Source organism: Thunnus albacares, chromosome 4 (assembly GCF_914725855.1).
Source record: "Thunnus albacares chromosome 4, fThuAlb1.1, whole genome shotgun sequence".
Lineage (NCBI taxonomy): Eukaryota > Metazoa > Chordata > Actinopteri > Scombriformes > Scombridae > Thunnus > Thunnus albacares.
Genome location: NC_058109.1, coordinates 6449239 through 6575057, shown reverse-complemented (window position 1 = coordinate 6575057; position 125819 = coordinate 6449239). Strand labels below are relative to the sequence as shown.

The following is a 125819-nucleotide window of genomic DNA, read 5'->3' as shown; positions in this document are numbered from 1 at the left end:
ATAGACATCATATGTTGTTGTCCACTCGTTGTATCTATATGTGTATGTGTATTATTATTAATTACTATTAATTTGGTGATTGCACAATGTTGTGGTCTTGTCTTGTACTGAGGTACTTTGTCAAAATCTAGTGTAAACACCTTAATTACTTTAGTATTGTGCTCACATGGTGCGTATTCCTAAATAAAGTTGAGTTGAATTAAATTACCGTAAACACAATTTTACAAAATTCTGGGGCCAGGGAGGAGTACTTGCTGTTTTGTGAGTCTGTGCTGTGTGCATTGTATTTTACTTGGTACACACAGGATGTGGGAGGTGGCGATAAAGTGATGAATCATAGGTAAATAAAGTAAAACATGCACAACAAGCCCAGCTGCCAATACGAGATACCAGTCTGCCCGAGGGTCTTTAAACCTCTTTACACTCTACTTTAAAACTGCTTAAAATTGTGAAAATGTAATCTTATTATGCTCGGTGTTCAAAATGTGGAAGGCGGCGAGGAACAATTAAAGCAGAAGATTAAGCACTTCAAACCATGACCAGTGCAAAGATCATATCCTGTAACAATGACATTGATGTATGTGTAATAATAATGACGTGTATGTGTTAACAGTGTCATAGTATTAAGAAGAAAATTTATATATATTGCACCTTTCATACATGTAACACTGCTCAAAGTGCAAACAACCAAAAAAAAAGTGCTAAGTTAATAGTATAGAGGAACACAACATTAAGAAGATACACTGTCTCATACATCTGTGTGTGTATGTACTAAGAATAGCCTTTGCGCAACCTAAACTCTAACTCCGGCCATGGCCTATGCTCCAGTATTTCCTCTATACTAGACCTTGTCTCAGTCTCACTAAGAGTAAAGGTCTTCACGTTTTTCTCTACTACATGTCATATTGATATATTGATACTTTAATGCATCAATGACAGGAGACATGAATTGCTCCTTTCTGAGATAATCAATTGATTAAGGTTCTTTCTGACAATATTCAGTAATTTTACATGTGAGAGTTTGAATGCAAAGAAAACGACCGACACTAAATCTTTGCACTAAAAGTCAAAGTAATGCAGAGTCGAGATGTTAAGTGAGTCCATTTTGTGAGACTAATGTTCAGAAGGAAATACTATATGTTTGACTTTGCTATATTTACTTTGACACATTTGCAAAACACACAGAAAATGATGAAATATGATGCGGTGTTAAGAGTTCAAACCCACCGGCCGTATACTGTTGTATGGACCACGTTAAAACATTGTATACAAGTTAACTCATCACCAAATTTTCACTCTTAAAAGGATCAGATGATGGCATTGAGTGACCTAACATGTCCTGAAAATAACAATAAACAACTTAAACGTGGTGATTTTACCGTAAGCCTAGAAATACATGGAGTGAAAGAGGACAGTGTCGAGTTGAAGGGGCTAAACTCAGCCCACCGGTAGAAACACTATACTACAGCTAATTTAAGAGCATTTTTCGAGTGGTTTTGATCAGGACCACAACAGACTCACCCCAACAATCTTAAGGTTTGTGGGTTTGAGTCGAAATTCTAGTTAAACACTGACAGAACATGCAAAGAGATTAACTCAGCTGTACCTAATATTTTGCTGTCACCAAATCAGCACCATTTTTTCAGATTTTAAAATATTTAAATTACAGGGAAACGTTTTCTACAGTAGGATTTTTTTCTTTTCCCCTCATTATGTAAGTAGATACATCCAATCATATGACACAACTCCAGGAGAACAAAGTGTGAAAGAAATTATATGAAGTAAACAGTCTTTAATTAATGTTTTAATAAGCAGTTGTGGATATGAGCATGAAATAAATGCCTCCAATATAAAAAACAAAAAAAATGTTGCACACCACATTAAAAAGACTTTCATTTCAAAATTACACACAAACTTAACATTGTTTCTCTATAAAATATATTTAGGTCTTCAGTGTGTTTACAATGAGCACCACTGAGGGTTAAACCTCACCGGCTCACCTCACTCCACCAGAATGGAGGTCAAAGCTCAGACCGGCGGCCGCATATGAAACACACAGAGCGAGAAGGTTTTCAGTTAACTTTGTGTAAACATGCAGATCAGTTAAAGGATTTTTGGTGTAAAAGGTCACAACATCTTCAACTGCATAATCTCATATAATCTCAAGTTCTAGCTGCTTCGGTGGAATTTGAAATCAATGTGTTAGGTAACTGCTTAGTCACTTTATGAATTAATGATTCTTTTCAGGCCTTTCTGCGACATTTGTGTGAGAAATGTTTTAATTGTTTTAAAGGTCCCCTCAGACATGTTTCAAGACATATAAAAATAATAATGTGTGCCTCATTAAAAGCCTTAAAATAACATCTACTCCTTCTCCCTCATTGAAAAACCAATAATCTCTGAATTGTCTCTCTGAATGCTACTTTTGAGCAATCAAAGTAAACCCCCAAGCATTTGATCCCTCTCATATGTCACTCACATATTCTGTGTCACTTTGAAATATAGATGTGCCGGTATACTGCTTTTGTTGAACTTTCTGATGGTAGCAATACAGTCAACCAACACAGCTAGTAGTATTAAGTAGTTTTTTATCTTGACAAACCACAAAAAACAGATGTCTTAAACTTTTAACAACCAACCTGCTTTTGTTTGTGGTGTTTTTGATATGAGTTCAATATAAAGTTCACTATTCACTGTTTGTTCAATTCGATTAAATGGCAAGGCAATCATGATGTTAAGTCATTTTACTATATAGTAGTATTTCAGAAAAGTTTGACAATTATCTTGACAAAACCGTTTAACGTGATATTTTTGGACACAATAATAATAGCATGAAAAGTTGATACTAGCACATCCTTACTCTGAAAACATCGCATGGAAACTAAAGATACTCTAGCTGTCCTATTAATGGGGCTTTAATGTTAGCTGTGCTTTGAACTCAATGTTAAAGGAAAGGTTCACAGTTTTTAAAGTGTATCTTAAAGCAATAGTCAGGTGCCCATATCAACACTGACAGAGGTTTTCCTTACTGTAATCATTCCTCCTGTTCATACTGGCTATTACAGTACCAGTGTGTAGAATTTAGTGGCATCTAGTGGTGAGGTTGAAGATTGCAACAAACTGAGTACGCCTCCCCTTCCAAGCATGTAGGAGAACCTACAGTGGCTGTGAAACTCATAGTAGAAACATGGCGGGCTCCATGGAAGAGGACCCGCTCCCTATGTAGTCCGTTCTGCTAGTTGCCACTAAATTCTATACACTGCACCTTTAAAAGATCCCCTTGAAGTGCACTTTCAATGTAAGTGATGGAGGCCAAAATCCACAATCATTTTGTTCAAAGCTTATATGAGGCTTCATCAGTCTGAGTTAGTCAAATCAAGTGGATATGTGCCATATTTACAGTATTTTTAGCATCCAATTCCCTCTTTGTGTTTCTTTGGACAGTATTTCCCTGATACACTAGATGATTATGAGAAAGACAAGAGGCCTAAATACCAGGTGACAGCAATACAGAACCAGGTTCCAGATGTTCACTGATTGAGGACTACCTTAAAGAGAAATGTATTCCTGTATTTATAGATGCAACAGTGTTGATACTTGCATTAAATCCCAACTTTATTTAGATAAACTGTATACAACCCCACATTAACAACAGTCACAGAGCAACATGGCTGCCACACGGAAAATCTCCAATGCCCAACCTCTTTGTACAGCTGTGAACAGAACTGGCTACACGTCACGCTGTGTTTCTGTACAGTCAGATAGAAGATGAGCGATATTGGAGGAAAACAGAAATAAAAAGGAAAACAAACTCTATTGGCATACGTTTCTTTTCAATAGTGTCTTATATCTATATAATATCAGGATTGGGGTCAACCCACTCACGAGTATAGTGCAAGCAAATGTTTCAAAGCACATCACTACTTTATGTGAGTGAATTATTTAAAGACATAGGTCGTTTTTAAATTTCAGTCTCGGATTCCTGTTTGAACTAGATTGACCCCAATCCCTCCATGCATAAATATGTCCGCTGACAGAGGAAGGGAAGTGTAGCTACAGCTGTAAGTGGTGGAGCAGTGAGCAGAAGTTGGACATCATTTTATCATGAAGACCAACATGTTCAACTTTCCACTTTCAATGTTTAACTCAATTTCGCACTACATGTAAGTCAAGAGCAAAAGAAAACAACAAAATAAATCAGCTGACCATCTCAATTTGACTAAATATTCACAAGAGGTCACTGTGTCGAAGGCTGAAAAAACATCACACACACTCACACACATTATCTTTAAATTCAACCAATGTAGGATTTTCTCAGAGTACATCACTGTTGAACCGGGCAGACAAGGCGCTGGAGGTGTCAGGCATGTGCAGTTTTAGATTCAGTAACGTAGGCTTCCAAAGGTGTTGTAATGTGCCCTCTGGCAGCCACGTTGGAGGTCATCACTCCTGACGGCAAATGAGAAATGATCATATTTGTACCAATCCTTATGTTTATGCATTTAGACTGTCTGGTTCTGCTACATACAAATAGAGAGGAGTGTAATGTGGGTGTAATTTGGGTGAATCAGCACTACTGTATCTAGGACTACAACTAATTATTTTTTTTCATTATCGATTAATCTGTTGATTATTTTCTCAATTAAACAATTAGTCTTTTGGTCTACAAAATGTCAGAAAACGGTGAAAGATGTTGATCACTGTATCCAAAAGCCCAAAACGCAGCCGAAAATGTTTTGTTTTGTACTGTCCAACAGTCCACAACCCAAAGATATTCTGTTTTCTATCATAGAGGACTAAACACCCCGAGAAATATTCACATTTAAGAAGTCGGATCCAGAGAGTTTTGGCATTTTTCCTAAAAAATAATTCAATTAATTTATCGGTTATCAAATAGTTAGTTGAATTGTACTTCCATAAAGTCAGGGAACTCACAGAGAATAGGCCTTTATCATAGCTGACATTTCATCTCATCATAGTAGGGAAAGCAATGGTGTAACTAATAAAATGAATGATGGCTCCGTTCTGTTCAAGTGTCCCAGTGAGCCATCATGCACAACACCAGGACCCTGATCACCTGTGTGTTTCCAACTGTGACATGTCAAAATGTCTTTGAAATGTCTGTGAAAAGGGTTTATTGTCCAAACTGAAGCAGCAGAGGCCGAGATATCCTGACTTTCAGTCCTTAGAATGAACCAAACTCAGTGCTGTCTTTTTTGTTAGACCTTCCCTGCTTGGTAAACACCAATGTCTTTCAAGCTCTACATGCTCAATTTTGAAACAGGCTTAGACATTTCATAAATTTGTAGTCTCCAAGCTCAGGGCTACATAACTCTGGTGGATCACTGGGCTCTTTTTTTTCAAACTTTGCAAAGCTTCCTCCAGAGCCAGAGGGGACATTATACAACTCTTGTAGTGAGTACTGAGTAGTTAAAACTTTATAAAACTTTAACTACTCGAGGTTAATAAAATACCAGCTCAAATCATCTTTTTAAGTCTCATACAGCTAACCTGGATCTTCAAACACAATTGTAGAATTAAATCATCTTGGATAAACCTGTCTCAGATAATAACACTCTTATTTTTGAATTAATAGATCATAAGTAAGAGAGTTGAACATAAGACTTGTAATTATGATCATCTGATGATTGGTGGCACTGCTCCATGGCCTGAAGCAACAGCAGCTCTTTACTACAGCTGCACAGCAGAGGTTAAAGCTGAGGAATGTACCTAAAAATATCCGAGCTATGAAATGAAACCCTGTCAACAACTCCAATGAGCGGCAGATACAAAGCACACTTTCCAGTAAACCAAGTTATCTCTCTGGCGTAAATGATTTTGATTTACCCAAATTAAAATATACAATCAAATGATTGAATTCATTCAAGCGCATACCTGCAGGAATTTCATTTAATTTTGCTGTATAATACCTTTATTGGGATGATGTTGCAATAGTTATTCAACTAAAACTGGTATCTTTCAACCAGTAACCATCTAGGCGGTTTCTCAACAACTTCCACATTCTCTTGTCGTTGCTTTAAGAAAAGGAGGAGCAGCCATTCATACCTGCGTTGAAACAACTTTCTTTGAGTCAGCCTAAAGATTTGCAGGTTTGAGCTTGTTCTTGTAGCGTGACGAATCAACCAGTAACAAATCAAGTTAACCCACTCCACATGAAAGGGATGTGTTAACATCAAAATCAGAGCTATTTGACACTAACATCCGCTAATATTCACTAATGGTTGCTGAATTGATCTTTTTCAAATGTTTTTTTGTCTGATTATTACATGTTTTGTTTAGCCAATTCTACAAGGGACCAACATGTGAAAGGCGGCCATGTCTGCTTGAAGATCTGAGATACGCGACTGCAAAGCCTCTACTGTTTCAATGGTCTCATTATTAGAGTCCTCCTTAGAGACATTACTAAAGGCAACGGTGAAAAACAGGAACCGGTGCCACCGTGGTGTTCAATGATACTAAAAAGCTCCTTCTGTTCAAAATGTCTTTTTTCCCCAAAATTTTTTATTTTAAGAACTGGTTAACTGGTTAGATCCAGAGGGTAACAAGAAGTTGCCCACTGAAACTTCTACAAGGCATATGGCTGACAGAGCGATCAAACTCCTTCCATAACAAGATGATTTCATTTAACTACAAAGTTCCACTTTAACACGTCTTAGTAATTTTAACAGTGATATTTCAATGAGAAAATCCTACATTTTTATACTTAATCTTTTTTGCCGCAGCTGAGATTTAGCAAAGATGGTGTAGAGGATGGGTTGTCGTCATCACCGTAGAAGAGAGATTACAAAGCAGAAAACAGAAAAATGGCTGAGTCATGTTGTCTTTCGGTTTTTGCTTTTTTTCCCCCTCAACCTCTGTCCTTTTTCCCCACAAATCTGTTGATTCTTCACATTCTTCCCAGAAACAAGCCACGTTTTGTTCCTCCACACACCCTTCCCTCTAAGTATGCACTTGTGCACTCCTGGCGTAAGTGTGCATGCTTATGCACTCTTTTTCCTTTGATAGACACAACCACAGGCTGATAGATGCCCTTTAGAAACAGAAGAAGAGAGTAAATAGATTGTTACTGTAATAATAATCAGAAGAAAAGAGCCTGGGTTCATTTCATTTTAAATCAGTGCACATGTGCACAAGTGCATACTTTAGGGTTGGGGTATGGTTAGATACTGACACGTCGGCTTTAAGACAGAGCAGCATGCCAGCAGCCAGCTCAGCAGCCCAGAGTCCCTGTCTCTCTTCCAGATGTCTGGGACCAGTCTGGTAGCAGAGAGACAGACAGGGGAGGGGCACTAGCTAGCGGGGCACGCTAGCTTAGTTAGCCGCCCAGGCCTCGAGGTCCGCCATGTCGTCTTCGTCTTCTTCCTCCTTCTTCTTGGCTAAAAAAAAAAGAACAGAAATAAAATCATGAAATTTAATTATCTCGTGATGGATATTTTAGTGATGTGGATGGCTTGCTGCCAAATGGTGTTTTATGGGAATTGAATTGAAATTAATTTTTTCAAAATACCTGGTCTAGATGGTAGTGATGTAGATGGTACGCTGGGTAGAGGGACGTCCTCTGTTCCTTCGATTTCCAGCAGGTTTTTGTCCAGCTCTTCCTGTTCCAGTTCCTCCAGCTCGGCCATGAGCTCATCCTGAAAACACACACGGAAGTAATTAATTTATTGAACAGAGCTAAAAACATAATTTAACAAAATGAATGAAATAAACACACACAGAACATTTTAAGTGATACTTTCATACTAGAGCTGAAATGATTAATCAGTTAGTCAATTGATAGAAAATTAATCAGCAGCTATGTTGCTAATTGATTAATCGTCATTTTTAAAGCAAAAGCTGGTTCCAGCTTTTCAAATGTGAAGATTTGATGCTTTTTTTTGGTCATATATGATAGTAAATTAAATATTTTTAGGTTTTGACATTTTAAGATGTTAACTTCAGACATTTTCACTTTTGATGATTTTATAGATAAAACAATTGTTCGAGGAATCGCGGAACTAATCAGCAGATTAATCAATAATATAATAATAATAGTTAGATGCAGCCCGACTTGATACACATAAATAATACATCACAGTGCTGTAGACAGTGTCTTCTCCAAACACCTCACTCCTGAGTTACCAAACAATACAAACTAATAAATGGAAACACAAGAGACTTGCACAAGTCCTCATATTAATATTAGTTATTATTATTAAATATTATCAACCATGATGATTGAATGCAGCTGTACACCAATCAGTGCACCAATCAGTGATCTTTAGCACTATAAGATAGTTCCATCAGAAACCTTCATCCACAGAGCAGGTACATGGGAAATGCAGGTATGATTCCTTGGTTCCTGAAAAGGTTCCTGCTTTATGTTCTCACCTCGTCGTAATCTTGTCCAAAACCAATCGGTCTGGAAATGACATCTGAGATTTCCTGAGCCACTTCTTGTTGTTCTGTGATTTCTGCCATCAGGTCGTCTACTTTGTCTATATCCCTGGAAAAAAGAAGGACAGAGAGAAAAATAACATGAGCCCTTAGATCAACATAAACACGTCTGTTTATTAAGTAAGTTGATGGACAAGGTGAACAACACTCTGCATATACATTGACCAACCAAAGCACAAGAGGGAGGCTCTGCTTAAACTGTCAAGTGTTTTCAGAAGTTTTCTAGTGGTAACTTTACCTCATAAGCATGAAAGTTCACTCTCTACATTCTAAGTAGTAGTTCTTGAGCTTTCAGTTGTATCACATAGCCTTCATCTGTGGATGTAGTTAGCTCAGTTGTCACGAAAAGCTCCGGAAAAAGCTAGTTAATGGACCTTGAGTTGGTACTGTTTCTTAAAACTACTATTGTCAAGGTGAATAATGGACTTTAATGCTTCATTTTAAATCAATAGGGAGATGAGAAGACCAAAAAGTACTGCAGATTAAACTATAACAGATTCATCTTAATGATAACTGATGTAGACCATGTCATACGGTTGAAAGCTCTGCTAAAGGCCTCATGGATAAATGAGTTTACTAGCAGCGTAGTATGAAGCTTAAGTATTGTTGCTATTGCTACCCCTTGATTATGATTAAATGATTTTAACAGGTAGCTGCCAAACATTCAGAAATAAGTGTTTTCAATAGCCATAGTGTAACAGGATCAGAGAGTATCAAAGAGCAAATTAGAAGAACAGAAAGCAGTTCAGAAGAAGAAAGGAGAACATTAAAGAGAACAAATGTGAAAGAGATACAAAGCAAGGTGATAAATATTAGAAAAAAATGTTAAGACAGAAAAAAATTGAAACAGAGAAGCCAGTGGAAAAGAAAATGATAAGAATTGAGCTGTTCAGAGGAAAGATTCAACAAGTAAAGATGCAGGAAGACAAGAAAGAAGATGAAAAGAAAAGAGGAGTCAACAGAAAAAAGAAAGAGATGAGACAAGAGAAGAAGAGACTGCTCAGCCTGGAGATTACCAACCAGTAGAGAAAGTTCACAGCTGAGGAACTAAGGCCTTAGTTTTTGGGTTTTTTTTAAAAATTCTTCTGCTTACAGTAAGAATTAAAAGTTATTTGTAGTCATAATGACTGAAAATAACTACTTACAATAACTTCAACACCCACAAAACATTCTAACTATGTCTCTTACATGTTTTCGTGTGCAGCCTTCATTGCCTTGGCAGCCATGCCCATGTTCTTGAGTACTTCTGTGTTAGTGTTGGCGTTCTCTAGCGCCTCCCGCTGGAACTCGATGGTAGACAGCGTCCCGTCGATCTGAGCCAGCTGCTGCTCGTAGCGCTTTTTCCTCTTCAAGGCCTGTAGAGCCGCTGGACAAAACAGAGAGAGGGTGAGACAAAGTTAGTTCAGGTGACACCTACAACTCACTTATTAGTCACGTCCACTGCAGTCACACAGGAGGAAGATGAAGTTAGAAATCTGTCTGTACAGGTCTGAAACTGAGACCTGAATCTGGCCACGTCAATTTAATACCCAAACCCAAGCTGAAGACCTGAATGGGTGTTACTGACAGTTAGCTCGTCAGGCTACTGCTACACATCGACTACACTCTCTTGTTTGTCTCTTCTCATTGGGCATTGTATACTGTATATATTTGCTACATATATCACATGCATGTACACAGATATAACACAGTCAGAGAAATATTTCTTAATAACTAATTACATTTGAGAAACAAACACAAAGCTGTAGCAGAACCTTAAGTACAATTCTTGTATCATCTTAAACTTCCTCTGACAGAGGTGAACGAACTTGTTTAAGAAAGCAGAACATTTAACACATTAACTGTGTGCAGTTAAAGGAGCAGAGGAGATGAAGTAAAGGTTGATCATGCTGGTACCAATATTATATCAGTATTTACCAATATTTTCCTACTGTACAGGGTGACACCAATACTAATATTAACACATTTTATAACCCTTATAAAATGTGTTAATATTAGTATCATTTTTATAAGAGTACAAACAATCATTATTAGTCTAAGGTGGCATGTAGAACATCTCACTTGTAGCTCATTTTTTTGTGCTGCCATCTTTACACACCAGGTCTATTTTTGACATCTCTGATGCGTAGAATTCACTTGTAAAAGTATACAAATAGTTAATGATGTGTTAATCACATGAAAGTTCATTAATAATAGCTATAATGTGCATATAAACAAACTATTAAGAGGAAATAAAAGTATATATTTTTTTAAATTCATGCTTATGTTTTTCACTATAAACACAAACCAAAAGGTGTAGATAAGGTATTTTTTATTTTGGTGTAAATTAGTGTTTAAAATGTGAAGTTTGCAGTTAAAGAATAAGAAAAAAAGTGACTGATAATTCAGCAGGATGCATAACTAAAGCTCGCAAGACAACTTCTGTCTGCTTGAAGACACAGTGCTGTGGACATTACAACTATGACAGAGACGTAAAGTGCAGAAGATGAAGCCGTGTCCGGTGGACTTTTGGCCTTTTGTGACAATGCAGCAGCAGCAGCTTGCATGCTGTGCGTGTGATGGAAGACAGATTGTGAGAAGGAGGTGCTGCGCTGCTAACAGATGAGCTGCAGTCGACTGTTTGCATGTTGAACTAGAAGAGTGCGGTGACTGGTGGCATGTCGGTGGTGAAGCACCTACTGCGACGTGACCACAACTGCCAGATGCAACCAGCGGAGATTTGCAAAGTTTTTTTGTAAACTAAAGTTTAGTGTAGTGTAAGTTTTCTTATATAGATGTATGCAAAGTTTATTATAATGTGTTTTTGTATAATATAGTCTCAGTTTTTCTCATCATTAAATCTGCAGATGCTCCGGTTTAGGTTCAGTTTTTGAGCCACAACAAAAGCCAAAATGTGGCTGAAACAGACGAGGTAAGGCTTGTTTTTAGCCTTGCTGATTGCCGGATATGCTTTTTCATAACACATATTGTAAAATGGCGAGGACTGATGAAAAGATGAAAGTCTACGCTCTGTGTGTGGCTCATAAGGAATAATGTTATAAAATAGGTTTTTAAAAAATTGTGAATCACTGCAACCATAAAAGGTCCTCTAGCATACAGTCATAAACGGCTGATGGGTCCAGTAATATGTGAGATTAGCTGCGGACAGATACACACACACAGACACACGCACACACTCAACCAAACACACGATCCCCTCCAGGCTTACACCTGGCAGAGATAATTACAATGTTTGTCCTAATGAATCAGGACTCTTTTAATCTGATAAAATCCTGTCTGAGCCAAATCTCTGCCTGCAGGTTTTAGGTATTTCGCCTCACTATTTTTTTCACTCGAGTAAGACCTGCATCTCATCAAGCTCACAGAGGTCTGGCCTAATCTAAAATAACCGGGATAGCGATTGGCTGGGAGGTGAAGAATGTTCACCACTTGAAACTCGGGCTGGTTTATTGTCTCGCTACTGTATGCTCTGCACCGCTGTGTGTTTTGGCTCTCGCTTTCCTCCATGTGGCATTAAATCCAAGGAATTCCCCTCAGGTGCTGACATGGGAAGTCACCTCATCGACTGCCAGTGAAACTCAAAATTACCTAAACCTGCTGAGTCATGTGTGAGGTGGAAGGTGGGTAATAAAGTATGAGATAAGTATGTATGCTGCTGTGTTTGTTTGGATTATAGCTTCAATTTAGAGTCAAGATTAGAAGTTGATAAAGAAATCATTTAAAACATACTATGCAGGATCAAAGTTGGCCCCTCGTCCTCGGTTCAACAACACCAGAGAGAGAGAGAGCAGCGGCGGTTGAGCGAGCTACAGAGTAAATTAAGAGAGGGAGTGGCGCTGGCAAGAACAAAGCACTGAATCAGATAATTAAAAAGATATTTTCTGATTGTTTCACAGCGGTTATGTTCTAAAGCACAAATAAACATGCCCACAGCTCCGCACTACCCTGCAGGAAGGTGCTGCATTGCTGGATTTTGGGTTGGATTTCTCTATATATACAGCCACACACGTCTAGTAGGTCATTAATGATGATTGAGAGGGCTTTTATTTGTATGAGTCTATACATTAGTATGCCTTTAAGGTTTTTGCTTTAATAAAAATCAAAGTTAATTTGGGTTTAGCAGTAAAATATTTCCACTTGTTGTCATCTTTTAGAGCAGCAACAAGCATCTGAAATGATTTGACCTACAGTTTCGTGGGTGTGGATGTGGAGGCCTTCTGTTATCTGATTCAGATAATGTGCTAGCTAGTAATGTATTTTCCATTTGAAATAAGGTTTCTTCATGCAAATATGCACAGCCATAAGGAATAATGTTTGCTTTTATCCTGCTGTGTTGCTGCTGCTGCTGCTACAGCAATGTTTTCCCTGCCCAAAGTCTGTGTCACACAAATCTGCACAATTAAAAAAGTGTTTTAGAAACACAGATAAGAGTACACAAGATCAAGTCATCAGTTTCTCTTGCAAAAAAGTCTATCTCAAAACTAAAAAAAGGCCCCACTGGATTCCCTGTTTACATGCATGTTTCTGAAATCAAGTTATTGGAAACACAAAGATTGATTCAGTTTAATAAAGATGTTAAATTCTCAACTCTAGTTCCAGTACGATACCTGAGATTCAATACTACTATCACAATAGTTCTTCTTTCAATACATCACTTCAATATATAATATAAACATTTTCTTCATTTAAAAAATAAAGCCTAAGTTTTCAAATGTTACACGCAGCTCCACAAGATCCTTAAATAAAAAAAATCTAAAACTGGAAAATTATGATCAGTGTCAGAAAGTGAAGAAGAAGAAAGAAAAAGTGAAGACAAATATGAGACAATTGTTGACAGCTTTCTGTGCTTGACAGTATTAGATACTTTCCATGTAATAAAAATATGATGGTTTAAATATATAATCGGGCTTTATCACACACACACAAACACCCTTATCAATCTATTGTATGTGGTTGGTCTGGTACACCGGGAGCCAGACAGCAGCTGACAGTTCCAGTTTCATCAGATTATATCAGCACTCGGACCTATTTCTGGGCTGATAACATCATTACCCAACATCATACAAATCTTTATCAGATTATCTGGGTTGCAGAGCTGCGTTGACACTGCGCCCTTGAACTCGCAAAGGACGCTGACTGTTTGACCCTTTGTTTTTCCTTTTGTCCTGCTCTTTTTTAGTGACCCCTTCACGACCTCAGTGGCATTATACAGTAGTGACCGTCTCTATGTGCAAAGTACAATTTACATGTATCTTTCATCTGTTGCATTTCAGCTTCTATGAGCCATGAGGCATCCATGACATAGTTACTAACACTGGTAAAAACTGCCTATTAGTCGGCTATTCTGCTGAAATACAAAATAAAACGGTGTGTTAATGACATGTTTTCTGTGGAATTTATTTAGAAATATGCTGCTGTTATTGTATGGTTATTTTCTCACCCTGATTTCATTCATCAGTCGTTTCCTGATGCTTCACAGCTCTACACAACACTGAACTATGCTTCAGCTTGGAGGAAAACCAACAAGTGAAGAATGCTAAACAAAGCTAGTGTCTAATTAAAAAATACCTGATGTCAATGTCAGTTAGAAGAAAGTGGAGTAGAGTCGTAAAATGAGACACCATGCAGTGAAAATAAACCGACGAGAGTAACCATGCAGACGCTGTGATCATGGTATGTTTGCTATGAGGAGTTTATGGATTGCGTGTATTATTATCCATCTCCAGGCTTGAGGGAGACTTAAGGCCGGATGGCACGCGTCAAAATAGCAGTCCCTATTATTTTCTATGTGCAACCCTGCACTGGCTGCTGCTGGGCGCGTGCTGGCGCCCATCGAAGCGCTGCCCTGCGACACTTCATGCCACTGTCCTATTTACAGCCTCACCACTCCTGAAGAAACGCATGTTTTTCCAGAGAAAAAGCTGTTTTGTAATTCAATACAATGTTGGCTCAACTACAGACTAGTTTGTTGCTTGCTTTTCACTGTAGTTTTCACTTTTTCCACTTGTGCCTGTATCTACAAGGCAAAAATTAAACAAATAAATAAACTCCACTCGCTCCCTGCTTGTAAATCCCGACTGCCACAGCAGCTCTTCTTCTGCTCTGCTCCCACGGCAGCTCGACTTCCTCTTCTCGCCTCTTGCTGTCGCTGTCTCTCATGTGTGTAGAACAATGGATGAGGAGAGACTAGTTGTTGAGGTTGAGAAATATCCCGAGTTAAACTACCCACAATCCCGTCAGACAACTACTACAGGCATCTCACCCAACTGCAGCGTGACGTTTCCTAATGGGGCGGCACTTGACACCGTAGCAGCGTGTTTTCAATTTAAGTGACAGTTGACTGCTCAGTGTGGGACAACACGATTAACTATGTTGAAAATCCGGTTTTGTTTTCTTGCTAGCTGGCACGTCATGTAACGCAGAACGGGACTATTAAAACCATTTGTAGACGAGCTCACAGTGATAGTGGTCTGAGTGCTGCTGTGCTTCTCTTCCTGGAGAGGATTTGTGGTTGCATCACAGATCTACCAGCAACCACAGCTGGCAAACGGGCTGTATGTAATTAAGGATATTCCAGTATCAGATTTTTAGCTACTATTATGATGGTCAAAAAGTTAAAGGGTATTATCACAATATTATCTTAAATACTCTCCTGAAATACAATTATTAGTAAGTAGTAGTATTGGGTACAGTGACACTGAGATGCAAAACACAACAAAATTTCACAAAACATGATTTGACATTGTGTTTCCCTGAATATTGTTGTTTTCTGAAATGTTATGTTTTGCACCTCAGTGCCACCGTAACTGGGACTACTAAAAATGAAACATTTGCTGTATTTGGGTCTTGTTTACCACTTGATGATAATTCTGTTTCTCAGAGGCCACAAATACATTTTGTATAGCTGTCAGGACCTGATCTGTCCTCACCTGATCCTCATCTGTCAGCGTACAGTAGAACACTGCACAAGGTCGACCAGCAGACAAACAGGAGCTTATCTAACTAAAGCTAACTGGTTTTAATTATCCCCAAATTTAAATAACTGACACTAAACAAAGTGTTTTGTTTGTGTAAGTCAGCCAGTGAGTAGACAAACAAGGACGCTAATACGGCCCTAAACAACCTGTCAGTACATACTGTTGACCTGCCATGGACTTTCCATCGATGACACCCGAGACATAAGTCCCAGTGACATACTATATTTTGCAAAATGAACAGTGTCCTACAGGCCCTGGTCTCCCTAGAAAACAAACTGTACAGAGATTTCACTGTCAATTAGACAAAAACTAGTATCACAACCTCACTAGGATGACTGTCCCTTCACACTTCCCCTGAAACAGAACTAATTAAATCATAGGACTATAATGAAATAATTTCAGTGCTGACAGGAAATCATCACAGGTAAGATATTTATATTCTCTGTCCCTGCTATGTTGCCGTTTTAAGTTTACTGTTCATATGAGCACAGTGGTTGTTGCTGCTTCTGCGGGTGTGAGTCTACGTGGTTATTTGGCCGTTGTGACAGGCTGTTATACTGCTGTGTATGGTCGGCTCATTGATTTTTTTTGACTGCTTGTGTTTCGTTGTGGTGCATCTGCATGTATTTTTAACTTTAATGCTGCAGCAGTGTATGACTGCTGTCTGTGTGTGTGTGCAAGTGCACATTAACATGAGTACCTTGCTCTTTTTGTATGGCACAAAAAACAAGCATGTCATAGTGTAGTGAGTAACTTTTTAATTTTAGCTCTCAACATAAGAATGAAAGGAAAGTAATAGCAAGGAAATATGTCATTTTCCACTATCATCTTTGTTTGAGTTGCTACTTGGGAAACAAGTTTAAAAAAAAAAAATTATCTCGCAGCAGACTGAATATTTTTTATTCAGATGGTCAGAAATGTATTTTAGGATTCTTGAAATACTTCCAAAACAACTATGAATGTTGTTAAACAAGTTTTGGGGTTTGCCAAAGATCAACCGGGATTTATCTTTCAGAAAAACTCATGCTTGGCTCTGTTACTGTAATATAATGATAATATATATACAGTGTAAAAGGGACAAACTGACTAGATAGTCGTAAGAGTAGCTGACAGTATGGAAGAACAGTGTGACACCACTATATTAAATGCCAGGGTAAGTTTGCCAAGAAAATCAGTTTTATTACTAAAACAAAACGTCGCAGGTCACATTTGTTTCGAACTTATGTTTAATTCTGGCATTTTTGTCACTTTTTGTCACCACGTGTGACTTACAAACTTAACAAACTATGTATAAGAAAGCAATGACTCTATCTTTAACATCTTTAACTTCTCTCTTGTTTGGTATGTTTCTGTCTGGTTATTTGTGACCTTTTTTCACTTCAGTTAACTCACTATGAATACCGTGCTTCCTTAAAAAAAATACAGTCATTTAAAAATGGAGTCACCGAGTTCAGGTAACGTCAGGCTGTCAACTGCCAACTTCCCCGTTCCTTCTCTCCAGTTAGCCTGCGAGCTAACAGTTGACTCACAAACTAACTAATTAGCGGTTTGACTGACCCGTCAAATTACACGTTTAGAAGCTTTTTCCTCACCTCGTTTGTTTTTCGTGCCGTTCTTCTTAGCCGTCATGAGCTCATGGTCGATTTTCTTCTCTAAGAAATCCTGTTTTTTGGCCAACATCTCCTCGGTCTCTCTGAGTCGCTGGATAGCCTCCTGGGGTGTCGGCGCTTTCCCACCCTTCCCTCCGCTGCCGAATAACTTACCAAACAACGACATTTTCTTATTAAATGTAAAAAATAACAGGTGTATTAACCATACACAAACCGCCGGTACTTTGTGATACCGAAAAGATAATCGTTAAATTGCTATATTGTCCTTCTCGCCAACTATCGTCGCCGAGCCGGAGCCGCCGCCGCTGCTGCTGCTGCTGTTGTTGTTTTTCTCTCTTCTTCCGCCTTTGCAGACAGGCCTCGTGATGTCATTACGTCAGCGCTATTACGTGAGTCATGCGTGACACACATGCCCAAAAAAAGTACAGCAGAGGGGGATTTCTAAAATGAGCACATAGTCTTGAAACGCCTTCTGAAATTATGGCAATACTTAAAAATTGTTCACAAAAAATGACTGATATTCAATTTCTTGTTTTACAGGTTTTACAGGTATTTATATATTTCTATTTTATATTCATAGAAGAATTAGCATTAGTAGTAGTGGTAGTAGAAGTAGGCTAGTAGGCTAGTGGTACCTATAAGTAGAAGTGGTGGTAATGTCTCTCATTTCATATCAGCTTTCTCTCTACTGAATTACACTAAACAGTATCTGTTGATTTATCTGGTGTTTTGCAATGACTCTGTGTAGATTATAATTAAAGAGCTCCTCCAGACATAATCATATATATCTGATATGTTTTTTCCAGAAAAGATTTACAGGATTGGTTCACAGTTTTTCAAATCTATTTTAATACAACAGTCCATATGAGCACAGAAAGAGGTTTTCCTCGCTGTAATCGTTCCTCCTGTTCATACTGGCTATTAAAAGATCCTCTTTAAATGTGCTTTCAATGTAAGTGATGAGGGCCAAAAATGCATTTAAAAGTTGATCTGAAGCTTATATGAGGCTTCAGCAGTCTGAGTTAATTATATCAAGTGGATATCTGCCACACATCTGCCACAGTTTTAGCATCAAATTCCCTCTTTGTGTTTCCTCAGACAGTGTTTCCCTGTTGAGCTGCAGTGGAAGTATAGTAACAAAAAGAGGAACTTTGGTACTAAAATGACTGTAACATTGAAAGATATCTACTTGATTTGACTCATTTAGACGGCTGAAGCTTAAAATTATCTTCAGATACATTTTTAAATGTATTTTTTCACAGTAGGAGGCTGGTGGATTTTAGCCCCAATAAGTGCTTCATGAAGGGATCTTCTAATGGTCATTTCAATGTTCAAGACAGACTTGAAAAATTGTGAACCCGTCCTTTAACTAACCACTTCCTTCTCCCGCACTGAAAAGTCCAGTGAATCTGAATATGCAAATATTTTTCATTTCACAAGTTTAACTGCTGGATGCAACATGTCTACTATACTTCACTGAAAAATTCACTCTCAGTGTTTGTGCACTGGAGGTTTCAAGTTTCCTCATCACACTTGTCTAAGTTTTATATTGGTCAAACATCCAAGTGAAATAAAAATAAGTAAAACATATTTTTGGGTAAGAGGGAGTAATCGGTTCCTGAATACATTTGAACCGAGAAATGTAAACTTAAACTGTAAACTAGATAAAAAAATCGAGATGACTTTAAATAAAGAACACTTGCTAATATTAAAGAGATACAGTACTGTGTGTGGTATATATATATACACACAGTACTGTGCAAAAAGTTTTAGGCACCCTAGATGTTTAGATTCTTATCCATTATGCAATAGCATCAGGGAGGTGTCTGATCGGTCCCAAATTGATTCATGACATAACAATGACCCCAAGCATGCAGCTAGAGTCATAAAGAACTATTTTCAGCAACAAGAAGAATGATGAGTCCTGCAACAGATGGTATGGTTTGGCCCCCACAGAGCCCTGATCTCAACATCATAGAGTCAATCTGGGATTACATGAAGAAGCACCTGAGATGGCCTAAATAATAAATCCAGAAGAAGAACATTCTTTCTCCAAGATGGTTACAACAACCTACCTGCAAGTTAAAAACTGTGTTAAAGTGTACCGAGGAGAACTGCTGCTGTTTTAAAGGCAAAGCTCCTCACAGCAAATATTGATTTCATTTAGGTTTCTGCTGTTTACTCAACTTTGTAAGAAGTTAATTGATAAATTAAAACAATCTATAGCAATATTTGTGTAAGCATCCTTGCTTTACTTTTAGTGCCTAAAACTTTTGCACAGTACTGTATATGATATTAAGATATTATATTAAGAATTCAACCGTCAAAACACTCTATAATCATACCCCGGTCAACTGAAACTGAGAATTGGTGATGAGACAGAAGAACAAAACCGCACAAAAATGCAACAACGGTGCATCATTTCAAAGAAATCAGGAAACTGACTTGGGGAAATCCCTTAGAAATGAAGACTATGAATAACATTTGTAAGACACACATCATTTTTCAAAATCAGTAAGGAATAAAATGATTGCTTTTAAGTTTCAGACATTGACTATATTTCACTCCTGTCAAAATGCACATGTACGTACATGTATGTAACACTGATCTGATTTGATATTGTAAACAAGACAATGATGCCTTTTCCCACATGATTTGGTATTGCCCAAAAATAAAGGTTTTCTGGAGAAACATAAGAAAGTCCCTGGTTAAGATTATAGGTCATAATGTCCCTTGTGATCCACTGATGTGTCTGTTAAACTATAGTCAAAGCAGCAGGTCCGTGCTCAGGATGAAAATAATAACTATACATGTATGACCTGAAACTGGAAGGATGCAGAACAGATCAGGGTATGAACACGACTCCGTACATTTCTAGAGACTATATGGATGGAGAGAGCTGCATCCAACTTTTCAACAACAACAGTTATGGAGCGACATGTGTCCGGAACATTCCCACCTTTTCAGGAATCTTGAGACTCACAATTTCATTTTCATTTAACATCATTTATGTCTTTAGTTGATGTGAAAGCCATGTGGCTCACTTCAATAACCCATATGATCATTAGGCCTTTGTTGTGTTTTTCTTTCTTGTGATTGTCTTTTGTGTTTGTTCATTCTTATGTTATGTTAAGGTTATAGTAATAAATTCTATTTATTTATTTATTGTTTGTCCATTGATATGTCATTGCAAATGCATCCGTCATTTTACATCTACAGTATCTAAGTTTGAGCTTCAAGTTTTGAGAGACAATGAGTCATATTATTATCTAAACTCTCCTAGAATGTGAATTTAATTTGCTCTTTTTGCTGCATTTGTATATTACTGTGTTGAGACAGTGTAATAACATAGCAGACACCCTAAAATGTTTGTTCCTGCAGTGTATTTTAATCCACATTCAATACTGAGTCACTGATTAGCTGAGACAACGGAGAACAGAGGCTTCCACTCAGTTGCAAGAGTCCAGAGGCCAGCCCAGTTCCTTCAGAAAACTACGCCTCCCATAATGCACTGTGCCATACTTTTCCAGCTGAAGATGTGAGTGACCTGAACGCCACCCAATAAGGGCCTGACTTGTCTGTGGAACAGGAGGAGAGGGGCCAACCTGAAAAGACAGATAGAGTTAGGGTTAGATCCATAGATAGATAGATAGATAGATAGATAGATAGATAGATAGATAGATAGATAGATCATGTGTATCGTACATGGATGTATTTTTCTGGAGGGGTCGAGGGTCGTGCTGCCAGGTGATGGGGAAGCTCCACTCTCCTGACTGCCTCCATCAGCTTCGTACTCTCCCTCTCATACTGAAATACAGAGAAGATTTGCTTGTGTGATGCCTGCTAATGTTTGTTTCATGTAATATACTCAAAGACTTAAAATAACATCTGTGTTTTCTTTTCCTTCGAGAAGACGTTTTCTTTGTTATTAAAGGATAAAACTGGCAATTTTCTATATTTTTCTTATTGTTAACAAATCTCATGTGCAGAGTCAAACCAACAATGAATTCATCAACTTGCAAGCATTGTGTGTGTATCCAAAGCCTGATATATCTTATTCCTTTGAGCACTTTGAACACTATTAAAAACATGGGATGTGTTTATTTGTGCCCGCAGAGCGTGGTTATTCTGTTTGTTTAGAGACAGCTCCAAAGACAAATAACAGCGATCAAGTTTTTACTCTCCAGAAAGTATTTCTGTATCAGAAAAAAGTCCATCACGCACACAGGGACAAGGTCATCCAGTGCAACTGTGTGGCTCATTAACATGTTTTTAAGAGTTTTTGGACAACAACAGAGGTCCACAACATAAAGAAAACAGAGAGTTGCCAGCCTTTAATGTGTGCAATCTGCTGTCTTGCCTTAATGTACTTGCTGTTGCACTTTTTCAACAGTAGAGGGCAGTGTGAGACTGTGCTTTAACCCTGGGACTATAGTCAAGAGTGGATGCACCACTTTCTTCTCTCAATCACTGGGAAGTCAGCAAAGGCGAGAAACATCTCCCTGTCTCAGAATTTTTTACTGTATTTCAGGATCATATAACTGTTATATGGGGGGTGATGTGGTATGGATGGATCGTGTGAGTGTATACCTCCTTGTAAGCCTCGGTAAGGAAGCCCCACTTGCTGGGCCAGACGTCAGCTGAATCCTTCACAACTTTTACATGTGCTTTCCTACACAAACACACACACACACGCATGCATGCATGCATGCATGCACACACACACACACACACACACACACACACACACACACACACACACACACACAGTAGTATTTCCATCATTTCAGAGGATGTTACATTGACTTACATTGATTTCTTGGAGACTTACTTCAACCATAACCTTACCTTAACCTTAATCCAAGTCTTTATCCTAAAATTTAATGATTTACTTTATGGGGTCTTGCTTTTTGACCCCAAAAGTTTGTTAAAGATCCTCCCAGTCATGTATTAAGACATAAAAATACCCCGCTAGGAACAATAATCTGTGTCTGATATGGTTTTTCAACAAAAAAAAGTATAATTACCATATTAAAATCCTTGAAATGGCATCTGCTCCTTCTCCCTCATTAACAATTCCAGAATATATGAATATGCAAATATCTCATTTCAGAAGTTGAACTGCTGGACACAAGATGTCTCCTACTTCATTGTAAAGTACGTTCTTGGTGTTTGTAAATGATATCTTCATCATTTAACCTTCAATTGTATCTACAGTTCAGTTTTCTCAATTTGAGGAGATCCTACTACCAAATTTTTTTTTTTTTTTTTTTTTACAAGAAACCTTTCTTGTTGCAGGATGTTATTTTATCTTCTTATCAAAACCTTGTAATTACACTAAATCAACAAATCTCATTATGTAAAACCAGTAACACTTCTCCCCTATAATGATATACTGACTTATCTTGATAAACAAGAAACATTTACTGTTAAAACATAATAGGTTGTTGGTATGTTGCTACAAGAAACTTCTATATTTTAAAAATGAGGAAAACATCACAACTTATTCAGAATTTTGTCAAGTAACTTCAAACATCCAGTCAACATGATAATAATCCTCCCAACCAATACTGACTAAGAACATCATCTTTGCCATCTTTCCAAATGCATATATATTTGTGTGATTGAAATAAAACACAAATGACACACAGCAATGAAAAAAGTTAGAAATCAGTCAGTAGATTTACCAGATTTCATCCTGATGTACAAAGTTGATGGGTTCAGATGTTCGCTGTGAATCCGCCATCTGTCCTGCCCGGTGTATGTGTGTGTATGTATGTGTGTGTGTGTGTGTGAGAGAGTATGTGTGGCTTCTTTCTCTCTGCTCGGCTAATGTTTCACCTGTGTGTAAGTCACACTGACAGACCTGTTTACTGTCGTCATGGAGATGGAGTTCCCTGACATGTATATCTCTTTCTCCCTGTCCTGTGTGTGTAACCGTGGCAACGATGGGATGGAACCACTGGAGCTCAGACAGCTTTGTGTTTTTAGTCACACTAGCTGTGTCCACTGCTTTGGTCCAGACTGAAATATCTCAACAACCACTGGGTGGATTGGCATGAAATTTGGTACAATAATTTATGGTACCTTTATGGTGAATATTGATGACTTTGGTGATCGCCTGACTTTTCCTCTAGCACCACCAGCAGGTCAAAGTTATCATTAATTATTAAGTAAATTATCTCCACATCCACTGAATGGATTGGCACAAACTTTTATACAGACATTTGTGGGTAGATGTTGATTCCTACTGATACTGGTAATCCCCTGATCCTTTTCAAAATTGAAATATTTCCAATACTTTGGTTTATGACCAAATACCTGCAAAGTGAATTACATTCCTATCAGCCTCAGCTGTACTGTTTAGTGCCAATAAGCAAATGTTAGCATGTTAACATGCTAAACTATGATGTAGAACATGATTAACATTATTTGTCAAACATCAGCATGTTAGCATAGTCACTGTGAGCATGTTAGCATGCTGACATTAGCTCTTAGCTTAAAGCACAGTACAGCCTCACAGAGCAGCTAGCATGGCTATAGACTTTTAGTCTTGTTTTTAGCCAATGGTTGATCAGCCTGCTGAGAATAATTAGGTCTTAAGTCTTACTGTACATAATACCAGTATTGGTGATGCTGAAACTGTAGCTAGAGAAGCTACAAGCTCAATGAAAATAGTTAAACTACAGCAACACTACTTTGTTTAAAGTAGCAAGATACAAGCTACTTACAAAAAGAAGCTTCATTCACTGAAGCTATTTCACAATCTACTGTGTGTGTAAAATAATAAACCAATGCTCTCATTATTTTGTATGTGTCATTTATTACACAAAAGCAAACAACAATACTTATTTAATAACTGCTGTGTATAAACCCATTCTAACAGGGTTTTTTAATATTATATGCTAGACAGTGATTGTAATCCTGTTGTCTGTTACAGTAGCAACACCGTCAGTCAATTAATGACATGGACGAAGCCAAATCTTTCCACAAACTCTTGAAAAATCGCTGACACAATCAATGTAGCATCATTACATTTTAGATTTTCTTACACAAAAAGTTCATTTCAACTTCAAGTTTTTTCTTTATATAGCTGCTGTTTTAAGATAAAATAAAGTCATATATAAGAATGAAACATAATTGTGTCATAATGTCACCAAAATGCCAAATGTTAGCTTTTGAAGATTGCATTGGCATTGTTTTCTTTTGTTCTCTGCAACCCTGATTGACGTCCACTAGAGTGCAGCATCCAGGCAATAGTAGCATGAACTGATCATCTTGGAAAATGTGCCCTATTAGATAGGACCACACAAATGTGGTCTTGCTGTTTCATTATAAAACATTCTTGTGTTTTGTATATATTATAAAAGTTAATAAAAACTTTCAAAGATTCTGTAACCACCTAAATTCTCTACACATAAGTGCTTTAAGAAATGTAGGGTTTCCTTTAGACAAAGTGATTTACATCAAATACAATAATGAAATTTGATTATAGGGATAGTTGAACATTTTGGGAAATACGCTTATTTGCTTTCTGTCAGAGAGTGAGATGAAAAGATCGATAACAGTCTTGTGTCTGTGTATTAAGTACAGAGTTGGAGTCAGGAGGAGTTTGGCTTAGCATAAAGACTGGAAGCAGAAAGAAACAAGCTGGAATTATTTATTGACATACAATCCTTTATTGAAACCCTTGGTGAATACAGACTTTAGCAAAGTGCTCTATTACAGAACCTTTAAACCACAACCATAATGGTAACTATGGTAACTCCAATATGACATGAACACAGCATGAACCCCCTTTCCCTTCTTATTGTTCACTCCACATCACCATTCTGCTGTTTTCCTTTGTTTTTCAGTCATAACATATGACACCAATTATCAGTGGCAGGGGTCTCATTGACATGTAGACAGTTTGGGGATAAGGTGGCTAAGTCTTACAGAAAAATAGTTCTGTCTTTGTTTTTGTGTGTCTAACTGTATTGCATTATATTAAAGAGACACATGGTGGTGCTCTAATCAAACAAATCTGATGTTGGTGAGCTCTGGTTTGCTATATGTGATGCAGTGCTTTCCCAAACCTCTACATGATTTTCAAAGAATCCGTCATGGCCAAGTTAAATTTTCAATAACCTGGCTCAAAAAGTAACACCTGGACTACAATAAACTGTGTACAACACTGGCAAAATTACATGAAAAAATAAAACTCGAATTTGTGGAAATACTAGGGCTGCAACTAATGATTATTTTCATTATTGATGAATCTGAATTATTTTCTTAATTAATCAATTAGTTGTTTGGCCTATAAAATGTCAGAAAATGGTGAAACATGTCCAAGATGATGTCCTCAAATGTTTTGTTTTGTCCCGACCAACAGTCAACAACCCAAAGATATTCAGTTTACTGTCAAAGAAGACTAAAGAAACCAGAAAATATTCACATTTGAGAAGCTGGAATCAGAGAATTTGGAAATTTTCATAAAAATTACTCCAAACGATTATCAAAATAGTTGGCGATTAACGTAATAGTTGACAACTAATCTTTTAATTGACTAATCATTGCACCTCTACTGCATAAATACTCTTCTTTTATTTTCTGCCATTATTTTTAACTGTTTCCATGACTTGATGCCAAATTTTCATCACTGTGATTAAAAAAACACAATCCTTTAAAGTCATTAAAATGGTGATATTTTAGTAATATTTTATGTTTTTTAAATATGTGTCTTCCGTAATTCAGGCAGCCAGAAAAATTAGATTCTAGTCACTCATTGTTACATTTGTTCAAATTACTCTTTAAGATCAATATACTTTTTAAAATGTCATTATTTTTCCAAACATTAAGTAAAATGTTCTAAAACATTTCCAGAATTTCAGAATTTTTCGCACTGTATCTAATAACACACGTTTAACTATTCAAAATGTGTAATGGTCAATCTCAGGCCATTTTATTTATTTTTTTTACAAGGTTTCTAAACGACAAATACTTCATATGAGTAACAGGACAGAAATTAACAGGACTGAGTTTTTAGCAGAGCATTAGCAAATACATGAAATGTAGCCATATGGCATCAATGCAAATATCATGAGAACACTTCACCTTCAACACACACCTTCAAGTGGTTTACTGAAACTATTTTTAAAAAAAATAAATAAATAAAAATAACAACATAATAAAATCTAAGACAGAATTTAGGCAACAGAACTGAACATTGAGATTGACATTCTCAGTCATACTTACAATATGATCAAAAATGCAGAAAATAGAGTAAGAGAACTTACTTTTGATCTTCCCATGACCTTCAGGAGACTCAAGTGATGCTACCTCCTATTGATCATGTGACTTATGGAATGTCCCAAACTTTTAGAGGGGGGGAATAAGTCAGGGTAACAGGACTGAGTGAAAACCTGGGGACACGACTAAAATCTGTATGACATAAAATGAATTTTCAATTGGAAACTGTATTTTATGTCTAAATGGGAAATGGAGTCACACAATGATACAAAAAAAAAAGAATTCTGAAGGATTTTAATCATTATATTCCATGGTAAAGTGTAGTGTTAGAGAGTGGGGATGGGCTAAAATCCTATTTTTTCAGTGTTATGGGTAGTTTTTATTAAGGTTTTACATGATTTATCTTCAAATTACAAATAGGACAAAGTGCACCACACTTTGCTTGATACTTTCCATGCATATTTATGCATGTAATGCCCTGGGATGGAAAAGGCACCGGTTTGGTGGAATGGCTGTGAGATATTTCACTCTTGACATTTGTGCAAATTTCGACATTTTCTTGAATTACCATGAATTGCATTGCACTGTATTGCAGTTTTACTTTACAGTTTTAAAGAGCGGTGTCTCCTCACAAAGACCCTGCATGTTATCAGGCGTGTGGCTTTACGTCAGTGTACTTGGTACTTTAACCTCTTCTTTTGCTTCTGCTGTTTGCGATAGGGTTTGAATCACGCCTTGCACAGTTTGGACTGAGGCTGAGTGACACACATTAGTCTGTTTTCTACCTGCTGCTGCCGTCACTACAGTAACACTCCAGTAAAGAGCATCAGAGTTCACATAAACCTTTAAATATGGAAAAGGTTCTCCATAGCTTTCTCTCACAGAGACATTCAAATACTGAATTTTACACAAAATTTCACTAATTGGTGAGTCGGTATTGATATATAGATGTCTGGGGAAGAGACAGGAAGAGAAGTATCTCAAAATCAGATTTTGAGTGGCTGCTTTTTTTCACAAGATATTTGGTTTTGCAAAAATAAACAACTGAATAACTGAGTTAAATTCAGGCTCTCTCATACGTGTGCTGGTGGTCATTTTGGAAATTATTTCTCTGATATAAGATTTGAAGACTTATAGTACCTTTGATGTGACAGTTGGCTCACCTGCTGCTCTCCTCGGTTCCGGGACTCGCACTGAGTCGGACTGTTGTCGCAATATTTCACTAAGTTTAATGTTACTTGATTACAGTACCTGCCCTGCACAATTTAGTTACAGTAGCGAACGTTAGCCCAAGCGTGCACTCCCGCTCAGTGTTTCCAGTAAGCTAGCATTAGCTTCGATACAAGTTAGCAGGACGTGTTTCCAGAGTGTAAAAGGCAACACACAACATTCCTTATTTGGAAGGTCCTGGCTCCAAACGGAAAAGATGGCGCCAACCATAAGCAGCAACTCTTAGCTTCAAACCGACTCCAATGTAAACCAACAGGTGACATCACATCTCACTATGTCCATCTTTCTATTCAGTCTATGTTTTATACCCCAAGCATTGTGCATCGTCTCTGGCAATGTCAGGATTACCTGATACGGTCAGAGAGTGTAGATTGTAGTAAAGGTTTCTGTATAGGCACAATGGTACCAAACCTGGCAACCTAACTGTGATGACAAAACTCTGGTAATCATCAATTGTTGCACATGTCTGGTTTTCCTTAAGACATTATTCAAGTATGCAACTCCTTCTCTAAAGAAACAGGATACTCAATGTTAATTGACAGATGAGCTGTTTCCCCATGCCCAATCCTTATGCTAAGCTAGGCTAACAGTGATGGAAGTATTGAGATCTTTTACTTGAGAAAAAGTAGCAATATCACTGTATGAAAATACTCCATTACAAGTAAAAGTCTTGCATTTAAAAGCTTACTTAAGTACAAGTACAGAAGTATTAGTTTCAAATGTACTTAAACCATTAAAAGTAAAGGTACATTATGGACAATGGCCCTAGACAATGTTTTTGTTATATTTACATCAGTGTACTTGGTACTTTAACCTCTTCTTTTGCTTCTGCTGTTTGCTATAGGGTTTGAATCACGCATTGCACAGTCTGGACTGAGGCTGAGTGACACACATTAGTCTGTTTTCTACCTGCTGCTGCCGTCACAACAGTAACACTCCAGTAAAGAGCATCAGAGTTCACATAAACCTTTAAATATGGCAAAGGTTCTCCATCGCTTTCTCTCACAGAGACATTCAAATGCTGAATTTTACAAAAAAATTCACTGATTGGTGAGTTGGTATTGATATAGAGATGTCTGGTGAAGAGGCAAATATGTCAAAATCAGATTTTGAGTGGCTTTTTTTATTTACAAGATATTTGGTTTTGCAAAGTTTAAATAATAACTGAAATTATACAAACTGGGCTGGATATTCTCAGCCATACACAAGTTTCATTCATTCAACTCTAATCTTATCTGTGATATGCACCCCTTGTACTATCTCTTCCATACCTATGAAAAGCAGGAAAGAACCGATAAGTCATTATATCTCACATTCTTTTATTGTACTTAAATAGTATAAAAATGTGTAGGTTTTTGCTATACATCATTGTCTAAAAGTAGGTGATCAAATGGAAAACATTTTTCATTTTGGTCCAAAACCACTGTTCATTTTACTTTATTGTTTTTGTAGTTCATACACTCATCTTGCAGTACTGATGTGTTGCATTAGATCAACAGCTTGAGGGGATTTTATGAACTTTCAACCACTGGTGTTTTCAGTTAATTTCCTGTCTGAAGTTCTTATACTCATCCTGTGTTATCTGGGCCTTCTCTCTTTACAGATACAACTAGTCAAACTCATTCTTCTTCCGGCTATAAACCAGAGATATGTTTATCTCTTGATATTATATAGATTACATACTGTACTGTATACTCTCAGTTTATGAGTTAAATTACCTCAGTATTTTTTTAGCTGACTTTTGGATATATCTAATTAACTGATTAGCACACTAGCTACAATATATACTGAAACTGAGGCTGCAATTAGCATGGGTTGCTTTTTTAAATGAGCATGCTGTTGAATTAGCAAGCTAACAGTTAGTTCAGGTTAGCCTAAACCATACATACCTAATAGGACTCCTTTTAGTGACACATGGCTGTCATCATTCAGCTGTCCGCTAGTCAACACACTTAGCTAGCTTGTTGTGGAATGTAGGAGCTCCGGTTCATGAAGTAAAATGTTGAGCTGAAAACTAGCCTATACAAGAAAAGAAAGGTGGACAGTGAAAAACATGCATTTAAAGATGACTGGACTGAGAAATATGCATTCATTTTGCCAGAGGGAAGTACAAGACCATTGAGCTTGATTTACAATGCAACAGGTTTAAACAAATATATCCTAAAAACATGGAGGCAAGAACCACAAAACTGAACCAGTTGAAGTCATGATATCAAGACTCGAGCAGAATAATTGTAAAATCAGACATTTTCAACAATTGATAAAATGAAGAACTCATTAATAAACACATACACCAGTGTCACCACCCAGACATCACACCTTTTTATGCTCAAGTTAAAGGACATTGTTACACAACAAAGGAGTCATTTCCTCCATTTATACAGAAATACTGTTCATGTACAGAGTTCTGGAGTCTTTGTACTGAAATATCATGATGTAATGCAGCCTTACTGGACCTTTGATGCAATGGAAATGTATCAAGTGGATGACTTGTATTTGAGTACCCCTGACCTAAACTTATTTGCAGCTGGACCTTGACTTTGACACTCGACGCAAAGACAAGAGAGTTTATTGTCACAATTTGTAACTAAACCTAGCTGAATATAATTTTACTGAGCACAGTTTAAGACACTCATCTTCCAATACTCTGTCTTTACAAACGATACAACCTTCTCTTCAGAACGACAGGGCCTTGAGATTTACTCTCTCTGACGGAAACTGTTGCTAAACTAGTTCAGGTTTTCCCAGAGTCACAGCTACAAAATCTTGAAGACTAAAATCTTACCGTGTAAGGTCATGTAACATCAAGTTATATAGGTTATAGCCTTGCAATACCAGACAATCGGAGATCTCTGCTTACTGAAGTTGCTGAAGTTGTTGAACAGCTGCCAACAAACCTACGTCCCTTACATTTTGTAAAGGACGCGTCTCACCAGAAATTATGTTCTGCCCCCATTCTCCTCTGTAGTGAACTGTGTGTCACTGCCTCAATACGAAGGGTTGGCCGAAATACTTACGTTTTTTAAACTCTCTAATTGTTTCTGTTTTAACAACAAAACCGAGGAGATTGTCCTCAGTTTGTTTCAAACTGGAACTACAGTTTGAATGTGGTAAAACTGAATATTCAATGTGTAATGATCAATTCAAAATTCACAGCGTAGCACAGCAGGCTGTTCCTTGTACTCCAGAGGGGAGCCTTCTAAAAATGCGTCTAATCTATTGTATGCCTTGTTGCATCAGTAAACTAATGCTGCTAATGCTGTTATCTTGGTTACACAAAATGAAGGAACCCGCAAGCCCTACTGAACGGATAATCTACGCGGCAACTACCATAGCTTGAGGCTGAAGCCAGTGCAGAAGTACCTTAAAGTGAAATGGCATTGACAGCTGCTAGATGCTGGCTCCATTTGATTAAAAAAATATCAACTTCTCTTTAGAAATACTAAGTCAATCATTTTTTTAAACGAGTCATTACGGTCTCAATTGTTGATACTTTTCATGCATATTTAAGCACGTAATGTCCTAGGGATGGAAAAGGCATTGATTCAGTGGAATGGCCCTGAGATATTTCACTCTTGACGTTTGTGCAAATTTTGACATTTTCTTGAATTACCACAAATTGCATTGCACTGTGTTGCATTTTTTACTCAATTAAAGATCAGCTTCTCCCCACAAAGACCCTGCATGTTATCAGGCGTGTGGCTTTATGTCAGTGTACTTGGTACTTTAACCTCTTCTTTTGCTTCTGCTGTTTGCTATAGGGTTTGAATCACGCGTTGCACAGTTTGGACTGAGGCTGAGTGACACACATTAGTCTGTTTTCTACCTGCTGCTGCCGTCACTCCAGTAACACTCCAGTAAAGAGCATCAGAGTTCACATAAACCTTTAAATATGGCAAAGGTTCTCCATCGCTTTCTCTCACAGAGACATTCGAATGCTGAATTTTACACAAAAAATCACTGATTGGTGAGTCGGTATTGATATATAGATGTCAAATATGTCCAAATCAGATTTTGAGTGGCTGCACTTTTTCACAAGATATTTGGTTTTGCAAAGTTTAAATAATAACTGAATAACTGAGTTAAATTCAGACCCTCTCATACGTATGCTAGTGGTCATTTTGGAAATTATTTCTCTGATATAAGATTTGAAGACTTATAGTACCTTTGATGTGACAGGTGGCTCACCTGCTGCTCTCCCTGACTCCAGCAGCACTGCTATTAGCCTCAGAAAAGGTAAGAAGTACAACATGTGCTTCAGAAATGGAGTGAAACTATAAAGTAGCATGAAATGGAAATACTCAAAGTACACGGTGCACTTTGGTGCAGTGGTTAGCACTGTTGCCTCAGAGCAAAAGGATTTTAGGTTCAAACCCACTGACTGGCTGGGGCCTTTCTGTGTGGAGTTTGCATGTCTCTATACTATGTTAGCCCCGTGATTGACTGGTGACCTGTCCAAGGTGTACCCTACCTCTCACCCAATTGGCTCCAGCTCCCTCATGACCGTCTAGAGGATAAGGGGTAAAGAGAATGTATGGATGGATGGAAGTAAAGTACAAGCACCTTAAAATGTAAATGTATTTTGCTACATTTCACTATTGTAGGCTAACCGTGTCCTGACTCCGGCTCCGAACGTAACACATAGACATGAGATTAATTTTATCTCCCCATCTCACTCTTGGAAAAAAAAGCAAATAAACACATTTAGCAAAATGTGGAGCTATTCGAATTTTTTCAAAAAATAGGGCCAGTGCTTTTAATATGATACTAACAGTTTTTGTAAGATGTTTATGGATTGGAGTTAACAGGTGCTTGAATATGTTAATATTTAAATGAATAACATAAGTGCCACATCAGTCGCAAACCTACAAAACAACAATCGACAGGAAAGACCAGAGATAGCATATCTCCCTGTGCCAGTTTAACACACAACCCTGGCTTATGTTTGACACTGTCATGCAGTAGGAGTTTCCAATATATAAGGTCATGTTACACATATATAGTACAGACATGACCTATGTCACAGGCTGTCGTAATTGTTTAGAAACATTTTGTCCCAAGATGCCTGCTCTCATACTAAACCAGGTCATGTTGATGGTGAAGGAACAATTTTTCACAAATATAGGAACCACTGATTGTAAATGGAAGAGACTGAATATTTGCTGAATATGCGATATGAGGCTATAATGTTAGCCAGTTGATGAAAATCAAGTGTGTCACCCCTTTGTTTAAAGCATAATCACAGTGCGTCTTATGGCTCCTCTACTCAGACAGTAAAACACACACAGACACACACTCTCACATAATAACGTTATCAGTTGTTGTTGAGCAAGCTGCTATTGATGAAAGCTGTTCAGTCAGCGTTGCTCTATCAGCGTTTTTGTGCTCAAAAGCTCATAAACGGGTTGAGTTGCTCTGACACAAACACACATACACACACACTGGTAGGGACCTCACTAGATTTAAATGGAAATCAAGCTTTTTGTTTCCATTTCCATTTTTACCATTTTTAAGCAAAAATGCCCAGAATTCACAGTCATGTAAATGTTCGCTAGTTTTCAACGTTGGGAAAATCATATAAAGCCAAAATCAATGTTCTGATTGGAGAGGCTACTAACAAACAATAGTAGGATTTAATTTCTTTGTCCCATTCTTTACTCAAAATATGAACTTCTCAAATACATCTGTACATGTTCAAGCTGGAATCCTATCCAAAATATGTGAGTGACTGGAACGAACAGCTGTTTTTGGGCATGTGCGACTGATCTGATGTCATCAAGCTCGAAGCATCCAGATCAGGCTGTAGCCCTGGCTTTTGACTTGCAGGGAGCATGTTTACATATGTTCACCTCAAGTTTTGGACCTCTGACCATGTTTAACATAGACATCCAACATTATAACTGTATATAAATAACAAAAAAATCACAAAAAGCATGTCACATCCCCTTTAAAGAATATGATTGTCAGACCTATTGATAATCAAAATAGTTGTTGGTTGCAGCCTTATAGTACTATAGGATTAATGCTACTTTGACTGAGTTTTGTGTGTTTAATTTGATAAAACACGACTTTACAACAAAAGTCTTAAAACAAGATTTTGACACAGTGTCCCTTTTAAAGACAAGAACCATAAGATAGAGGATAGACGACCCATCATAGTTGATGTTGTACTTCAGTGGTGCATTGCGATTAATCAAAATATGTAGACCTGGGAGTCTGGGGCCCCTGGCAATTGCCCGCTTACCCAGTTGGTAAACCAGCCTTGCTCGAGAGGTATTGTGAGTGTGGAAGCCAGTTTGGGATGTGTCTCCCAAAACTGTTGCCTAAATATAATCTTAAGTCCTGAATCTTGCATGTCCCCCATCCACCCTGACCTCTTTCCTCCAACTACAGAGCGATATATTAATGTAGCGCTCCATTTGTTCGAAAAAACTTTGCCTGTGAACATGATCCAAATTTCTAGGAGACAGGGTTGGTAATCATGGTCTTAATGTCTCATTTACCTCTAATGTGTAAAATGTTGCTCCATTAATAAGATCTTTTTTTAATTTATTGCAGAATTTTTGTGTTAGACTGAATTAGTTTTAACTAGTTGTACTTAATAAATTGGCAACTGAGTGCAGAATGTATAATCTGCATTCATAATGACAGGAGAGGAAATGTGTAGAAAAGTTTGTCCTTCTTACTGATTGAACCAAGAACAAACACGAGTTAAGAAGAGTCCGTAATTCTCAGTGTAACAGCACAATTACTGTACGTCTTGCTTAATAAAACACACCCAACTCTTTATAGGTTTTCAAGCCTTTGCTCTGATTACTATATGACATCTTAATCTGTGTTGACACTGTTGTCTGATAGCTGGGAGTTTCCTACCTTATATCAAATATGACAGACTGATGTTCTTCTCTTTTGGTTGGATGATAATGTCCTCAACAGATTGTAAGAGTACAGAGAGGCTGACATGTATCAAAATCTTATATCTTGTTTAAATATTAGCAATTGAATCCTGTGACATATACAAGTCCTTCAAAGTTTTAATATACCAGCATGCTTTCATTTACATATTCAAATTCTGCCTGAAATTTTGTCTTTTTAGCATCTAAATTTTGCACATTACACTCCAAACTTAGGTCACGTGATGACACCTTAGCGAGCTCCAGAAGCCCCCACCAGACACGGTAGTACTCTAGATCTGAAATGATTAGCTGATTAATCGATTAGTGGATTAACAGAAAATTTGTTGGCAACAATTTTGATACTCTGATCTATGATGATCTATGGGATAGATAGCTGTATTAGGGCATGTGCAAATGATCTGATGTCATCACTAGGATGTCTGATGTCTTACATCGAAGCATTCAGATCAGGCTGAAGCCCTGGATTTTGACTTGCAGGGAGCATTTTTACATAAGTTCACCTCAGGTTTTGGACTTTTGACCATGTTTAACGTAGACATCCGACATTATAACTGTATATAAATAAGAAAAAATCACAAAAAGCATGTTACACCCCCTTTAAAGAATATAATTGTCAGACCTATTGATGATCAAAATAGTTGTTGATTGCAGCCTTATAGTACTCCTTTGATGGATTAACGCTACTTTGACTGAGTTTTGCGTGTTTAATTTGATAAAACACAACTTTACAATAAAGGAGCACAATGTTAACTAAAACAGTTTAAGTCTTAAAACAAGATTTTGACACAGTGTCCCTTTTAAAGACCAGTACCATAAGATAGGGGATAGAGGACCCGTCATAGTTGATATTGTACTTTAGAGGTGCATTGCCATCAATCAAAATATGTAGACCCCAATGATATGGACTAAACTTGGGGGTCTGGGGCCCCTGCACAGTTCCCCACTTTACCCAGTTGGTAAACCAGCCTTACTCCAGAGGTATTGTGAGTGTGGAAGCCAGTTTGCGATGTGGCTCCCGAAACTGGCTCCAATAGAAACTATTCAAAAAGTTTCAGCTTCTCTCATCAAGTACAAAGTCAGACTGCTTATTCAGTCATTGCATACATTGTCATCTCCTGGAAATTGCTCATATACATCTAAATTGCAACGGCAAAAACATTTAGCTAGAGACGTAATGCTGACTGAATTACAGTTTCTCTCAACATAACGGTAAAATGTTAATTAATATATGTGGCAAGTTGCAAAAATGTTGATACTGAACATATGAGTGAAATGTTCAGAGACAACATAGTTGTTTTTACCATGAAAATATCCAATCTTGCAGTATAATATCCACTAGAAGCAACATTAAACTTTTTACAGCTATGTTTAGGCACAGGCAGCACTTGGTTATGGTTAGTCTGCAGTGATTTGGAGGACATGTTTATTAACATTTAAGTAACACCACAGTCTTTCACTAACCTTGACCAAAGTGCTTTTGTTGCCTAAATATAACCTAAAGTCCTGAATCTTGTATGTCCCCCATCCACCTCGACCTCCTCCCTCTAACTACAGAGCGATATATTAATGTAGCACTCCATTTGTTCAAAAAAACTTTGCCTGTGAACATGATCCAAATTTCTAGGAGACAGGGTTGGTAATCGTGGTCTTAATGTCTCATTTACTTCTAATGAGTAAAAGGGACTGGCAGTTACCTTTTAAAATGTTGCTCCATTAATAAGATATTTTTTTAATATATTGCAGAGTTTCTGTGTTAGACTGAATTAGTTTTAGCTAGTTGTACCTAATAAATTGGCAACTGAGTGCAGAATGTATAATCTGCATTCATAATGACAGGAGAGGAAATGGTTAGAAGAGTTTGTCCTTCTCACTGATTGAACCAAGAACAAACACGAGTTAAGAAGAGTCCGTAATTCTCAGTGTAACAGCACAATTACTGTACGTCTTGCTTAATAAAACACACCCAACTCTTTACAGGTTTTCAAGCCTTTCCTCTGAACACTATCTGACATCTGTGTTGACACTGTCTGATAGCTGGGAGTTTCCTACCTTATATCAAATATGACAGACTGATGTTCTTCTAATTTGGGTGGATGATAATGTCCTCAACAGATTGTAAGAGTACAGAGAGGCTGACATGTATCAAAATATTTACTAGGGACAGAGCCCAAAAGGCAGAGGACTACTGTTTTACAAACCAAAACTAAATTATTCATTACTCATCAAGACCTACAAATCATACACTGACACCCCTGACCTAAATCCAACAGGAAGTCTGCAATTAGCCTTTCAAAATAATACTTTGCCCCAATTTTGGCCCCCGAACAAACGCTATCTCCTCCCAGGGCGTCAATGGTATCGGCTTCAAACTTGAATAGATGACTTATGACACTATGCTGAAAAAAGGTTGTTAAAAACTTTGTAATAACTCGAACAGTTTGGATTTTATAAGTCCCGAAAGTTGCAGTGCCACATCACACCTTACAATGTAAAACAATGGGAAGGCAATCAATGGGCATGAACGTTGTGTCAAACATAGGCTTCTGACATCTAAACTATGAGTCTGACCACTTTCAAACCTGTATCAATGGTTTCGCCACAAAATGTCCTACTAAAATATGATTTTTAATGTAAGATTTGGCCAAAGTAATGGGATTTATGAGGAGATTTCACAAGAAGCGTACTCTAAAATCCTCCTCTCCAACTGCTCATAGTGATGTCACTCCCTCAGTGCTGTGAAACATTCCGCAATACACACTCATTATAAAATCACAGGAGGAGCAAGAAAAGACTTTAAAACTCAGACTCTAATATCTCAAAAACAGTAAACGATAGAAAAAACATGTAAATTCATGATTTGTAGGTCAAAGTCTTGTGACTCATTTAAAGTTCAAATGAAGTCTGTATCTAAAAGTATGTGGAAGCAGTAAATGTTCAAAAAGGTGTGGGTTCGCTTACACTCTCCATTCAAATATATGAGTATTTCTCTGTGTCCAGCTGCAGTTACTTATTGTCTCCACACACTTGACAGTACACATTTCAATCAAACTTTTAAAATAAAAGCACACCACACTTGTAAGAAATATCCCTCATTTTTAAAAAGCAAAATGATCTGATCCCGACGGGCCAGAGTGCGAGGTCCCTCTCCCTCTCTGGCATGTTTTTCACTCTGATGGTAGAAATGGGGGCAAACACGGGTGACTTTAAAGTTAAGCAGCCAGGTTAAAGATCCTCTGGATGTCTGTGTTTTATGACTGCTGACAGGTTACTGAACAATTGAGAATACTGTTCATAAAACACTTGAGCAGAGAGTGTTATGTAACTTGCAATTATCATGCAGTTTTCTTTCGTGTCTGTTCCTTCGACTTGTGCAGTATTAAAGCAGATCCCTGTGAAGTTATTATATACTGGCTGCTGCTGCATCAGAGCTACCAAATACCAGAAAGTTGCCATAAAATCACAAACACCATTTTTAGTTAGGAAACAGTTTAGAAAATACAGCAATGGGGGAACTACAGGATTAATACTGTTACTACTGCTGCATCTGCAATTACAACTACTTGTACTACGGCAACTATTAGCCTTCTGCTGCTGCTGCTACTAACAGTATAAATGAAGTTTTTATATTGTGTTATGCATACACCCAGCCTGCATGGGCTTCCAAGACACCACAAATTAATATAAGCCAGATTCAGAATGTAGCAAGAACAAGACTGCAGAGTCTCAAAAATAAAATAAAAAGTTTTAAAATTCTGTGTCCACAACAAAATTCATAAACCACTGACAAAATATGAACTGTATAATCATAATATTGGAGAAATCAGCAAAAATACTAATTAAATAGACTGAATTGGCTTCTTTTCCAGGCTTCTGAGACATAGTCAGCAAACTTAAACGCATCAAAATTAAATGACCATTCTACAATTTCCGTGCACCAGGAGTCTACACTCTTCAAATCATCACAATATGCACAATAAATGATAAATGGGCTGCATTTATATAGCGCCTTTCTAGTCTTCCGACCACTCAAAGCATTTACAATACATGCCAACATTCACCCCTTCACACACACATTCATACACTGATGGCAGAGGCTGCCATGCAAGGTGCCAACCTGCTCATCGGGAGGAGTTTCTAATGTTCATTCACACACACACTGATGGTCTTCAGGAGCAATTGAGGGTTCAGTATCTTGCCCAAGGACACTTTGACATGTGGACTGGAGGAACAGGGGGTCAAACCGCCAATCTTCGGATTAGTGGACAACCCGGTCTACCTCTCAGCCACAGCTGCAAAATTGGATGCACCTTTCCCAAAAAACACAACTCATCTGTTCTCTTCCTGAATATTTTATAATCTTGCAAACTCAATAGGAAGAACAGAAGTTCTCAACTGTGCAACTACAGTAAGATTTACTAGATATTTGTTTGGAACAGATGATTCAGGGCTATAATTATGTTTAATATGCATATATGTCCCTAATTTTGGTTTGTACTAGATATTTTAAAACTTATTCCTGTAGATAAACAACATATCAGTGTCATCAAAGATTGAGCAAAGCTCTTTAACCCATGAAGAACTGTGTGATTTAACCCACATGAAAACAACTTCTAAAACACTCTTATTTCTATTTGCTGCCATTTTTAATCATTCCACAGTCAAATCATTAGAGCTGGCACCATTACAATTGCTTTTATTACTGCTGGTGCTACTACTAACACACTACTAACTACTAACTCTACTACTGCTGTTCTAACTTGACTCCAACTTAAACTCAACTACAACTCTCAGTTGTTTTTTTTTTACCTTTAAAGGCAAAACGTTGCTGCCTTTGTTCAGAGATTCCTTTTAACTGCTACATGCACACACACACACACACACACACAAACCTGCACACACACACACACACACACACACGCACACCCGCACACAACATTCCCATGGCTGACCTTTGACCACACGAGGACGAGCCCCTGTCTGTCAGCCAATAATAAGGAGGCCAGCCAAGGCGCTGCCCACGTCACAAACCGGCCTGACGATATCAAACCCTGAACTTACATCATTTAGTGATGTGGGTCAGAGTTCAACTGCAACTGCTGCAAGACACCGAGAGGAGAGACAGTCACTAAAAACAGAATATTTTAGGATTTTTCTTTTTTTTCTTTTGCTTAACTATGGGCTCTTGTTTTCTGAGCTGCAATATAATTAGATAAAAAAATTTTTAAAAGAAATTATGAGAGGAATATTCGTCAGTTCATTAAAACTGATTCAGTGGAAAAAGTACAAAAAAACAAACATGCATATGTACTTTTCTTTTCCTCATGAGAACAAACCTCAGGTGAAGCTGTGAACACATTATGTTGTGATGTGTTTTTAAATTTTTGTATTAATCTTACAGCTCTGAATTTATCCAGGTTGCATTAAAACCAAAAGCAGCATGTATTATCCAAGTTGGATATCAAATTAAATTACTTCAAACTGCTTCAGATGGTGAAACATACTGTACATTCACCCAGACATTTTTACTTGGAATAGTGTGTGTGTAAGAGAGAGAGATAGTGACGGCAGTGGTGAGGACAGAGCTGTCTGTCTGTCAGCTATCAGCGCTCAGCCACGGGCAGAGGGAACCGGTTACGTGAAGACGACGTTACGTCCTGCTGCTGATTAATGATTCATTGCCAGCTTGTAACACGCTGTGTTTTTCAGATCAGCAGCACATGGGAACAACAGGTTCATGCAAATAACCCAGAGGACGAGACTCCCCCCACCCCCCGCCCCTCCTCCTCTTGTGGGACATCCCAAGGTATAAAAGGAGGAAAGCCTCTCCTCAGAAGATACAACTGACCAAGAGGGAGAAACAGTCCTCATCTCTTCTTAAAACAGCCAACAGAGACACCTCAGCCGATGAGGCCAAGCTAAAGGCTCTCTGCTCCAAACAGACAACTAAAGGTAACCTGATGCTCTTTCCTTTCTGTGAGACTTGTGTGTAATGTGAGGGGGGGGGTACTGGGGTTATCTGCAGGGTGAGGGGAGCTTTGGGATCTGCGCAGGGATGCTGTTGCATCATCCAGAGTCTGATCAGAGCTGGAGGTTGCAGCAGCTGCTTGAGGTTAATGCCAGAATAATATAAATTATATTAAATCTAACAGCCTTAAAAATGACTGGAGGCAAGAAAAGTTGGAGAATGATGTTTTAAAATTATTATCATTTTTAAAAAATATAACATTTTATTAGTCATGCACTAAACTGATTTTTTCTCCTTTCTTCTACCTTTTCACTCTTTTTTACACTCTCATTTTTTCCTTTTCCCTATTCTCCTATTTCCCTTTTCTCCTCTTCTTTTTTATTGTTGCCACTTCTTTCTGTCCTTTCTTCTTTCTTTGCCTCTCATTTTCTATCATCATTCCCCTTTATTACCCTATTTCCTTTCACTTTTACCCCTCTTTTCTCCTTTCTTTTCCTCCTTCCTTCTTTCTCCTCACCTTTATTGCTGCTCTACTCTCTTCTTACCATCTTGTATTCTTTCCTTCACTCTCCTCATTTTTATCATTCGTCCACTTCTGTCTTTTCTGTCCTCAACTAAATCTTTTCTCCAGGCTAGTCCATCCTTAGACTTCCTCTCGTCCTTTCTTTCTCCGTCGCTCGACTCGACTCAACTCCACCAAGATGCCTCCTCAGCTCCAATCCCAGAACCAGAATGGTCCCAGAGTTCTGCAGGGCGACTTGAGCGCTCTCAGCCCGGCCATCAGGGAGTTTGTGGAGACCAATGTGGCTCTGTGCCAACCCGAGTCCCTGCACATCTGCGACGGCTCTGACGAGGAGAACCGCACCATCCTGACCCAGCTGGAGGAGCAGGGGATGATCAAGAAGCTTACCAAATATGAGAACTGGTAGGTCTGATGCATTAGAGGGTTTTTATATGGTTTCCAGAATGACACAGTGACATTTTTTTAATTTTAAGGATCTTTTTAGTCATTTAGATGAGGGTCTCAAAGAAAAAAGTATAACCTGGATGAAATGAGAGAAATGTTCACTGATGATTCCCTTGTGATTAAGAGGATGTTTTTTTCTGCTGGATGTGTCTTGTGGCAGCTGTCATAGCTGGGGTTTATAACCAGCAGTCTTTACCAAGGCAGTGGTAAATCAATGCAATTAGCAGATTGCCCAGTCATGTTGTTGTTAAAGACAAATTGCATAAGTCAGTCGTCAGCAGCTGTTTTCATGAATAACATAACCCTAAAGGTTGACAGTCTAACAAACCAGTAAATCCGCTTTGTTCATTCAGACCACACCTGTTTACCAGCATCAACACATGGTCAAACAGTGCTTATTACCTCAGGTGGACAAGTAAAATGTGGCTTAAGGCAAAACAAAATAATACATTTAGTTTGTTCATTCTGTAGCACATTTAATTACAAAAAGAAAAGCAGAATAATACTAGAAGCCACCACCTGTGCCTCCCTGGCACTGTTGCTAGATAAAATTTGGGTTGTTTTTTAATAGTAAGTATTAAGTAATAAGTCGTAGTAATAAAATGTAAAAATCTGACAAATTTGAATTACAAACTAGCCCTAATGTCTAATGTCTCCTTTTGTCTCTTACCTTCCTTCCTCCTCCTGCAGCTGGTTGGCCAGGACCGACCCGCGGGATGTGGCTCGTGTGGAGAGTAAGACGGTGATCGTGACCCGGGAACAGAGGGACACGATCCCCACACCACTGGAGGGCGGAGTCAGCCAGCTGGGCCGCTGGATGTCCCCGGAAGAGTTTGACAAAGCCATGGCTCAACGGTTCCCCGGCTGCATGAAAGGTACCAGTGAAGACAAGATGAACTAGACAGGACAAACACACAAACAAAAAACTGGAAATTTTTTCATGTCATGACTGGAAAACAAAATATTCTATATAAGAGCTTGGAGTGATTGCCTCCAATCAGTCGAGCAATAATCAATTACAATATAGTACTATGATATAGACCTTTTTTATTTTTTTTACTGTTAACTACATCCACCTCAAACACAAGTACTGCTACTACTGATATTTTAGTTATGTAACATAGAAGGAATTGTACTAGTTAGAAATTCAGCTATAGCAAAAGCAAAAACTAGCTCTTTTTTGTCTCGTGTACTCACATGTGCACGCAGGTGATGAGATACACAGCCCTGTCTCTGGTTTCACACTATTCTACTGATCTACAGGTGCCTAATGCACTAAGAAACATAGCAATGCACCAGAAAAGACAGGGAAGAAGAAGACTGTAGGCTAGTAAAAATGGTTGTGAACAACGCAGGATTAAAATACTTGCTTGGTGAAAATCACTGTTAGAGAAAAGAAACCCTGTTAGGTATGAATTTTAATATTCATTTTTAAAAAGGGGAGTTGAGTCAACATTGTTGTAAGTTAGAAAAAACTGAAATTGCTATACAGAAAAGTAACTCCAAAAGACTTTTCTCTTTTTCAATGACTCCACAGTTTTCTGATGCTTTTTCTGACAACATGTGAACTCAATATCTCTGATTCTCTCTGTCCTCAGGTCGTACCATGTACGTGATTCCCTTCAGCATGGGTCCAGTGGGTTCCCCCCTCTCCAAGATTGGAGTGGAGCTGACCGACTCTCCCTACGTGGTGGCCAGTATGAGAGTGATGACCCGCATGGGGAAGGCTGTGCTGTCTGCTCTGGGAACGGGCGAATTCGTCCGCTGTCTGCACTCCGTCGGCTGTCCTCTGCCGCTTAAAAGTATGTCAACAACATCAACATGTTTTTTTCTTCATTTTCACTCAGCAGCACTCAGCCACTGCTGCTAGTACTTCCTGATACCTCCTTCAGTCCTTAATTCTACAACTACTGTCACAACTGTTAATAATGCAGTATAGTACTGATAGTAATAATATTACTGCTACAACTAAGACTACTACGACTACAGCCAACATTACAACTCCAGCTACTGCCACTACCACTACTGCTACTCATGTTTATTGCATTTGATTATAATTTAGTGCCATTTGCCCTCCTTCTTCCGAACACAAACTGTCCTTTGTGTTAAGTAAACCAATATATTAATCTCTCTTTCAGAGCCCCTGGTGAACAACTGGCCCTGTAACCCTGAGCAGACCTTAGTCGCCCACATCCCGGACCGCAGGCAGATTGTCTCATTCGGCAGCGGTTACGGAGGAAACTCCCTGCTAGGAAAGAAGTGCTTCGCCTTGCGTATCGCCTCACGTATTGCCAAGGAGGAGGGCTGGCTGGCCGAGCACATGCTGGTAAGAAAAAATACATACTTATGTCAATTAATTAACAGATTGATGCCCCCCCATCCATCCAAAACTTCCCACAACAAGATATCCATTCTTACCTACTTGAATATTTCTCCTGTTTAGATCCTCGGCATCACAAACCCTGCTGGGCAGAAGAAGTACATGGCAGCAGCCTTCCCCAGTGCCTGCGGGAAGACAAACCTGGCCATGCTCTGCCCCACACTGCCAGGCTGGAAGGTCGAGTGTGTAGGAGACGACATCGCCTGGATGAAGTTTGACAAACAAGGTGAGAAAATCAAGACTTTGTAAAGTTCAATTTACCATCAGGGACCTTAAAACTACAAAAATATTAATAATACAACTGCCATTAGCTATTATTTATCATTTATATTTTCCTCCCCCTCTTTGTTCCCGGTCAATAGGCAACCTGCGTGCCATCAACCCTGAGAACGGCTTTTTCGGTGTTGCTCCCGGCACCTCAGCCAAAACCAACCCCAACGCCATGGCGACCATCATCAAGAACACCGTCTTCACCAATGTTGCAGAGACCAGCGACGGTGGCGTGCACTGGGAGGGAATAGACGAGACGCTGCCTGAAGGAGTCACCATCACTTCCTGGAAGAACAAGCCCTGGAGCTCAGAAGATGGTAAGAGTTGACTTTTTAAAGTTATTAGAAGTCTTCAAAATACAAGATTACATTATCAGATAGTTAGTTCGAGTCAAATACAAAGTCGTCAACTGAGGGTCTGAGTTTAAAACTTAAGAAAAGACAGAGTTTATTAAAACTTGAGAAACAGAGCACCTTTCACATGGTAGAATCATCAGAGGTTTTTATTTTAAAATATGTATAATAATATGAAAACAAGGATGATAAAACTGGATAAAATTACACACCTTGAGAGTCATAAAAGAATGTCTTTCTTCATCCTTAGGCGAACCCTGTGCTCACCCCAACTCTCGTTTCTGCACTCCGGCCGATCAGTGCCCCATCATCGACCCGCTGTGGGAATCTCCTGAGGGAGTCCCCATCGAGGCCATCATCTTCGGAGGGCGCAGGCCTGCAGGTGAGCGGGAAGATGGTGGAAAATCTGTAGAATTAGAGAATAGAAGTGTGAGAGTAAGAGTGAGAAAACAATCAGAGGGCACCAATTTAACATGTGACTGGCCCTCCTTTCAGGTGTCCCTCTGGTGTATGAAGCTTTCAGCTGGCAGCACGGAGTGTTTGTTGGAGCAGCCATGAGGTCAGAGGCCACTGCTGCAGCTGAACACAAAGGTCAGTATCTTATGTTTCTGATGAGTGTTCCCAGACTGAGGATCATGGCTTTTGCTTAATAATATAATAAATGTGGGTGCTTTTGATGTTTGAACTGAAGTTAGACACCAAGATCTCCATTTATGTCAAGTTTTCAGTCTAGAAGTCGGTTTAGTCCACGTAAAGCACTGGATTTGTGAGATTTTCATGTCAACAGATGAGAGTGGATTTATGTCTTGGAGATCTGAAAGTAAAAAGATACTTAAACATCCTCTCTCTCCTCTTTCTTCACCCTTCTCCTTTCCAGGCAAAGTAATCATGCACGACCCCTTCGCCATGCGCCCCTTCTTCGGCTACAACTTTGGCCAGTACCTCTCTCATTGGCTGAGCATGGCCGACCGCCCCGGCGCCAAGCTCCCCAAGATCTTCCACGTCAACTGGTTCCGCAAGAGCCCCACCGCCGGCTTCCTATGGCCTGGTTTCGGTGACAACATCCGCGTTCTGGACTGGATGTTCAGGAGGGTGAACGGCGAGGCCGGCGCCATGCCCTCTGCCGTAGGCTACCTGCCCTGCCCCGACTCCCTGAACCTCCAGGGCCTGAAGGAGAAAGTGGACCTGGACGAGCTGTTCTCCCTGGATCAGGAGTTCTGGCAGCAGGAGGTGGAGGATGTCGGGAAATACTTCACCACGCAGGTGAATGACGACCTGCCCAACGAGGTGGCCCGGCAGCTGGAGCTCCTGCAGCAGAGAGTGAACCAGATGTAATGAGGAAGAACAAGAACCACGTGATAGCAATTCTAGACCAGCATTATCTATGATTCTAGAACAGAATGTTGGTCATTTTTGGTAATTCTAGACCAGCATGTCCATGATTCTAGAACAGAATGTTGGTCATTTTTGGTAATTCTAGACCAGTATGTCCTTGATTCTAGAACAGAATGTTTGCAACTCTAGAAGGAAACATCAGAAATTCTAGAATGGAATTTTAGTAATTTTTGAAAAAACAGGATGTGAGTAATTCTAGAATTTCACATCATTGTTTTACCGAGGGACTCGTTTATTGAGTGACTCTAATTTTTTAAAGATTTTTGTCTTTGTGATGGACCCTTAGAAATTCATGAAAGAGGAACAATTTTCCTCTGATGATGATTTTTTTTTTACTGAAATATGTGTTTGATTCTCTTTGGTTTTGTTCTCTAGCTAGAAATCATCCCCTCTGTTCAGATTATTATTCAGAAAATGCTTCTTCTGTTGAGATGAAATTTATGAATTGAAAAAAAAAACATTCCTCACTGTGCTCATCTTCAATATGCGAGCCACACTGTACCATTCAAGACTGCTAATTTGAATAGGAAATGTTTCCTCTCCATCCATTCATATGCTGTTGTAGCAGCAACGTGTTTTAAACTGTTTTTCCGTTGTATTGTCCTTCTGTAGGTCCGAAGTCTACTATTTAATGATAACTTATTCTGAACGCACAAAATACTTTCATTGCCATACGGATTTATATGGCAATGAAAGAGTTCATGAGTCCATGTTTTCTCAGCTCCTGTGTTGTTTGAGCCCCTGAACATGGGGTAAATGTATGTTTTCTGTTCCTGTCGTTATTATATGGCTTAATTTATTTTTATACTGTGTCTTGACTCTGTTTTGTTGTATTGTAATTTTGAGCCCCTAAAGAGGGGAGACAACAATAAAGATATTTAAACTTATTACTGAATCTGTTTCATTTTTCAAAGATCTGGTTTTGTTGTTATTATTTCATTAAAAAAGCATGTCATTCCTGATATTATACATAAAATTATAAAGATGCATTCTCCAGCAGTGGAAATAATACCAACACATCCAGATCAGTTATTATCTGCTGTAAAAACATTTCAAATAAAAAGTAATCAAATGTATTCAAGGTAAATGTTACTAATAGAAACAAACATTGCCACTATGTCTCCTGTTTGATATACTTACAGGACTAGAGGACAAACAGTTCTATGTATGAGGAAGAGCAAAGGTGAGAACCTTGTTGTCGGCACAACAAACAACAAACAGTTTCTGAAATGTGTGTCAGAGAAATGGCAGGTAAAGAAAGCAGGCAGCTTCAGAAGGGATAACACTTCTTTCTTTCTTGTTTTAACTCAACATGATGGCAGTATGAAGCAGTATTAGTCTCTTTCCTTTTGCTTTGCTAGTGGTATAGAACAGAATACAGTAGTAGGAGTACAGTAGCAAAGATCTCATCATGCTTCATCTTTAAAAATTCAATAGTGTGTATTTAGCTCCTTTCTAGTGAACCCAGGAGGACCATGGAGAAAAAAATAACTAATTTGTGTTCTCAATTTAGTAATTCATGCTCTCCATACCTTTCCTCCTTTAGTTCAGGTAACAGATGGGGGGAATAAAGACATTTAAGCTTGAGCCTCATCATCTTTCAAAAAATACTAATGAAAATGTCATCCATTAAAACAGCAAACAGACAAAGTTAGTGACCAGCTGGTGAACATAACGGAGCATTTAGCAGCAAAAAAGAGAAAGATATTTTTCCCAGGAGTTGATGGAGAACAAACCACAGCTAAAGAGCATAAATACTGGACTTACATTTGTCAGTTGACCAGAAACATGACTCCAACTAAATGCTAATTATGCTCTTTGACTGGTGGATGTGTGAATAAGCGACAGTTTGCTAACACGTTAGCCAAAACTATTTTATAAGATGATAATACATCATTGTTGTAATTTCAGCTTGTTCTGCTGCACCTAAGTGACAAAAATAACAATAAATGCAGTAAAAAAAAAAGTGGTCTGTTGACTTTAGCTAACAAACTAAACGTTAGCTTAAGCACCAGGACAAATGAAAAGTACATCTGAATAACTTAGAGGGTAAAGTATTTAACCAGATATTATCCTGCGCTAGGTTACTGCTACATTCCTTATTGTTGCTTTTCAACAAAAAATGAATCGATTATGAGCATTTCACTCACCACTGACCATGTTTCTGAGATTAATCAAGTGTCCATATAACATTTATTCAAGAGATAATTTAAAGTAGTGTTTAATTTAGGTTTAATTACGGTGACCAGACATCCTGGTTTGGACACAAGTGGCCTTTATCACTTTGTCCACCTTCTGAGGCTGCAACCTGATCCTCCTTTGGTAAACCTCCCATATGGAGGCAAGGATCCCAGACGAGTTCTCCACTACCCTACTGGCCCTTGATAGCCTGCAGTTGTACACCCTCTTAGCCTTGTCCAGGTCCAGGGAAGGGGTGCATTACATTGCATGAGAGGGGAAAGGCCTCACCCCCCACAATGACATGGGGGACTGGCTGTGAGGAGCCAGGAAGTGGTCTTGGCTTGGGGTTTCATTTCCAATGGCTTTGCCTAAGGCGCTGCTGGAACCATGACCACCAAAATCAATGATGGTGAAGCAGCACCTGTGGTCAACAAAGGCCATCAACCATGGAGAAACCACCTTTGTAGTTATAAAAGGTGGATCCAGAGTTTCATGGTGCATGGATGACCACATGTTTCCCATCCAAGACATCAATGCAGTTGGGGAACAGCCAACTTTGCTGCAATCCAACTGCGACTTCCAGCCAATCATTCTCTGTCAGACCTGGCATGCACAGAGGCTGCAACTTTACCCATATGGTGCAACGCACATCAGGTATTATTTCTGTTACTGTGGTCTTTCCAATTCTATAGTTCAGGTATATCGTTTTGAATGAGTCCCCTGTGGTTAAGTATGTAAAAAACAAAAAATAATGGCAATTGATATTAAACAAAATGTGGGACATTCTACTACAGAATAATGTTGCAGGATTATAATATTGGTTTCTAACTATAGAATCAATTTCACAACAGTTTGAGATGGTGAGTGTCGAAATCCACTTTTCTGTGTTCATTTGACATTGATTGACCCTTGAGTGACTGAGGTGTGAACACTTGCACTAGGCTGCTACTACTGCTACTACTACTACTACTACTACTACAAATAGTTTCAGTTTACAATGTGTAAAAGTTACATTGCCCCCTGTAAGAACTTATAGGCTATGGCCTGTGTAGCTTACTTCTCTTATGTAAGCTAATTGATGGGAAATTGATTGATAGGAAACACTTTTTAGATGGTCTACTCTAATCATTCAGTCTTGGCTATTGTGGTATACAACCTATTAAACACTTGCATAATGTAACATTAGGTTGCAAATTACACATAAAAAAAAAATCATTTTATGTGTGACATACTGCCAAATGGTCTTTGGTGCTAATGGGGTCTCTGAAGCTCATTTGGTCCTTGCTGATGTCCTCTTTGACGATTGCCAGGATACCATCAAATTGATGTGGACTCATACGAAAGTATGAATAAAATTTGTCTTTAAAAGACGGCAACTCTTGTAACAAGTGTTGGATTCTCCTAACGCCTCTCGTCTTTGAAGAATTTTGTGAGCCTATAACCTTCTGGTTTTCTATTTCTTTTTCTGTACAACACACAGCAGTAACAGGTCATCAATATCCATTTTCCTGCCGACACAGCTGGAGCGCACACTGTGTGCTTGGCGCCACTGCACTGTCTACAAAGTGTTATTCTTATGTCAAATTATGACTTTATGTCAATTTAACGTACAACATTTAATGTGTTTCCTGCACAGAGGGAGTGATAATTAGGTTTCATGAGTGCCATGTAGATTATACACGGTTCTTATCTTCTTAAAGTTATTTACTTAATAATAGAAATGTTGTTGATTTTGATACAGGTGTACATTAGTTATACAGCACTGTATAAAATATATCCAAATTATTGTCTTACTCCATTTAAAGTAACTAATGATATAAGTTAAGCAGACTTTTAACCCATATAATGTAAATTCCTACACACAAAAAACACCACACATGTAAAAAAAAAACAACAGTATTAGACTACATTTATCACAAAACCTCAGTGGTTGATTCCCTAGCCTGCTATTAGCGCCACCATGGCTGTATGAGGTCACATGTTGTTTTTCTCCCATGGTTCACTGCAGCTGTTATGTAAGACATGAAGATAATGGCGGTGACTTAAGTTAATCATCACTAACTTGTTTTTGGCACTATCTGTGATCTGAATCCTGTGTGTTTAAACTGTATATCTTGTTCACTCTTGATGTTGTAAATGGTTCTTAGTGAGGGCTTCTAAGGACGCTGCAAAACACAAACAGCACAGAGCACCAGAGGCTCAATTTGACCTTTAAAATTTCATAATCAGAAAAATCAGTGGTTTTTATTTTCAGTACAAAATGCATTTAAGATAGTTTCGGCATTATGATATTTTGATAACATTTCTAATAAGAAATGTGCATTTTATTTTCATAATCTCTGTTCAGTGAATATATGTGATGTTTAGTTTGTTGTTATAACAAAGATTCTTTCAGGTCTTTCTATTGTTGCTAAGGAGGTTGCTATGGATGCTGCTATCATTGAAACCATGTAGCTTTCATGTTTGAATCATTGTCTTTGTGTTGTGTTATTATTATTATTATTATTACTATTATATTATTCTGTTATGTCTTATTTGTGTTATTTTATGTAACTGTTTGATGTAATTTCAATAAAAAAACGTAGATTTTAGAGCGACGCCCCAGGGATGAACTGAATTTGAAATCCAGAATTTGAAGTTTTGTGGTTGGCTGGTTTCTTGAGGCCATGCAGTTTGGGCCCCATTTGCGATGGAGGCTATCTTCAAGCGTTTTCATGTACACAGTCCCCGAGACTTTTCCAATAAACCTGAATTATTTCAACGCAGTTTATTACATTCCTGAGAGGGCTAAACAAACATGCAGAAACCATAATTACACACACAAAAAAGATCCTTAATCACTCTTTGAAGGGTTGCATAACTCCCACCGTTCATTAGAGTAGAATTAGAATTTATTGTTAAGTCTTTGTTTTTTAGGCACCAATAGTGTGGAGAAACACTGCACATTTCACATGCATGTACCCTTGACTTTTAAGGATCTTAAAAAGTTTGAAATTGTTTGATTTTTATTGTCAATTTGTTGCAATTTTTCAATTTAGGAAAGTGTGTCTGAATGTTTTATATATTTTATAGCTCAGGTGACACCTCTAATTACAACGTGATGTATTAACAATCAAACATAATCTAATACTGTATACTACACTTCCTCTATTTGCTTTTATTGGCGTGAATGCTGGAAAGTATTCATAAAATACTACTTCATAACATAACACACTGCAAAAAATTTCCATCTTATCAAGTAATTTTGGCCTGAAATTGAGTTCTTATCATATTTTCTTAAATCATGAATGAGAATGTTTCAACCTGTTTCCAGAAAACAGTATCTATTCTATATCTTAAAGCAAGAAAGACTAAGGAAGGTCACTGCGCTAGAATTAAGAAAAATAAAACCTGACATGAGAAATTATTGAAAACAGGTTGAAATATTTTTACTGCTCTGGCAGATTTTCTTTTTACTTGTTGAAAGAAAAGAATTTAAATAAAGACTTTCATAGATATCAAAATGACTAGATAAGAAGTGGATTTTGGCAGTTTATGTGATATTTAGGATCATAATGTATGTTTACTCATTCACATACATTACATACATACATTTCTACACCACACATGCTATAATCTCCATAAAGAAGATAATAAAAGGGATCTCACTGATGACTAATAATGGGTAGTGAAGTTATAATAAAGAGGAGAGTGGTATGTATCTGTTGATATCATGCTCTGTTCCCTGCATGTCTGGTTCTGTTGACCTTGTACAATAGTGCACAGTGTGCACGCTGCAGCTCTGTTAATCTCTCGATATGACTTCAACAGTACCAAGAAAAAACATCATATTTGACTTTCTCTTGGCAATGACGGGATTGTTTGTCTGTTCGTGTTGCTGGAAATTCTTCTTCTGTGAAACAATTATTAACTCCTTATGTTCTGGCAGCCACCGGAGCATCTGAGTGTTCTTGTTTTTCAGCAGCGTTATCTCAGGAAATAATTACCTTGCAAGTATGCAGAGCCGTGATTCTACTGCGTGTCTCAAACTGTCTGTTTTCATACAGATTTGTTATGTAACTTAAACAAACTGTGCAGGTTATTTGTTTATCCATAAATACATTTCAATATTGTAGCTCATCTGACAAGTTCCTTCTTGTTTCTTCCTGGTTTTCATGATGTATAATGTAATGTAATAATTTAAACCGACTTTTCTTGTGTTTTGATTTAAGGATTTGGCTGGTGAATTTTTATATTTTTCATATTGTCAACAAACCTCATGTTTGGAGCCAAACCAACGATGAACTGATCAACTAACAAATATTGTGTGTGTCTCCAAAGCCTGATATATCATATTCCTCTGTGCTGTAGACCTCCGTTGTTGCCCAAAAACTATTAAAAAGATGTCAGTGAGACACACCGCTGCACTGGGTGACGTGTTCCTTCGTCCCTGAGGAGAATGGTTACCGTAGCTTGTTTAGAAACATCTCAGCCATAAGATAGTAACTCAGGAATGCGATTCTATTGTCAGAGCTTTGTTAGCTTGTTGTGTTACATATCACAACCTCTTGACTTTGTGCTGAAGTTCTTTGAGAAATGCATAATGTAGTACAAAGCTCTGAGAACAGAACCATGTTCCTGCATAGTGGCGTCTGCTGAACCTCTCTAACAATCCTTTCGCTGTTTTTACTCTTTTGAGCCATTTCTAAACAACCAACAGTAATCACACTCTACAGGGGCGAAGGAACATGTCACCCAGTGCACTGCTGTGGCTCATTGATGTGTTTTTTTTACAGCACAGAAGAATAAGATATATGAGACTTTAGATACATGCACAACACTTGTAAGTAGGATAACTTCATTGTTGGTTTGGTTCTGCACATGAGATTTACTGACAATAGGAAAACTACAGAATATTGCCAGACTTATCCTTTAAGGCTACACACAGAAATTAAACATTTGTGCCATGTGACCAATGACAACTGTCCTCACGAGAAAAACAACAGCATTGGACATTTGTTCAAACACCTAAAATGATTACATTTATCTGACAGGGTTCATGTGGCCGTGCAACAATATGACTTTTGTGTCTCACAAGGAAAAGCTGTTGTTATAATATGTATGTGAACTCCCTGTTATTCCTCCTCTCTGTGCATTGTGCACTGGAATAATTCACGGTCACAGGTATACTTAATATTAAACATAAAGTAATCTTGGATTGCACCATATAAGAACAGTAGCAGTATTAGTACCTCAAGAAGAGGTAATAAAGATAACAGCTTAGTTTAAATGTACTAGTTTCAAGCAACGTTCTAGCTGGAAATAACTATATTAGCTACATAGAAATGTTAAAAAATTGAGAAAACTCTGTGTGAAAACATATACCATTGTGTTTTTGAATACATTTACCTCTAAACCACCTATTTCTTTCTTAAAATGTCATTTTTGGGGGGTTAGGTGATAAAAAAACACACATCTCAGCACAATAAAATGAGGTTAATACAGAAAGTTTCCTCATGTTTACTGTGACAGGTTATCTGGGTCTGTGTGGAAGTTGTTTGTGTGAACATGAATGAACGGCAGCATGACGGCTTCTTCTTAAAGAAGAAAACAAGAGCTGATATCTCTGTAACGATGCTGACTCGGTACATTTTATCAGTTGTATTGATAAAATACCTCAGCTGTTATCAGTGCATGTGCAGGTGTTAGTATGCTGTTCTGTTCTGATGACCGTCAATTAAAGAAGTGAGGAAAGGTCAAAGTTTTATTGTATCTTCATGGAGAAAATACTTTTGAAATGTTACAAATTTAAATGTTTATAATGTTTTTTTTGTTCTCTTCATTCCTCGCTACATTCTTGCTGTCCTTTCTGCTGGTTTTGCTTTCTTTTCTTTCCTCTTTCTGTCCATCAGTCGATTTCTTCCCCTTGCCTTCTTTCTTTCCTCTCTTCTCCCCCTTCATTCATTAATGCTGCCTTTCTTCCCTCACCATATATATATCAACCAAATCCTCCCCTCCATTTCTTTTCCCTTCCTTTTCTATAATTTTCCTTCCCTACATCCTTGCTTCCTTCCTAATTAACTTAACTACCTTCGGAGTCAGCTAACTGTTCAGGTCAAAGATCTGCATTCTCTAACTGCCTCATTCAAACATCAGATTTCAACATCATGTTCAATCTTTTAATCTGCTCGGCCGACTGAATCATAAAACGTCCGGAGTGATGTTTGTTCAGCCGGTGACAGAGAGACAGTATGATACAGCACAGAGAGATCTCCATGATCAGTTTTAAATATGAATTTTTGATTTTTTCTTCATACGTTAGTCTCCATGGATGAACGTGTCGCTCTGATGTTTTGGTTCAGTAAATCAATGAGATGATCCACTTCAGTTATCTCTTCTTCTTCATTATTGCGACATACCTTTTTCACAACATGTGTCAGATGAGTAAACTGTTTCCTGACATGTGTCCTCAGCCTGATCTCACAGACATTTTGACATATGTCCTCCCTCTCTGACCAGCAGTCTCTGATGTCTTTACCACCCTGATCCTGAACTCTGGAGTCCCACAGGGTCTCTGCTCTCTCTTCACCAATGACTGCTCACCTTGACAACATTTAGCAGTTATCAAGTTTGCATGTGACAGCATGTTCACAGGCCTCATCAGCAAAAATGACCAGATAACCTACAGGGAGGAGGTCCAGCACCTTATAGCATGATGAGCTCCAGTTAAGAGGGCCTAATCAAAAATGTGCCACATGGAAATAATTAAAAACTTGTGGAGCAACTTTCAGCTGCAGCGTGAGCCGAGCCGGGAGATTAAGAGGAACAGCGACAGTCAGCACAAAGGGAAGTTGTGCAATGAAAGGTGGACGGACAGTGACAGCCAAGGTGAGGCCTTATCAGCTGTGTGTGTGTGTGTGTTTCTGCGCAGTGAGATACATGACTGCAAGAGATGACACTGTGACATCATGGAAGGTCCAGTCGGACACTCACCCATTATTGGACGTCAGCGGTGATGCTGACCGGCCCTGGGTCATGATTGGTCGATGCTGAAAGGGAACTCCGGGTGATGTAGTGAAATATCCTGCTGCTTCGTGAAGGCTCCAGACATCACTGTAACATGCAGTTTAGAGGTTTTAAACCTTTACAGCTGCAAAATCCGCAGACTCTCCACAATCCTGAACATCTGTCGTTCCTTCTCTCCTTCACTTTTACCTCCTTGTTGTTGCTTACCTGCATCCCTCCCTTCTTTCCTTTCTATCCTTGTCATTTGTCTTTCTTCCTTCCTCCTTTGCTTCTGAACTAATACAACAAACTCAGATTGTCTGCTTTAACTGCTTAGCTCCAAATCTCACATTAACACTGACTTTTTTCAAAGCATAACATTTGGATTGATGTCATTCCTTCCAGGCAGTCGTTAGTTTTCAGCACTTTTTTTTTTCTTTTTTGTCAAAGTTAAGTTTGTCTTTGTGTCATACTGAGGTTTAAAGCATTACAACTTTACAAAAAACCAACTCTCTCCCTACAGTTAACCTTAACCAAAATGCTTTTGTTGCCTGAATCTAACCACACACAGGACTCAGGATGTGAACCCCAGTCTCTCCGTCTTGTGAACTCGCCATCCACCCTGACGTCCTCCCTCCGACTTCAGTCTGATGTTTAAATGCGGTGCTTCTTTCGTTGGAAAAACGTTGCCTGTGAACATAATCCAGGCAGCCTTGATGTTTAGTAAAGAAACAGGGACAACAGTTTAGTTGTATATAAATTTAATTTCTTGCAAACAGTGGTTGGTGCGTTTGAGGACACTTTCAGACATCAAAAAACATACTTCTTCTCTGAAAACACAGTCAATATGTAATAGTTGTACATGCAATGTGTCTGTGAACGCACCACCAAAGAGAGTTTCTTTTTTTCCTCTTAAAAAGCCTAAATTGGCTCTTCATCTCAGGTTCAGAGGCATCACCCTTGCACCTGAATATATTTTTTAAAATGAAGTATTTTACAGTGTTGAGAGTTCTTGGGAAACCGGAAAACGTATCTACAGTTTTTTGGACTCAGTACCTGCACGTGTTCTGCACAATGATCGCTTAGAAATAAAAGTGACAAATTGTGATATATATGTCACATTTCAATCAAGTTTAAAAACTATCAAAGTTGATTTTTGTGGAGTAGTGAATTCATTAAAATACTGTAAATCTTAAATCTGCTTTGGATAATGTTCAGCAGTAATGACAAGTATCCAGATGACCTGCAGTCATCAGCCAAAAGTATTTAAAACAACTTGTATCGTTGGTTTACTGGAGAATGTTGAAGCCAAGAAAGAAAATTAACAGGTTTGTCAAATTACTGAACGATCCCTGAACGATCTTTGGAATCAGTTTCAATGATCAACCTATATTTTGCCATCACTTCATTCATCATCTATTTTATAACATGTCGTTAACTAATGCAATCTTTTCATGTCTTTTGCCAAGTGAGCCATAAAACAACTGGATGGTGTTTTTCCAGCAGACCCGCTGCCAACAGCCTGATACTAGAAAGAGACAAGATAGATAGTAGCCCGAGCGGTTTAATAACCCTGCACGGTACCTTACTGTGAGGTGACATCTGACGTAGAAACCTGGCAAGAGGAGAACAATGTGTAAAGTTTAAAGCTGTTGAGTCACTGGAATCTTACCAGTAACGGGCTGAGATCCATCTGGCTGGAAAACTATCATTTAGAGATCAGGCAGCTGCCAGCTGACACACTGGGCAGAGCTGAGATTATGTCATCGCCGACGAGTCCAAGTCCAGCCTCGAGTTATTCTGGGTCGAATCCAAGTCTTGTCTCGAGTCTGTCAGCTCGAGTCTCTGATTAAGACTCAAGTCGTTCAGGAAAGATCTAAACTTCAGGTTATTTAACACAAGTCCAAATCAAGTCTCAAATGATTCTTCTTCTCTTTTTTAATACATTTTTACATGTTTTTCTAAGAAACATTGTTAGACAGTCAGTGAAGTAACCTCCAACATTAAGGTAATTGATTGAAGTAAAAACATATTGTACATATCTATATCTAAACATCTGCTGATATGTGAGCACGTGTTCAATTAGAGACAGTCAGTCCTCGGTGTGGGAGGCCAGATGAGGTCAAATAGTGGCTTGCAGCTGATATCAAGGATTCTCTACATAGTTTCATCCCTCTTTCATTTTGTTCTTCCTTCTTCTCTTTCCATGTGAAAGCTTTAACAGCTATAAGTCCTTTGAGTGGAACACAGTCATGGTTAATGTTATTAGTTACGTCTGTGCTCTCCCTGCTATGATGTGTAAAAATGTCTGCTGTTTAAAAAAAAAAAGGCCTAATGAGGAAAAGAAATGATTTATATGAAATTAGTGGACGTGACACTAACATGTCTCCTCATATGATTACTGCTATGATCTGGTGAAGAAGGTTCCTTCAGTTCATTCATGAGATTTCATTATGTGAGCAGCCCTTTAAACACTCATTATTAATGTTATTAGTAATATCATAGCTTTTTCTACCATGCAAAGTAAAAATGTCAGCTGTGAAAAATGGCTGTGACTGATAAAAACGAGGAGAGTTAATTAACGTCTGGCCTGACATCACACTCATCACACTCAGCTCAAGTGTTTTTAACTGTCTTGGTCTCCCTGCAGCTCCTGACTGACTTCAGATAGAAGGAAATTGCGCCACCTGCTGAACGCTGGCTGATGTTACAGCGGTCATGAGTTTGTTCCTCAGTTTCATCTGCTGAGAGGACAAAGTGTCTGAATAAATAGAACATAAAAAACACAAATATTTTAAAGATTTTAGAGAATGTTATAGGTAATATGTAAATAAATAAAAAAAGTTTGTTCCCTTCACTACAAAAGTGTACAATGTTTTAAAATTTAATCTCACTGGTAAAAACAAATCTACATAAATTCAGCAGTCTCCATGACAACTGAGCAAACTCCATCCACTGAGGAAGACCATTGAGATGTGGCTGAAAGCCCTGGAAAAAACTTGCTAGTGGATCCTGAGATAAAAAAATTAGGAAACTACTCAGACTGCTGTTTGTAAGATCAAGAATAAACTTTGATTAATGTTTGTTACTATTGTAAAAAATCTTGATAAACTTAGTTCAGTGGTTCTTACTGTTCTGTGCAGCATTCATTCAGAAACACGTGGTTTTCCAGGGAAGTCCAGGAAATTCAGCTGCTTTTTCATTACTTTTCTTTTACCACTTTGTTTTCCAGACTGCATAAAGTTTAAATAAAATGTCTCCTCTCTTCTCCACAATCACACTTTTGATAGTTTTTGCCCTTCTGTGGGTTCACAGGTGCACCTTCCCCTCCTTCCTTTAAAGAGACATCCTGCATCCCTCTGTGAATGTTGGGAATAAGTTTTTTTTTTTTTTTAATTTCTTGGAATTTTTCATTAGCTTCTTTAAAAAAAATGTTAAAATTTGCCAGATGTTGCTGACTGTGAGTGCGCTGCTGACTGAAACAAAAACACATTTCTAGCCGGATACATAATCATGACAAACACAGCGGTCGACTTCCAAACTAAAACAACTGTGATCATTCTCAAAGTTTTTAATTCCAGGAAAAACTGGAAGCGTTTGAATAAAAGGTTCATTGTTCCTGAAACACTGAGAACAAATAAACGAACAAATAAATAACCAGGAGGAGACGCTGACATATTTATAAAAGATTTTATTCATTTTTTAAATCGAAGGCTAACTGAAATGTGTCTGATTCATACCATGTTCTGTGACAACAACGATAAACCATTGTCTTCTGTTTGTAACAAACAGAGAAGAAAAAATAACAACGTAACAAACCCAGCGACACGTAGACCATCCAATATAAATTAAAATAAACTGTTTTAATACACAAATAAGCAACCGTTATCATTGAGAATAAGTAGGCCTCTATATAAGTATGTGAGCCATGCTGTGACAGATAACAGACCGGATTTGAACCCTGGACTCTTTTTTTTTAGCGCCGTGTTCATCTTCCTTCCTGAACGTCGATGGAAGAATCATGAGCCTGGTGCTAAAACGTGAGTTCAGGGAAACGGTTTTTCTACGAGAACAGATCAGGGCTCCTACACGTTTTTTTATCTGACATCTGGTCTTGACAAAGATTTTACAGATAACTGGAAAAGCTGATGATGATCCACGAGTAGTCGTATTTTTCTATCACAGCTTTGACCAGGTGCGTGTAGGAGTCCCGACCGCACGAGCTGATCTATTGTACAAGTCTCACATTTTACATGCTTGCAGGATAAAACTCAACGACGAGGTGGAAGACTTCTACAATAGTCACTGCGGCTGGCCGAGCACCGGAGTGCTGCCTTGTTTAAATACACACACATACATACTGCAAACCAAAAGAGAGTGTTTCTGTATATTTTTCTTCAACATTGTCAGAGGAAAGGCGCCACGCAGACGCTGATTCAAAGAGCAGAGCGAGCAGAGAAGAACACAACGATGCAGAATGAGCAAAAACACAAAAGGAGAAAACAGTTTTCTCTACGTTTAACTTTTCTCCAGTCTACTACTGACAAGTGCTAATAATACAAGCTCTTAATGCAAAGTTTTTCCTTCTTTAAGACTAGTCCTGGGACGTATTATCGTGTACTTAACATACTTGTCTACAGGTGAACTACAGAGTTACATAGAAACTGGAAAAAAAAAGTTAACTGTAAAGAAAGCTGTTTCCCAAAAGTTCAAGTCAGGTGTGACTCTTTTCTTTTCTTTTCTGCGACAAGAGTCTCGTTTAGGATGATTCCTTCTTTGGAAATGTCTTTAACGATGCTGTGGACAGAAACGTGGGCTGTGCTGTGTGTTGGACAAACTGTAGACTGTTGGAGGAGCAGATTCTGTACAAGGAGCCAGACACTTTATTTTTTTTATTCATGGCAGTCATGATGGTTCTGGTTGTGCCGTCGCTCATGTTGGGTTTCATTAAATGTCGGAAGTAAAGAATTCCTAGCTGGTAGGTTCCTGCATTTACTTTTTTCCATTTTAAAAGGAAATTAGCTGTATTAACTGTATTAACTGTATATGCAACGTTTCAAATGCTTGTTTCATGTTTTCTTTCTGATAATATGATGCATTTGAAGGTTGTGCTTCACTAAAAATACAACTTAAACAGAGCAAATTCTGGATTTTAGCCAAATTTCTTTCCGACATCTCTGGAACGCAGCATGAGTAACCACTGAGCTAAATTTTTCAATATTCAGCATCTTATTTCATCGGTACGGAAGCCTTTTCATGCCAGAAAAAGAAAAGAAAAAAAAAAATTAAAAGTTAGAATGAGAAACTGAAAAGTTAAAACAATGAGATACATAGTCAAAAACTTGATGTTGTAAGTCTTATAATTTTGATTTTACAAAGACAACACTTGGAAAATAAATAAATAAAGTCATACTTTTGTGTATTTTTGACAAAAACAACCAGCTTTCGATCGTATCGCGCAAGGAAACAGCAGTTGACGAAATCATCTTTTTTGTCAACTGCTGTTTTCAAGATGAAACATTTTTAACCTCAGTGTTTGTTTTTGTTTGTTTTGTAATTCCCAACATTATATACATTTTTTTTTTCTTTTTCCTGGCATGAACGAGCTTCCGTACATCACAGCCATGTAATGTCATGTTAATATTTTCATGCTTTCCAATGTCTACGTGTTAAAAAAAAAAAGGCAGGAGTTCATTGCACCATAGCGTGTTTTACAGACAGACGAAGTCTCCGTTGAGCCGGACACCAGAAGGCACACATGTAGACGCTGGGTCGGGCGACGTGGGAGACGTGATGATTAGGGATGGTGGCGGACAAACTGGATCACTAGGACTTGATGTTTACATGCACAAAGAAATATACTTAAACTTGTAAGTGCGTGAGCAAAATGCAAAATGCAAAAAAAAAAAAAAAAAAGTAAGTAAGCTGTTCTCGGGTGATTGATGTATGTAAAAACGCAGGTTCCTCGATGTCGTCCCCTGACAAATCACACCGTTTGCTCTTCGAACAGCTGCGAGCGAACTTTAAAAGTGGAAAGGGCACTTAAAAGCAGAAGTAGATTTTCTCGTATTTACACGTCCCTCCCCCAGTGATCTGCAGCTTATGTGTGTTAGGTAGTTTTTACACTCTCAAGGTTGGTTTCACAAAATAAAAAAAAAAAAAAAAAAAGAAAAAAGTTTTTGTGTGACCGATGGACTGAAGTAAAATGACCTTTTTGTGTTCTCAAGTGAATAAACAATAATAACATCAACAACAACAATAAAAAAAAAAAAACTTACATTTAGCAAACTACGTTAAAATAGAACTAATATTATCAAAAAGGCAAATAGTAGGTGTATTGCAACGCTCTCTGCGGCATCACTATCAAAAACATCTTCATCATCATCATCATCATCATCATCATGACCGTCAATCTCATCATCGTCATCCAATCATCATCATCATCATCATCATCTGAGACAGTAAGGAGGCGTGGCTCGGGATGATTGACAGCCCAAACTACAGCCACTCACATTTTGCCCGTCTCAGCGCAGGCAGGCACACTTGTACAACATACAATAATAAACGACGAACGTTTCCGAGGAGACCGAAAGACAACCGGCCAATGGCAGCGAGGGGGGAGTGGGGGGGGGGGGGCCGGCCTGAAAGGAGCTCTGTCATTGGACGGCAGGCATCTCTAGGGAACAGGAAGAGCGTTTTCAGACAGGAAGAGGAAGGAGGGGTGAACCAGGTGTGTGTGTGTGAGATAAATGTTTTTGCTATCTTGTGTGGTCCAAAATAACAAAAAGAAAAGTATGTGGATGAGTGAAAGTGCACCTGTGTGTGTGTGTGTGTGTGTGTGTAAGGTCTGGTTCTTAGGTTAGATTGTTTAGTCTGCTTTGTGTGTGTGTGTGTGTGTGTGTGTGTGTGTGTGTGTGTGTGTGTGTGTGTGTGTGTTTAGTTTGTGTCTAGACAGCTGGAGGTCCTTCCAAGGGCAAGTCGGTGTACATTAACTGCACACACACCTCTGGGAAAAGACAGAATTCTTTGTGTGTGTGTGTGAGCTGACTTTACAAAAAAAACTCTGCTGTATTAGCTAATATGCTAGCTAACTAATATTTATACTGGCTTGCAGCGAGGAGAAAGGTGTGACCAGTTCAAACAGATAAAGCTTACTGCTGTCCAAACTGGTCTCACATGGAAGCGATAACATTAATCTGGATTTGATTAAACTGTCTGCGCTAAAACTTCCATAACAACAACATTTACTTCTCAGTAACTCACACTTCTTCCTTAAAGGTTCAGATTTTTTTTCAGAGTCTGTCTGAATACTCACATACCATATGTATGTTGAAAGAGGTATTTGGTAATTGTAACCATTCCTCCTCTCTGTTCTGACTTCAGCACTCTCAGTTAGACAAATCATGTGCGAATTTTCATCCTGGAAGTCATATGTAGGTTCAATACTGGTGTTTCTTCTCAGCAACAAGCCTACATGCAGCTATTCCTCCACTGAGGAAAGGAACAATGCCAGTGAAGAAGGACTAAAAATGTAAAAAATATTAGATTTGTCTGACTCATATTAGCTTCAGCTGAACGTTAAGATGCATTTTTACACTGAACAAGGACGTCGTTTAGCAGTGGCTGTAAAAAACATTAACGCTAAAGAACTATTATGACCTCTCTCTGTGTGTGTGTGTGTGATGGAGTGTGTGTGTGTGTGTGTGTGTGTGTTTCCCTTCCTCTCCTCATGTCTTTCCTTTGTATCGTCAGCCAGCGCAGGTTTCCCTGAAGCGAGAGATTGATCCTAAACTGTTTTTATGTCTCATATTTAAATTATTATTATTACCATTGTTGTTTTTTTTTTTTACTGTGAAGCCCTGATCAGAGCCCGTCCAGCCTTCTCATACCCGCTGCGAACCCTCCGACGCAGGGAAGCGAACCGTACTAAAGAGGAAAAACAGCCCGGTCCCAACACAAGTATCATAACGGTGAAGGGAAAGAGGACAGGAAAGGAAAGGAAAGGTCAATAATTTAGCGAAACTTGAATCGGGACCAGGCTTCACAATCTTATTAAGAGGTCAAAGGTGATTCATACTTTGATCCGATCATCACTCCTTTAGCTGCTTTGGGTCATTTCATTATATTGTGATTTTTTTTTTCTTTTCTTCAAGTACTTGTCATGAAAATAAAAAAACGCCAACATGGCCGTGCAGCACAGGAATAAAGGAGACAGAGAGACAGTAAACGAGACCACAAAGACCTGACTTTTGATTATTTGCCAGTTTTTTCACCTTTGTCTTTTGTTTTTTTTGTTTTTTGAATCACAGAAGTTAAAGGAAGGACTCAACAACTGTTGTTGTAGAAAACTGAATTATGACAATATTCCCATGTCTCTTTAAACAGGAGCAAAAATCCACTTTCATTCCTGTTTAAACAGACATAATGACATCAGATCTGCACCACTGGGTTTCAAATGCCATATTTTAGTGCCTGTGTGCCTCTTATCCCCCAGTTTGTGCTTCTCATGTATTATCTTTACATTTTTCTAAAAGATAAATCCCCGACAATCTTTAAATAACACTTACTGCTGTTTTAAAGGTATTTAAAGACTCTTGTCAAAGACTCTTCCAACAATCTAGATTTTAAAAAAATCCATCTAATGTGTGACAGGAAAGAGGAAGCTGCAGTTTGAACAGCACAAGGAAAATAAAAATGTGTTAATGTGCATGAACAGTAACATTAATAGACAAATATAACTGACGATAAAAACGTTACAATTTTGGTTTGTGTTGTAGTAATCAAACAAAGACAGTTACCGTCTTTGTTTGAATCAGGAAACAGTTGCAACTTGGAAAACAGGTTTAAAATCTTGTCTATTGTGCAGCAGATTTAATATTTCTTTATCTGGATTGTTAGAAGAGTCTTTAAGGTTTCCTAAAAATACCTTCAAAACAGTAGAAAAATATTGTTAAAAGATGTTCTGGTCTTTTCAAAGATCACCAGGGATTTATCTTTCACATATTGTGACTCAAATGTAATGATGATACATGAGGCGTATCTACGTCCATCCAGCTTTAGACACCTGTGATTCATTTGAGAAGGAAAGAAAAGACAAAGGAATGAAAGATTCACCGTATCATATTATAAAATGTCTTCTTTTTTTTTTTTTTTTTGGTCTTTTAATTCTCTCTTCTCCTCAGGCTAAGCTAATTCAGCTTCGGGAGTTTTGGCTGCGGTTTAGTTCGCTCCCTGCGGAGGGCGCTGTTGCATAAAGACTGGACACTAGAGGGCGCTGGTCTATCTGTGGTACCTTAAACACACTAGACCCTTTTTTTATACAAGCAGCAGAGAGATTAGATATTCTAATCTTCTACTTTAGGAGCCTAAAACATCCTTCCACCTTTATTTCCACACTCTTAAACAGATGACACGAGACCAGTTGCTATTAACACTCGTGTCACTTTTCAACACTTCAGTGTGTCTAGTTTGCGACAACCCGTCTCGTGCTGCGTTCAAAACACACAAAGAGTTCTGATCCAAAACTGAAATATCCGTAAGAAGCCGGGTATCAAACCTAAATATTATTATTTGGAGCTGACAAAATGTTTCAGCAGAACTGAGAATCAAAAATTAAAATTTGGTGACATTAATTATCTTGTTTACTTATTTTTTTTATCCTGATATAAATCAAAGTTTTGCCAATTTTACACTGAATTTTATTGAAATTTTTTTTGTACATTTGACAACTTTGGCTTCTTTTGTGAAATAAAAAAAAAAAGTTTGTTCTGATTTTCTTCCTTTAAAGGATGTGTACAATTTTGGAGCACCAACTCTTTGCATCTTTTAAAAGTGTGTCTCTAAAGGTTGTAGATTTTAATCTAGAGATTTAAAAGGTTCTAGTTTTAAAGTTTTATGGTGCGGCGGTGAGTCGAGGCTGGCTGACGCTGGCTGACAGAAGATTGTTGTCTCTTTCCCGGTGCAGTAAAGTGCTCAGAGATGCCTGCGAGAGAGAGAGAAAGAAACTCACCAGAAGGGGCTTGGTTTGAATGTGTGTTACTGTTGTAATGAGAAGGCAGGAGAGATTAAAAAGAGGACTGTGTGTGTGTGTGTGTGTGTGTGTGTGTGTGTGTGTGTGTTTGGCCGCAGCAGTGCACAGTCAGTGTATCACACATTTAGGGCCTGTAAGGCGACCTGGCTTCCTTCCTGAGTAGTTCACTACAAAGGGGACGTTCGGTTTCACTGGTTCTGTGTCGTTTCCTCTCTTTTCATCCGATGAACAAATATTCTGACATTCACATAAATAACACGCAGCAGGATTAAAAAAAAAAACTAACTCTACTCTACCCGACTCTATTGTTACATTACACATCGTCTTGATTAGTTCAGACGTTTGTTTCGATGTCGACAAAGTCTGATTAACGTGAGCAAACTCGTATGTGCTTGACTTGTGTTTGGCGAGGTAGTGACAGCCAGCTTTGGGATTGGCGAACAACAATTCGGCCGATAGGATGAGAGAAAAAAAGCTACGAGCAGAGTTTCTGATTGGGCCCGCAGGTCGGACGCTGACTCGTGGTTGGCTTGCGGGACTCGGATATTTGCATAAACCAGGGATTTTTTTTTTTTTTTTTTTTTTAAATCAATGGTACAGTAATGGTTAATCCGAGTCCGTTGTACCAAAGTCAGAACCCTCCCATGATATGTTCTCATGATACTGGCTGCTGTGCACTGTGCGGCCTCCCCCCACCCCCATCTGGTGAGTCCCCCCGTGGTTCCACGTCTCTCTGGTTGTGTTTCAGCCCGGACAGACAGAGCTCCTTCCCAATATAAGTCTCTCTCACACGTTCCATCTGCGCAGACTAAAAAATAGTGCAATTCTTTTCAGCAATTATATAAATAACTCTAAATTCGTGCTTTTTAAGTTCACTCCCGGTTCGCATACATGCGTGTATATACTCGATATGTAACATATATACACGCCGACATGTATGCAGCAAACTGTTCAACGTGAAAGTTGGCACCCCGACAGATTACTGATGTTTGTTTCTTTTTCTAAAACTAGACAACATATAAAAACAAACAGGAAAAAAAAAAACATATCTTTACTCATTAGAATCCATCAAGTTTAGAAAAATACCCCTACTTTCTCTATTTTCTCTCTGATCAATCATATTGCGGATTTTTTTTTTTCTCTTTTTCTGTGGTGAACAGTCTTGAACTTTGTGCAAACCTTCTTTAGAAAACATAAAAATTCAAAAAAAAAACATAACTCAAAAAAAGGATTTTAGCGACAACTCCTGCATCGGTTGGTCGATATAAGGCAGAACTTTTAGCTTGAGGACTTTTTAGCACTGTGCTACAGCTGCTACGCTAGTTAAAGATAACGCTAACTCGATCTAAACTGTCTCTCTAAACGCTAACATGTCCCAGTGATACAGCTAAAGCCTGGCGCAGGAGTCGCTGCCGACGTTGGACTGTGCGGTCGTGAAAAGTGAAACACAACTAAACGGGAGTCAAAGCAGCGAATAAGGGGGGGCGGGGGGGATTAGCACTAGAAAACAAAACAAATAAAAAAAAAAAAAAAAACCTGGAAGAACCAAGAAGATTGCAACATTTCGCCGTTTGCCTGGATAGGAATTTTTTTTGTAAGCGTGAAAAAGACGAACAAACAAAGAAAAAGTTCTATAGAAACAAACAGAACAAGTAAATATTTATAATGAATGAAGACTAGTTGTAAAGATCAGTCTGATAGAGGAGCCATGAGGTGGAGTTGTAAAGGGAAGGAGGAGGCTTCTGTATCCGCTCTTCCCTTTCCGCCCTCTGCTCTTCTTCTCGACATCATCATCTGTTCATCTCAAGTGCTCCTCAGACAGGTAGTAGGAAGCTGTGGAACAGGAAGTATCAGATGTTCACTGTGCTCTGTAGGAGTGATGTGGTTTCCAGGAGTTCTTACCTAACGAGAAGCCCGTGTGTGCTGCTTCCCACTCCTAGCCTGATCCATGAAGTGGGGGGAAACTGTGAAACTGACCACATGTCAGCTACGACTACAACTAACGTGAACCAGCCCTTATCTTAAAACCATTCAGAGTGGATTTTACCATTGACTAGTTTGTTCCTCAGTGGTTACTGACCGTTTCCCAAGTGGCTAGCAGACATAATCCTGGTTTTCCAAGCTAGCTAGGAAAGAGGAAGCAGTACTGTCACACCTGCTGGGGCTTCTGGGATTTCTCCTTTGTGTTTCTTGCGTTCCTGTTGTCCACGCTTCCTTGTTGCTGTGGTGGAGGCCGGAGCAGACCGTGTATCAGCGAGGACGGGGGTGCTTGTGAGGGCGATAGAGTCCGATGGTTGTGGCTGGGGGTCAGGGACGTCGGGTGGTAGTAGTGCCCGATCACCTCGCTGTAAGCCGGGGGAGCTCCTTCTACTCGAGAGCCCTGCTTGTGCTGCCGGGCCAAGGCCTCCTGGGCTTCTAGCACGCTGATGCCTGGATGGACGCTGGGGGGAGGGGCCTGCAGACTGGGAGCAAAGCAACAGAGATAAATAAGACTGATGGGAGCAGAACAACAAGGACAAGAAAAATGATTACAAAGAAAAGTAGAGCACAAGGGTCTAGATGTTCTTACACAAATAGCCCGTTTCCACTGAAGGAACTTTTCCAGGAGCCCAGGAACCATTTTAGTAACTCAGGAAAATTGCCTACGTTTTGACCAAAGGAACTGGGATTTAAATTTAGTTCCTTGGCCATAATCCCAAAGCAATCACTGCTCTGGGGGTAGTACTCTCTAATGGCTGTGCAGCAGCTGCTAAAACTTTTATACAGCTTCATTCACGCAGAAAGTAAACAATGCTTGTAACTAGATGAGTCTATAAAAAGTGAATTAAAGAGAGAGAGAGAGAGAGAGAGAGAGAGAGTGTATGCGAACAAGAGACAGAGGGTGAGAGAGGGCAGTAATCAAGACAGATAGAAGTAGGAAATGTATTTTCTATTTGCAGTTATATACTGGAACAGAAATAACCATAAAACCATCAGCAGATCATCTATGGTGGAGACAGGCTTGCTGAAGTTTTCTGTCTCTTTTTCCTCCTCTGCATTTCCTCCTTTGTCATTCAGAAAATCCATTTAAAACACTGAAGTCACAGTTAATAAAATGGTTGTTGTTGACACCAAGTTGGTGTTTCTTGTGTGAAAATTGCATCTCAAACATCATACATTATCATCATCATCACATCACCTTTTTTCCTGATATGGAGGGGACTTTTATTTCCTGGAACTATTCGGTCAAAAAGGGGCATGAGATTAATTTTAAAAAGTAGTTGGTTCAACTTGTTCATTAATGTTTGAGTTTTCATTATATAGGGAACAGTGGTGGTGATCCAGACATCTTGTTTGTAGTTACCTGGCTTGCAGACAGGAGTTGGATGGGTCGAGGGGGTGGGAGTCGAACACTGTTCGGTTGGGCGGGGCTCTGACCGACTCGCGGTTCAGCTCCATCTGTTGCTCCGGGTCTCTGAGCTGCAGGGTGCAGGGTCCCTGGTACGGCGGGGGCTCCTCCCCGTCTGAGAGGGAGATGGTTGGGGGGAGATCGATGAGGCTCTGGGGCAGGTAGGGATACGTCGGCTGGAAGCGACTCGGGGCGTATGTGTGCTGGAAGCGTTGGGACTGGAGAGGAGGTTGGGGTTGCGGCTGGGCGTGATGAGGCTCCCGCTGTAGGTAGGATGAGGGGACCCCTCGGTCCGGGGCGCGGGGGTTATACACCTGGTGCTGCGTGAGGAATGACTTTAAATTACTGCTGAGTCACACTGTGTAACATTTATGTTTACATAACATTCATAATCTTGGTTCTTGGTAAGTTTTTCTGATTTTTAGTTAAATAAAACTGACGCTACATGCTAGGTTTAAGTAAAACTCACCTCATTCAGACCACTGCTTGTTCCCGTACTCTCAGAAGACCACAGACCTCCCTCCTGTCAGACAGAGAGAATAAATGCCTTAATCACTTGTATTAATTCACCTACTTGAGTTGATTTTTATTATTGTGTAATTTTACTTCTATTTAAACAAATTGTCCACAGACAAACGCGTGGACAAGTTTTTCCAAATCCTACTGAGACATGAGTCCTTTAACCCTTGATATTTTCTTAAGGTGGTAGTAATAATGTGGCTGTTGAAATCCAGGTCCTGAGGTCCTGAGTCCATGACTACACCAAGATTCCTGGCTTGGATTGTGGTTTTTAACATTACTGATTGAAGCTGAGTGCTGACCTTTGTCCACTCAGATGTGTGGTTACCTACAGACACAAAGTGTAGGATTCATACCAGTTTAGTACTGTACCAGAAAGTGCCACCCAGTTTTCCAGTCTGTGTAGTAATACGTTGTGGTCGACTGTGTTGAATGCAGTACTGAGATCCAGTAATACTAATACTGAGATTCTTCCACTCTCTGTGTTTAATGTGCTCATTTCCAGCTCTATAATTTTATTTTGGGACTCCATTCGTGTAGCTTTGCATGATTCACAGTTCAAAAAAAACTCCTTATTTATCTTACAATAGCCCTCTATGCAGCCCCTCGGTTCAGCCTCTGTCTCTAACAGGCAGTTTTAGCTCCTGTCTCTTTAAGGCCCGCCTACTGATGAGCCCACTCTGTTCTGATTGGCTGCCGAGGGGCAACACGTATCAGAGCTGTGTTAAGATGCCGCTGATGCAAACCCAGTGATATGTTTTCAGTTACTGCTGTTTGAACGTTTGTGTGCATGGTGATAGCACAGAGAGAGCAACAACAGTCACCACGACCTTAGAAATGTTCAGACCCTTGTTGTGTGTCACATGCTGAGTCGATCCATAGTTATCAAGAACACAGCACAGGTCTTTAGTCCCTCTCTCCTGGTGGTTGTCTTAAAATCACTGACAACAACTACACAGTCAGAGTCGATATAGATTACAGACAGCAGTTCAGCAAAGTCATCAGAAAAAGTTGCACGGTATTGAGGTGGCCTGTAGATATTTAGGAACAGAAGAAGAATTCAACTGAAGCACCACATATTCAAAAGAGGCAAAATTTCCATAAGATATCTGCTCACATTGGAGGGAGTCATTAAACAAAACGGCCACTCCACCTCCTCTCACATGCACTTCTAGCTTCACTCATAAAGTTGAGAGGAGTTGGACTCAATGAGAACAGCTGCACTGTTATCTCGGTCTAACGTTTCAGGTAAAAACATGAAATCAAGATTGTGCTTGATAGTAAAATTATTGATTAAAAATGTTTTCCCTGCCAAAGACCCCATGTTTAATAAAGCTAGACTTAGTATGTTAAAAGCATTATCTGCCAAATTGTTTGGGACAGGCTGTGGTTGATGAGGAATGGGTGCTAAACTTGATAAATTTGCAGAATCGGTTGGGTGCTTCCTGTTTCTTAGCAGCTGTAGAACAGTTTGACCGTTTTTTTTCTAGCTGTGAGTAGCTGTTAAGTTCATTTGCTGCACAGTGGGACAACTGAATACATCCAAAACACTGCTAGATTTAGAACATGCAGCAGCATGTACATTTTACTGTTTGGTTAATATTCATCCACTAGAGGGCTCCAGTGGTGCACAGCACACACTCACTGCTACAATGCCTTTTTTTTCCACAGTCTTGTATTTAGGTCTCAGTGACTCATGCAGCTCTTATTTCTGCTTATATTGCAATATCTTTAAAACGTTTAATTCATTTTTTCATCATTTTTTAATCTTTGTTTATCAGATTGTTCTTATTTATATTTTAACATACAGAAATAAAAATCTGAGAAGAACAGAACAATAGATCAATCAAACAGTTCCAAAAAGCCAGCAAACAGCATACATACACACAAAAACACACACAAATCAATCTCATAACTTTCTGCTGCTGCTGGCCCAATTTTCTCACGTAGATTAATAAAGTTTCATCTAGTTAACAACTGGTGGCTCCTATCAAGTATCATCAGTCTGCTTGAATCTAAAACTGACTGGACGATCCACTAAGTGATGAACTTGGACTGATTTCTTCCCGCCAGTCAACACGTTTGTGTCTTGATGCCTTCAGGGTCAAAACTCGCAACAGCAGCTCTTCACTTCTGTAACTTTTCCAACTTCTGTGCAGGTTTTTCGTTCTCTGGTGATACTTTTTCTGAATGTCTGACCGCATGTGTGTCTAATCTAAATTAACAAGGACAATGACTCCCCTGAGCTTATCAGGAGATCTTTGTGTGCTTCATCATTTACTCATATCTTACTTAAAGACCGGAGCCACACACACACACACACACTCACACTCACACACACAGAGAGTAGTGATTCAGGGAGCACAAGTGAAGTCATATGTTTGCAGAAGCCTCAGGTGTAAGTCTGCGTCTGTGTGTGTGTGTGTGTGTGTGTGTGTGTGTTCCTTGAAATAGTCATTGCAAGCTACTGTGGCCCTTGATGAAGAAGTGAGTCAGTGCGTTAGCATTAGCCCGCAGCAGCGTTTAATCACTGTGATCACATGCTGTCAGTCAGCGCTCTTCAAACTGTGTTTTCCCTCGTGATTCTGTCTTTCATTAAAAAGTCTCCTCGCTCGTTTCTTCAGCCCGCGCAGCACACGGTCTGTTTAACGAGGATGAATAACTATAATCACAACATAAAGTCAACATATACTTATAGTTTTGTTTTGTCTTTTTTGTTATAATTTGTATAAATCTTCTGTTTTCATGCTGAACTACATATATTTCGTATTTTTTTACTCACAAAGTTTTAATTCATTTTGTCACTAGTTGGATTATATATGGAATATTTGCTCTACATAATGGATCTAATGTTATTTTATATGTTTACATAGAGATAATTTAGCCAATTAACTAACATAATATTGCAGTTAAAGTGTTTTTGACTTCATACATGCTTCTGTTACATCCTGCTTTATTTTCCTGCATAAAAGTCTACTATGAAAACTTGTTCTAGATGTGATATTTATCTGTCTTTTCACCTCATCTTAAGTTTGGTAAAGCTTTTGTTACTTCTCAATAGGCAGAACTCCTCTGGCGAGTATTTCACTGTAATTATTTAGCCACCCATTCTTAAAACTCAGGCCACAAATCATCAGACAGCTTCCTGCTCACACTTACCCACAGAAAAAATCAGGTGTAAACGTACCCAACTATCTAATTTCTTTTTGAAATCAAATCATTTAATTGTACTGTTGTTTTAAAAAGTGCTCAGTAAATAAACTGACTTGACCTCCAGTAAAGTACCCTGAAAGCACAAAGCATTTTTTTATTTTATTTTAATGTGAGAGGAGGCTGAAGAGCTGAACACTAATCTGATTTCTTAAATGTCATGTGAACAAGAAACCTTGTTTCCGTAGAAAGGAGAAGATGCATCCGCGTAGTCAAAATAATTTAGTCTCAAGTCTGACAAAAACTGAAACCGACACTGAGTAGCTTGTGTGAGTCTGAAGGAAGTTGAGTTCCACAGCTGAACCTGATCTCACCCGGCGACCAGAAAACAGTACCGTCACATGAAAAACACGGAAGCAAACGGATCACTTGTGACTTTTGGGTTAGGTCAGATGTCAAAGGTCAGATATGAAGCAGTGTGGATGCATACATCTAGACGGTCAATGGTGTAAACGTGGTGTTTGACTTACGTTGGCCAGCGGCAGGTGTCTCCTGCGTGTCGGGGCATGTCTGGATAGGAGGGAACGTGCTGATAGGCGGTAGTGATTCAGCAGGCAGGTGATGACCACCACCATCACCATCATCACCACCACGATCACCAGGATCTGGACGAACTCCAGCTGGGCTGCAACAACACACACACACACACACACACACACACACACACACATAACAATCAGTTCACTTGTTACGAGGAGTACCACTCAGCCTGGGAACACAGTCGTATTATGTCTTCTGTAGCTTCTGGAGGAGCTTCGACAAAACAAGAGAAGATTACCCTGATGATGTCATACTTATGTCACTGTGGTTATCTCGGCTACAGATGATGCAGATTTTTAACAGATTTAGGGAGAGTCTCATGAAAAGATGTCGTGCTAAATGACATTTGACGTAATACATCACACTTGTTTAGTGAAGAAGTGCCTGCAATCTGCTTCCTACAAACATAAAACACAACAAAGTAGATTTTCTTTCAGAAAGTCACTAAAACAAAACCTGCTGCTACTTTTTGTTATTGTGGTTTATGAACTTTTTTGATAGATTCTGATCTTGATATTTGGTTATAACAGTTGTTTATTTTATTGTCACTGTTGCTTTGTGGACCTCAGGACGACCAGCAACCAATTTATGGAAGCTAATGGTGATCTAAATAAAGAGTAAATCGTTTCAGTACTTTATAAATGTGCTGTTTCTCTTTGGATTTGTTGATAAAAAGAAATAAAATGACATAATTAAACATATAAAGGAAATGAGAAAACAGTTCATATATTCACAGAGACTTTAAGTGTCTCTTAAAGCGGCAGTTTACTCATAAAATGCTGTCTGACTCTAAATGAATAAACTGTGAAATGTAAATACCGCAAGGTCTCTGTATGTTTCTGTCTTGTGAGACAGAAAAAAGGGTTTTCAGACAGAGTCCAGACAGAGATGTAGTCCTTATGTAGAGGTCACACACACACACACATACACACACATACACACACATACGTACAGCCAGACCAGACAGACAGGGCTAGCTTTGTTTAGAGACAGTCTGCTCTAACCCCCCACTTCTACCACCACACACACACACACTACCACACACACACACACACACATTTTTCTCACAGTGAGCAGGCATAGGTCAGGGCCAAGTCAGACAGAAGAACATAAAGTAGCCTGCAGACAGCACACACACACACACACACACACACACACACACACACACACACACACACACACACACACACACACGTAGACTGCAGACTGGTTTCCAGACAGTTCACACCAGTTCTCACAGCCCTGTTATGTGTCCTTCTGACCAGCTAACCATTACAACGCATAAAGAGACGCAGAGACAGAGTCAGCTGACTGCAGTAACTCATTCATAAGCTTTTATGAATTTCAACCACACACACACATGATTCTCATCAAACCGGTTTATTGAACTGGTTTAACCGGTTTATTTAACGACCTCTGAAGCCTACGATCGTTTTTAAAACAAAGGCGGTTTAGGCTGACTTGACAAACATTGTAGACCGGGTCACACACACACACACACACACACACACACACACACACACTCATACACAAAATATCTCACTCAGGTCAAGCAGCATCAACAGTCAGAGAGGCTTTTAGTCACACAACAGAAGGAAACGTCTGACTGACGGCTGGTTGAACGTCACCTTCACTGCAGTGTTTTTTTACCACCCAACTCCAGTTTCTGAATAGAACACAACTCTACAAAACCACTTGATTCCTGACATATAAATACATTTTACAGCAAACTCCAACTCGACTATTAGAGCAGAACTAGAGCTCCCAACAATTGTTGTCAATCTTCCAAAAGAGCTGAGCAGCCAAAACCATATTTTCCAAATATCTAGAGTCAATATATTCGAGGCACGCTTTCTTTTCTTTAACACACTCTTTAAAAAGACTTTATAAGTTGTGACTGATGGTTCTTATTAAGAGTTAAAGACCAATTCACTAATGATTATAGATCAGTCTTTGTCTTTTTAGCTTTAGATCATCAGTGGAACTGCTCCAAGAGACAGAGTGACCCCATCACCTTCTGGCAAAGAGCTGCAGAGAATGTGGTCCAACATCCAACAACTTATTTATCATTACAACCGCAGACCTGATGAATCACTGTTAAAACGAGTGTCTTAATGACTCACTAACGGAGATTTTCTGCAGCTTTGATGGCTTATTAGCGAACGAGAAACCCGAAGAGCGTTTAGCGATGGATTAGTAGTGTTTCTGACAGCATTATAATCAAATAAAAAAGGGATTTTTACAATCAGGCGAGCCAAAAGTCGCCCAAGGTGACTGATTCAACAGTTAAAAACCTAAAGATATTCATTTGAGAAGCTGAAACCGAAGAACTTTTGGCATTTTTGTTTGATAAATGACTTAAACAGTTCATTAAAATAGCTTGTTTCCTGTCAACTAATCACTTAATTGACTGATTGTTTAAGACGACTCTACAGGACTAAACAACAAACATTTAAACATACATTTACTTCTGCAAGCTGCAGAACGTTAGCAACAGCATCCATCCTTGCTGCATCAAACAAATCAACACACAGAAGCAAATTAAAGCCAAAATGTGCCAACCGACCAAGAGACGAGATGAGGAACTCACCACACAGTTGCGTCTGAACACAGTTGTCATGGTTGTGACTCCCTGATGAAGGCTGCATAGTCCCTTTTGCTCTACAAGACTTTTTTTCCTCTCACAGATTTTTGTATTCCAGTGATTACAACCTGAAAATCTTCTCCCCAAGCGAGTCAGTTAACGAGCTCAGAACTACAACCGAAAACAACAAAAAAAAATAAAAGAAACTAAAAGAAAACTTCCCCAGCTGCAGCGACACTCCCGAACTACATGTCCCGCGGATGCTCCGACACCGCACGCGTGTATGTGTGTGTGTGTGTGTGTGTCCTCGCCGGCTGACACACGCACTCTGAGGCTGGACCCAGCTTTGTCTCCTACTTTTTCTCACGCGCATTCCCACACTGTCCAGACACACACACACATTGAGGAAACAGCTGACCATACCCCTGCTGCACCCCCCCACCCCCACCAACCCCAACCCCCCAACTACCACCAAATAGCTGTGAACAAAAGGGGTCAATGTGAGGGAGGAGGAGGAGGAGGAGGGGGGGTGGGGGGGGAGGAAAAGAGACAGAGAGCAGGGAGAGAAAAAGAGGGGGAGTGGTGGGAGCGTCTGGGAGAGACAGATGGGTCAGAGGGCTGGGCAGAATAATGATGAGACAGAGACGGGGGGGGGGGGGGGGGGGGGGGGGGGTGAGAGGGGAAGGGAGGGCAGAGATTGAAGCTTGAACTTCTCATTAAAGAATATGAAAAATCAAGTGTGAATATTTATACAGTATACAGCTTCAATCCTCCATGAAGCAGCAAGATGAGAAACTGTTTGTGTTGTCTTCTAAGCTGCCAAACAGACCTGTCACTCCAAAATATTTAAAAAGAAAGTGGGGGGGGGAAGGGGAAATAAAGGTAAAAATAGAATATAAAGAGCATTACAACATGTTTATCAGAAATGTTGCGGTCGCAGCCGTACGAGGATGCACAGAACGACCCGAGACGAAGGCTGCGTATGTATCGGTATTTCCATATGTGTGGAAATACAGAAAATATGTCAAATACTAATAGAGTGTGAAATTAACATAAAAATAAGTCCGATCAGTGAGGAGGTATTGGGAGTGAGACGGGAGATTTGATTTCACAGTGACTGCGTCTATTTTCAGCTGTGATACGTGAGGGTTAATGTGTGAACTGCTGCTTAGCTAGCATGACCCACGCACGCACACTCATACACACACACACACACACACACACATACACACACTGAGTATGAGTAAACTTCAGTTATTGAGTTCATCGGTCACATGGTCGTCACTTCCACTTTTCTTCTACTTCTACTTTTGATTTTAGAATATTTGAGTTATTAGAATATCAGTATTTCAACTCGATATCTTAATTAAAGAAAGGAAGAAAGAAAGAAAAGTGGAAAGGATGGAGTGAAGGAAGAAGGGAAGGAGGGAAAGGGAGTGAGGGGAGGTTGGAGAAATGTGAGGAAAGAACAAAAACATACACGGTAAAATAATTCAACGTAAACACTCACATTCCTCTGCTTATTAAAGAAAACTGTTATTGTAAAAAAAAAAAAAAAAGCAAGAAACAGACACTTGAACGCACCGTGATGCCAGCCCTGCCATCTGTGTGTGTGTGTGTGTGTGTGTGTGTGTGTGTGTGGTCTGTCAGTGGCTACTTTTGGGGACAAATTTCAGACTAAAGACCGGTTAAGTGGCTTTTCCGACTGGGGACAAAAGCCGTGTCCCCAGTATGGGAAAAATGAGATTTTTGGGTCAGCGGTTGAGGTTAGGGTAAGGGTTTGGGTTAGAAAAGTAGTGGTTATGGTTTGGGTGAGTCTCCAGGAAATTAATGTAAGTCTATGTAATGTCCCCAAAAGTGACCATGATCTGATAGTGTGTATATGTGTGTGTGTGTGTGTGTGTGTGTGTGGGCACACTGCCTGCTGACAGCTTGTCTGTCTCTCTGTTTGGTCAGCTGGCAGTGAACTCCGTCTTTCAGTTAAAACACTCTTTCTTCCTTCCCTTTCTTTCTTTTTCTTTCTTTCTTCCTTTCTATGTTCTTCTGTCTTTTCAAACTCAAAACGTAACAAAGCCTCTCTTCTCTTCTCTTTCCTGAAATTATGACAAATTAATACACAGACAGACAGTGCAGCAGTTCGATTAGTCATTGTTATGTTATAAAAAACTGACTGTATTTTTTATCAAAACATAACAATACTGTGGAATTAAGTGATGAAAAGAGTGAGTAATAAAATGATTCTTTTTATTATCGATTGATCATTCATCAGTCATTTATTTTCTCGATAAACCGATTAGTCGTTCAGTCTATAAAATGTCTGGTGAAAATGTCGATCACTGTTACTCAAATCCCAGCGTGCAACCTAAAATGTCTTGTTTTGTCTCGATCAACAGTTCACAACCCAAAGACATTCAGTTTACTGTCACGTTTTGGAATTAATCCAAGTGTTGTGCTTGTTGTGAATCACCATTTCTGGTTGCATTTTTTCTGTCTTTCTTTCTTTCTTTCAAAAATCTGTCTGACTTTTACACGTTGTTTTGCTTTCAGAATGACATTTAGACTTGTCGCAGCAGGAAGAAGCACAGCAGGAACTAGTGACACACAGTAAACGATGGGTCCGTTCCAGCGATGATTACAACACAATAACTCCGTGCCCCGCCGCATCACCGCGTCTGCTTAAAGATGTTATTTCATTCATACATAAGTTACAACGTGGGCCGCTTTTATTATATATTTCGTCGGGGTTTTAGAGTCGTACGTGCTTTGACGAGTAATTACACTTTGAATTAATGACTATTTTTATTAGTTAATGCTTCAGTGAACGCAGCATGTGACAGGTGTGTTGCAATACTGAGGAAATGAAGGGCTGTTTCCATTCAGCTTCTTGGATTTGATGAGTCATAATTCAAAGAAAAATACTTGCTATTGCTATAAAAACACACTGAGCAGCTGACTGTGTGTGTGTGTGTGTGTGTGTGTGTGTGTGTGTGTGTGTGTGTGTCTCCCAGCCTGCAGTGCAACTTGTCAGCCCCCAAATGGGGAGGTCAGCGGATCAGTCAGCAGACTGCCGCTCCTCCCTCCTCGTTCTTGTCCTCTCTCGTTTTTCACGCTTTCCCTTTTTCTCTCTGTTGCCTCTTCCTCGTCTTTCGTTCCCTCTTTCCTCTCCTCTCCTCTCCTCTCCTCTCCCGTCTCTCTCACTCCTTCCATTCTGCACGCTGACAGGAAAATCGGTCTCTCATGTGATGTTTCCATCCACATGTTTTTTTTTTTTTGCACATTAGAAGTACATTTCCAAAAGACGGTGTAACAAGATTACATAATATTGATCCACTATTTTTTTTTTTTCCGTTTCAGCCAAGCAGAAAAACATGTTTTGGTCTTTTTTTCCCCCCAGTTTTCATGCGTAGCTTTAAATACATATAAAAATAAATACAAATGTGCTTTATTTTCTTTCTCTTTTCCTCCGTCACTACTTCCTTTCAGTTTCCGAAGCTTTTTTTTGGCATGACAACATTATTCTTACACTGTCAAAACAAATGTGTTGTGCAGATACACCAGTGAAAAACATCCTTAAGGCCTTAACACACTTCAACAAGGATACACAATAGCGCGTTTTTTTTTTTTTTTCAGTATGCCAAAAATGGGTTTCTGGGTAACTGGCAGAGGCGCATAAACTCCAGGATCTCAGCGACATGTTCATATGTATGATCCTACGTGTCAAACAACAACAACAAAATACTGAATTCACAGCTTTCATACTCCTCCTTTTACAAACTGCACTCAACCCGCATCATTGTTCTCATGTTGTTTTATATCCAGAAGTACTGAGATTAGAAGTCAAAGCCATCTCTCCATCCACAGATCATTTTTCAGAAGACTTGAAAAAGTCAATTATTTGGCTTTATAGTCTTCTCTTACTATTAAAGTCTTGTGTGAAGGTCTCGTATTACATTCTGCTGGTGGTTCGGACACTTATAGAAAAACTGGAGTGGCCAATAGAAACTTGGGACTGATATCTGTCCTTTGCACCTTCCAGAGACAGCTGACTCACCAACTTTAAATCTTTTCCTCTCTGGTTAATACACGACTTACTGAGTGAGTTAAAAGGGGCACTGCAACAATTTTACTGGCTTGTCTCAGTTTGGGTTTGGAGACTACAAATTTCTCACAGAAACCTTGTTACAAGACTGGAGTTGAAAGTATGAGAGATATGAGATGAGGATTGGAGGAAACTTTATCAGGTTGCATTATGGGAAGTGTAGGATGTAGAGTTTTTGGAGCTTGACCCATGATAGGAACTTTAAAAGTCAGGATATCTCTGCCTCTACCACAACAGTTTTGACTCGAGCTGAAACGATTAGTCGATTAATCATTTAGTCGATCAAAAGAAAAATAATCTGAACTTCTTATATGGTTATAAATAAAAATGGTTATTGGAAATGTATGAACAGTCATTACTTTTTGACATTTTTTAGATTAAACAATAAATAATTGGTACATTAATCAATAATGACTCTTCACTAATTACTCATCACTCTTTGTAAACTTTATACAAGTGCAACAGTAAATTGTTGTCGTGCCCCTTTAATATCCATCTCCTGCTTGTGGGCAGATTACTGACCTCGTCTGACACAATATCTCTGCGCCGAAGTTACACTTCTTTCAAGTTCTCCCTTGTGCAACTTTGAAGAAAACAACAACAACAAAAAAAAAACCAAAACAAAACATCCTATTAAAACATTTTCACTTCTCAGTCATGTTGCATGAGAGAGACCGCTGAGCTCTTCCCTCCCTCTGTGGTGTTGTCTAGACAGGGGGAGGCAGTAAGCCTCGCAGGCAGGCAGACACTCCATGGTTAATCTAAAGCAATTAGCTCATTTGTCATCCGCTGCCTGCTCTCCGTCTATCTGCCTCCTCCTCCTCCTCCTCCTCCTCCTCCTCCTGCATTCAGCTAAAGGTCACAGGCGGTCATTGCCGAGTCAGATGGCTCGGAGAGAGAGCAGACAGACAGAAGAGAGGGAGGAGGGGGGGAGAGAAGTGGGGAGGGGGTCAGGAGAGCGGATGGTGGGAAGGGAAGGGAGGAGTGGAAAAGAGGATGATATGAGGGAAGGAAGGAATAGAGAGAGAGACCGGGAGGAAGAAATATGGTAGGAAGAGAAGAGGGAGGAGGTTGGAAAGAAGTTGGAAAGAGAGGAAAGGAAGGAGGAGATAGGACGCAGTAGAGGGAGGAGGAAAGGAAGGAAGGAAGGAAGGAAGGAAGGAAGGGGGTGAAGGTAGAAAAAAAAAGTAGGACAGAAAATATATGCAAGAGGATAAAAAAAAAGGATAGTTTAAGATGTTTAAAGGGAAAGAAAGATAGGGATGGAAATGATAGAGTGAGGACAGAGGGGAAAAAAGAGATAGGAGTAACAAAAGGAGAGAGGAGAGAAAAAGAAAAAATAAATGATGAAAAGAGAGGAAAGGGAGAAAGGGAAAGAGAAAAGGGCAGGAAGAGAGAGAAGCTTGCTAATTCCTCCCTCCTCCCCTTTCTCAGTCCTCGGATGACTCGACAGTCTGGGTAGTCAGAAATAGCACAGACAGCTGTGTGTGTCTATGTGTGAGAGTGTGTGTGTGTGTGTGTGTGTGTGAGGGAGAGAGAGAGAGAGAGAGAGAGAGAGAGAGGAGGGGGGGGTCGGAGAGAGAGAGTTATAGGTCATAGGTGCACACAATTTGCTTGCCAATTTCCATGAGAAAGGCTATAAAGAGTGGAGGGGGGGGGGGGGGGGGGGGGCACACAAACACACAAGCAAACACACACACACACACACATAGACACACACACACACACTTACACGCTCACACACACACACACACACACACACACACACCCTCTCCATTGACTTTGGAAGCCACGGTCATGGTGCAGCCAACAAGTGTGGGAACTTTGGTCCACAAAACTCCCACTGCTGGTTTCAACAGTGGGAAAACGGAGAGGGACGTGTGTGTGTGTGTGTACGTGTGTGCGTGTGTGTGTGTGTGCGTGTGTTTTTTGGGGGGGGGGGGGTAAGGGGGTCAATTATCATCCCTCCTCATCTTTCTATCCGTCTCCTTTCTGACTCTCATCTTTCACCACTCTTCGTTCTGAAAAAGGAAACGTCATTTCCAACACGTCTACACGTCTGGTTTGGGACGACACACGCACGCACGCACGCACACACACACACACACACACACACACACACTGTGGCAGCAGTGGGAGGTTTAGATAAGGTACTCTGTCACAGTGAATGCAGTGTTACTGTACTGAAACACAGTATATCATGACACAATGAATTTTCTAGAGAGCAAACTGAAAAACTTGCATTCACATTCATGCACATTCATGCAAAAATCATTATTTTCATTATTTGCTCATCTGTGGATTATTTTCTTGATTAACTGATTAGTTGTTTGATCTATAAAAGGTGAGAAAATGTGGATAACCGTTTAAAAAAAAAAAAAACCCCTGAGGTGCCGCTTTTAAACAACGTCCTAAAAACGCTCTACGCCGCACGCCTGGGACATTTTATCACCACGTACCTATCAACGCAGGCTATTTCAGCGTGTCTGGTTATTTTACATACGGTGTGTCGTGTTGAAGAGTTATCAACATGATGGGTTCTGGGCTCAACTAAAATTTGATTTCAGTTGGCACGACAGAGATTTGGCACATGTTGGTACTGGGTTACAAGATACCGCTGAATGTCAGACATCAAGAACACACGAAGGAAGGGCATCAATCGTAACGTTATATGTACATCTACTTAATATCGGGTGTCATACTGTATGTACAAAATTTCTACTACATTTTGCACAGAGGGAGATAGTAATCGCTTCCCTGCAAGCTCATTTGTATCCTGATGAAAGGATTTTTTTTCCTCATTTCCTAGAGTTTCTGCAAGTAACTTGAATGTTCAGCATAGACTCATTAGAATAGGATGAAACAAGATTCATGCAGTAAAAAAGACACAAGAGTATAGAGGAGTAGAGTGCAAGCAAATACAAAAGATAAAGAGTGTAGGAGATTTGAGTAAAGCATGATAGAAGTAAGAGAGGGAACAAAACCAGCAGATGAGAATATACTGGGAGTAGATAATGGGTGGAATAAATACTGTAGAGTAGATGAGTAGAAGAGAAGAAGAGTGGAGCATTAGTCTAAATTTAGCGTGCTAATCCAGGGAACTCCCGTGTTAAACTGTGAGTCCCACCTGGAACGCTAGCTATGCTAACGCTAACAGCGAGTACAGTAGGTCACAGCCTCCGAGTCCACTAAATAATAATAATATTCCGAACATGAAACACGGCGAGCGCGAAGAGCGACTTGTGCCTGGATGAGTCTCGTTGTACTGCTGCCGTGACCTCTGACCTTCTGACTGTAAAAGACTTTTCGGATGCGCTCTGTGTAATGAACAGCTGATCAAAGCCATTCGAGGCATCTCGGTTTGCGACAGCTTTCATTTGAGAGCGACGTGCTTCAGGAACAGTTGCGAGGAGTCGATAATAAGCTCCAAAGCAACTTCAATGAGTTGCTTTTGTTTCTCAATGAATAATCCTACCTTATTATTACTTTTTAGCTTGTTATGCTAACTCATAAGAATGATGTAGTGTTATGAAAAGGACATTCGAAGCAGTTTTATTCAGTTTATATAGTTGCTATGCTGTCTTATTTCTATCATTTTACATTTTATCAACATTTTAAAGACCAAACGACTAATTGATTAATAATCAACAGATGGACTGATTATGAAACTAATGAGTTTGCTGCAGAACTATTTGTATGTATAATAGTTTTCCTCTGTCTGCCACCTGTTGTCTGGAGGTTTGTGCGATTTATTTTAAAACTGCAACAACTTAAGATATCTTTTTCCCTCCCGAGCACTTGAGACATAAAAATAATACAGAAATGTAAGACAGATGACGCAACATCTGCTCAGTGGCTGGTGCAAATATTTAGCAATATTCAGTTACTGTTTATTTATGTTCCTAACTTTTTTTTTTTTTTTGTCTTTTGCTTCTGCTTTTGAAATATTATTTTTTGAGAACAAAACAACGGTGGTGACCCAACATCTTAAAAATATAAACTTCTCCAGAAATAAAACAGAAAATGTAACATGCGCTGTGTGTAAATACAATCAGAATGTCTGCTCGTGCCCATAATGGGTCAGGGCAGGGTGACACATTGACCGAGATTTAAATGTTTGTGTTATTTGTGGTTTTTAATGTAACCGCGAACGGCAGTCTGGCTGCGCTTTAAAAAAATGAAACAGAAGTCTGGTTGTACTGACATCGGGAACATGAGAGGGAGACAAAACACAGACAAAAAAGCAAAATGACACACCTAATGCTGTAATGGACACACACGGTCATTAATGTTAACAATGGAAAAAATGAGAGTCTGTTAAGTCTAATACAAGAGGACCAGAAATCACTCACACACACACACACAAGTTTGCACAGCTATCCTTTTAAGGACATTGCATTGACTTCCATTCATTGTGGACAGCCTAACCCGAAACCCTAACCTTAACCAGGAAACCAGGAAATGATGTTTTGCCTCTTTAGGACCTGGCTTTGGTCTCCATGAGGACTACTGGTCCCAACAAGGTTGGTGTTTATACCAGAAAAGGTCCCAATGAGGTATCAAATACACACACACACACACACACACACACACACACACACACACACACACACACACACAGCTCCTCTGTGTACTAGCTGACCTGCAGAGCATTCTGTCTGAAACATATGAAAATCAAACCTCATTATCAGCTGCTTGTCTGGCTCTGTGTGTGTGTGTGTGTGTGTGTGTGTGAGTTGCTCATTAGAATTCTAGCCAGAAGGAGGTAGACTACCCCTGTCGTCTCGCACCCCCGCACACACGCACACACACAGTCCTACGTACACAAACACACACACTGTTCATTTTAATGTGAAAGAGAGAGAGGGAAGTCAGACAGAGTCGCAGAGGGGAGGTCACATGCAGAGTGCTGTGTGTGTGTGTGTGTGTGTGTTTCCGTATATGATGGCTGTGATCCAGAGCGATACTAGACATAATAGTTATCATTAACAGTCTGCAGTGAGTGCGCACACACACACACACACACAGACACACTCACAGTTCATCCGGTTGGTTAGGGGAAGTTATTGGTTCAGTGCCTCCTGTCTGCACTGTAAAATACTGCTAAAGTGCCTTTTAGCAGAGGTGTATAAATCTATATCTATATCATAATTTTGACATTTATCTTTATCTTTATTGGTTTGTCACAATTTTCTGGAGTTCAAAGTATACATACTATCACCAGTTTAAGATGCTGGACTTCTAGACTAGACTTAAGGCTGATTGCTAAGTTGAACATCCAGTTTAACGTCATTGCTTGTTGCAGCTATTATCAGTGTAATAATATAGGATTCAGACTTTTTACGTATTGAAAACTGAGATATAATTGGTTTCTAGCATCAAAAAACAGCTAAAGAATCTGTAAAAGCTGCAAGAATAAACAAACTGTACAAGACTCAGTGTCATACATCCATTTGTGCAGAACTTTGCACTCTAAAATTACACAATCGATATTTGAATCCCATCTTCCCAAACCTCAGTTGTAGTTGAAGGTCTTAAGATGATTCATAACATTCACATTAAGCCACAGTGTGATAGAAGAACACGCTGAGAGTTATTCTCTAAAAGTTGAAGACAGTATTGTTTTGTGAGGACGGTAAAAATCAAGAGAATTGTGTGTAAAAAAAATATTCAAAGCTACCTGTTAATGCTGAAACTGCAGGTGTGTGTATGTGTGTTAGATAAGGTGAATGGGGTAGTGAGAGTCAGATCAAGTGTGTCTGTGTGTGTGTGTGTGTGTGTGTGTGTGTGTAAGCCAGACATGATGTCCCTGTCCAAACAGTGTTTTGCTGCCAAACTAAAACCAGCCCAGCCGGTCCTTACACACACACACACACACACAAACAAACACACACACACACACACCTGACTAGACGCAACAATGTCTGAACGCTCTGAATGTCTGGCTGACCCTGTGTGTGTGTGTGTGTGTGTGTGTGTGTGTGTGTGTGTGTGTGTGTGTCTGGGAAAAATCAATTGCACATTCATAAACAATAATAATGAATTGAAAACACATCTAGCTGTGGCTACGGTTTATGTGTGCAGGAAAACAAGTCAACATATGACTTACAAACATCTACGGCGTGCCTGCGTGTTAAAATGTGTGTGCGTGAGAACATTCGACAGCTTCTACGCAGCCTCACTGAAAGCTCCACACAACAATATTTTAGATTTAATAAAATGACTACATGTAATGTGAAAAGGGGGTTGCTTTTTAGCTTCTTTTAGCTAGTTTTAGCTAAGTCTCACCGCTCTCCAAGCATCAGGCAGCTGTTTTTGGCGAACAAGCTCTGGTAAACCTACTGTACGCTACCTGCTCAGCGCCGAACGACAGACAAAGCCGGAGACAAGCCGATGAGGAAAGTGGAACGTCTATCAGCTAAATATTTTTCTCTGGATTTGCTGGAGTTTATGACAAAGCTGAAAGGAGAGTGAATATTGGACTTCATCAGGCGGACATAAACATGACTCTGATGTTATGATAGTGTTCGTAATTCATATCCACACTCTGGATACAATGTGTGATGACTGCTTACAAGTGAACATTGGTTTATTTTAAAAGGGTCACAAGCCAAAAAACACTGTCATGAACCAGAAAGTAAAAGACAAGCATTAATATTTGAGTGGATGTGACATAATAACAATAACATCGCTACACTTCATCACCTCCGTGTTTTCTTTGGGTAGCAACACTTCAGCATTACATAAACACTGAATAATTTATGATTACATTTGTCCATATTCACTGCTACCATGCTGGTCTCAGACTCTACCAACCAGCTTTAACGCTTCTTCTTCTGTTTCACCGTTCAGGTGCCCTTTGAGAAAGACGCCGACACCGAAGCCTCACCTGCTTCGGTACAGCGGCTCAGCGGCGGCTCAGCGGCTTTGAAAATATCTTTTCTTCACTCAAAGAGTCAAATCAGCCCAGATCTGCACTTGATCCTCCGCATGAATCAACTCGCCTTCGCTTTTGTGCGTTACTTTAGACAAAACAAACCTCCGCAGGAACCCAAACAAGATCGTTCTGACAAAGCCCTTCAAATGAAGCATGGCGAGGAAAGTAAGGAAAGGAAAGACTGAGCGAGAGAAGGGGGGAGGTTGGTGAAGGAGGATAAAAAGTGAAAATATTTAACTGTCCCACAGTATTTTCATGTTGGGTTTTCAATGGTTTATATGCTGGAAAACAGATTTTCTGTTGGTTTGAACTCTCAAGTCAAGTCAACGTCTGTCACATGTGAAATCTGACGAAGACAAAGCAAATTTTCCATGTGTGTCAGTTTACAGCTGACAGTTGTCAACATTTCTCCGCAGCATCAGCGATAGAAATGTTTACCATGAATGAATCTATGGTTGAGTAATGAAGGCTTAATGGATGGATGGATGACAAACAAGCTGGGAAACTGGCTCTGTGCCTCCGGAGCACAAAACGATATGGGCCTCATATATATGAGTGCGTGCCAGCTGGCAAGACCTTCCCTCTCTCCGCTGAACGAGGTGTGGGAGGTTGTCGGACACAATGCGAGCAGCGATTGTGTTTCTGACGTTGCCAAGAAGCTGTCAGCTTTCATCAAGAAACATGTCGGCTCGCACTTTACTTCCTGTAACGAGACTCCGTCCTTACCGTCCCCGTTCTTAGGAAGACGGAAAAAGTTCTGTCCGTATTAATTCTTCCCCTTCATATCTTCTTCCATCTACTGACTGAAAGGAACTGGACCGAGACATTGAGCTCAAAGCGACGTTTGATAGAGGTGGAGCTCAGAAGAATGTGTGTGGACATGTCTGAGTCCAGTATTCGTTCTCCTTTTTATTTCTGTTTTGATCCCCCGATGAGATTTAATCAAGGTACCTACATCGGAAAAAGGTGTGGATACGTGTTCAGAAACACTCGCTCCATTCCTTTTAAAATTACAGTCTGCAGATGGAGAGTACATATCTGTTCATCTGCAATCAGCTGTAGGGGTCAGATACGGGTGAGAAACAGCCTTTCTCCTTCCACGCAACACATCATCCACACTAAGACACACTCATCTAGAGGCACTGTTTACATGTAAAAACCATGCGCATAAAGAAAAACTAATGATTATCATTGTCTGTCAATCTGATAACTATTGATGCTTCATCGTTTAGTTATAAAAGTCAGAAAAATAGAGAGAACGGCCCATCACAAGCTCGCAGAACACACGGTGGAATATCTTTGTGTTTCAAAGCAAGCTTACATCATAGCTTTCTCAGAAAAGCTCAGTTTTTCCCGTCTGGCGAGGAAAAAAAAAAAAGGTTATTTCAGATGTATTTTTATTTATCCACTCTGGAGACTGTTATGTTTAAAAGCTCAGTATTTGGGTGTGAACATGTCAGCTTAGTGTGGACAGAAAGACAAAATGAATAAGATAAAAAAAAAAAAAAGATGTGTTTTCAGATTTTAGCCGGCTTAGTGTGGATGTAGACATGTCCACAGCTGATGAAATGTGAATAATCAGAATGCCGTTACTATGGATACGTCGACTAACAACATTATTGTGATGAAATGTTATTTTGATGTGCACGCAGAGACTTTTATTTACCCTTTAGCCTTAAAACCATTCAGATCACCTCTGTGATGTGCATATAAAGTTGACTACAGTGTCTGTGTGCTCCTGCTGCTCTGTCTAGACACACTGTAGTCTAGCCTCTGTGTGTGTATATATATGTGTTTGTGTTTGTGGTAGTCAAAGAAGAGGGTGGGGGGGGTTGTTGTTGTTGTCGTCGTCGAGGTGGAGCTCGGTTTGTGTCGGGCTGGGATTATATAGTAAAGATACGCTTGTGCATTGTGCTTGTGTGTTTGCATAGTTGAATATGTAATGATGATTATTAGTAATATAAACAGGGAGGCGGGGTCAGAGCGTCGTCTGTGTGTGTGCGTGAGAGTTTGTGGATGCAAATGATATGGTACCAGCTGTTTCCTGTAGGCCAGAGGGCAAAGGGGGGGGTAGACACAGTCCTCCCTACGAGTCTGTGTGTGTGTGTATGTGTGTGTGTGTGTGTGTGTGTGTGCAGGTGTGTGTGTGTGTGTGTTAGCGTGCATGTGTAAGGGTCAAGCCCACGGTCATGAGCGTCTATGTCATGTGTATGGGAGGGGGGGGCGGCTGAGAGTGCGCGTGTATGTTTTGTAGACTTAAGTGTCTATTGTCTAGACTCGGTCTCGCAGTCGGGACCGGACCAGCTGACTGAGTGACGTCTCAGCGTCTCACAGCACAGTGGAGTGCTATCAAAGTATAGACTCAACATGCGTATCTGACATAGTTGGAGCCGGTGTAACTGCTCCAAGCCTGATGTGAAACTTTGTTATCTGAGACTTTGTTGACTGATAAACTGCAACATCCTTCCAATCAGTATAATCATGATAGTCCAGCCAATCAGATCTCAATCTGTCAGTTGTTACATTCACTGGCAGTATCGTCAGCACGTAGCGTTTGATGAATGTGAAGTAACAAATCAATCTGTGACACTTCAATCAAAGGTTTCATACTTACACTGAAATATATCTGCACTCTAACGGCTAAAACAAGCAAATGAAACTGAGCTGATCAATGTAATCAATAGATTTATTGAGTGTGTGATGTTTAAAACTTGCAGGGTCACATTTTGACAACTTGAGTGTGTTGAGATTGAGCTCCACGTAATGAAAATGGGAGTGAAAGTTACTGAAAGTAATCTGTAGTGAAATATTACTGACACACACACACACACACACACACACAGCCTCCACTGCTGTGACAATGAACCTTTCACCCCTCCCCCTTCCCTCCTTCTTCTGACCTGACCCTTGACCTTTGCCCTTCCAGACTGCTTTGGGGCATCACGTCACCACCCCCCCCCCCCCCTTACCTCCCTCCACTCCGCAGATGCAGAGCAACGTTCATATGCAAAAAATGGCCCAACACGACAAGCATTTGCATGCATACATCTGAATATCTGAATTTAAAATGGAAAGTAGACGCTATACGTGTGTGTAGACTGAATCATTTATGGAGGCCTGTTCAGAGATGTAGATGTTTCTTACTTCTAGGCATACGGGACGTCTTTATCAGGCATGTACTAACATACATTTCATCTAAAATGCCTCTGAATTAAAAATATTAAATTCAGCTAATTGAAAAGGAACAACAGATGCTCCTTCAAGCAGATAAAGAATCGTTAACAGCAAATAACTGAAAAAGTAATTATTCATAAACGTTATATCTGCAGTGTAAACAACTGGTTTCATTTTGTTTGTCACTGTTGTTTTGCTTGCAGGCATTGTTCATCCACCTTCTTACAGAGAAAAAGAGAGCGTAAGGATTTTGGTTCGGACTAATTCATGACAGAGGATACAAAACATTCTTTTTTTTTTCTCATATCGCAGACTGTAGTGACCCTAATCTTTGCTCACTAGGACTAGCAGACACTTTTCATACATAAACAGATTACAATAGAACAATGTCTTGTGGTTCAGAGTATTTAACGAGAGCCAACCGAAAAATTACACCAACTGACATGTAGGCGTTTAGTCTTTATCTCGGCTCTGACTAAATAATGAAGCACAAGTTACGACCTAGACCATGTCATGTCAGTTTATCCCGGCTCAGACTGAGTAATGGTCACTCTTTTTAACATACTATAAATAAGTGACCACATTTAGGCCCGACGGTGACAAAGCAAAACTTTCAGCATTTCAACAGACATATTTTCCATATTGCGTATGAAAGTGTAGACATCCAGAGGATCGGTCAGTTATATATAGACTTAAAATATCAGATTATATATACAAAAGCACATAACAACCATAGCACAACAAACAATTGAGAGACATTAAAATATACTTCCTTTTTTTTTCCCAACACACAACCTTGCATCCACAATCTATTCCACTAATTATAAAAAGCCGAGACACTTTTAAATACTTTTTTTCACATATAATCAGATGCTAGTGTGAGTATTTGAATCACTAATTAACGAAAGCCATAACACTACATACACAAACAACATTTGAGGTATGTAGAGGACCAGACAGCCACACAGGCTTTTTTTTTTTTCTTCCTCAGACTAATTAACGAAAAACAAGAGACAATCTTTTCCACATTGCTGCATGACAGTGTATGCATTTAGCTGGCAGACAGTCATTGCCTTTATTTATAGCGCAGCCTCTTGGTCCTCAGACAGTCTCTGTATGGATTTATTCACACTGCGAGACAGACATATAGGGTCGGCTTTGACTTCAGACTAATTAATGGGACAAAACGGGTCCAAGAGACTACAAGGGCCTCAGCTGAGCACCGTCTTGTATGCAGATCATATGCAGAGAACACGCATGCACACAACCCCCCCCCCCCCCCCCCCGAAGTGACGATGACCTTGACCTGTAGACGCACACGCTGCATGTATCTACATATATGCATGATGAGACCAGGCTGATGACTCTTTTTTTTTTGTGGTCTGTGTGTGTGTGTGTGTGTGTGTGTTTGTGTTTGTGTTATGGGTGTCTAGACCAAGAAACAATGAACAGCTGAGAGGTTGAATGAAAGGCATGAAGGAAGCAAAATAAAGAAAGTTGGCAAGGAAGACGCATGTAAACAAAGAACAAAGTCGAGAAGTTGTTTTTAAAAGAAGGAACTGACAATAATTTTCATTCTCAATTAATCAGTCAATTATTCCTCAATCGGTTCGTATAAAATATGTGAAAATGGTAAAGACTGTCGATCAGGGTTTCCCAAAGCTCAAGGTAACGTGTCCAAATGTCCACAACCCAAAGTTTACCATCATAGAAGACTAAAGAGACCAGAAAACATTCATTTTTAGGAAGCTGGAATGTGAGAATTTGCAAATTTTTTTCAAAATAGTTGGCGATTAATCGACTATTCGTTGCAGCTCTACATGTGAGGGAATGAAATACTGCAAAGACAAAGCTATGAAGAAATGACTTGAACACCTGGACAGGGACAGGAAATAACAATAATAATGCCTCTTCCCTCCATCAACAGCTATTGTTGACGAGCCCTTGAGCAGGGCACTGAAACCCAAGCTGCCCCACTGAGACTGTGGCTGTACTGGGCAGCTCCCAGTGTCATGTGTTATATGGGGAACTGGGGAACAAAGAGGATGCAGCTGAGTCGACTTTACATCGGTTATTCTGGGACAATTTACTGTCTGTTTATTGTACATGAGGATTAAAGCCGTTCTGGTTTTGGCATGATGCCAGCAGTCAATCACAGCAAAATAAAAAAACACAAAAGGCAGAGTTTGATCCAACGGTTTGAACAGTGTGGACGTGGTGCATGGATACGTACAACAACAAAGCCATAGCAAGGTGGGTGGGTTTAATTCTAATATAGTTAGCTAGCTAGCTGATCTACTTACTGGCATTAGCAGTAGATTCATTTGCAGCTATCTACTTCTTGCTCATATAAACCAAACCAGCTACCTAACGCTAGTTTCCCTAGCTAACATTATCTAGGGAAGTTTAGGGAGCATTAGCTAGGGAAGCCAAAGTTAGCTAGGTGGTTATAAAATACTTTATTAATCCCCCACAATTAATTAATTCCCCCACAGAAGCTGTGCTAAGCCCGCTATATTTCAGTTCTTGCGGATTCCTCCAGCGACTGCAGCACCAGGGATCTAAGGCTTGTTTATGTGCGTTTTCTAGATGATGGACCTCCTCGAAACACATTTGTGTCTGTGCAGGAACTGGAACGCTGTCACACACAGTGTCACATGCATGCAGTAAATACTGGTAAGTTTATCATAAGATCTCTTGCTTTAAAAAGATTGTATCATTTTTCTTTTTGTATTTTCTTAACCTTAAGTTTGATACTCCTTGGCCTTACTGGTCATTTTCAGTGAGGAATATGTTGATTGACTCTCCTTCTCCAGGCTTAATGAACGCAGGACTCCCACACTGGAAGGAGATGATCAGGAGGGAAAATGAGGTGACAGCAGAACTGAGGGCTGAGATCCTTTACTTGCTAGACATCAATTGCTTGGCTCATAAACTTGAACCTGGTGCTCTTGATGCACTAAAAGCTAATCCACAAATCAATGATGTCAAAGAGGTCTTGAATGGCATTACTACCGACCTACCATTACTCCCCTAAAGCACGGAGAGATCTCCGGAACGTCGCGGAGGCAATGGATGAAAAAATCCTGAAACCTGTCAGTCTGGGGTGAGGGGGGCGGGGAGGGGGGGGGGGGCCCACACAGGCTTCCTCATCTTCAGAGAGCTCTTGCTGCTTTATGCAACAGCTTTAAGCCAGTGCTTGCACATTCTGAGCTTATAGCAGAGGCAAAGCAAAACAGTGCAGACATGATCGGCAGGGCTCGTTTCACTTGTACATTTTTGAAAAGCTACAAGTCTCTGCACTTTGTCTTCTTTTTACTAGACGTTCTTGATCAGTTGTCACTCCTGAGCTTATTTTGCAAGACGACTCCACAACACTGAGTGATGTCCATCAGGCTCTGGAGAAAACTTATCTCTCTCTCACAGCGATGCGGTTTTCACCAGGGCCACACCTTGATGCATTTTTCAAGGAGGCTCAGGGAGTTTTTCCAGGAGGTGCAACTGGTTGGCTGTGCGGATGGAAAGCTTGAAGATGAGAGAAAGAAAGTTCTTCACAGAACGGAGAAGTACCTCAGAGAGCAGTTTGACTTTTTTTAGATCGAGACTTGTTCACAGCTGCCCAGGTTTTCGACACCTGCGTCTGGCCGAAGAACCAAGAGGATTTGGCAGCGTATGGCTGTCACCACATCACCGCACTCTGCCAACACTTTCGGCCTGTGCCTGAAATAAATGGATGCAATCTTCAAAGAAGTATAGGGAGAGAGGATGGATTTAAAAGCACTCGCACAACACCAACGGTTCACACTGGAGCCCCGTGCACTGATTTTCCAGGATGACCACATGAAAAAATTTCACCCACATCGGCCACCTTTTTGAAACTGTTCCAAGTCCTTCCTGCGTCCACAGCAGCGTGCGAGCATGGATTCTCAACACTGAAGAGAGTGTGGTCAAGGCTGAGCACTGACATGCTCAATAAACTTTTACTCATTTGTATACAGAGGCCTGATACTGGTGGCTACAACGCTGCAGGTATACTAGAGAGATAGTGGATAAGAGTGGAAAAAGCCTGGAGGACACCTGAATGAGTTGGAAAATGTATGCTAACAGTTGGATGTGTGTATTATAATTATACTGCTTTTTGTCATGTTTTTATTGCACACATGAATGACTCAGGCACAATGCAGGAGGGATGGAGGGAGCATATATGTACCACCAGAACTTGAGTTTTTAATTTGAATAAATATTCATAAGTTGCCTTTTCTCTATTGTTTTTAAATAAGTTCATATCTGTGCCACCAACAATGTACTTTGGCCACCGAATTTAGGGGCTTGGTGGTCCGTGGGGCCGGTGCTTAAAAATATTAACGTTTATCCTCTTAACTTCTCATCAAAAGGCAAATGTAGAACAATATTCTTGATATAAAATTTTATAAAATTCTCCTTCATCTGACTATCACAACATCACATGCGCGCACACAGAAATACACAGACAGAAAATTAATAGACGAACGGAGACAAACACATGTGCACACACGCACGCATGTAACGCACGCACGCACACACACACACACACACACACACACACACACACACACACACACACACACACACACAGAGTACTGAGACAGCCAGACAGAGAGGTTTACATAATAAGTCTAGGAGGCCAGCCAGAACAGACTCAATCATTTAATTTCCATGATTCACTGAGTGAGAGAGAAAGAGAGACAGAGACAGACAGAAAGAAAGAAAACCAATCAACGAGAACTAAAAGGTAGAGACAAGAAAGGGAAACACTGTCTAATAAGTGTCGGCCATGTTTGAAAATAGAACAGAAATGAACTTGGATTTCATTTTTTATTATATTCTTGGATCTCTCCATCAGTTATTTCTCCTTATTTTGGATATCATGAACATTATACTGACATAAACAGACAATAATGTCAGAAAAGAGCAGCGTAAACAAAACAAACGCTAAATGAAGTTGACTCTTTGCTTTTCTTTCCACTGTTGTGGTGTCCTCGCTCGCATTGTTTCAGCTAAGCTATGATGACGATACATTTGCGACAGTTATCTCCTTTAAATGGCGTAAAAGTTGCGTCTGCTACGGCTGTTATATAGCAAAAGGGATCAAAGACAAAGTCAGGTCGCCTCAGTATGTGAGTTGTGCATCATAAACATACTGTCAGGACTATAATTGGAAAACGAGATGCTGTTCACAGTGATTAGTAGACATCAGCTCTGTCACATGGGAGCTGCAGCTTAAACAGGATGTGGAGAGGGAGGATTTTTTTTTTTTGGTACAGAATGACACATGACAATGACAGAATGACACATGATAATTAAAAAAAGAATGATTTCAAATGTGAGAGTGACTTTTTTTCAAGCTACAAATAGAGCAAATATTGTCGACTGCTAGCGTTTTTTGCTTGAATATTTAACGTAATCTACATGTGGGTTTTATGGTCTCTGAGGAAACAAATGTAAAACTGAGATGATTGATGACGTCTGCAGTTAATTTCACATCTAAAGTAGCTTAAAATATGTCCTGAAAATGATCTCATACAACTTTAATGTAGCTTAAGCAATAGCAGAAACGATAATATTCTTGTCACTGTATCACAAAATCTCAGATGAAATTATGTCACAAACTACAGTATCAACATTATACAGGGTTGGCTTCAGTTCGGGTTGATAAAACACCTGAGTTCCCTCATCCTGAGCGTAAATGGATTCATAAGGGATGCAAAAGGTGTCAGTATTCACTAAGCAGAATAAGTACATTAGTCAATTATTTTCTTGATTAACGATTCATCTATACAATGTAAAAAAAATGTTCAAAAATGTCGATCACTACCTAAAATGCCTTGTTTTGACCCGACCAACAGTCCACAACAAAAAGATATTCAGTTTACTAACACAGAAACTATAGAAACCAGAAAAACAACAACAAATCACATTTGAGAAGCTGGAACCAGAAAAAAATTACTCAAAGCAATTATCAGAATGGCTAGCGATTAATCTTCTGTCAACCGACTAATCGTTGCAGCTCTAAAGTACATGTTGTCCACCTCTAGATGTCTTCATACTTTAGTCACATGTGATCACATAGAGGGTCGGTGTCTTGCTCATAGGTTCACGGGTTGTTGGAGGGATCAGACTTGGGACTTAACAGTTACAGGACGATGTCGACCAGAAAAGACGTTCAGCCACGACGTGTCCTTCCTGTGCTCGACACTGTGGTCACCGCCTGTCTACTCAGGAACACTCTGACTCTTTTCCTCGAATTCAATAACCAAAATAAATACAACTACCCTCCAGCTGAACTCACACACACGCACGAGCATGCACGCACACACACAGTGGATAACATTTATGTTGGCTGTAGAGACAGACTGTGGAGGTGTTGATGTTAAGAAGGCCAGACATGTAGTAACAAATGTACAGGGAAACCAAGCTGCTGGTAGGAAATGATTCTTACAAGCTGATACCAGCAATGACTTCACCACACACACACACACACACACACATACACACACACACACACACACACACACACACACACACACACACACGCACACACGGCTAGCCTGTGAGTAATGCTGATGTCATGTGCTTTGACTAGCAATGTCTGCCGCTCAGAACAGATGTGTTTTTGCATATGTGTGTGTATGTGTGCGCCTGTGTATGTGTGTGTGTGTGTGTGTGTGTGCTCTTATATGCCAGAGGGTGTAACAGGTATACTGTATGTAACCCTACAATTACAACTTTACAGATCCAGATGAGAGAGAGGATGTGCGGGAGAAGAGACAGATGAATGATCACTTGAAATGAGTCAGGGTCTCTGCAGCTCCTTTTTCAAGTCTGGGAAGTCTGAATTCATCTAAATTCGAATGAACATGCTTGAAAATCCAGCTGTTAGAGGTGCAAAGGATGGTCTGTCCACACCAATACTAAGTACGACAGCATTAGTATCGCTTCCTGGGATTGCCCTTTTCCTAGGAAGCAGTTAACCAGGATGACTCAGCTAGCTCGGTTGCTAGGGTGTTATGTTTTATATTAGCTTCAAAGTCGCTGACTAGATGTTTTGCTTTGAATTCCTGGATTAGCAACGCTCATTACGAATCATTTTTTTTATTGCTGTCAGCTTTTTTTTTCATCATTTTTATTGTTAATCACGCATTTAATTTAATTCCTGGTGGCTTTGAAGAAGTTTTAAGCTTGTCTTTCTGAAACCCTGTTAAAGGGTAATTGGTATTTTGAAAAATATAAACCAAATAGGACAAAGCATTCAGTCCTCCAAAAGGCAAAAAGGGAACTTTTATGTCATTCTGTAGAAGATAGCGTACTGAAACTAAATTGAGATAGTTTTGGAACATTACTACACCGTACTATAGCCATCAAACATCACTTAAAGGACTAAAATCATATTGTCAATGTCAATTTTGTATTATTTTAAAAAACTCTGCATCCTTTCTGTAGAGGCAGTGTCCCCAATACACACTGTAGAAAGTTTTTTCTATTTGACTCCAACAACAAGAAACATATCAGATGTCTGTTATTGAATGTGAGATTTTTTTTTACCCATGTGTGTATCTATTTTAAAGCTCTTTCAAAGTAAAACATTTAGGGAACCCCTGCGTTTTCTGTCGTGTCTCCGTCGTCCTTTGATCACCGCATCTCAACTGTGTAACATGGATTATGCCGTGTTGTGCTTTCTTCCACTGTGTCTTTCATCTTGCCTGACACACTCCAGTGCATACTGTTCGGTACAGCTGAAACAGCTTAAAACATAATCGTGAGGCCGATGCATCATTAGTTTCAGGATCCAAACCCAAACTCTCAATCAACCCCCGACAGAATTTTCCATTTATACCAGAGTATCGCTCTCTTTTTGTATCTTTCTATTTCGCTTCTCTCTCTTTTGTTTTCTCTTTATTTGACACCTTGTTCCTTTTTTTTTTTTTTTACAAAGTTTTGACATCTTCCTCTCTTTCTCTTTCTTCTCCTCTGTCTGCCTCTTTGGTTTATCTTTTTCCCTCCCTCTGTCCTCCAGACTAAACATCACGTCTGTTCTCAGACAGAGGAATTGTGTGTGTCTGCCTGTGTCTCTGCCTGCATTCTTATCTTTGTCTTTCTGATACAAGTCCAGACAGTGATCTTATTACATTGATTGATTGCTGTATTACTACAGCTTTTAACATTACTACTGTTAAGATTGATGTGGACATACTTTTGTGTACTTTTGGTCTGGAGCTGTTTTTGCGGTTTGGGCTAAGCCCTTTATATCCAATTCAGGGAAATCTTAATGCTACAGCATACAATGATATTTCAGATAATTCAAACTTATATGACAACAGTTTATGAACTTAAACATCACAACAGCCCGGTGCACAAAGCCAGTTTCATAGAGATATGCTTTTGTCAGTTTGGTGTGAACTTGACTGGTCGGCACAGAGCCCTGACCTCAACCCCACCCAACTACTTTGGGATGAACTGGAACGCAGACTGAGACTGAGGCTGACCTCACTATAGCTCTCACTATGGCTGAACGGGGGAAAATTCCTGCTTCCAGGTTCCAAAATCTGGTGGAAAACCTTCCCAGGAGAGAGGAGGGCTGATGAATGCCCATTGTTCCATTTCATAGGGGTGTAATGTACACGTGTCCACATACTTCTGGCCATTTTATGTATCACTACGACTAGACAATAGTACTACCATTTTTTTGCTGCTAATACTCACACTATTACTTACACTTGTTAATACCAAGATAAAGTGGTATTTAAACTGGTCTGGCAAGGCTCAATAGGCATCTGCTTGTAATTATTTAATAGATTGTTTGGTCTAGAACGTGTCAAATTGTGAAAAATGTTTGTTTTGTCCGACCAACACTAGAAAAACTAAAGATAGTCAGTTTAGAGCTGCAACAATAAGTCTGCAATCTGAAATAATTTTGATAATTTAAGTCGTTTTAAGCATAAAAGTCTCTGGTTCCAGCTTCTCCACTGTAAGATTTTCTGCTTTTCTTTATCTTATGTGATGGTAAACGGAATACCTTCGGGTTTTGAACTGTTTGTCAGACAAGCTATTCAAAGAAACTGGGATTTTTCACTTTTTTCTGGCATTTTATATACTGAGCGTTTAAACAACTCAAGAAAACAATCATCAGATTAACTGATAATGAAAATGATCTCATTCAGTTTATCATATATGACCAAGTAGAGCAGCAAATCCTCAAAACTGAGATGCTTGATCTGGGGAATATGTCTGGCATAACAATTAGTCGATTATCAAAGAAGTTGCAGATTATTTTTCTATATATGGACATATCAATAAATCGTCCTAACTGTTTCAGCTTTACAACTTCTACTGCTACTACAGCACTACTACAAGGCCTTATATGTATATTATTATTATTATGACCACCAGTCCCGCTGATTAGAGCTACAAATATTTGCAGCATCCTCATCATCTTGTAAACAGTTGAATATTGCTGCTTCAACAAGGCTGCTCTGAGTCAGCCCTGGTGACCTCAGCTGGACACACACACACACACACACACACACACACACACACACACACACACACACACACACACACACACACAGCTTTCATCTAAATGACCTTACAGTACTGTGACTTGTATACATTATCAGCATGGATGTCCCCAGTGGGAATAAAACCCCATAATCAAACTTACACACACACACATACAGGGATTTCCTGGATGCGACCACACACACACACACACACATATCTATATATATATATATATATATATATATATATATATATATATATATATATATATATATATATATATATATAAACATGCACGCGCACGGACGCACGCGCTCACGCAGGCAGCAGACGGCTAGACAGACGTCTGGCTTTGCTCGAATGACGAAGCGATGACAAAACTTCAAACTCCCCCCTTTTCCAACGAACAAACCCACCTTTTCCTCCAATATCCAGCTTCCAATGTCCTCTACGGTAACTTTCTGTTAGTTTCAACACACTTTAAGTCTCATTTTTGCCGCCATAAACCCGGCGAAAAGGCAGGTCTTCTTTTTTTTTTTTTTTTTCAAACGAAGTGAGCTAAGCGATAAGATCAAAAGCAGACAACGCCAACGGTTCAGGAAGACGACCGAAAAAAATCTCAGCATCTGTCAAACTTAACAGTTCTAATGGCGAACAAAACGCCTCAAAAACAGCCTGGAAATTGTACAAATCAAGCTAAAACAGGAGAGGTTTTTTTTTCATTCAGACTCTATGGAAAGAGATGGGAAGCTTGCCTTTTCGGTTCAAGTTCAAAATCAATCGTTAATCACAAATAGGTTTTTTTAAAAAAAAGGTGCACGGAGGAGAAAACTTAACGTCTTTTAATTAAGCTAAATACAGTTTTATACAAGCTGTGAACATCATAACGTCCAGCAGAGACACAGAAAGTGGTCTCATTACTAAAAAACAAGGGCTGCCATGTTAAAAAAAAAAAAGAGGCAAACTTAGATGCAAACAAAAAAGCATTAAACATTAAACAGATCAAAAGCACATTTTAGTGATTTCCATGTTTTAAAACGAGAGGAAGAGGATGTCAGTTAAACACAAACCAACTAGCTAATAATGACAAATGGTGACTGTTAACACCCCACAAACTGTAAAATGTCAACAACAAAAAATAAAATCAAGAAGCTTAGCAATTTCTTCTCCTTTCAGTATAGTTGTGACTCTGGTCAAATAACGAAAAACTAGCTACGTTGACTTATTAATGCAAAATACCGGCTGCGTGTAGCTTCACTGCGACGAGTTCAAACATGGTTACAAGGGGGGGAAAAGTCAGTGAATTACAAACACAAAAACTCATTTAAAAAAAATGCAAGTTACTCACTGATTTCCATGCTCTGGAGGGAGGTGTAGCGTTTGCAGTTACAAGTACAGGAGACATTGGCGGCGGTGGCGTTTAAAACACCCATCAAGTTCAACATTTAAAGCCTCCTAAAACCAGACATGAATACTCCAGACGAGGAAGACGGAGAGAGAAGGGGGCTGAGGAAGAGAAAAGAAAAGCGATCGGAAGAAGGAGAGGAGACCAAAAAAAAAAAAAAAAAAAAACCCACACACACCAAACTCTCCCCCAAAAATCCTCCCTTTTCTCTCCAGCCTCCTCTCCTTCCCCTCCGGTCCGGCGGTCCTCCTCCTGTCTCCGGTTTCTCCTCCTCTTCCTCCGAAAAATCTATCTATCTATATCTATCTTATCTATCGGCGTTACCGGTGAAGTATCGGTAAGTTGCAGCCGTTGAATGTAGTTTGAACGTTGCAAAAAAAAAAAATGTAGTTCAGCTAGTTTAAATGTCCGGTTCCGTCCGTTAGAAATCAGCTTTAATGGTTCCGTGTATTCAGCCGAGTGACCGGCGACTAAACTGCTAACGGACGTCTGTCTGGTCCTCTCTCTCTCTCTCTCTCTCTCTCTCTCTCTCGCTCTCTCTCTCTCGCGTTCGCTCTCTCTCTCTCGCTGTGTGTGTGTGTGTGTGTGTCTCTCTCTCTCTGTCTCTCTCTGTCTTTCTCTCTCTCTCTCTCTCGCTCTCCGTGACACGGTTTCTGTCTGTCTCCCATTTCCAATTTCCACTTGCTATTTTGGCACATCACATGAAGCAGGTCTGCCAAGGCTCAGGCTGCAGACTGTGTGTGTGTGTGTGTGGGGTGGGGGGGAGGGGGGGGAGAGGAGGAGGGGGGGGGGGCAACAGAAAAACAAAGACAAGTCAAGTCTATTTTATTTATATGGCCCCAAAATCACAATTTGGCCTCAGATCAGTACACCCGTACAACAGCTGGGGGTCTAGACATTCACATAGTCTGAGTGGGTGCAGGATCTAGCCTGATCATTTGCACTCTCTGGTATTTGTGTTCCTGAAATAACAAATTGTGTGTACAAATTACTAATTTTTTTTTTTTATCCCGGGATACCTAATTTGTGCTCTCAAATTAATAACTTGTGAACAAATTACTACTTTGTGCTCACAAATTAACAAATTGTGTGCAAATGACTTATTCATGCTCTCAAGTTACTCAGTTAGTCCCGACCAACAGTCCACAAGCTAAAGATACCACAGTCACTATCACAGAAGAATAAATAATCACATTTAAGCCAGAGAAAAAACAATTGATTGATTATCAAAATAGTTGGTGATTACTTCTCTTTTGATCAACTAATCGATTAATCAACTAATAAACATCAAAATTATAAATTGTGCACAAATTCCTAATTCATAGTCTCAAAAAAAGAAATAATAGTAAGTCTTACTTCCACTCAAGGTCCACTTACCATCTTTTTCTGGAGCTTTCAACCGAACCACTTCCTTCAATGGAGACAAGGGTTACGATCTCCTCTTACTGTATGATCGCTTGTTATCAAGGCTAGAATATGAGACGACAGCTAAGCAAACTCCATGCGCTGATGAAGACTGTGTGATGGGGTTGAAAGCTCTGGAAGAACCTCTTAAGTGGACTCTAATAACTCTAAATACAACTTTGTTGAGTCCACTTACTAGCTTTCTTTTTTGAAGCTTTCAGCCACATCATCAGTGAATGTAACGAACCACAACAATATGTAACTTCAGTTCCTGTTACTACAGAGCGATGACATTAAGTCTGGTTTTTTTCCTCCCATCACATCAGGCTCCATACTTTTTAACGTTTTAGCCCATTTTCTTTCAAGCTATTTCGCATTACTCAAAACCATAAAGTATATTATTGTGTTTTAGATATTTCATTGTGTTTTTTCAACCGGATTCATAACAGTGGACTGTCTGAACATGGAAACACTGCATATTATATGGTTACTTAAAATATGTCACCATAATATAAACCCCCTTCCTCACTTGCATGCAGGCAAAAACCTATTAAGAACATTTTACAACAGTGGACACGTGTATCCATGATATTAATGAAAATATAACCTTTGAAATATTAATCATCCCAAAAGTGCTATAACAGCTGACTCAAAATGTTCAATATAAGTGTGTGTGTGCATGTGTGTGTGTGTGTGTGTGTGTGCAGGGTACCGACAGAGCCAGACAGCATTGCGTCATCTCCCTGATTGACAGGCCCAAGGGACCAATTGGGCGAGACTGTAACAGCATGTCTCATCTGAGTCAACTTTCTAATTAGGTCTGCTTGAATTTATACCTGCATGTTAAAGTGGTTTTATAGGCCAGCTGGACTCACCAAAGCCCAAATCATGCATAGAAAATAACATACTACCCAAATTCATTGCTCAGTGTGTACAGAAAAAAGAAAAACTGCTGAAAAATGTCTGACTTTTGTAAGGAAAGCAACCGATTACATCTTACAATCTGCTGAAAATCTGATCAAAAGAGACTGAGAACAGCTAAGCAGGAGGCAGTTCAGCTTTGCTCAAAGGCGCTATGACAGCTACTGAGATCAAACCTGTGACTTTAGAGGTGCAGAACACATTTTTTTAACCGTTTAACCCGCGTAACTCATTCCAGTAGTTCTTGAACCGATCAATTTGTTGGTAGATGCAATTATCACTAACCTATTAAAGGGTCACTTCAAGCTACTTACAAAAAGCATCATCAGTTTTCATTATGTAATACCTTGAGAAGAAAATACTGTAGTTCATAATGAGAACAGAGTAATCTGGACATTGTTTTTGGAGAGACATGTTGCTTTTGATTTTTAAATAAATTTTAAATTTGTTGATACCTTGAGCATCATGAAGAAATCTCTAAACTTTGCTGTAATTTGTGTAAAAATTTATCCTTTAACACGTTGACTTTAGTTTGAATTTTAACTGATTTGTCCAGAATTAAACAGACAGAAATCAGTTCAGCCTGTCTACCGCAGATTTAAACAGAATAGGTATGGTGACACCATTCAGACAAACTTTAATAAGATGATACTGTAGAATCAGCCTTAGTTTTATCATTAATTGCAGTAGGAATGTAAAGTGGTTGTCTATTCAGCAGTATAAAATACTCTGTAGGGCCTCTGCTGCCCCCTGCTGGACTCCAGTACTCAACTGACACCTCCAGACCTGTTCAGAGGCTGGACAAAATAATGGTAATACCTGTGCATGTGAGCGGATCCACTCTTTGCTTTCAGAGGAGCTTCTTGTACGACTGTCATCAGGTACTGGACTGTCTGTAGTGTGATACTGGGTCATTTTTTTAAGATATAAAGGTTTAACATATTATCTAACACTCCATGCTCCAGGAAAGTATTGAACTCTAGAGATACAACTCTTGTGATTGCAGAGGGCTTAAGGCCTAAATCTGATTTTACCCAACAAACTACAATCACTTGTCGTGATGAAAAATCGTAAATAAAATTATGCCACGATACGCACCGTTACACCACTACAGTCAATAGACACCAAGCAATGCAACATCGGGAAGTTCAGAAAGGTTAAACTTTATGCAAATATGCAAAACTACTTAAAATAAAATGGAGGAAAGGCTGATTGTTGTGGTCAACAGCTTCCCAATTCTCTACCATAAAACTTTAATGGGCTACTGGGACTTTAATGATAATAAACAATGCATGGAAACACATTGCTCAGGAAATGCACGACTTTGTCGGGTGTCATTAAAGTGGCAGCTTGGGAAAGAGACTGACTACCACTTTCTGTCTGTATGTATGACTGCATTTGGTTGGATTGTTAAGCTAATTTAAACACATTTATGACATGAATAACAGAACCCAAGGTAAAGTATTCATTTAGTTAGTAGAGTTGCAGGGGAACAATCAAAGAGGCCATACATGTGTTGGTACATTGGTATTAACAGTAAATGTTGGGGAAAAGTTGGTTAAGTAACCTTATCAGTCAATCTACATGTTTGTAGCAGGTTCTGTATGTGGCTACAGTAACGCTACATATACTAGCATGCTAAAATGTATTTAGCATGCTAAATTAATGTTTCAGCACTCTTAGGAATGTTACACAGATTCTTTTTTTACATGTACAGGAATAACCGTGTTAATATTTGTTGGCGTACTAAAATAGTCTGTTAAAATGTTTAGCGGGCTAACAAACATTAGCATATTTTAAATAGTATGCAAACAAATGCAAACATGTGAAAAAGGGTCTCAAAACAGTTATTCAGAAGAATCATAATTTATCTGTCTCCACTGACCCATTTTTAAAAAAATTATTATTAATTCATACTGGAACATTTCTGATCTGATGCCCCTTTCGGCAAGACGAAATCACTTGACATTTGCTTGGCTGATTCAAGTCATTTTTCTTGTGAGGGCAGTCTCTTTATTCAGCAATAAACTTCTGCACACAGACGATAAGAATTTATTAAGGTGCCTTGAGGATTATATTTTATGAAATGACTTTAGTTCAGATAACTACCCCTGACGTAGAAAAACTGTAACTGGAAGGTGAATCTATTATCATTCATTCGCCTTAACACGATTCTCACAGAAACGGTGAACGACGCAAAATGAACTGTCTCTAAGGTGTTCAACACTTACAGTTTATTTACGATAAATCTCTTATTTAATGTTGTAAAGCCATTCGGAGAGAGCTGAGCTGTTTGTCTGTATTGTCTTTAGAAGGCCTTGGCACAGACAGCAGGCCGAGACAGTGATAGTCAAGCTGGAGGAGGTGAGTCAGTTTACAGTCTAAAGGGGCTGAGTCACCAATACGGACACCCAGGTGTGGTCATTCTCAGTCTCTTTCTCTCTTTATCGCACCCTTCCTTTGAAGAGCGGCGCGGATGAATCATTGGGCAGAGGACCTGCTCTTTCTCTGCTCGTCTGACTCTCTTTGAGAGTGAGTGTACAGTATCTATTTATCACTGTCTTTTCTTGGGGTCCAGACCGAAAGTGGCACTGTATTAAAAGACAGGGCTACGCTGGTGAGGGCTTGTTGTTTCAGGAACCCGTGAGAAGATGAAATACAATCCAGGAAAAGCAGTTTGAGTAATATCAGACGCCAAAACAATGCACAATGGTTTATGATACTATGAGACAGCATTTTACTACTCTGGAAATTCACCATGATTGTGAGATAAGCAGAGGAATTACAGTGGTCATCTTAAAAAGTTATCTACCAGGAATGTAAACTCATGCATATTTGTTTGCAACCATGTCCCCTAAAAATTACATTTATATACTAATAAATGGTTTAGACAAATATGTTTTGGAGGAAATATGTTTTGGACTATGGTGAGTGGAAGTCATAAGGTCGTGGGAGTATCAGGAGTTTCACAAGGTTTTCACTTAATCCTTACCACATGCGATGCAGTTTAGGCTACTGAAATGTTATTTTTTAAAGGGGACATGTAATGCTTTTTGTGATTTTCTGTTATTTATATATTGTCATGATGTCAGATATCTATGCTAAACATGGTCAAAGGTCTGAATCTTGAGATTAATGTATGTAGAAATATTTCTGCTCTGATCGCTTTTTGTCCAATCTCATATTTCGAATCAGATTTTGGCTTGAACATGTACAGATGTATTTGAGAAGTTGACACTTGGAGTAAAGAACGAGAAAAAGTAGTAAAATCCTACAACAATGATATATCACATGATTTGTTGATGTAACTTCTGAGCCAGTATAAGTCTCCTGAGGGGCAACTTCCAAGAGTTGGCCAATCAGAGCAGAGTGGCCCAAAGTGGTCTTAAAGAGACAGGTGCTAAAACGGGCTGTTTCAGACAGAGGCTGAACTGAGGGGCTGCAGAAAGGGTCAGCGTAAGTTAAAAAAGGAGTTTTTCAAACCACAAATCATGCAAAGATATTCCAGTAAAGCCCCAACTTAAAAATATAGATTTGTAAATATACAGGATATGTCCCCCTTTAAGGGTTACGTTGGGAAAAGATTGTGGTTTTGGCTAAACAGTGAAAAAGCAAACATGTCCTTCTTGTGCTTAAAGGCAGTGTTGTCTTTTTTAATATTTAACCAAGATCATGACCTTTCCCAAACTTTAAGCAAGTTGCCTAAATGAAGCCATACAATTGCTAGCCATTTTTGAGTTGTTACAAGGGGCTGCATAGGGAAAATAAATTCAATAAGTTTTTATTGAACTTGGGGTTGATGTTGATGGGGTTGAACTGGGTTGTTGAGTGGTCGGTTGCCGGACGACCTTGAGATTTTTTGCTGGAGCTTCTGCACTTAAACTCCGCCGTGCCGAAGCAGTGTCCTCAATGAAATGAATATCTGAGTTGGTCTGTTAGTAGCATATTGTCAAGTCAGGTTTCTTGCATCTTTGCTATGTTTACATCAAGGATTGCCATGAGCCTTTTTCTCAGCAGACATTTTGACTTGTCATTGTAGGAAAAAAGCACAGGTGTTACTAATAACATTAACTATGGCTCCATTCTATTAAAGTGTCCCATAGCAGGACCCTGAAACTGAGGAAACTAACTATAATTCAGCCGTAATTAATTTTATTATTTCCACCTCTACTTTCATGTGACATTTCAACCTGATGTTAACTGAATTTTATAGTGTTATCCTTGACATTTGTGTGTGTGTGTGTGTGTGTGTGAGGTGATGTTCTCTGTCTCGCAATGTCAAATTAACTTAACTAAAAGCTAACCTAAACAAGGGAGCTGTATTTTTTTTCCACAGCTCTCATGTTGCTCTAAACACAACCTTTCTTCTTGTGTTTTTTCTTCAGTGTCTAATTTGTTGTCTACGTGTCTACATGCATATATGCACATTTATCTACTGCACCTTTGTCTTTGTCTCTTTCTTATTTTATCTCCCACAAGTGTTTTAAAATAGTCTTATTCTGTGCTTGTCTTTATGGCTTGTTCTTCGTTCTCCCTTCATTCTCTTACGTTCTGTCTCCGTCTTCATCCAAATCCCTTGCTTTGTGATTTTCTTTCCACTTATCCTCCTGCCTCTCTCCTTCTTTTTTTTTTTCAATCCATCTCGATTCGACGTGCATTATTAGTGAGCGGGAGAAACACAAAATAAACATTTTTACATCTCTCTCCTCCTGTCTTTCAGCCCAGGTGTGTGGTATTCAGCCCAGGTGTGTGGTAGTCTGTGACTAATGCCTGTATTCGGGGTAATAGCCGTCAGAGTCTTAGGCGGTGGCCAATCCCGTTGCAGGTGGGATTAAACAGGGATTAAGCATGTTTCTCCGTGAAAGCAGACAGACAGACGAGCACTAATCTGACTTTAGACCTGTACCGAAAAACGGCAGGCTTGAGCAATCCCACTCTTCCGTGTCTGCATTTTATGCGTGTGTGTGTTCATGGGTGTGTGTGTGTGTGTGCGCTCTTGTGTTTCTACCTTTATGGGAACCGAATGTTCTCGGAAGAACAGAAAGGTTTAGGAAGAAAAAAATCATTTTGTAGGTATCTACAAGGGTTAGTTTAGGGTTTGGGGTTAGCATTAAAACCACAGGGATTAGCGTTCAGGTAAGGCTTCACAATTATGGCTAAAATGCTAAACATGAGTTTTCATCACCAGCTGTCTCTTAACTCAGCGGTTCCCAACCTGGGGCTCGGGACCCCTACAAGAGGTCACTGGATTAATCTAAGGGGTTGCGGGATGATAGAATAGGACAACAGAAAAAAGTATTTCTGATAGATAAAATCGTTCAACATTTCCTCTGATTTTCTGCCTTATCTATTGTAAATTACTGTATTTTATCTCCTCAAGCCTTTAAAAGTTATTCAAATAAAACTGAATAAGGTGAAGATTCTTTAAGAAATACAGCTGTTCACTGTGACTCATTAAATATCACAAAAACGTTTTTAATTTCATAGCATATAGAATTAAACCGAAAGCAATGGCTTCCTGGAAGGTAAAAACTCTTACAAAACAAAATAAAACAAAACAAAAATACTTATAGTATGATTTGATAATATTACCAGCACTAATTTAAAGTAACTGTAATTTATCTTTAGATGGTTAAAACATGCAAAATCACTGGTGGACATGTAATACTGACATAAAACTGACTTAAAACAGTTGTAATGCAGATAATAAAGAGATGTTTATCCATAAAGTCTGTCGTGAAATAGCTGATCAATTCATTTACAGCTTCCTGTCTGGTTGTCTTGTCCTATTGCAAAAAGACCCTAGAGCTCAATGTGATAGCTAATTGACACAGTAGTGGTCTGTTGCACTGATGATGATGTTAGACAATAGTCTTCACCACAAAAAACAACACCATTGGCTGCTGAAATGTACATAACAACCTATGTTTATGTTTCCGTAACCAGGTCCTCTTGTTGCTGTGAGAATAATGACTGTTGTCTCTCAGAAGCAACGACGCGAGAAGCATTAGCGACAAAACCCATCAGGTCCATGTTTGCATCCCGTCTCCTACCAACAGTTTTGTTCCTAAGTCTAACCAAACCTTTACCAAATCAGACCAGAAACAGCCTTAAAAAGCCACTGACAAATGATATCCCAGTGATTGGGGTGTCCGGTCAGACACGTTAATGGATTGTTTCTTTAGGAAATTATAGTTTTGTCGTCAGACTTCTTTGTCAATAAACAAGCGTGTGCTGCTCGGTGCTCACAGATCATTTTATCTTTCTTTTATCATTTTACCACCCACCAAAAAAATCACTTCCTGTGTGGCACTGAGATTTCATACTAGTGTACTATTGAGTACAACACAGATCAGCATAGACTCTATGCCATAGACGATTCTGATCAGTCACAACGCTTGTGAAACTTCATCAAAAATGTGTTAGATATTCTAAAATTTACTGTGAAAATATATCACAGATATAATATTGCAATTTACATGATTTAGATTTAGATTATCTTTAGTATTATCTTGTTTCTGGGACCCCATAGTGTTACCAAGCCCTGACAAAGAGCCTCAGGCAACAATAAGACGATAATACTTTACATGCTTACCCCAAATTCACACCAGACATGAAGCATCACCGACGAGAACACAAAGGACTGTCTGTTGCAAACATCTATCCCTGGATCAACTTTGACCTACTGCATTTGCATTGTGCGCACACTCAATTTGCATGTGCAAATAGATGTTACTATTTTGAACATGCCCACTTTCAGTTTTACCTCCAAATAAAGTGGATTAGATAATCTGGCTAAACTGGTTTTTACAACTTGACTGATCGTCTGACAGCTTGCACCATCAGACTTCTTTATAACAATTAAAACTTTATTAGTAACCAATAAAAAACGTTGGCCACAGCTACCAAAAAGGTAGATAGAAGTAGAGTTTTTGCTCTCTGAGAAAACACTCTGATAAAAGCTTGACATTTGCCTAAAAATCTGTGCTTCAGGATATTATAAACAGGTTCACGCCTGGCTGTACACACTCACACACACACACACACACACACACACACACCGTCACCCTCTCCTCTCACTGCAGCAGCTGTGTGAGGTAATGTCTGTCTGTGTCTGTGTCTGTGCAACACCCTGCAAGAATAACAAATCCACCTCTCTCATCCTTTTTCTATCTCATTATCTCACCCTCTGTCTGTCTTTCTGTCTGCCCCCCACCTTAACCTCCCTCCCTCTCTCTCTCTCTGTCTCTCTGTCTCTCTCTTTCCTCTGTCTACACACTTCTGTCTTTTCCCTGCCCACCCATCCCCTACTCCCCCAGTTCTGAGGCTAGACACAGTAGACTATTAAAAATGTCCTCTGTCGAGAAGAGATTGTGTCGTAAACAAAGAGAGAAAGAGAGAGAGAGAGAGAGAGGATGAGGGAAACAGGTGTGAGAAAGGGAGGGTGGAGAGGGATCACTTGGAAAAGAAGATGAACAGACGAAGAGTGAAACAAACAGAAACACAAGAAAGAAACCAGGAGGAAGAATGTAATATCGTTTTACCTTTTTAACCTCAGTTGCGGGGTTTATGTTGACATCACGTTCATCTGGAGCCTTGAACGTGCTTCTTCCAGCTGCATCTACTAAGTGAACATGCATGAGGATCATACAGAGATGTTTACATGGTTGTTTCTTTTATGCTCATATAGAGTCAAGACCAGTGAAGTCGAGTCTAAGTCCAAACGGTTTTGAGATTAAGATATCAAGTCAAAATGAGGATCAAGTCAGAGTCAAGACCGAGTCCAAACGGGGACAAAAAAGGCAAAAAAAGTCAACTGTGATACAATATCAATTTATCACAGTTGCAGTCTTTTTGATTTAGAAAGGAAAATATGTAAATTAACCTACAGTAGATGTTGCATTATTTGCTAAAACTGCACAATGTTACAAGCTAACTGTAAAAGGATATCTTTCACCACATTTGTGCATAAATCTATACACCTAAAAAGACTCAGTATAAGTATACAATACTCAGTACATTTACAGTGTACGTGACATTCAAGACTTGAGCATCTCTATGGGGAACTCTCTAGTCTGCTATGAGAGCGACCATTGATGCTGGCCAGGAGAAAAAAAAAAAGAAAGAAAGTTGAGACCGTTGAGACTTACTGAGCACTGTAATAGGTGAGACTGTTGGCCGAAACTGGATGAATCTGAGTCAAAAAAAACAAACAAACCATGAGACAAAAATCCCCCTTCCAGGTTCTACAGCCAGGATTGTACAACATTAACATCTTTTTTGATTTGTCATTTCCTGACAGAAAGTGAGATTGCCCAATCGGCTTGTTCGATGCAGTGGGCCACACATTTTTGCAAGTCGGGATGTGTGCACATCAGCTCCTCTGTGAGACTCCGTGATCTACAGCTACCTACATATCTGCCAAGGTAGATTTTTTTCTGATTTTAGTGGGGTGAGATGCTATTCACTGCAGAAAAACACCGACAAATGTGGACAAAACTTAAGACAAGGCATTTACATCTTTGTATTAATATCAGATATGATTGCAAATTCATAGCAAAGGATGTGTGTGTCTTTATGTGGGTGTATGTTGAAAGGTCGGGGGCCTTTAAAATATGTGTATATCTGTCTGGCATTTTGTGGTAGAATTTCCCTTTAACTGCAGAAAAACAAAGTGAGCAGAGAGAGAGCAGGCGAGACAAATTAAAGGGTGAAAAGAGGTAGTTAGGCACACACGCGCACACACACACACACACACACACACACACACACACACACACACACACACACACACAAATAACATTAAGTATGCTGCATTTATATCCAGTAAATTAAAACAGCAGGCAAACTGGTAAAATACACAATCACATTTAGACACATACATACACACAAACACACAAAAAACACCTACACACATTAACTATGCTTTATTTAAATCCAGTAAATTAAATCAGCAGGCAAACTGGTAAAATACACACTCACAATTAGATACACACACACACACACACACACACACACATAAACACATTTTTTTTGGACGGACATATTACAAATTAAGGTACACAGGCACATTGATCACATACACGCAACACAAAGAGTCTGGCAGCTTAATTTCCCTCCAGTGCAGCACTAGTGTCGGTGTGCGTGTGTGTGTGCGGTGGATTTAATTATGTCATTGTATAATCAGACTAATCTGATTACAGTGTGACAGATTTGATGCCTCTCAATTTCCTGTCTGTCTATCTTTTAGACTGTTTGTCTGTTGTATGCAGACAGACAGCCTGCTTGTTCCTGTCTGTCTCGCTGACTGACTGACTCGCTGTTTGTCTGACTGCATTAAAAAAAAAAAAAAAAAAAAAAAAGAGAAGCTGTGTTATTTCAGGTAATTCCCTACTATGATTACGGTAACCAGGTTTCTGATTTGCATGACATTTTCAGATATCAGCTTACTGGAAAAAAAAAAAAGGACTATGATACACTTTATTTCCTTGTTTTCCCAAATCTCTGAAACGGAGCTGGTGAGTGCAAAAGTTAGCATAAAGCCACAATGTCCACATTAATGGAAAACATGCCAGGTTGAAATAAACCAGAATTATCTTTTAAATGCATGTAAACGCTGCGACTGTCTGACTGGACCATTGAGTGTCTCACTGCCTGTCTTATGGTGTTTTCAAACCTGCGTTGTTTAGTCCGGTTGAATCAGACTCTGGTTGGTTTTCCTCCTTGGTACAATTTGTTTGTGAAGATCTGAACACAGCATTTATACTTGCATACGGATCAAAGCGACAGGACCGAGACCCTTTAGAGGATGTGGTTTGGGTCTGGTCACTGGTCTGGGAATATGAGCCGACCACAACATGCCCCAACTATAAAGCATACTTTGCAAGTCTGAGGTAAACAGCTCATGTAGCAGGGTGCATGCTGGGACGTGGATGAGTGAAATCAACAGTTGCTAACCATGCATGTTTTAAAGATGCCGCCACTAAGCCTTGCTGCCAATTTCTTCGGGTGGCAACTCGCGGTAGTGCAACAAAAAAATCCCCTGCTGTGCAAAAAGCAAAAAAAAGCATTTTCTCCATAGATGATTATTATGAAAGAGTCTGTAAAACTGCTGACAGGACACTTCAAACTGCAGACAAGATCAATTATTATTCTTTGCGTTATGAATTTTTAATCCATTAAGGCTTTACATTTAGAAAACTTTCCCAGAGCCTAGAAAAGTGATTTTAAAGTGTGTGATGTCATCCCAATGTAAAGTCTGTCACTGTGCCACTGTGTCACATAAAATGGATGCAAACCTGGGAGCTAGAAAACTTTTTCTGGCCTCGTGAATAGGTGCCATCTTTGGGTCCGGTATCCACTTCCTATATTACATCCATGTCGCTAGCAGCTAGCCTGGACCTGGACTACCAACAAAGTATGTTGCCCTCATTGATATTTAAGCAAGGGACTTTCTTCAGGACCCTTCTTCCTGTGTTCTGACCAATGAGCAGAGGTTTTTAGCGATGCATTTTGGTTTATTTGACTTTAGCTGTGTGTAAATAAACCAAACCAACAGGAAAACTCAACAAGTTTACCAGCTGATTTGCTGATTCAGATCAGAGCAAACAAAACACCCTTATTTGCCTATAAATGATTGGTGGTTTGTCGGTTTGCCTCTCTTGCTCCCTGTCTGTCTCGCTACCTGACTGCCTGTCTGTCTCTCTATAGATGACTGCCTATCTGACGTTATGAGGAAACCGTTGACCTGCGTCTGTCTGTCTTTTGTTTTGCAGCTGTCTGGGTGTCATGTGTGTGTCCCTCTAGAGAAATGACTTGACTGACTGCCTGTCTGTCTGTCTCTCTGAAATGTCTGTCTGTCACGCTAACTGTCTCACCTCCTGTCTTATTCACATCTCTCTCCTCCTTTTCCTGGTGTCAATTATGAATACAGATGAAATGAGAATGCACAATCACACACACACACACACACAAGTATGAAGGTTTCTTCAGAAGTCAATATTGTTTTAGCAGATAAGAAAATATTCTTTCATCCCAAACAGCAAAGAAAAAAAAGTCCCAGTTTATAGGCTGAAACTGCAGCGCTGGATAAGCCTATTACAGTGTGTGTGTGTGTGTGTGTGTGTGTATGTGTGTGTGTGTCTGGGAGGTTTTTTGGACTCGATTACTCATCACTGAGATAAGACACACACACACACACACACCTACACACACACCTACACACACACACACAGTGAGTAAAGCCTGTGTGACTGATAGGGTTTCCTAACACAGCAGATCAGACTGCGTCTCTGCTCTGGCTCAGTGATGCTTAGTCTGGGTGTGTGTGTGTGAGTGTGTGTGTGTGTGTGTGTGTGTGTGTGTGTGTGTGTGTGTGTGTGTGTGTCTGACATGCTGGTTTCAGCTCATTCATTCGTTTGATTTTTTTCTTTTCACATTTCATTTTTTCTCTCCTGTTTGTTTTTTTTTGTTGTTGTTGCTTATTTTCTTTCTTTCTTTCTATTTTCTCTCTCCCCTTCTCTTCTTTTCACCTTTCCTTGTTCCTCTCCACCATCTCCTTCGTTTATTCCCGTTCTCCATATTTCTTCTCATATTTCTTATATGTTCCATCTTGCTTTTTTATGTTCTCCTTTGTCTCTTTTTCACTCTTTCATTCTTTCTTCTGCAGTCTTATTCTTTTGCTTTCCTGTTTCTCTCCATCCTTTTCTTCTTTCTAATCCTTTGCTTACTGCTTTTCTTATATTTTTCCTCTAGTCTGCCTCTCCTTCCTTCCTCTTCTTTACACCTCCTCCTACACTCTCTCTCTTTCCCCTCTCTGTCTGGCACTACGCCTCTCTTTTCTTCACATCTCCTTCTTTCCCTCTCCCTTTTCATGCTCCGTCTATCCCCCTCCCTCCCTCTCGTTCATTATTTTGTATAATCGGTTGTCTAGACAGAGACTCCCCACACAGATCACACCTGAAAGATGGAGGGAGGGAGGAGAGAAAAAGAGGAAATGAGAGAAAAGAGAAGGAGAAAAGAGGTGATAAAATGATTTGCTGTTTTTTTTTTTCCTCCCCTGCAATCCTCCAAGTGTTCAAGAGGGACAGATGTCTGAGACATAAAACATACTGAGAGAGAGTGAAACAGAGAGAGATGGAGAGTGGGGAGGAGTAAAGGTGAGGAGGAGGGAGAGAAAGAAGGAGGATTAGCAAAGAAAGAGAGAGAGATGAAAGAAAGAGGGAGAGAAAAGCAGAAAGAAAAGGGGTTTGACACACACACACACACCCCTTTGAGAAACTGCAGCCTGACAATATGAAATACATTCATTAGTTTTGTTCTCTACAGTCTAGACTGGTTGATTTTCTGATGTGTGTGTGTGTGTGTGTGTGTGTATGTGTGTGTGTGTGTGTGTGTGTGTGTTCTTGTACTTCTATCTTTGTGAGGACCACTTTACAAATTGAGAGTGAGGACATTTTTGAAAAGTCAAGACATTATAGCCCCATCAACAGCTGGTATTAGCATATAATATGTATCTGGATATAGATACATATTTCTTTGTAAAATCTATGTTACTGTTAATGGTTCAGCCGGAAATCAGTAATGGAAATAGAATGACGAGGTTTCAGCAGCCAGAAAGTATAAGTCACTGCACCACATTGCATGATTTTTTCTTAAAACAAGGCTAATGCAGTGTTCATGTCAATAATTATGAGTAATTATGAGTTTCCAACTTTTAAATAGCATTCGCGACAACCTCCAAGTCACAATTACAACTGGGAAACTGGAATTTTTTTGAAAGCTCTAATATATCCGACTTGGCACTTAATAATACAGAAGTGCCTTAGAACCAAGCAAATATGAATGCCTCACATCAGCCAAAGTGTTGTTAAAATGTCGGTTATATAATAAAATCACTGCGTGTGCAGTCGTCTTCCCTTCGATATAACATCAGAATGCTAACATGCTTAAAATGATAATGCTAACATGCTGATGTGAAGCAGATAGGCTACACTGTTCGCCATGTGCACCACCTTGGATTAGCGTGTTAGCATGCTAACATTTGCTAACAAGCGCTAAACACAGCTGAAGCTGATGGGAATGTCATTAATTTTGCTGGTATTTAGTACTAAAATTTTGATGTGATCATGGCGTTAGAGGTAACATCAGGGGATCACCAAATCATCTGGAAACCATGAATGTGTGTACGGAAATCATGGCAATCAATCCATGAGATGTTTCATTCGCAGATCCAGATGAAAATAAAGTTGTTTTTCAGTGTCTTTGACAAAGACTGAGACAATAAAATCTAAAAAACTCCCCAGGACATTTTGCATGAGTTCTGTCGACTGTTAGTTCATGTAAGACTTTCAAAGCGCTAGCCTTCTAGTATTGGATCATGACGCAAAATAAAACCTACGTGACCTATCCTGCACAACAAATTGGTCATCTTTTTCAAAGGGTATTAGTGATAAACTTCTGAATACGGAAAAAAATCTACAGCACATTTTTAGCACATATATGTTCACATTTTGCCATAATTGCACCATGGAAAGTCATGCTGCTTTGGCCACTAGCAGTTCCTCTTTGCACTGTGACTATAAATAGACAATAATCACCTGAATTACTTTTAATACTGAGGATGAAGTTTGAATCTGATGAATCTGGACATTAGAGATAAAGTCATGATTGGAAAGAGTAAGTTTCAACTCTTCCAGCAGTGTGTGTCTGGTGTTTGACTGAGATAACGGGGTGAGATATTTGAGGCAAACTGAATCAATAAGGGTGACATGTTAACTTATTTGACTCTTGCTAAATTAGTTAACTTCTCACTTTTCTGTACATCAGTGCAGCAAGGTGAGAGATTAAACCACTGGAGGTCAGCAAGAACAAGTTTTCGGGGGTATGTTGAATTCGTCTTTAAAGAGCAATATCTCCAAGGAGGCAGAGGCAGTCAGTAAAAAGAGAGCAACCTCCATTGTTAAGACCCAAAACAAAACTAAATAACACAATGAAATTATCAGAACAACAACAATATCAGAATTATATCTGATTTCAACTAATGCAGTGAAGCAGAGCAAGCAAAACAATGGAAACTATTTTATAAGGTTATCATAAGTGTTTTAATGTAAAATCTTAATCTGAAAAGTAAAAAATTACTATAGCTGTCAAATAACTGTAGTGAAGTAAAAAGTGCAATATTCAAATGTAGAGGAGTATAAGTATAAAGTAGCAGAATATGGAAGTAAAGCACAAGTACCTAAAGACTGAACTTAATTACAGTCCTTCAGTAACTGAACTGAGTTTCTTTCCGTCACTGAAAGGAGCAACTTGAATGTTTTCTCCTTATAGCATGTGTCTGTATTTCAATTTGGACCGTCACATTTTGTAGCTGTATAATTCATTGCCTTTCAAACCTTTTATGTTTGCTAAGACATCATGTACAAATCACCGTGCCCATCAACTTCCTGGTGGAGGTTTTCCAACTTTAAACAATCTACCCGGCAACAGTGGTGTAATCAAATCTGGCTGGGCGCTCAACACAGTGTAGTTGTCGTTCCTGCTTCAGCTGCTTTGTTCTCTGAACACAGTCAACAGGTTTTGATTTGAGATGAACTTGTCTGTGATTGTACTGATCGTTTTCACTGGAGCTGTTTGTACTTCTTCAACAAGTGAGACATTAAATGCAACTTTGATCAGGGTTCACTTTTTTTGAATAAATCAGTGTGAGTATAAGATTATAATCAGCTTCATTTAGGTGTTTAGACTGTTTCTCAAGTTCAAGTTCTTACTTTATCACAAATATGTGTCAGAGGACTTGATACAGAAAGAGACTTAAAATAAATAAAGGAAATGAAAAAAAAAACCTAAACTAATCAAGGATCTATTGCAGACAAACTTGTGATACAAGCAAAAATACAACAGGAAGGAAAAAAAAGAACTTGAACTTGAGTGTGTCTGTGTGCTTTGTGAGCCATGTGTGTTTGACACCAATGGCCATATAGGAAAGATCTTTTTTATAAGTATTTATTCTAATTTTTGGGGAGAGCAGGGGAGGATCTTTTCTTCCCTGCTTTATACTTTATTTCTGCCTTCCCTTGTGAGATTTATTGTAAAAAACCTAAAAAAAAACAACAACAACAAAAAAAGTTAAGTAGTTAGATAAATATATCACCGTATTCATGTTTTTTTTCTTCTGAAATACTGAATAGTTTTACTTCTTTGTGCCTCTAACAGTTATTCAGATGAAACCATGTAAGAGGTGTAGAGGAGAATATCTTTCTTCAGTTAAACTGCTCACAACTGAACTTAACAACATTTTTTCTGTGACGTCCTCAGTTAAGTGAACAGTTTAAAAGTGGCTCACTTGCCTACATTAATGCTGGACATTAACACAATTTTACATTAGTTTGACACCATTGATGCCTTCATAAAGTCATACATGGTGAAAGATTATATCTTGTAGAAATGAATAAAATGATCTAACTTAAGTTGAACTCTGCAGCCTTTAATCTCTGTTAGACCAGGTCTGCAGCAGGTTTAAGTTCAATTTCTGTTAGATTGACCTAAGTATCACTTTGAATTGGGTTTATATTGAATGACTCTGCACCTCACAATTTACATCCAATGCCAACATGGAAGTACAGGTGTGGAAGTTGGAGTGGTGAATGGGTATGTAGCAAGTCCGACTTTCATGCAGAAGACCAGAGTTCATGTCCTGTAACAGACCTGCAATGTACCAGCAATGTTTTTCTTTTTATTAACTGTGACCGCAACCATGACCTAACCTTAACCTTACTGCAGATATTGTGCAAAGCAGGAATTTTTAAAATGTTGTCATTGAGTGTATTCCAGAGTTTTGCTGAAATGTTCTTGTGTGGCAATAGATGGTTAGACCATGTCTGCAGCACGTTTAATTTATACTTCCTGCAAAATGACCTCTGATGGCATTTAGATGATTTTTACAAGACACGGCAACAGGGAATAGACTAAATCACAGATGCCACTTTGACAGCAGTGTCTCTGAGGTTTCAGAGACCACATGATTTTCTTCCAAACAGCACAAGTTTAAACCTGTCTTAGACTTTAAACTGCAGCTAATCTAATGGTGGAGAAACAGTCTGCCCTCTTGTTTAGATTTTATATGTTTATTTTTGCTTTATTCATGATTTTTATATTAAAACAGGTAATTTAGCAGTCTGGTAAATGTAAATGATACAACTGTGAACATTTCAACAACACTAACAGCCGCAGGTCCCACCACCCTTCGACCTCCCATCCACCAACATAATTTGTCAGGAGAAGAAATTAAAAGAAAGTATGAATCAATGATTAAATAATATGTAAACAAAAGATATAAAAAGTAATGCTAATAATGCACAACACACATCACACCTTCAGTATAAATAACTGCTTGCGACATATGGCAATTTTGCTGCATGTTTCAGCAATATTCACATCCAATCATACTCAAAATGTATTATTTGACTTGCAATTCTCAACATGGGTAATGAACAGCAGCCAGGTCTTATAAAACTGCATCATCACTTTTTAATGGCTAATTTTTCCATCTGTCTGAGGGACAAAAGTTTAAAAATATTCTCTCGGCAACACTGGCTCATTTACAATGATGTTTGTCCCTGTAAAAAAAAATAAAAATAACCACAACCAAATTTATAATGAGTTCAATCTTTGGAGTGTGGGAGGAAACCCACGCAGACATGGGGAGAACATATAAACATTGTGCCTGACCAGAGTTGATGCACCTACATTAAAGGATAAGTTCACAATTTTCCAAGTCTGTCCAGAACAATAGTCAGGTGGTCATATTACACTGACACATGTTTTTCTTGCTGGATCATTCCTCCTGTTCATACTGGCCATTAGAAGATCCTTTCATATTGCACGTTCAATATAAATGATGGGGGACAATAATATCCACAGCCCTCCTTCCATGTTTTAGTCAAATCAAGTCAATATCTTTCAAAGTTACGGTCTCTTTAGTGCCAAATTCCTCCAGAAAAACAGTATCTGTTGAGAAAAAAAGAGGGGAAATTTCACCAAAAAGACTAACTGTGGAAGATATCTATTAAAACCTCATATTATCTTTAAATAATACATTTTTGCTTGAGGACAAGGAGTGTGGATTTAATCCCCAATCACTTACATTGAAAGCTCATTATAAAGGGATCTCTTTATGGCCTGTATGAATAGGAGGAATGATTACAGCAAGCAAAACCTGTTTCAATACTTGTAGGGACACCTGATTGTTGTTTAAGTCAGACCTGAAGAACTGTGAGCCTGTCCTTTAACAACACCCTTACTCTCTGCCTCTCTACAGAAAGGGCATGATCTGTATGAATTACTTTGGACTCCCTCTGTCCTGTGGAGGGAGAAGGCTGTCACCAGCAGCTTTTTTAGATATTTTTTGTTTTGTTTAGTTTATGTATTTTTTGTAGCCAGGACCTCACACAATGGATTAAACTGATCCTACTGATTTATCCCTGTTGTCCCCTGAAGCAACTCATCGAGCGATTGCATCTAAAATTCTGGCTATGAGTTTGAGTGTCCTCTGTGTTGATGCTGAATAACGTACATTTGCAAACACACAACCAAACATACAAACAGAATGTGAGACTGTGATCTCTGAACACAACATGCTGTGAATGACACTCGGACATGATGATGAAGTTCACTCACCTTCCAGAGCAGTTTATCTCTCAGGAAGAAGCTGTTTTACCCGCATCTTTAACTCCTGCAGCTGTCTGAGCCTCTTCTGGATCATTACATCACGCCCAGCATTCGACTCCTGGAAGAGATTTATGTGATAGTGAGAAGGAATGCGATTGAAAGTTTTCATGCAGAAAAGTAAAAGAGCAAAACTAAACTTGTGAGAGGAATGATGAAGTCATAAAAAGGAAGAAGTGATAGAAGGGAGTAAAAAAGCAGTGAAGAAAAAAACTATCCAAAGAGATTTAAAAAGAAGTAGAAGTTGGTGTTAGTATGGGTCATTCTCTCTCAGTCTTTCAAAATGTCACATCAGACTTAACAACTCTAGGATCCTTCTCATTATTAGGATTCAGAAAAACTCTAAAGTCACATCCTGTAGTGTTGTCATGTTTGCCAGTTGATTAAACATATTTCCAGTGACGACTTTGACATTAAAAGTTAAGCTGCTCTGTAATATTCTCACATATACACGAACAGGAGATAAATGTTTCACATGTAGTTGGAACCATCTTTGGACAGAAGAATAAAGGGGGTTTCTATTTAAAAGAGGCAGTCAAGCTGCTTCTTGTGTGTTGTACCATGTTCATGGTGGCCCAAGACTGCGAGGATCCTGAAACCAGCAAGTTCCTGCTCAGAGAAAGAGTCCAGTAAGCAAATCCTGATGGAGAGAGACAGAAAACATCAAATAAACAGGTTGGAAAGCTCAGCAGTGACACCCAGTGGACTAAATCAGGAGTGGCACATTTAAGAGAACGAGCTGCTTCACTCAGGCACTGTGTACCAGGAGAGAAATGGACAGTTAAAGCAGCTATAATCAATATTTTTTATAATAACAATGTTTCAAATGTCTATGTCTAATGTAAGAGGTGTCACTCATAATGAATCTACAGAGAATTATCAGTGACTCTACAGCTCCCCTCGGCTTCACAGCTTTATAGTGAGTTTCAGCTCATTGTTTAGCTGTCTGGCTGCAACTTTACCACTTTGGTGCGCTCTCATAGTGACACAGTAAGCTGTAGACAAGCTGGTGAACATAGTGGAGCATTTAGCAGCTAAAGAGCCAGGTATTTCCCTCAGGGGTTAGTAAAGAGAAAGTAAGGAGCTAAAAGAGAGTGAATATTAGACTTACATTCACCAGGTGGACAGAAACAAGACTCCAAATAAATAATGCTGGATGTGGAAATAAGCAACTGTTTGCTAACAAGTTCAAAATATCATCAATTTAATAGGTGATGGTATGTCAGTGTTGTGCTCACAACTTGTTTTTGCTGCCCCCAAGTGTGACAAAAAAATCAGTTAATGCAGGTTTAATGGACAGTTTTCTGTGTGAGTGTAAGTACAGAAAATGCAGCTTTGTGTCACTCAGTTGCTGGTAAACTGAAATGATTCTGTCATTATTCAGTTTCAGTCTTTGTGATTATGTTTAGTGCTGTGTAGTTGTTGGTTAATGTGTGTTTGCTTATAGATTAAGCCACATGGTTTGCTAGATTACTGTTGTATTAAATCTCACAGTGCTGTTTTATGTCAGTATTTGCACCACGTAACTTCAAAAAAATTATTTTTTATGATTAAGGCCCTGTTGTTATGTCCTATCCAAAGACCACACAACTACTTTAGAGCTGCAACTTATGACCGATGTGATAAATGATTATTTAGACCATATTCTCTTGATTAATCGATTGATTGAGTTTGGTCCGTAAATGTCATAAAATATACATTTTTTAATGCCTCTCACAACTTTCCACAGCCCAAGCTTTATCTTGGTACAACACATATTTTTAACTGTTTTACGCATTTTACTTGCAGTACTTAAATTTCACCACAAGATGTCACTAAAACCTTTTCTTCAATGTGTCGCTTTTTATTTTTTCCGTCGGAACTGTTGCCTCCTTTATAATCGTCCCCGGTCCAACATCCTGTCCCTCTTCAGTTCCACAACACGCATGTTATTTAGCTGTCAGAAAACTTTGGTGACATGAGTGCCGATAACAGTGGAGGAAATGTGTCTGTGCCTTTACGAAACCTGCTGAACTCCGTCCAGTGTGTCAAAGACCGAGTCAGAGGTAAAATATCACACATTAACTGTGACGTAGGACTAATATTTAACCAGTAGCTAACTCCGCTATGTGCATGCTAGCGTTAGCCTCAAGCTAAACGTGCTAACATTAGCACAAAGCTAAATAATAAGTTTATATGTTCGCTGGGCTCGTTTTTTTCCACTGAAGGTTTCTGTTTGTAGTTTTACAGAGTCCGCGTTATCCGGTAACAAGCTTTATGTTAGATGTGTTTGTCTTCTCAACTGATAGCAAGTTGTGAAATTTCCTTTTTAAGTTTCTGCAACAGCTCGACATAAACACTCAGATGTCAGTTTATTAGGTAACCGACACTGAGCTAAATACTGTATGATGCAACATATGATGTCCAGTTTATGTAGAAACTGTTTTAGGCAAATGTATTTATATAACACAGTTTATACACAAAGCGCTTGAGAAAGTATACAGACAAAAGCAGATAAACAATAAAAGCAAGTAAAAACACACAATAAAGGCAGTAAAACAAACAAGTAAATACATCTTATAATAAAATAAACACTTTTTTAAAGAAATAGATCAATTTGTAGAAGCAGGCTGAATCATAAGGACAATAATAAAAAAATGTGCAAGTTGGTTTGTAATCAGTTGCACGTCTATAAAACTGCAGATCAGATCATACAAAATACAGAACATTACAAAATGTATTTAGAGGTCGTTCTCCAACTTTTTCACGTCAACGACCCTAAACTGACACAAATTAGACCACAGACCCCCATCTGATATATTTTTGCTTTTAGGTGTTTTATTACAGAAAGTGTATGAAACCCACGACAAATATGGTCATACACTATGTCATTATGTTACCTATAAATATTATATATAAATAAATATAATTTTGCTGGGGACCCCCTGGGAACCTCTCAAGGACCCCTGGGGGTCCCTGGACCCCACTTCAAGAACCACTAATTTAGAGAGGTGTGGATACAACTAGATAGTCTTATTGGACTGTTGTTGAACTGTATTGAGGTCAAGTCGGAGTAAATGATATGAATAAAATCATCTGTTAGCGTCGTGTTATGTAGTTTTATTTTGTTACACTGCCGTATGCCCTAATTTAGTATATGTTTTGAAAGAACACAACTGAGAAACTGTTAATGGATAAAATAACTAGACAGGAACGATGACGCTGGAGTTAGCTTCTGATTTGGAGATAATGGAAACATAAATAATGATATTTAGCAGCAGGTTCTGTTTTTTCACCACTTGTGAAAAAGTGTTAGAAAACACAAAAAACTAATTGATTATTTGTCTGTTGTTTTCAGCTCTTGCCATTTGTTTTTATTCATAATAATACTAAATTCTGAGACATTACCTTAGAAATTTTAGTAGCACATTTGTTTCTATTTTCATTAATTTTGGACATTCGAATTTAATCGCAAAATCAGTCACAAAGTCAACAAGCATTTGGTACATTTGTCACTTTGGCATATGAATCTGCTGTTTGTCCATGAATTTAACCTGGAAGAGGGAAGATTTGTCTGACGGAAGGCTCATTTTTCTATCACAGATGGAGAGTCCAACGAGTCAGACGGAGCGTTCAACCTCTCCAACTTCTGGGACACTCTGAGTTGAGTATAGTTTATCATCTTCATCATCCTCCTCCTGCTTTTTTCCACTTTGTTCTTGGTGTGCATTCAAAGTGTTTATCCATCAAGTGCAATCATTTATGTAATTATAGATCTCGTCATTTATTGCTGTCCACAGAAAGCTTTAGCAGCTTTCAGTGGCTGTCAGAGTATGTTAGATCAATTTCCTGAACCAAGCTGGCAGTTCATGTGGCTGCAATGTATCTATGTAGTATTAATTAATTTTAATGTAATCCTGTTCCAAAAAGCCACAGTGGGAGAAAATCACCATCTGAAAGTCATTTAATGGGACTTTTAATGTGAGTTAACTGTGTCTTCTGTCCTCAGACCAGGCAGTGAAGGCAGTGTCCCAGGAAGCCACGAAACTCAGCCTGGCCTTCTCCAAACCCCCGCTGCCATCACAACAGGTCAGATTATTATTGTAATCATAATATTTTACCAGTTTTGATCTTTCGCAAGACACCTGGATTTAAGCAACCTGTTAAAAGTGAGCTCTGGTGAAGTGTGACTGAGGATAGATAGATGGATGAATGGATGTATAGATAGACTACATCTATAACTAGTAACAGCCGTAACAACAGGTTACGGCCAGTGGTGTACTGGCCATCGGGCATACTGGGACAAATCCCAGCCGGTGGGCCAGTGGACCGTCAAAACATATCTGTTTTTACCGGCCCTCTCTGTGTGCCTGTCATTCAGGGTGCGCATGAGAGCGTGCTGTATGCCTGTGTCTGAGCGCCCCCCTTTACTCTCACTGCCAGAAGCTCTCCAGCTTTAAGACCTTTAATTGTTACTTAAACCTTTTATTTTAATTTGGTTTTTGTCTTTCTTTCCTGGACTTTCTGCAGGATGGAGAGAAGTTGACAGAGTCGATCATGAAGAGCGTCCTGACTCTCTCTACAGTGTATTACTGGCTACCAAAGAGCCAAGGTAACACCCATCACCTCCACAGTCCTACTCTGCTCTCAGTCATGTATTATTTTGCACATAGTTCTCTTCTTTTGCTGCTGTCCTTTCCTGTATTAGGGCATCAGTTTCATGCAGTCTGGTTTCAGTCACTGAAATGTGGTTTGGCTTGATAGTTTAGAATTATTAAAAGTAATAGAGGAGAAAAGCTGTTCCGTCCTGTTCTCACATATAAGCATTTTCTGCAGCTCTGCACTTTTAGTTAATCATGCAACATTAAAACTCTCCAGTGAACCTCAGATTATACTTGATATTGGAAAAACCAAGAGCGTGCCGGCCCACAGCTTGTTATGTCTGCTGTTTTAGATTTTATGAATAGATATAAAAATGGATATAAACTTTGTCAGCGTCTGGACTTCAGCTTGTCACTTGTGTTTCCGTCGTCTCTCCTCTCTGTGTGTCTCAGGTGTCAGTCTGCGGCGACAGGTCAGAGACGCCACGGTCGAGGTTCTGGAGGGAGTCGCACAGCTGGTGGAGGTCATACTGAGCACACCGCTACAGAGGTACACACACACACACACACACACAATCACACAAACACACACAATCACACAAACAGAAAGTGAATGTAAGATATCACAGTAAATTGTAGTTTATGTTCACATCCATGGATACAACCATTCAACACACACTTGCGCTAGTGTTGTCATAACACATGAGATTTCATGGTAACGCTAACACACATGCAGACACTTTTTTTCACTATGTTCATTGCTCATGCACAGCCAACTGTATACTGATACATACTGACATATTTAGATTTGCATTTCTGTTTTCAGCAAAACAACAACAGTTTTAAT

At 39.3% G+C, this 125819-nt stretch overlaps 5 protein-coding genes and 2 long non-coding RNA genes across 7 annotated transcripts in view; 3 read left to right on the top strand and 4 right to left on the bottom strand.

Annotated features, from left to right (window-relative positions):
• Positions 1–3590: 3590 nt before the first annotated feature.
• On the bottom strand, positions 3591–17388 carry chmp4ba (charged multivesicular body protein 4Ba). The gene is made up of 5 exons (XM_044348916.1): positions 17027–17388; positions 9646–9823; positions 8392–8506; positions 7529–7655; positions 3591–7397 (listed from the first exon to the last, which is right to left on the bottom strand). Exons 1-5 carry the CDS (start codon positions 17208–17210, stop codon positions 7333–7335), a joined length of 669 nt encoding a protein of 222 aa, XP_044204851.1. The 5' UTR covers positions 17211–17388; the 3' UTR covers positions 3591–7332.
• Positions 17389–20412: 3024 nt separating this feature from the next.
• LOC122980708 (uncharacterized protein C20orf85 homolog) lies at positions 20413–23110 on the bottom strand. The gene is made up of 4 exons (XM_044348998.1): positions 22732–23110; positions 21635–21716; positions 20750–20851; positions 20413–20649 (listed from the first exon to the last, which is right to left on the bottom strand). Exons 1-4 carry the CDS (start codon positions 22788–22790, stop codon positions 20494–20496), a joined length of 399 nt encoding a protein of 132 aa, XP_044204933.1. The 5' UTR covers positions 22791–23110; the 3' UTR covers positions 20413–20493.
• A 5290-nt stretch (positions 23111–28400) lies between these two features.
• LOC122980709 lies at positions 28401–42113 on the bottom strand. Its single transcript, XR_006403071.1, has 3 exons — positions 42025–42113; positions 29395–29524; positions 28401–28776 (listed from the first exon to the last, which is right to left on the bottom strand). It is a non-coding gene; the product is annotated as an uncharacterized LOC122980709 (long non-coding RNA).
• pck1 (phosphoenolpyruvate carboxykinase 1 (soluble)) lies at positions 40246–46639 on the top strand. Its single transcript, XM_044348996.1, has 10 exons — positions 40246–40371; positions 41019–41312; positions 42045–42229; positions 42953–43156; positions 43493–43680; positions 43798–43960; positions 44097–44321; positions 44608–44739; positions 44853–44948; positions 45235–46639. The coding sequence occupies exons 2-10, from the start codon at positions 41089–41091 to the stop codon at positions 45690–45692; spliced, it is 1875 nt and encodes a 624-aa protein (XP_044204931.1). The 5' UTR covers positions 40246–40371; positions 41019–41088; the 3' UTR covers positions 45693–46639.
• An 11954-nt stretch (positions 46640–58593) lies between these two features.
• pmepa1 (prostate transmembrane protein, androgen induced 1) lies at positions 58594–100485 on the bottom strand. The gene is made up of 5 exons (XM_044348997.1): positions 100284–100485; positions 72535–72689; positions 68805–68858; positions 68291–68655; positions 58594–67409 (listed from the first exon to the last, which is right to left on the bottom strand). The coding sequence occupies exons 1-5, from the start codon at positions 100378–100380 to the stop codon at positions 67097–67099; spliced, it is 984 nt and encodes a 327-aa protein (XP_044204932.1). The 5' UTR covers positions 100381–100485; the 3' UTR covers positions 58594–67096.
• Positions 100486–115439: 14954 nt separating this feature from the next.
• Positions 115440–119622, top strand: LOC122979993. The gene is made up of 3 exons (XR_006402967.1): positions 115440–115529; positions 116498–116501; positions 119608–119622. It is a non-coding gene; the product is annotated as an uncharacterized LOC122979993 (long non-coding RNA).
• A 2647-nt stretch (positions 119623–122269) lies between these two features.
• ccndbp1 (cyclin D-type binding-protein 1) overlaps positions 122270–125819 on the top strand; it is a 9585-nt gene continuing 6035 nt past the window's right edge. Inside the window, exons 1-5 of the mRNA XM_044349944.1 lie at positions 122270–122437; positions 123975–124034; positions 124381–124460; positions 124902–124983; positions 125426–125522. Of these exons, the coding sequence (XP_044205879.1) occupies positions 122350–122437; positions 123975–124034; positions 124381–124460; positions 124902–124983; positions 125426–125522 (407 nt within the window). The 5' untranslated portion in view covers positions 122270–122349. The remainder of the gene's footprint in view (positions 122438–123974; positions 124035–124380; positions 124461–124901; positions 124984–125425; positions 125523–125819) is intronic.

Coding starts and splice junctions, on each gene's coding strand:
- pck1 (XM_044348996.1), top strand. CDS start 41,089: ATGCCTCCTCAGCTCCAATCCCAGAACCAGAATGGTCCCAGAGTTCTG. Junction 42,230..42,952: donor GTTCCCCGGCTGCATGAAAG/GTACCAGTGAAG, acceptor CTCTGTCCTCAG/GTCGTACCATGTACGTGATT. Junction 43,157..43,492: donor CTGTCCTCTGCCGCTTAAAA/GTATGTCAACAA, acceptor TCTCTCTTTCAG/AGCCCCTGGTGAACAACTGG.
- chmp4ba (XM_044348916.1), bottom strand. CDS start 17,210: ATGTCGTTGTTTGGTAAGTTATTCGGCAGCGGAGGGAAGGGTGGGAAA. Junction 9,824..17,026: donor CGGCACGAAAAACAAACGAG/GTGAGGAAAAAG, acceptor TGTTTTGTCCAG/CGGCTCTACAGGCCTTGAAG. Junction 8,507..9,645: donor AAGGCTGCACACGAAAACAT/GTAAGAGACATA, acceptor TCTTTTTTCCAG/GGATATAGACAAAGTAGACG.
- pmepa1 (XM_044348997.1), bottom strand. CDS start 100,380: ATGTTGAACTTGATGGGTGTTTTAAACGCCACCGCCGCCAATGTCTCC. Junction 72,690..100,283: donor CCTCCAGAGCATGGAAATCA/GTGAGTAACTTG, acceptor GTGTTGTTGCAG/CCCAGCTGGAGTTCGTCCAG. Junction 68,859..72,534: donor GACACCTGCCGCTGGCCAAC/GTAAGTCAAACA, acceptor TCTGTCTGACAG/GAGGGAGGTCTGTGGTCTTC.
- LOC122980708 (XM_044348998.1), bottom strand. CDS start 22,790: ATGGCGGATTCACAGCGAACATCTGAACCCATCAACTTTGTACATCAG. Junction 21,717..22,731: donor GTACATCAGGATGAAATCTG/GTAAATCTACTG, acceptor GTGTTTGTGTAG/GAAAGCACATGTAAAAGTTG. Junction 20,852..21,634: donor TTACCGAGGCTTACAAGGAG/GTATACACTCAC, acceptor TCTGTATTTCAG/TATGAGAGGGAGAGTACGAA.